General features: G+C 51.0%; 5 protein-coding genes and 1 long non-coding RNA gene across 13 annotated transcripts; 3 read left to right on the top strand and 3 right to left on the bottom strand.

Annotated features, from left to right (window-relative positions):
* The first annotated feature begins 1,723 nt into the window (after positions 1-1,723).
* Positions 1,724-32,881, top strand: ZNF385C (zinc finger protein 385C). Its single transcript, XM_032617868.1, has 8 exons — positions 1,724-1,976; positions 22,498-22,643; positions 24,681-24,791; positions 26,109-26,274; positions 29,878-30,168; positions 30,694-30,890; positions 31,191-31,301; positions 31,835-32,881. The coding sequence occupies exons 1-8, from the start codon at positions 1,724-1,726 to the stop codon at positions 32,069-32,071; spliced, it is 1,512 nt and encodes a 503-aa protein (XP_032473759.1). The 3' UTR covers positions 32,072-32,881.
* On the top strand, positions 13,105-22,135 carry C20H17orf113 (chromosome 20 C17orf113 homolog). Its single transcript, XM_032617867.1, has 3 exons — positions 13,105-13,135; positions 17,440-18,176; positions 19,353-22,135. The coding sequence occupies exons 2-3, from the start codon at positions 17,634-17,636 to the stop codon at positions 20,835-20,837; spliced, it is 2,028 nt and encodes a 675-aa protein (XP_032473758.1). The 5' UTR covers positions 13,105-13,135; positions 17,440-17,633; the 3' UTR covers positions 20,838-22,135.
* On the bottom strand, positions 30,150-30,757 carry LOC116746388. Its single transcript, XR_004347692.1, has 3 exons — positions 30,618-30,757; positions 30,466-30,530; positions 30,150-30,326 (listed from the first exon to the last, which is right to left on the bottom strand). It is a non-coding gene; the product is annotated as an uncharacterized LOC116746388 (long non-coding RNA).
* A 408-nt stretch (positions 32,882-33,289) lies between the features above and the next one.
* On the bottom strand, positions 33,290-37,519 carry NKIRAS2 (NFKB inhibitor interacting Ras like 2). 2 transcript variants are annotated; one of them, XM_032617647.1, is made up of 4 exons: positions 37,396-37,519; positions 36,296-36,403; positions 35,655-35,896; positions 33,290-35,012 (listed from the first exon to the last, which is right to left on the bottom strand). In XM_032617647.1, exons 2-4 carry the CDS (start codon positions 36,387-36,389, stop codon positions 34,773-34,775), a joined length of 576 nt encoding a protein of 191 aa, XP_032473538.1. In that variant the 5' UTR covers positions 36,390-36,403; positions 37,396-37,519; the 3' UTR covers positions 33,290-34,772. The 2 variants fall into 2 exon arrangements, with proteins under 2 accessions (XP_032473538.1, XP_032473537.1); XM_032617646.1 differs by lacking the exons at positions 36,296-36,403; positions 37,396-37,519 and adding an exon at positions 36,090-36,289.
* Positions 37,520-39,309: 1,790 nt separating this feature from the next.
* DNAJC7 (DnaJ heat shock protein family (Hsp40) member C7) lies at positions 39,310-67,126 on the top strand. 3 transcript variants are annotated; one of them, XM_032615360.1, is made up of 15 exons: positions 39,751-39,854; positions 47,688-47,885; positions 50,755-50,843; positions 52,563-52,687; positions 53,067-53,180; positions 53,829-53,903; positions 57,627-57,745; positions 58,450-58,603; positions 59,136-59,300; positions 60,123-60,214; positions 63,247-63,320; positions 63,700-63,846; positions 64,079-64,231; positions 66,307-66,369; positions 66,778-67,109. In XM_032615360.1, exons 4-15 carry the CDS (start codon positions 52,565-52,567, stop codon positions 66,813-66,815), a joined length of 1,317 nt encoding a protein of 438 aa, XP_032471251.1. In that variant the 5' UTR covers positions 39,751-39,854; positions 47,688-47,885; positions 50,755-50,843; positions 52,563-52,564; the 3' UTR covers positions 66,816-67,109. The 3 variants fall into 3 exon arrangements, with proteins under 3 accessions (XP_032471250.1, XP_032471252.1, XP_032471251.1); XM_032615359.1 differs by lacking the exon at positions 47,688-47,885 and having other exon boundaries at positions 39,310-39,854; positions 66,778-67,110; XM_032615361.1 differs by lacking the exons at positions 47,688-47,885; positions 50,755-50,843 and having other exon boundaries at positions 39,505-39,854; positions 66,778-67,126.
* Positions 67,127-68,326: 1,200 nt separating this feature from the next.
* LOC116745050 (2',3'-cyclic-nucleotide 3'-phosphodiesterase) lies at positions 68,327-104,365 on the bottom strand. 5 transcript variants are annotated; one of them, XM_032615353.1, is made up of 15 exons: positions 104,148-104,365; positions 102,182-102,313; positions 101,777-101,927; positions 101,068-101,129; positions 100,419-100,584; positions 98,886-99,110; positions 98,498-98,705; positions 92,938-93,024; positions 85,492-85,688; positions 81,907-82,007; positions 80,191-80,275; positions 77,488-77,579; positions 73,376-74,045; positions 71,262-71,401; positions 68,327-69,832 (listed from the first exon to the last, which is right to left on the bottom strand). In XM_032615353.1, exons 1-15 carry the CDS (start codon positions 104,259-104,261, stop codon positions 69,383-69,385), a joined length of 2,880 nt encoding a protein of 959 aa, XP_032471244.1. In that variant the 5' UTR covers positions 104,262-104,365; the 3' UTR covers positions 68,327-69,382. The 5 variants fall into 5 exon arrangements, with proteins under 5 accessions (XP_032471244.1, XP_032471245.1, XP_032471246.1 ...); XM_032615354.1 differs by having other exon boundaries at positions 77,488-77,576; XM_032615355.1 differs by lacking the exons at positions 100,419-100,584; positions 101,068-101,129; positions 101,777-101,927; positions 102,182-102,313 and having other exon boundaries at positions 81,311-82,007; positions 104,148-104,347.
* Positions 104,366-119,607: the final 15,242 nt, after the last annotated feature.

The following is a 119,607-nucleotide window of genomic DNA, read 5'->3' as shown; positions in this document are numbered from 1 at the left end:
CGTCATGACAGCCCATTTTGTGGGAACATTGCCTGCAAAAGTGACAAGCAGCTTACTAAGAGCAGGGGGTGGGGTCCAGGGACTGCAGGCAAGGTTCTTGGCTGTGAACTTGAGAAATTAATTTTCTTTGTTCAGATGTGGGCTCCACTACTAGACGTGTGGCCTTATGGGAACGTTGTGGCATCACTTGACTTCACTGGGTCTAATTTGCAAAATGAACACAAGTCTAAAGACACAGGAAATGTCTTTTAGGAGGATGTATTGGTTCACTTAGGCTGCCGTAACAACCACAGACTGAGTGGCTTAAATACCAAAACTTTGTTTTCTCCCAATTCTGGAGGATAGAAGTTTCTTAGAAGTTTGGACTCAAGGTGTAGGCAGGTTGGTTCTTACTAAGGCCTTGTTCTTTTGCTTGCAGATGGCCATCTTCTCCCTGTGTCTTCCATGGTCTTCTCTCTGTAAATGTCTGTGTCCAAATTTCCTTTTCTTCTTTTTTTTTGGGGGGGCCATGCCACACGGCTTGTGGGATCTAACCCGGGCCCTTGGCAGTGAGAGCATGGAGCCCTAACCACTGGACTGCCAGGGAATTCCCCAAATTTCCTCTTCTTATAAGGACAACAGCCATATTGGATTAGGGACCACCCTAATGACCTCATCTTAACTTAATTACCTCTTTAAAGACCCTCTCTAAATACAATCACATTGTGAGATACTAGGAGTTAGGACTTCAACATATGAATTTGTGGGGAGGGGGGCAGGGTGGGGGTCACCAGATGTAATTCAGCCCATACAAGAGAAATGGGCTCTGTCACTTCTCACTCAGGCCCTAGCCTCGGGGCTCCCCCACTCTGAGTGAGAGACACAGCCCCTGACCTCAGGCATTCTCTGTCCTGGTGAGGGGGACACCAGGCCTGCCCTCGGGAAATACCCAATCTGAAGCAGAGGCAGGAAGCATGCACACAGATTCAGGAGGAAAGTGAAAATCAACCCAGTTCAGTCTGAGGAAGGTGATGGGGCAGAATAGAGCCAGTTAGAGGCAGAAAAGTTCGGTGGGTGGGAAAGGTTCCAAGAAGTGAGTCAGAAAGGAGAAGGGGAGGGGCCTGGAGGGGTGATGCACGTGTGCGCTGTGTGTGTGTGTGTGTGTGTGTGTGTGTGTGTGTGTGTGTGTGTAAACACCAACTGTTGCCCTAACAGCAGGGGGCATCGGGAGCCACGTGGGGCAGGGGTGGGGATGGCTTCACACACTGTCACCGTTTGTGAATGTCACGGGCACTGGGCACGAGGTGGTTGGGTTTCTGCAGTCATCCTCTGGCGGGCAGCTCCTGCATCTCCAGCAGGCACCACAGGCCTGCCTGTCCCAGCACTGTCAGCGCCTGGCCTGCCTTGGGCCAGGCTAGTGTCTCCAGTAGCCTCTCTGCTGGCTCTCCCTCCACGTCGCCTGCTTTCTGAGAGCCCCGCTCTCCCTCTGAGCGCTTTGCTCTGAGCCCTCAGTGTGTGGCCATTTCTGACACTCTTGCAGATACCCCTGCATTTTACTGCTGCTTTGTTTAAAACAGCTCCCCTTCTGCTCCCTTTTGCCATCCTTGGGTTGCGGCTTTCAGAAGGCCAGGGAATTTCAGCTGGGATATGGGGCACAGGCATCTCTGGGTCCCGAAGCCCTCTTGCTCCTTCTGTGTATTCATTGCACTCGCCTTTGTTTACTTGTCTCCCGATCTGCCCAGGTATGAAGCGGCCACTGAGCCCATCTCCCCCGGGTGAGAAGGAGCCCCCCGGAGGATCTGCAGCTGCTGAGTGCCCCCCTCGGCCTCCAGAACCACCTAAACCCAAGCGGGAAAGAAAACGGCCGTCGTACACCCTCTGCGACGTCTGCAACATCCAGCTGAACTCGGCAGCCCAGGCCCAGGTGCACTGTGGGGGGCGGGCCCACCAGAGGCGCCTGCGGCAGCTCAGCTTGGGAAAGACGCCCCTGGGGCCAGGTCAGTGTGGAGGGGCGCTGCTCCCACAGATTTGGTTCTGGGCCCCTGTGAGGGGCTCTGGGTCTGTGGCGTCTCTCTGTGGGGTCTTTGGTCTGGGGTACCCTCAATGGGGTCTTAGAGTCTGAAGTTCCCCAGATGCTGTCAAGTTTTTTTGCATCTGGACAGCCCTCTATGGGGTCTCTCAGGGCCTGAGGTCTGAGGTCTCCTCTGGATCTGGGGCTCTCCCTGTGGGGTCTTTCAGGACCAGGCCCCCTAAGCAGCATTTCTCCAGCCAGGAGCCCCCTGGCAGATAGTTTTCCAGATAAGGGCCTCACCTACGGGGCGTCCCGGGCTCCTGCTCTGGTCTCTGAAGGCCAGGGTCAGCGAAGTACACGACACTCCGGCTAAGGGCTGAGAGGTGGTCAGGGGAAGAGCGGGGAGAAGCCCCTCTCTCTTTGGCCACTGGACTCCTGGCCAGGATTTCGGCCTCTCCCTGGCTGGCATGACTCTGCAGAGGTTGGGCTGCAAGAGGGCCGCTGGCTGCAAGGCAGATTTCTGGGCGAAGTGGGTGAATGGATTCGTGAATATGATTCCAGCTGACAGGCACATGGGAGTCATGGGAGAAACCAGGAGCAGCGGGCCGCTGGCCGGCAGGGGAAACAGGTTATGAACCAGGCCCAGCGTGAGAGGCAGGAAGGGCCGGAACTTCTCCCTGGTTCCTGGGGGCGGCCACCAGAAGCACGCCCTGCACACATACCCTGCGGCCCAGGTTGGTAGCTTTGCCAGAGGGCTACACTCTGACCTCCTGAGGGCTGCCTGTTGTTTGGGTGAGTGTTTAGGGGATGCCCTCTGTGCTCCCCACACTGTGCTGGGGCCTGGAGACGCTCCAGTCTTACTCCTCCTGCCGCGGCCCCCAAGACTGAAACTGTCTTTTAGGCTGAGACAGACACGAAATGAGATGAATGTTGTGGGTGCTACATGGGACATGACCCCAGGGGTACAAAGGAGAAAGGGCGATTCTACCTGGGGGTACCACGAAAGGCCTCCCAAAGGAGGGGGGCTGCAGTGAGCTTCGGAACAGGGGTCAGAGGAGAAGGGACCTCGCAGGCAGAGGTCACTGCGTAAGCAAAGCAGGGAATGCTCTAATGGCTGGTACCATCTTCCCCACCTGAGCCCTCGGGGCTGGACCCCAGGATGTGACTCTGAATAAGACCATATTCAACTGTATGGATGTTTCTGGAGTGTGTGTGTGTGAGTGTGTTCAAAAGTCATTCATTAATTCACCAAATACCTACAGACAGCTTACTATGTGCAAGCTGCTGATTGGGGGTATTCATATTTTTATTTTTATTGTTTTTCTATCGAAGTAGAGTTGATTTACGATGTTGTGTTAGTTTCAGGGGTACAGCACAGTGATTCAGGTATATATATACATATATATATATATATATGTTCTTTTTCAGATTCTTTTCCCTTTTAGGTTGTTACAGAATATTGAATATTGAGTATATTTCCCTGTGCTATACAGTAGGACCTTGTGGTATTTTTTCTTTCGTTGTATTTTTTCTTTATTGAGATATTACTGACATATAACAAATGTAAATGTAAGGGGTACAGTGTGATGATTTGATACATGTATATATTGCAAAATGATTACCACAGTAAGGCTAGTTAACACCTCCATCCCCTCACATAATTCTGAGTGTATGTGTACAGATAACAGTTAAGATTTACTTTCTTAACAACTTTCAAGCGTATAAGGCAGTACTGCTAATTGTAGCCACCATGCTGTGCATTAGATCCCTGGATCTTATTTATCTTACAGCTGGGACTTTGTACCCTTTGACCGACATGTCCCCATTTCCCCCACCACCAGCCCCTGGCAACCACCATTCTACTCTCTTCTACGTCTATGAGTTCAGCTTTATTTAGATTCTGCATGTAAGTGAGAACATACAGCATTTGTCTGGGAATCTGTCTTTTTAAAAGGCAACAGAGCTGCCTGTTAGGAAAGAACTGTCTAGATAACTACATGCAGACAAGTTTGTCCAAGATAACAGCGGGCTTCATAGATGTGGGGATGGGCTCCTTTGAAGAGTGGGAGGGAGAGGTGAATTGACAGAAGTCAGGGAACGCTTCAGAGAAGTGACACTGAAGGTGGATCTTGTCTCCCAGGCAGGGAGACAGCTAGAGCAGTGGTCCCCAACCTTTTTGGCACCAGGGACCGGTTTCGTGGAAGACAATTTTTCCACGGACTGGGGGGGCTGGGGGATGGTTTTGGAATGATTGAAGTGCGTTACATCGATCGTGCACTTTATTTCTATCATTATTACATGGCGATATATAGTGAGATGATAATACAACTCACCATAATACAGAATCAGTGGGATCCCTGAGCTTGTTTTCACTTGCCACTCACTGATAGGGTTTTTTGTGTGTGTGTTTTTAAAATTTATTTATTTTGGCTGTGTTGGGTCTTTGTTGCTGTGCGCGGGCTTTCTCTAGTTGCGGCGAGCGGGGGCTACTCTTCGTTGCGGTGCACGGGCTTCTCACTGCAGTGGCTTCTCGTTGCGGAGCACGGGCTCTAGGCGCGCGGGCTTCAGTAGTTGCGGCACACGGGCTCAGTAGTTGTGGCTCGCGGGCTCTAGAGCTCAGGCTCAGTAGTTGTGGCACACGGGCTTAGTTGCTCCGTGGCATGTGGGATCTTCCCAGGCCAGGGCTCGAACCTGTGTCCCTTGCATTGGCAGGCAGATTCTCAACCACTGCGCCACCAGGGAAGCCCCCCACGGATAGGGTTTTGATATGAGTCTGCAGGCAGTTGATTTATTGTGGTCTCTGTGCAGTCAGACCTCTCTGCTAATGATGATCTGTATTTGCAGCCGCTCCCCAGCGCTAGCATCACCGCCTCAGCTTCCCCCCAGATCATCAGGCATTAGATTCTCATACGGAGCCCACAGCCTAGATCCCTCGCGCGTGCACTTCACAGTAGGCTTCGCGCTCCTGTGAGAATCTAATGCGCTGCCGCGGATCTGACAGGAGGCGGAGCTCAGGTGGTAATGCGAGCGATGGGGAGTGGCTGTAAATATACATGAAGCTTCGTTCACTAGCCCACCGCTCACCTCCTGCTGTGCGGCCTGGTTGCTAACAGGCCACGGACCGGGGGATTGGGGACCCCTGAGCTAGAGCAAATGCACCCAGGCCTGAGGCCATGGCTTTGCAGGAACAGCAGGTGGTGCTGGGCTAGGCAAGTGGCTGGCGCGGCAGGAGGTGAGCAGGGGCTGCCTGTAAAGTCCTCAAAGCCAGGCTGGGCATCTGGCCTTTGTCCTAAAGGTGACAGGCATCACTGAAGTGTTTTGAGCGGAGTAGTTAGTGTTTTTAGAGGTCTCTGGTGAGGGGGAAGGGTGCGTCTCGCGGGCACATGAGAAGGAAGGGGGTAGGATGGTGGAACCAGATTCCGGGGTCTTTTCTGCAGGACTTGGTGACTGACGGGATGTGGGGCCAAGGGGAAGGGAGGTGCCAAGGATGACTCTGGCTTAGGGGATGCTGTGATGGACAGTTCCGTTATCGGAAAGGGGGCACTGAGAGGGAGGCAAGGGTGGGTGGGGAAGGCCATTCCTGTGACCAGAGGACTTGGTCCCACCCCTGCTCCCCTCTAACTCTGGCTTTTCAGGCCTTCCTTCTGGGCAGTGGTCCTTCCTTCTCTCCCCGACCCACCATCCCAGTGTGGAGAGAGCAGGCGGGGTGTGAGAAAAAGGACCGCAGACACTGGTGGCCACAGACAGGCTGTCCAGAGGGATGGGGTTCCCCTTCACTTGGCTTCCCTTTTCTCACAGTCCTTATCCCCCGAGTACAGAGTAGGTTTGGGGGGGTCACCAGGAGACACGATGCCTGGTACTCCCCCCCCGAGATTGTTAAACAACACCTCGTAAGTCATTGGCCCTCCAGTCACCTGTCCTGCATCACCAGCCTTCCAGCCCTGCGCTGGCCCCATGCAGGATGCCGGGATTCTGTACTGAGCAGTGCTGGGCATTCACGGTCTGGAGGGAAAGACAGCCACGGGGCCAGACCATCCCCCACCGCCATGCTAAGAGGAGTGAGCGGCACTGTGGGAGCATGGTGGGCCGGGGGGTGATGGCTGTGACTAGAGCGAGGATGTTGCATCCTCAGATTTCTGGGAGCCCTGGAATCCCGGGGCTCCAGCGGAGAACCTGTGTTCCATTGGCCTGGTTATCTTTTTTTTTTTTTTTGGCCACACCAAGAGGCACGTGGGATCATAGTTCCCTGACCAGGGATCAAACCCACGCCCCCTGCATTGGAAGCACGGAGTCTTAACCACTGGACTGCCAGGGAAGTCCCTTGGCCTGGTTATCTTTGACTCTACTTCAGGTCATGACCCCCCAGCAAGCCACCCCCCTCCATGGACTCTCCTGTCCCCTTGGCCCTCTGGGAGTTGGGGGTGGGAGAGGCAGCGCAATGCTAGCAACTTTCCCCAGGGGTGAGGGGGTGGGGACCTCAGTCGTGAGGAAGTCCTCTCGAGGAGGCTGGACCAGAGCAGAGAGCCCTGAGGGCACGGCTGACTGGGGCACCCTCCGGAAATGGAGAGAGTCACGAGTCACGTCTACTTTCAGGAGGCTTGAGCCAAAGTGTGAGAAGCCCTTAACCCACGGCTTTGTTCCTGGACACCTGAGATCTCAGTCCTGTGGCAGCCAGGAGGGCCGCCCGTTCCCTGGGAGGGCGCTGAAGTGGTGGGGGTGACGGCCCAGTCATGCCCCTTTGAGGCTCCCTTTCTGGGAGGCCTCCTGGAGCTGTCACTCTGATTAGGGGTCTGGGGGGCTGGCGCCTTGCACAGTGACAGGCCGTCACGGGCAGTGAGGCGGGATCCTGTCTGGAGGATCCTGTCCCTGAGGCCGTCTGTGGGAGGGAGATATGGGGGGCGGCTGTCCCCTCTCTGAGCTTCCTCACCAATGCCTGTGTCAGAGGCTTCCTTACTCAGCCTCACCCAGCTGCCCACCATGAGTCAGCCTGGAACACCTAGGAAGGGGAAACAGCACAGGATGGGGAAACAGCAGGAACCGCACCCTTCCCCAGCCCCTCCTCCAGGTCATTCCCCCACCTGCCCTCCTCCCGATCTGTCTCCCACACAGCAGACCCTTTCATCCTTCAGGAATGAGCCATCTTTCACCCTACCTGCCCCCCATGGGAGGTGTGGGCACCAGGAACCTCCGCCTCAATGTGGCTGAACTCAATGACCCTATTGACCATCACACACACACACACACACACACACACACACACACACACACGCGTGCACGCGCGTACCCCTAAACAATTTTAGGTAGTTCTTGAACATCTGCAGAGAGAAAGGTTTGCTGCCTCAACCCTCCTACCTCCAACCTCTAGTGTAGATGTTGGGCCAGCACCGGGCTTGGGGGACGGACACCTGGACCTGGACCTTGGGGAAAGAGCTGTGACCTACCCCCAGGGCCAATGAGCACGTGCTTAGGAGATGAACGGTTGGCAAAGCACTTCCGCAAGGAGCACAGCATTCCCTCCTCACCCAGCCATCCCCGGGCATAGCTGACTGGCATTCAGCCCTCACTTTAGACACTGAGATACTAGAACTCAGAGAGTGTAAGCGACAGGCCTAAGGCCACAGCAAGGTTCAGATCCCAGCATCTCTGACTCTAAATCCTGCCTCTCACGTGCCTTCCCCACCTTGCTGCTGAGGAGAGCAGCACACATTAAGAGAGACAGAGCCTTAATGTTTCAGGAATGGGGAGGAAGGATGGCCCAGCGCAGGCAGACCAGCTCCCGTGACAGGCAGTTCAAGTGCTCAGAACCCACGCCTTGGTGTCCTCAACTGAACAATGGGGAGATGCCAGCCATCTCCCGCTCTGCTTAGGCTGGCTCGGGACAGGGAGGGGAGCCTTCTAAATCCAACTGGTTCCTCCCCCTATCTCTTGGCAGGACTGACCCAGCTGCCCAATTTAGGGCGCATCCCCTGTTCCCCACCATTGCAACATGACACCAGCGGGGAGAGAAGGAGATTTCAAAAATGACTTAAGCTCTGGCTTACCGAAATGGCCAGAGGGGACTTGGATGGGGAGCACAGGGTAGACACTAACGGGGACAAGAAAGCGGAGACGGAGTCAGACTATATTGGATTTCAGGGCAAAGTCGGCTGCAGCTGTACCAGACACCCCGGTGCCTTTGGGGACGGGAAGGCATCAGAGTGGCAGATGGAGGCTGTCCCCGGCCCTGTGCCCTCAGACCTCTCCTAGATCCCGTTCTAAGCAGCCCCTCCATCTCCTCTCCTAGTCTTTGACTGCAGAAGCCTCCGGCTGCATTCTGAGTCCCAGAGATCAAAGGCCTTGAGCTTGGGTCACCCCTGAGTCACTGGCTTGATGAGCTCCTCTCCCTCCACTCCCCGCAGATGGATTAATTTCAGTCCCATCAGGAGGCCCCGGAAGCCCTCCAGCCTGTCCCCCCGTGGCTTCAGTATCTCCCTGGGTTTCCAGTTCCTCCTCAGCATCATCCCTCCCAACCCGTCCTGAGGCCTCTGGATGCCTGTTTCACCTTGGCTCCCACAAGGCCACTAAGAAGTTCTTGGGGTCTAACCAGTGCCTCCTGCGGCGGTGCCCTCACTCTCCCTGGACAGCACCCCCTCACAGATGTGAACCTGACCATCAGCACCTCCCCCCAGGGGCCACCAGGAAAGGCAAGGCTGTCTGGGTGGAAATTAGGGGGCTTAGCTCAGATCCCTGCCCCCGCAGCAGACAAAGGTTCCGTCTGTGTCTCTGGGTGGGTTAATTAGCTCTGGGCTTGAGTTTCCTTCCTCTCCCCACACCAGCAAGTCCTTCCCCCCAGAGAGCCTCTTCCTAACAAACCTGTTTTCAGGGGCTGCTGCCGCCACCCCCTCCCCAGACCTTCTTTGCAGCTTGAGAACCGGCTGCTCCAGAGATTACGGGTTATTGTCTGGTGGAGACAGGATGCTGAGGGGGTGGGGGGCTAGCGCTGGGACCCGGGCTTGGAATGCGAGACTGGATCCAGCTGTGGCTTGGCTGTCTCCTCTCCCGCATTCCACCCCCCTCCCGGCACCAGGTGCTCAGGTGAGTTAGGAGCCCGCAGGTTTCAGGAAGAGGAGGGGGAGGAAGAAGCCAAATCAGAAGAGAAAAGATGGGGGGGAGAGAAGGGTACGGGCAGATGAGGCGCGTCAGAAGTTCTAGGTGATCAGATGAACACCCCTTCCCTGCTTCCTGGCATTGCCCAGGTAGCAGGTCCGGCAGTCCAGGTACTGAACTGCAAGCCACGTGCGCTCGCTTCCCCCTCTCTGAGCCTCGGTTTCCCCTGCAGCAAAAGGAGGTAAATAAAAGGGGATGGGGGCAGAGGATAAGTAAGGCTAGATAGGAGAACGGGGCCCCTGTGGCAGCAAGCCCTGAGGCAGGGCTTCAAAGTTCAGAAGAAGAATTTTCTGGCAGGCAGAGAAGGGGCTGGAAGCACCTCCTGTCCTGGAGGCCTCTGTGGGCAGGGTCAACTCTTCGCTTCAGTATAAGAGGCACTAGGTCCCCGGACACCCTCCCCCTGTCCCCATACCTTCTGGGAAGAAGCGCCCTGTTCTTTCCACCGGTGGTTGGGATGGGGAAACCAGGGAACAGGCAGCGCCTTCCTGGAGTGGGGAGACAGGGCCCGGTAACCGTGGCTTCCCAGCAGAAGCAGGAGCCCCTCCCTCGCACCCTCCCCTCCTGTCCCTCCACTCCCCCACCCCTTCCCTCTGTCACTCTCCGGCTGGGTTTCATTCGCTTCTCACTCTGCGCTCAGCGGTTCCTCCAAAGGCAGAGAATGCTCTTGGGTGAGTGCTGAGGACGCCTGAGCCGGGGGGTTGGGGCGGGGGCTTCCAGCCGAGGGTGGGCCTCTCCCCTCTCCCCTGCCCTATTCTTTTCCTCCTATTGTCGGCCCCCACAGAGTCGTCTGTTTAGAGGCTACAGTAGCCAGCTGACTCTTGGTACCTTTTCCCAAGTTCAAGGATGGGGAGGGGGAGCCCCCACTCCGGCCGGGAGCAAAGGTGGGGCCGGGGTGGCAGGAAGGGTCGGGAATCTGGAGGTCCAGCCTGCAGGAATAAGGCTGCTGCACTCCGGGGCAGGTGTGCGTCATCGGAGGAGCCCGCTACAAAGGTTCCTTGTGTCAAATCATACCTTCAGCTGCCTCCGAGGGGCTGCCTGGAGGAGCAGGGGTCGGGGGTTAGAGGCAGTTGTTAATGCAGCAGAGAAGGAGAGAGCCAGGCGCCCGCTGAGGTCCAGCCACCGCGCTGGGGTCCACATCAATGCCCCCCGTGCTTCGTTCGTGGGCTCCGGGCTCACCTCCCCACACAGGGCTTGCCTGGTCCTTTTTGAGGGAAACAGCCGTTACCCTTTAAGGATTTGGGGGATCTCCTTCCACAAGGGCAAGGGCTGGAGGCCATGGGGCTGGGAGCAGAGTTCCTCTTGTGACTGGGCCCGGGGGTCTTCCTCAGGTGCAGGGAGGGCGGGAGTCTGGAACATCAACGCCTCCACAGTGCCGGCCAGCCCAGGGTGGGTTGGGGGCGCTGGAGAATGTGGGGAGGAACCCTAATCCTAGCGGGGAGTGGGCAAGCTGGGGTCTTGGTTCAGCCTCTCATTCCCTGCCTTTGGCGCTCTCTCCCTCCTGGACTCCCTTTCTTCAGAGTTTTGGTTTTATCTGTGATAGAAATGGCAACTTTACTATTTGAGGTGTGTGTGTGTGTGTGCGCGTGTGTGTGCGTGTGTGTGTGTGTGTGTGTGTGTGTGCGTGCATGCCTGCCTTGGGGAGGACCCTACCATCTGCCCCTATGACTCGAGGCGGGGGTGGGAGGGGACTCTGGGTTTGGCTACATGAGCTTGTGTGTATGTCAGGCGCATTTAATTTTGTAAGGGGTGTGTGTGCTTCTGCATATGGATCTTTATGCACGTGAACCTCTGTGTGATGTGTGCCACTGCACGCCTGTCGTTCTGTATTGTCCGTATGTGCGTCTGTAGGGGTCTGCGTGTCCTCGTGTGTCCGTCCCTCTGGGTATATATGATCCGAGTGTGTCTGTTGCTCTCGCCTGTGTGTTCATGCATGCGCATGCGTGGCCTCTGTGCCCGCCCCTTGGCCAGCAGGGGTATCTGTCTGTCTCTGCGTGGGTACCACCTCCGTATGTACACACATCAATGTGCATAGACGGTCTCACCATAGGGAGATGTGTGTGAGTGTGTGCCTTGGTGTCTGTCCCTGTCACTATCTGTGTGGATGCCTGCGGACCTCAGGGTGTGTGTCCCTGTGCGCTTTCGTGTGTATCTTTCCCAGTGATGGCGAAACAGCAGGACGTAGTTTCCCCGGATTCTCTCCCTTGGATGGCAGGCAGGGTGATGTTATTTCATGAGACACCTGCTCTGCACCCCTGCCCTAGGCTCTGTTGGACCCCTGGGGGTGGCCTTTTCTCCGTCACTCCGTCTGGTTTATTCCTGTTTGATCAGAGTAACAACCCACCCTCTTGAGGCAGCCATCCAATGAGCCCTGGGTCCTGGCTGTGGACCTCTGGCCAGGGGTGGGGAGGGACTGCTCTGAGACACTTAGCCAGGGTGGCTGTTCTGTTCCAAGATGCTACCCGAGAACACCCCCCAACACACGCCTGACCGTTTTTGGGGTGCAGAATTCTAGACCCATCAGGCTGTGTGGTGCCATCTTGGGACAGGGGTGGGGGCTGCAGTGTCTCCCTTCATCTGAGCGTACCCACAAGCCAAGTGGCCACACGTACGTGTGCATGTGCCATGACTCGTGCGTCATCCCAGCGGCCCTGGGGGCCAGGACTCACAGTGAATGTCAGAGGCAGGTGGTGGGCAGCTCAGAGCAGCGCTGCGTGAAGGGGGCTGCAGGGAGCTCCCAGCAACCACTGGAGAGGCCCTGATCTCAACGTGTGCCCTAGGCCTTGAGTGGGAGAAGAGTGTACCCAGTTGTGCAGGGGCTGGAAGGCATTTCCGGGTGACTTCGTGCTGACCAGAAGGGGAGACTGGGTCACCAAGTGCCCTGCGCCCCCTGTGCAAACAGCCTCCACACCCAGCATCTTATTTGGTCCTCAGACCCATTCCTCTCCTGCCCCTTCCTCCTTATCCAGCTGTAATTTCCACTTCACAGGTGAGGAAACCGAGGTCAAGTGCTGGGCTGCCAAGGCCTCAGAGTTTGATGTCGTTACTGGAGCTCCACTGCAGGCTTCTAGGTCTAGGAGGGTGGGGTACCACCCACATTCCTCCTGCAGGGAAACCCACACAGGGGTGAGGGTCTCCTGGGCATCTGAAAGTTCTAGGAAGAGGTCACTCCTCCCACCCACCCCATTTGTCATCCCTGTTACAAATAACTCATTAGATTAAAACACTGATTTCCTGGGAATTCCCTGGTGGTCCAGCAGTTAAGACTGCGCTCTCACTGCTGAGGGCCCAGGTTCAGTCCACCTCCAGAGGTTCCCCACAAGGCCGGAAGGTCAAAATCCCCAGCATTCACTGTAGAGCTTCCATACCTCTGTTCTACCTTGAGCTTTGAGAACCTGCACTCGACCTTGAACTTCACGACGGTTCCCAATGGCTCTGCCGTTCCCACCGCTGAAATGCCCTTTGCCTGGTAAAATCTCACTGACCCTTTTGTGAAACCTAATTGGCTCTCCAGGCCGATGACCTTCAGCTGACCGCCTGCTCCTCTGTGATCCCAAAGCATTTTGTTCGTCACTCTCGCTCGGGGCACCTGCCAGAGTGTAGCCTCCCTAGCGCTCCGCCTGTTTGGCTCTCACCAGTCGGTTCTCACCTGTGAGCTCCTCTAGGAACCCACGGATACCTGTGGTGAATGAATGACCGCTGTCCCTCCCGCTGGCGGGGAGCATCCTTCCTGCGGTCTAACCTGAGTTGCTCCTGCTGCAACGCACGCGGTGGGGAGGGTGAGAGCGACGCCGGGCTAAGGGTGCGCCGAGCCAAAGCGGCGGCAGGTGGGCGCGGCCGGCCGACCCCCGGGGGCGCCGCCGCCCTGCCCGCGACCCCGGCCCGCGCCGCCGCTGGCGCCTCTTCGCCCCGGTTACCGCTAGTGGCTGCTGTCGCTCAGTGGAGCCCAAGGAGACCGCGGCCAGAGCGTCCACCGCGCAAGATGGTGGCTCCCGAGACTCAGTGAGTGCGTGCGTGCGGGGGCCGGGGAGGGGAGGGAGCCGGGCGGGGCGCCCCCTCCAGGAACCTCCAGGCAGGGGGCGGCCACGGGGGCTGGGGTCCTGCGGGAGAGGCGGCACGGCGCGGGCGGCAGCCATCGAAGAGCTCCTGCACCACGCGCCCCCCAGAGGAAGTTCCCCAGCCCTCCGCATCCAGGCCCCGGGAGGATGGGCTGCCAGGGGACGGGGCTCCTGCCCCTAGTCTGCCGGGAGCGTGGACTCCTCTTGGTGGGGTCCCGAAAGTAGGAGACCCAAAGAAGCCTGGGGAGGGGACTGGGGACCCCCATCCTGAGGCCATATAGACACTGTTTGAGGCTTAAGTGCTGGGGTGGAGTGGGGACCACCGGCCAACACACATCGCCCCAGGGGCCCCTCAAGAGTCACGTCTTACATCCCGCCCCACCCAGCCCGGTTCCCTCAGGTTGAGGTAGGAGAATGTCAATGGCTTTTGCCTGGTCTTTTAGAGCAGCGCTGTTCAGTAGAACTTTCTGGGATGCTCTATATGTTCTCTATCTGGGCCATCTAGTACAATAGCCACTAGCCACACATGGTTATTGAGAACTTGAAGTGTGGCTCGTGTGGCCGAGGAACTGAATTTTTAAAAATTTAAAATTCTGGGGAATTCCAAGGCGGTCCAGTGGTTAGGACTCTGCGCTTCCACTGCCAAGGGCGTGGGTTCGATCCCTGGTCGGGGAACTAAGATCCCTGCAAGCCACGTGGTGCGACCATAAAAAAAAAAAAATTAAAATTCTGATTAATTTTAAACAGCCACATGTGGCTGGTGGCTACCCTATCGGACAGTACAGTTTCAGAATCTCCATCTTCCCAGGCTTCCTCCCTCCCTACTCTTTTTGTTCTTTTCTCAAAAACCCAGAAGGGTGTCACCTTGACTTTGCACCTCCTCTCCATTCTAAGACCCTTTGCGTGGCGGGCTAGACAAAGTCACAGAATCACGGGACCTTAGGAGGAAAGGACGTCAAAGGCAGCTGTTCTAGCCGCCCAAAAGGTGCCCGGGCGCCCTCTCCATTGCTGTCTCTGCCTGAGAGCTTGTGCTTCCTGACTCATTTACTGCTCAAATTTTGTGGAGCACCTGCTGGGGGCCAGCCGTGGTTCCCTTCTCTGGAGTCCAGAGAGGAACAAGTAAATTACCTTACCTGCCCTCGGGGAATTTTCCAGGGGACGGGGGCGGACAGCAAGAGTGCACAGCAAGAGCGCAAGCAATACACAGAAATAAGCATATCTGTAAACTTTGGGGAGTGCGCTGGAGGGAACAAACGGGGCAGTGACAGAAAATAAGGGGACTTGCTGGGGAAGGATAATTAGAGAAGCCTCCCCTGAAGAGGTCATTATGCTAAGACCAGAGGGAAAGTGGATTAGGCAAAGTGTTGGGAGGGAGGGTGGGAACATTCTGGAAGAAGTCGCAGCATGTGCAAAGGTTCTGGGGATGGGACTCTGGCACTCTGGAGGAACTGAGAGAAGGCCAGTGTAGCTGGAAGGGGAGGGAGGCACAAGTGGCTCCCAGAGAGGTCAGCAGTGCCTGGGCATTTGGTAGATCTTGAAAGGGATTCTGGTGCTGGCCTCAGAGCAATGGGCAGTCATGGAGGGATTTTAAGCTGTATGTTTTAAAAAGCCCCCTCTGGCTACTGAGAGTCTCTGACCCCAGACAGGGGTAAGAGTGGAGACCCAGAGTGCCATCGGGAAGCAACTGCTGTAGTCTAAGCAAGAGATGATGGTGGCCTGGACAGGGATGGTGGCAGTGGCATGGAGAGAAGGGATGAGTTAGAGGTAGATCGTAGAGGTGGAATCAACAGGACCTGTGGACAGACCAGGTCCTGATGTGGAAGAGAGTGGGGGTTGGATGGGCAGTTTTCCAGCCGGAGCAGCTGGGTGGGAGAAAGGGCCATTTTCCTGAGCGGGGCAGCCTGGGAGAGGAGCATATTTTGTAGGGACAGATACAGGAGAGATCTGTTTAGAAAAGCCAGGAAGGCAGTTGGATGGAAAGGTGTGGTGCCCAGAGGAGGGTCCTGTAGAGATGGTTCTGAGCTCTTGGGACAGCTTGAGATAGGGAAGAGGAGGATGAGATGACATCAGAGGAGTGGCTGACGGGAGCAAGGAAAACCAGGGGCTGTGGTGTCCTGGAAGGCAAGAGAAAAGTGTGTTTCAGGAGGGCGTGATGAGCAGTACCAACTGCCGCTCAGAGTCCAGGGGAAGAGGACCAGCAAGGTTCACCCACTTCTGGGAACACGGAGTGCTTCTCCTTACACTGCATGGGCTGCCCGTGGAATTCTACTCATCTGCCCTTACTCTACCTACCTACTAAGCGCCAGGTTCCACACAGGGCGCTGGGTGTAACATCAGGTGGGCAAGACAGTCACTGCTTTCTCAGAGTTTAGAATCAGCTAAACCAACAGCCTCAGAAACAGGAAGTTGTTGGGACTTCCCTGGTGGTCCAGTGGTTGGAACTTCGCCTTCCAGTTCCGGGGATGCAGGTTCGATCCCTGGTCAGGGGGGCTGGGATCCCACATGCCTCCCGGCCAAAAAACCGAAACAGAAGCAATATTGTAACAAATTCAGTAAAGACTTTGAAAATAGTCCACGTCAAAAAAAATCTTAAAAAAAAAAAGAAACAGGAAGTTGTTTCATATAGCCAAAATAATCCTTTCGTTCTTTTAAACAACCAGCTTTTGCTGAGAGCCATCTGCGTGCCCAGTCCTGTACAGGGACGTAGAGGTACAAAAATGAACAAATGTGATCTTGACCCTCCAGGAACCGAGTACAGAGATACGTAGAGCATCCCTGCATTCACCATATTGTGTTACAAAGACTCATACACGGGGAATTATGGGAGAATAGAGGACAGGTACCAGCCCAGGTTGGGGGGGGGGGGGATTAGGGTGGCAGAGGGGATGCCTGAGCTGCTCTCCAGGAATGAATGGGAAATAGCCAGGGAAAGAGGAGGGATAGGGAGTTCCAGGCACGGGGGATGGAGGCAGGAGCAGAAATAACAGTAATGTGTGTGGGGCATGGGAAGCCTTTGGAGCTGGCTGAGTAGACAGGAGTGGGAAGGCTCTGGAGGTGTCCAGAGGCTGGGGGGGGGGGGGTCTCACTGGCTCATGGTGAGGTATGTAGACTTAGGCAATGGGACACCACCAAAGAGGCGGAAGCAGGGCAGTGACACAGTGGGATCTGTGTGTGGCCTTGCTCTCTGGCTGTTACGTGAGGTATGAATGTGGTGGAACAAAGGCAGAGGCGGAAGCCGCTGCGTAATCCAGGTGAGATGGTGCAGGCCAGGGTCTCAGCATGGCCTGTGGAGTCAGGGGGACTTGGGTTCTAATTCCACCTCAGCCACTTACTGCTTGGCAAACCTTGGGCAAGTCACTTAAAGCTCCCGAGCTTCAGTTTCCTCCTGTCCAAAGTGAGGATGATACCATCCTCAGAGAGTACTTGCAAGAGTAATCTTGGTCTCCTGATGGAGTCACCCCAGTCCTTAGCACAGGGCCTGAGTCAGTTCGAACTCGGTAAATGGTAGTTACCGCTGTTGTTATCAGTAACCATGGAGGGGAGGGGCAGGTGTGAGAGATAATGAGGAAGCAGAGGTGGCAGGTCTTGGCCATCAACTGGACGTGGCCGTGGGGTCCTGAACTCCTCATCCTCGCCTCGCACCTGGCGTGGTGGTGGAGTGAGGGAGGTAGAGGCAACCAGCTGGCTGCCTTTAGTCTGGAACCCAGCCCCCGCTTCTGGGCTACCCTTCCCAGAACCGCACAGCTGGTGTGTGTGTGACCGTGCCCATGCGTGTGTTTAGGGAGGGGAGCTCCAGAGGAAACAAATCCCATTCCTCAGTCCTGTGGCTCTGGGAGCTCAGCTTCGTGCTAACTTCCTTCTGTTGACACAAATGACTGTGGCCTGATGGCACCAGTTATCCTCTGGGCGAGGAGCCAGGATTCAGCCCCGAGTTATTCGTGAGCCCTGAGAACCAGCGCTGTCTCGGGATTATACAGTGTGTTTGCGTTGACGGCGCTGGTCTTTCCAGCTCTGAGTTCTGACGTGCTTCGGCAGTCAAAGCTCGATGCCTTGTCCTGGATACAGGGAGACCCTTAGAGGGGGCTGCAGCCCCCGTACCTCTACCCACTTTGGATAACGCTTTATGGCCCACTCCCAGTAGCCCTTCCCCATTGGGTCCAGTCTACCCCTCGCCCGGGGAGTCCTCTGTGGGCAGTGTGAACCCCCAGTGGACGCCTAACACCTCTCCCTTGTCTCTTTCACCTCCAGTCTCCCACCAGCGGAGTGGAAATAAACTTTCCGGGCTAAGTTAGATGGATGGTCCCCATTAGCCTGGCGGGCTGCCCCCCTCCTGCCTCCCCACCGACTCCCCTTGTCAAAGGAGGTGCTTCGGTGTGCGGGGCAGGCTGGGGGGACAAGAGCATCTGGGTGGGGGTTGGAGGCGCCCTGCCCCTCGAGCAGGAATGGTGCCCCCGGGGAAGAAACCAGCCGGAGAGGCTTCCAACTCCAATAAGAAGTGCAAGCGTTACTTCAACGAGCACTGGAAAGAGGAGTTCACCTGGCTGGACTTCGACTACGAGCGGAAGTTGATGTTTTGCCTAGAGTGCCGCCAGGCCCTGGTGCGGAACAAGCACGGCAAAGCGGAGAACGCCTTCACCGTGGGCACCGACAACTTCCAGCGCCATGCCCTGATGCGCCACGTGACCTCGGGGGCCCACCGCCAGGCTCTGGCCGTCAACCGGGGCCGGCCCACTTTTGAGGGCCAGGCTGAGGGTGGAGGGACCTGTCCGGGCCTGGCGACCACCCCCAGCTTCAGGAGTGTCAAGGTGGAAGCGAACCCGGCCAAGGTGGCCGTGCTGACCACGGTGTACTGCATGGCCAAGGAGGACGTGCCTGACGACCGCTGCTCTGCCCTGCTCGAGCTACAGAGGTTCAACCTGTGTCAGGCGCTGCTGGGCATGGAGCACGGCGATTACTACAGTCCTAGGAGGGTGAGGGACATGCAGGTGGGTGGCAGCCAGGGCTGTGGGGGAGGGACTGAGGAGGGAGAACATCGAGCCATCTGGGCATGGCACCAGCATGCCAGGCCCCGGGGCAGCAGCCAAAGCACTTCATTCACACCTTCGCCCATCAGAGCCTTCACTGAGGGCATACTCGGTGCCAGCTCCTGGGTGCCCAACAGTGAAGAGGCCGGGCCAGGCCCTGTCCTCAAGGGCTCAGGTCCGCTCCCCTCACTACCTAGGTCAGAGGTTGCAAACTGGTGGCCTGGGAGCTCGATTGGCCCACAGATGTGTTTTGGTGGTTTTCACAGTTTTTAAGAAAACTTAAATTAGTCTCCAAGATAAACAAAAAACAACAACAACAAAAAAAAAAAACAAGAGATTACATATAAAAATGTGGATTTGTGACTTCTACTAAGAAGCTAGGTCCTGTGCAGTCAGGGCATGAAGTTCTGGAGTTGGAGAGCAGGGCATGGGCTTCCCCATTCCCTTTGGTTTATCCCTGGCCCACTTCAAGGTCAGTATCACCCATGTGGCCCCTGGGGGCGTGCATATTGCAGCTCTGTCCCAGGCACTGGCTGTATGAGTCCTGGGGGCTGGTAAAGGGGTGGGGGAGTTGGATCTCATCGCCCAGAGAGATGACAAACAGCACACAGTTGGGGCCCTTTGTAACTGGTAGGGAGTCAACGTGTCTATCAGTTAATCCCTGAGCCGCAGAGCAGAGGGAGACCCCAGGAATAAGGCTGACAGGGGCAATGCTGTGGAAAAACACACACACACAAAACGCTGTAGAATCTTTATGGTTCCTAAAGCATTTTTACACGTATAAGTACAACACAAAATTACATTGATGGGAATTCCCTGGCGGTCCAGTGGTTAGGACTCCGCGCTTTCACTGATGAGGGCCCGGGTTCAGTCCCTGGTCAGGGCACTAAGATAGGAGTCACAACAACCTTTTGAGGAGCTTGGGGGCAGGTATCGGCCTGGTTTTAGAGCTGAGGAAACAGAGATGAACAGCGAGGTGAAATGATTTGCCCAAGGTCACACAGTCAGTAAGTGGCAAAGCTAGGGTTAGTCTGACCCCAGGCCTGTGCTCTTTCTATCACCCCACCCTGCCTGCCTCCCCTTCCCAGGACAAGCCTAACTCTGTCCTCCCTCCCTTTCTTTCCCTGGCTGTCCCAGGTGGCCATTGCCAGTGTCTTGCACACAGAGGCCTGCCAACGCCTGAAGGCATCCCCGTATGTGGGCCTGGTGTTGGACGAGACCAGGGACTGGCCTGAGTCCCACAGTCTGGCCTTGTTTGCCACTTCGGTGTCCCCCTGCGATGGCCAGCCTGCCACCACCTTCCTGGGCAGTGTGGAGCTACGGGAAGGCGAGGCCACCGCTGGCCAACTCCTGGACATTCTGCAGGCTTTCGGCGTGTCTGCATCCAAGCTGGCCTGGCTCAGCTCAAGCCTCCCCAGTGACCGCCTGGGGAGCGTGGGCCCGCAGCTCCAGGCTGCCTGCCCACTGCTCATGGAGCTACACTGCCTCCCGGGCCGGACAGATCCCAAGCCCCCTGCCTACCTAGGTGAATATGAAAGTGTGCTGGATGCCCTATTCCGCCTCCATGGTGGCCCCAGTTCCCACGTGGTCCCTGAGCTCCGGGCAGCACTGGACCTTGCAGCTATTGACTTGGCAGGACCACGGCCAGTGCCCTGGGCCTCCCTGCTGCCTGTGGTGGAAGCAGTGGCTGAGGCTTGGCCTTGCCTGGTGCCCACGCTGGAGGCCTCTGCCCCAGCCTCACCTACAACCAGGGCACTGGCCCTTGCCCTGCGCCAGTTCACCTTTGTGGCCTTCACCCACCTCCTGCTGGATGCTCTGCCGTCCGTGCAGAAGCTCGCCCTTGTCCTGCAGCCAGAAGAGCCGGACTTGGCCTTGCTGCAACCGCTGGTGACGGCAGCTGCAGCCTCCCTCCAAGCGCAGCGCAGCTCAGGTGGGGCGCGTCTCCAGGGCTTCCTGCAGGAACTGGCAACCTCCAGCCCTGACTTGGGCCGCGGCCGCTGCACCTACCGCGGTGTGGAGCTGGTGGGCTACTCCGAGGCTGCGGTCCAGGGCTTGGAGCGGCTGCGGGGGTCTTTCCTGGACTCCATGCGGAGGGGGCTGCGGGACTCCTACCCCGGGCCCTCGCTGGACGCCGTGGCCGCCTTGGCGGCGATCTTCGACCCCCGCCGCTACCCGCAGGCACCCGAGGAGCTGGGCGCGCACGGCGAGGGGGCGCTGCGCGTCCTGTTGCGCGCCTTCGCCCCCGCCGTGGTGTGCCAGCGGGCGCTGGGCGACTTCGCGCTCTTCAAGCGCGTGGTGTGCAGCCTGGGGCGGCTGGGCCCGCGGGCCCTGTGCGCCAAGCTGGCGTGCGCTCGCTCTGAACTGCACGAGCTCTTCCCTGACTTCGCCGCCCTCGCCTCCCTGGCCTTGGCGCTGCCCGCGGGCGCCGGCCTCCTGGACAAGGTCGGCCGCAGCCGGGAGCTGCGGTGGTGGGGGCCGGGCGGGGCGGGGGAAGGCCGGGGCGGCCCCGCGGTGAAGATCGCGGTGGATGGGCCGCCGCTGCACGAGTTTGACTTTGCGCTGGCGGTGGAGTTCCTAGAGAGTGGGTGGGGTGAGGGGCTCCTGGGCTCGCAGCTCACGTGAGGGCGGCCTCCTCTCCTCTGTCCAGCCAGCCCGGGGCCCTAGGCTCTCTAAGGGCCAAGCCGGAATTGACCGTGCTGCACCCAAGCTGACCTCCTAGTTGTGGCCTCCCACCCACCTTCCCCGTGCTCCCTCTGCTCCACGCTGAGTACTAACCGAGCCCCGTGGGCTGTGGAGGAGGGGCTGGATCGGGGGCGGGGCTCGGGCCAGTGGGCAGAGGTGCTGGGGTCTGGGGCACCCTAAATATCACTCCTGACCTTTCCAGAGTTTGGTGAGAGTGGCTCACCCCTTTCCCTCTGAACTCAGCCAAAGTTTTGGTCCTAGAAAAGTTGAGGGGCTCTTGGTTGGAGGGAGGAAGACAGGGTCTGCGCAATTCAAGGGTTGAAGGAGAGGAGACTGGGTCCTTGACTGTTGGCCCCCACTTCTGACAACATCTCTTCAGATGTGACTGGAGAGCAGATGACCGCCCTTGTTTTTGACACACAGCACAGCACCCTCTCTGTGCACAAGCTAACAGTTCGAGGGAAGTGGTGGCGCCCTCCTCACCAGTAGGCTGCCTGAGGCTTTTCTCTATATGGCTGTGTATATCGACATACACATCTATAAATGTAAAATAAATCTATCCTATCTTTCACAGTGTTAATACACGAAATCTAAAAGGACTTACTTTGGTTTTGCAATGACAGGGTCCAAAAAAGTCCCAGGTGGACTAAATTTATTTCTAATTTTTTTCCTCCTCAAAATCTGGTTGCTTTCTAAGTTCCTAGCCTTCCCCTGCCCTTGCCTCAGACTTTTTTTTTTTTTTTTTTTTTTTTTTTGCCACGCCAGGATTTTAGATTTTAGTTCCTCGACCAAAGATTGAACCCGGGCCGTCGGCGCAGAGTCCTAACCACCGGACTGCCAGGGAATTCGCAACAGATTTTTTTTTTTCTTGCCCACTGCTTGGCTTGTGGGATCTCAGTTGCCCGACCAGGGATTGAACCTGGGCCCCTGCCTCAGACCTTTAAGACCAAAGACTGTAAAACCACAGTGCTGGACTGGCTGACTCCGAGATGCAGCCTCAGGCCCAACACAGGGATGTCGGAGGGCTTTTTGCCTCCTGAAGGAAGCAGCTGGGGCCTCACCAGAGCTGGGGAACACATCCTTTCAGATTCTAGTGGGTTTCCTATCCCCTCTGTCAGCCCTTGCTGTGAACCATGTGGGGATCTGGACAGGGTAGGTAGTGAGAGGGGAGGGGGCTGGCCTCTCCCCAGGCCTCCTGGGTTTGGGTTTAATTTGCAATAAAGTGGAAACCCAGTGCATCGTGCAGTCTCCGTGGTGGTGTGTGTGTCAGGGGCCTGACTCCCTTGGCCTGACTCCCCTCTGGGCTTCATTTAGGTCATTACGCTGCCCCTGTGGGTGGGGTGGTGGTCATCCTTCTGGGCTGGCAGCCTGGAACTGTGGACTCCCTGATTCTGCTTCCCCAGTTGTGGAGAGGAGAGGCACAGAAACGCGCTGTCATCGCCCTGGACTCGGCCAGTGCTACTTTGTGAACAGGGAGACAGGGGCTTCTGCTCTCTCTCTACACCCAAGAAGCCCATCAGCCTCGTGTTCTGGCTGCAGAGGGAGGAGTGAGCCCCGTGGCTCCCCGTTTCAGACCCTGCCCTTCTTCCTCCTGCAGCAGGCCCGGCCTCCAGCACCCCCAGCCCCCTGCTGGCCTCCCTGCCCCTGCCCGCCAGGCCTCTGCAGCCCCCGCTGGACTTCAAGCACTTGCTCGCCTTCCACTTCAATGGCGCCACCCCGCTCAGTCTCTTCCCCAACTTCAGCACGGTACGGGCTGGGCTGGCGGGTGGGGGGCATGCAGCCGAGTGTGGGGGTGGAGGGGAAGGGGGGCTGCCAGGGCCCAGCTCTCAGAAGCTGGTCACCAGAGTGACCAAGTGCTCCTGAAATGGGGCCCAGCTCCCACTTAGGCCAGGGATCCAGGATGGTATCACCCCCTCCCCCCAGCAACTACTGCTGGGCCCCGGGGGGGCCTCTGAACTGCAGGTTTCACTTGAGTTTCTCTACAGGGCTGTCTGTGTGCACTTGGGGTGTGCCTTTCTGTTTTAGTTTGTCTCTATAGGGCTTTGTTTTTCGTGGGTGTGAGCTTGTGCATGTGTGTTTATAAACTCTTTGTGCCTGGGTAGTTGTCTGTAATTAGTGTGTGTGCCTGTGTATCTGAGAGTTTTTGTGTGTCTTGGTGTCGACTGTGTATGTGTTTGGTGTGTGTCTGGCCTCTGAGTGTGTGTTTTTCGTGGTTTGGGTGACCATAAGTGTGTGGATGCGTGCCGTTGGTGTGCATGCCAGCGTGTATCTTTCTAGTTGTCTCTGTAATTTGCAACTGCCTGTAAGCTTATGCGCCGTGTGTCTGTCTACTAGTCTGTATACACGGAAACATGTATTTCCATGTGTGTATGTGTGTAAATATGAAATTTACTTCACTACATGAGCTCTAAGGTACGTCACCTTTTTTTTTTTTTTTTTTTTTTTGTGGCGGTATGCGGGCCTCTCACCGCTGTGGCCTCTCCCGTTGCGGAGCACAGGCTCCGGACGCGCGGGCTCAGCGGCCATGGCTCACGGACCCAGCCGCTCCGCGGCATGTGGGATCTTCCCGGACCGGGGCACGAACCCGAATCCCCTGCATCGGCAGGCGGACTCTCAACCACTGCGCCACCGGGGAAGCCCCGTCACCTTTTTTTAAAAATTTGGAAAATCAAATATAATCATTGATGAGCCCCACCCCATCCTGCCAAGATGGTAGGAAATTCCGTCTCAGTCACCCTTGGGAGCTCCTTCCTTCCCGCCCTCCAGGGTTGTGCAAACGTCCTGTGGAGCCTGAGACATTTGGGGAGGGTCCTCTGGTCTTCGGTCCCCACTGTCACTTGCTGGATGCTCACTGTTCAGGCACATAATCCCTAAGAGGGGGTCAACCTGCTGTCGTCCTCCTACTGGGGGCCCTGCAGGCCACTCTCCTCTGAAGTCCTGTCCTCTGCACGCCCCCGCCCTGGGTGCTGTGGGAGTTAGAGCCTCTTTCTCTTGTCAGGGAAGTTTCTCTCAAAGTTTCTGTTCTCCTCTCTCAGGAAGGTTTGGAAAGTTCCTCTTGACAAGCAAGCCCAGACAGCTTCTGCTTTGGGCCCAACAACCTAGCCCCTGAGAAAAGGGAACATAAAAGCTTGGTTTGATAGAAGAAAAAAAATTTATCTAAAGTAAGGAAAAGAAATTAATATGGCAAATTAATATGCCAGAGAAACGACCCTACTACTCAGGGAACCATCCTCTGGCTTCCACTTGCTGCCCCTGCCGCCCCCGCCCAGCCCCCCACCGCCCCTGGGCCGTGGCTGTCCCTCTCCCTCTCAGACCTAGTGACAGTGGCAGAGCTGATAAGATAAGCCTTATGTCCCCCAGCCCGCAGGTCCAGCGCAAGTCTGGGTTATGGGAGAGGAAATTCCAAATTCCTTTCTCTGCTTCTGCCTGCCCCCAACTCTCTGTCCCAATAGTTGTGATTCTTGCGAATGAGAAAAAAAAAGAGACCAGAGGGGCGGCAAGAGATGCCAGTGTGATCGCCAGCACGTGGTTCTGTTTCGCAAGGTCATGGAGGTCATCCTGGCCATCCCCCTGCCTCTAAGCAGAAGCCTAGGCTGACAGAGAAGGTCGGCCAGGGAAGAGGCTGTTTCTTTTTCTCTAATATCCACAGACATGGGAAATTTCTTCCTCTGGGCTGATCACTGCCCTCCTCCATAGTCTTAGTTTTTGGCATTTTGCAGTGCCCGCCCCCTGCCCTTACTGAGCTGACCCCAAAGTTATTGTGCAGTCCCACCCCCTTCACAGATGGACCCGGTCCAGAAGGCCGTCATCAGTCACACATTTGGGGTTCCCTCCCCTCTGAAGAAGAAGCTCTTCATTTCCTGTAACATCTGTCACCTGAGATTCAACTCAGCGGTGAGGAGTAGTGGAAACAGGCTGGGGAGGGGGCTGGAGACTGGGCTTCTGGGGTCTTTCCTGGAGGAATAGGGGTGGCAAAGGGACTGGGCTCCGTATTTTCTGTCCTTCGTTGCGGAAGAGCCCCTCCTGGTCCTTTATCCATCCCATCCTCTCCTCTCTCCAGATTCCTCTGCCCCGTCCCATCCCATCCCCCTGGGATTTCATTTCCCTCCCCTATGCCTCTCTCCTGTGTCCTGGACCCTTCTGCCAGAGAGAAGGCTGCCCTTCCCTACTCCGGGTCCCAGGGGTCACCATCGGCTCTCAGTCCAGAGCTGAGTTCTTAATGCACCTGAGAGTTTCCAGAATGTGTTCATGCCTGTCCTCTTAATGAGTTCTCATGATACATCTGTGAGATGGATAGAGGTGCTATCATCAGCCCCACTTTTCAGATGAGGAAACTCAGCCTCAGAGAGGTTAAGTGACTTGCATGAGGCCACACAGCTGGTAAGTAGAGCTGGGATTTGAACCCAGGCCTGGCTGACCCCATAGCCCGCATGCTTTCTACCATGGCCCGCCCCTAGAGAGCGGACCTTCCCTGCTCTGGTGAAAGTGCCCAGGGAGGGGCCACGGGGGCCTGTCTTTCCTACTTTTGGGAGCAACAAGAAGGGACCCCTAGTGGACAGGCCAGATCTGGAGGGTCCCTCCAGGCCTTCAGGCTATGTGAGTCATGCAAGTGATGGACAGAGAGACTTCACTCTGAGGGAGGAACCGTTGTCTTCTTCATACCAGGCCCAGCACATTTGCCTGGCACATGGCAAATGTTCGATAACTATTTGTTGGAAAAATGTACAAAGGGTTGAATGATCTGAGGCGCACATTCCCGAAAGTGTGGGGACTGCTCTGTTTTTCCGCTTGTGCATTTATAAACCTGTTGGTAACTGACATTCACTGAGCACCTACTGCTTGGACTAGGCCCTTATCATTCATGTTCTCATTTTAATTCTCATAACTCTGTGAAATCAGTATTATCATCACAGAGCTCATGAGCGAGGAAACCGAGGCTCAGAGAGGTGATGGGACCTGCCCAAAGATGCACAGTTAATAAGCGGCTGAGGCAGAATTTGAAGCCAGGGGCTGCTTGCCTGGGAGCTCGTGTATGAGAATGCATTCTGTAAACCTCAGGGCCACACACATGCTGTGATGGTGACAAGGATGCGCCCCCTGGGTGGCCGGAGCCGTGCCTCCCTCTGACCTACCCCCTGCCCAGCGCCAGCTCATGGATGGGGCAGGTGGACTCAGCCAATGAATGGTGACCCCATGCCCTCCCCTCCCCAGAACCAGGCCGAAGCACACTACAAAGGCCACAAACACGCCAGAAAACTCAAGGCTGTCGAAGCCGCCAAGAGCAAGCAGAGGCCGCAAACCCTGGCCCAGGATGGGACGCTGGTGTCCCCATCCCCGACTCCAGCCAGTGGAGCCCCTGAAGAGCCACAGAGCAGAGGTCAGTCCTGAACTTTTCTCCCCCCTTCCCACTCCAAATCTGGCTTCTGAAAAGGGGTTGAGCGATTCCTGCCTATTATTATTCCTGCTCGTGTGGGAGTATTCTATACATACAGGGAAAGGCACACATCACATGTGTAGAGCACCACAGATTTTCCAGTCTGGATCTGCTGAGATGAAGAAATGTGTCACAAGCACCCTAGTAGCCCCTCCTTGGGTCCCCTCCCGGTCACTACCTTGTTGTTAGCTTCTTAGGGCTGTGATAACAAATGACCACAAACTGGGTGGCTGAAAATAACAGAGATGTATTTTCTCACAGTTCTGGAGGTCAGCAGTTTGAAGCAAGGTGTCAGCAGGGTTGGTTCCTTCTGGGGGCACGGTTGGGTGGGGGGAATCTGTTTCATTCCGCTCTTCTAGCTTCTGGTCGTTGCCGGCAATCCTTGACTTGTGGATGCCTCATTCCGATCTCTGCCTCCGACTTCACATCACATTTTCCCCAGTGTCTCTGTGCTTTCACATGGTCTTCTTATAAGGACACCAGTCATTGGATTAGGGCCCACCCTAGTCCAGTATGATCTCATCTTAACTAATTACATCAGCAAAGACCCTATTTCCAAATAAGATCACATTCTGAGGTTCCAGATGGACATGAGTTTGGAGGTGATGCTATCCAACCACCCACACCCCTCCCCCAGAGTAACTATGAGCCTGACCTTTCTCACCAGAGATCAATTTCACCTGGTTTTGGTTAATGATATACAGGTGGTCCTCGACTTCATGGTGGTTTGGATTATGTTTGTTTTTTTTTTTTTTTTTTTTTTTTTTTTGGGTACCCGGGCCTCTCACAGCTGTGGCCTCCCCCACCGCGGAGCACAGGCCCCGGATGCTCAGGCTCAGCGGCCATGGCCCACGGGTCCAGCCACTCCGTGGGATCCTCCTGGACCGGGGCACAAACCCGCATCCCCTGCATCGGCAGGCGGACTCCCAGCCACTGCGCCACCAGGGAAGCCCTGGATTATCATTTTTTGACTTCACAACGGTGTGAAAGCCATATGCATTCGGTAGACACTGGACTTCCAATTTCGAATTTTGATCTTTTCTGGGCTAGCAACATACGGCAGTGGTCCCCAACCTTTTTGGCACCAGGGACCAGTTTCACGGAAGACAATTTTCCCACGGACCGGGGAGGGAGGGTTGGTTTCAGGATGATTCAAGGGCATTACATTTATTGAGCACTTTATTTCCATTATTATTACATTGTAATATATAATTAAATAATTATACAGCTCACCATAATGCAGAATCAGTGAGAGCCCTGAGCTTGTTTTCCTGCAAACTAGTTGGTCCCATCTGGGGATGATGGGAGACAGTGACACCCAAAGTATGTTGCTTATGTCCAGTCTACTCCGTAAGATGCAGCTTAATTGTCACTTGCCACTCACTGATAGGACTTTTTTTTTTTTTTTAAGAAATTTATTTATTTATTTATTTTTGGCTGCGTTGGATCTTCGTTGCTACACATGGGCTTTCTCTAGTTGCGGCTAGCGGGGGGCTACCCTTCGTTGTGGTGCGCAGGCTTCTCATTGCAGTGGCTTCTCTTGTTGCAGAGCATGGGCTCTAGGGCACTTGGGCTTCAGTAGTTGTGGCGCATGGGCTTAGTTGCTCCACAGCATGTGGTATCTTCCTGGACCAGGGCTTGAACCCGTGTCTCCTGCATTGGCAGGTGGATTCTCAACCACTGCGCCACCAGGGAAGCCCGCTGATAGGTTTTTTTTTTAATTAATTAATTAATTTGTTTTTATTTTTGACTGTGTTGGGTCTTCGTTGCTGTGCATGGGCTTTCTCTAGTTGCGGCGAGCAGGGGCTACTCTTCGTTACGGTGCGCTGGCTTCTCATTGCGGTGGCTTCTCTTGTTGCAGAGCATGGGTTCTAGGGCACTTGGGCTTCAGTAATTGTGGCACATGGGCTAAGTAGTTGTGGCTCGCGGGCTCTAGAGCTCAGGCTCAGTAGTTGTGGCACACGGGCTTAGTTGCTCCGTGGCATGTGGGATCTTCCCAGGCCAGGGCCCGAACCTGTGTCCCTTGCATTGGCAGGCAGATTCTCAACCACTGCGCCACCAGGGAAGCCCCCCACGGACAGGGTTTTGATATGAGTCTGCAGGCAGTTGATTTATTGTGGTCTCTGTGCAGTCAGACCTCTCTGCTAATGATGATCTGTATTTGCAGCCGCTCCCCAGCGCTAGCATCACCGCCTCAGCTCCCACCCCCAGATCATCAGGCATTAGATTCTCATAAGGAGCCCACAGCCTAGATCCCTCGCGCGTGCACTTCACAGTAGGCTTCGCGCTCCTGTGAGAATCTAATGCGCTGCCGCGGATCTGACAGGAGGCGGAGCTCAGGTGGTAATGCGAGCGATGGGGAGTGGCTGTAAATACAGATGAAACTTCACTCGCTCACCCGCCTTTCACCTCCTGCTGTGCAGCCCGGTTCCTAACAGGCCACAGACTGGTACCGATCCGATCCGTGCCCTGGGGGGTGGGGACCCCGATATACGGTAGGTGCATACTCTTTTGTGATGCTGGTCAGCAGCAGCCGCGTGCCCAGGAGGGTAAACAACTGACACACAACCATTCTGTGCCCATGCAATCTGTTTTTCACTTTCAGCACAGTATTCAATAAATGACATGAGATATTGAACACTTTATTATAAAACAGGCTTTGTGTTAGATGACATTGCTCAACTGTAGGCTAATGTAGGTGTTCTGAGCACATTTAAGGTAGGCTGGGTCAGGCTATGATGTTCCGTAGGTTAGGTGTATTAAATGCATTTTTTTAAAAAGTTTCCTTCCTTTTTATTGATTGATTGATTTTGGCTGTGTTGTGTCTTAGTTGCGGCACACGGGATCTTTCGTTGCGGTGGGAGGGCTCTTTGTTGCAAGGCGCAGGCTTCTCTCTAGTTGTGGCACGTGGGCTCAGTTGCCCTGCAGCATGTGGGATCTTAGTTTACTGACCAGGGATCAAACCCATGTCCCCTGCATTGGAAGGCAGATTCATAACCACTGGACCACCAGGGAAGTACCTGCATTTTCAACTTACGGTATTTTCAACTTACGATGGGTTTATCAGGATATAACCCCATCAGAAGTTGTTGCGTGTAGCTGTATTTTGTCCTTTCTCATTGCCATGTAATATTCCATTGCGTGACCCATCAACTCTTTTCACTATTCTCCTGTTGACAAATATTTGGATAGTTTCCAGTTTTCTGCTGCTATGAATAGTGCTCCATGAATATTCTAGCACTTCTTTTTGGTGACTTCCACATATTTAACAGTTCCCTAATGACTGTAGATCATCATCAGGGCTGGGTGGGCTCTCTGAGACCACTGGATCCAACTTTATCATATCAGGTGGGAAAGCTGAGGCCCAAGGAGGCCCAAGTCTGCCCAGTGATTTGGTGGGGAGTCTGGGATTCAGTGCTGGTCATATCTACACCAGGGACCCTTCCAATCTGCCATGCCACCGCCAGAATATCTGTGCTTAAAATCGTGGTCTCGAGAATCATCTTGGGCCTCACTCTTACCCCACGCCTTCCATCTCCCCAGCAGTTCCTGCAGCCCCTCCTCCTGGTCCCAAAGTCCAGCCACCCCTGAGTCCGGAACCCACGCCCAGGGAGCCGGCCCACTCAGACGTCTTGGATGCTGCCTCCTCTTCCTCCTCTTCCTCTTGCCCACCCTGCTCCCCAGAGCCTGGGAGAGAGGCGCCAGGGCCTGAACCGGCGGCGGCTGCTGTGGAAAGTGGTGTGAGTGGGGAAGGCAGGAGCGAGAAGGGGCGTCTCTACTGCCCCACGTGTAAGGTGACCGTGAACTCCGCCTCCCAGCTTCAGGCTCACAACACAGGTCAGTGCGCCCCTCACCAGCTCGAGTCCTGGGGAGGAGATGGCCCTCAGCAGATGTGGGCAGGCTAGAGCTTCTGGGCACTTTGCTCCAGGGCTAGGTGACAGAGGCGCTGTGCTCAGCTGTGGCTGGGTGGGTATTTCAGGTCCTCCCGGTAATGCCTGAGGAGGGAGAGTCGGGGAGAGAAGTCAGGCAGCAAGAACTGGAGGGTCATCACTGAAGACAGGAGACACCCCCACATCTCTCCTTGCATCAGACCCGAGGGAATTGGATTGGAATGAGAGCCAAAGGGAAGCCGACCTGTTACTCAGCAACGAGGCCTTCCTTGGGCGATGCTGGCATGAAATGAGAACAGCCGGGAGGACCTTTGGGAGGGAAAGAGAAATCTCACATGGCTGGAGGGGCTGGCAGTGCTGAGCAGCCTGGAGGCGTCAGGGGGCAGCCAAACTGACCTGGTTTGGAGGGGGTCTCCATGGCCCCTGAAGCCCCTCTTTGGTGCTAGCAAGCTGTCTTCTTTCCTCCCTCCAGGAGCCAAGCACCGGTGGATGGTGGAAGGTCAGCGGGGCGCTCCCCGCAGGGGCAGGGGCCACGCAGTGCCCCGGGGAGGAGCTGGACACAAGGCCAAGAGAGTGACGGGGGTCCGCGGGGGCCGGCAGGGGCCCAGGCCCCCTTTCCACTGTGCTCTCTGTCAGCTCCAGGTCAATTCAGAGACCCAACTCAAGCAGGTGGGGCAAGTGCGGCTGGGATTGGGGGTGGAGCAGGGGTGAGGGGGGTGGGCCCAGTGCCAGGCCCGGAGGAGGGAGCCTGCGGGGAGGAGCTGGGTAGAGCAGAGCAGGGAGCAGTGGAGGAAGAGGTGCGAGGCTCCTGGAAGGCGAAGGCCAATTCTTAACCTCCCCTTCCCAGGGCCACTCCAGGGCCGTGTGCATTAGGTGTGTGAATTGTGGGTAGAGGAAGGGTGAGCTAGCCGTAGTTTTGGGGTCCTTGGGTTCCTCATCTTGTTCCCAGTCTGTCTGTCTGTCCATTAGCACCTGAGCAGCAGGAGGCACAAGGACCGCCTGGCCGGGAAGCCCCCCAAGCCCTCCGGCCAGCACAGCAGGCTGCAGAAGCACGCAGCGCTGGCTGTGAGTATCCTCAAGGTATCTGTCTCCGGGCAACAGAGCTGGGAGCCGGGTCCAGAGGGGAGAGGGTAAGGGGAGAGGGTAGGCCGGAAGGGAGGGCCAGCTGGGGGGCTGGGAGGAGGGGCAGGAAGGAAGCCACCCCCGTTGGAGGCTGCCTGGGCAGGGAAAGAGCTGGGGTTGGGTTTTTGGCTGTCTGGGGATCTGCTCAGAAACATTTCCGGGGGGGAAGGTGGGCCCAGGTAGTAACCTCAGGGGCAACAGCGAGGCGTGGGCATGCATCTCCCGGAGACCATCTCCACCCCCGCTCCCCATAGCCTCCTCCCTCGGCCCATCCTAAGATTCTCCTCCCTCCAGGCAGGAAGGCAGGTGGTGGAGAAAGCCCTTTGGAATGAATGTTTGGGGGTGGGAAGGGAGGGGATTTAGGTTTGGAATCCTGACAGTCACGTTTCCCCCCCCCCACTCCACAGCAAAAAGCCCAAGGAGGGGGCCCAGGGAGGGGACAGGATTTTCTTGGGGTCAGAGACTTGAGTCCTTTCCTCTCTTCTCTGCAGTCTAAACTGGCCTTGCAGAAGCAACTCACCAAGACGCTGGCAGCCCGCTTCCTGCCCAGCCCGATCCCCACCGCGGCGGCAACCATCTGTGCCCTCCCAGGGCCCCTGGCCCTCCGGCCTGCGCCTGCGGCAGCCACCACCCTCTTCCCGCCTCCAATCCTGGGCCCAGCTCTGTTTCGCACCCCAGCAGGAGCCGTTCGCCCTGCCACGGGACCCATCGTCTTTGCTCCCTATTAGCCCTCCTGGGGAGCCCGGGGCTGATTTCCCAGCAGTTGCCCTCCCCCTCCTCCTCTCCCCAAGATGCCTCGGTTCCCCGCATCCCACAGGAGACTGCCTTTTACAGCCTAGGGGTTCCTGCCCAATCTCGGAAGAGCTGGGCTAATGCTAAGAGCCCTTCACTCAATCTGCACTGGGGATTCAACTAATGCCCCCCGGCCCAAGGACCATCCATCTGCACCCTCCCTTCCCCAGGCTTCTAGGGCTAGCCCTGGGCTCCCCTCCATTTCCCATCCTGATTTATGGGGAACAAACTGGAAAATCCAAAGATCTATGCAAAATCCTAGCCCCAGCCCTGTGGTGCTCTCATTCTCCCACTCAAGACCTATACCCGTGTGGCCCGAGGTCCGAGGAATCTTACCTTTTCCTAGCCCGACCTCTATTCCCATGCCCTGGGGGCAGGGAGGGGAGGCCCTCCCCATTCACTGGATTCTCTAGAGAATCACTGGTGTTGAGGGGGCCGTCTCAAGGGAGAAGCTAAGGGGACAGTCACAGCCATCCCAACCACAGGGTCTCAAGATGGAGTGGGTTCAAGGTTACCTGGACGAGCTGACCATTGGGGATGTGGTGGAAGACTGTGGAGGAAGGGAGCAGTGCTAAGTGGGGCAAAGCCAAGGGGTGGCTGGAACTGCAAGCCTCTGGGGCTTTCCATCCGCTCTGACAGGGAGGGCTACGACAGGGAGGCCAGGGTAATGTGCTGGCCGGGCCCAGTTTTTAACAGAGGAAGTGCTCAGTCCCACACACGTTCTCCTCTCTTAGCCTTTCATTGATTCCTCCTGAATCCCAGCTCTCGGGGCAGGGTGGGGGGAAGGGGTGGGTGACACTGGGTCTCCCTCAGACTATGGATCCAGCTAACACCGAATCCCCCCAGGGCTCCCAAACAAAGAGCTTTCCCCTTCCAGCTCTCACCCCAAACTGGCCCCTAGCGCTCAATTCAGCTTTCCCTTCCCCCACGAGCACCCCAAGGCCCCCTCACTGTGACTCACCTGAGTATTGGGATCCACTTGGAGCCACTCTCAAGACCCGTTTTCATGCTGTCAAAATTAATGTCATAACCTCCGTCCCACCCCAGCAGCACTGCCACCCTCACCCCACAATATGGGACTTTGCCAGTATCCACCTGTATCTTTTTTAAAGCTGTTTCCAATGGGAGAACAAGAAAAAGGGGGGAGGGTGGGAAACTTTTTGATAACAGTTGTGGTTTTATTGTGTCCAACGCATCAATAAATCAATTTAAGCCCAAGCCTGTACACACCCTAACTCGCCCAGCCTGGGTCACCTGACCCTGCTCGCCTCTCCTATCTTGGGGAGAAGGGGCGTGTACTGGAGGTCACCTGGCTGTAGTGTCTTCACCTATGCTAGGTGTGTACATCAGAAGCACGAAGTGGGCACGGGAAGTTGTGGGTCAGCAGCTCACTTTACAGCGTGTTGGAAGCGTAACCACCCTTCTGAGCCCCCAGAGATCTGGCAGCTCCTGGGAAGCTGCTGTTGGCCGGCTTTACTCTGTTCAGGCATCTGAGGTAAGAAGGGAGGGCTAGACGAGCACCTTGCCCGGCCTCCACCATGGCGGCAGGCATATAAACACAGGTAATCTATAAATAGAAGTCCAGCTATCAGCTGAAAACAACCACAGGAAAGGGTGACGACCAGTGCCCAGGGCTGTGAGGTCCACGGATCGGGCACTGGGCAGCCACTCTGGCAACTAGAGTGGGTAGTGCACTCCTGCCCCCTGGTGGTTGGGGGGGTGGGGAGCAGTGTCCCAGCCTCCAGGGCCACAGGCATAGCACCTTGAAACGGGAGAAGCTAAGGGAACAGTGCAGCCAGCCCAACCATGGGCAGTATACAACCCCCACAGGGCTGGAGAGGATCTAGATCATCTAAGCAACTGCCGTCACCTTACAGCTGAGAAAACCGAAGCCTAGGGGCTTCAAAGCCAGCTGGTGACTCCCAGCCCAGTCGGCATTCCATTCCACCTCAACCAAGAAAATGCTCCCTGAGCAGGAAGGGGAAGCAGGAAGCTGGGGGAAGAGTTGAAACAAGATTATACTCCCAGGAGGCTAGCTTCTCTCAGCCCAGGAGAGCACAGGAGAGAGGTCAGGGTGTTGGATGAGGAGGCGCCCCGAACACCAGCACACACACGTGTGCACGTCTACACACACACACACACACACAAACGAGACACCTGGATGCCCTTTCTCTAGAGCCCAGGCTGGTGCCGTAAGCGTGTGAGTGTGTGTGTGTGAGATTGGCAGGAAACCCGGAGGTGTAAGACCCCTGCGATAGGAATCAGACCCTAGACTGGGCACTTCCACACACAGCTCTGCTTCCTGTCCAGGGCCGGCAGAAGGAACAGTGATCCAAAACCACCCTAGACCTGCTTAAAAGCAAAAACTGATCATATCACTTCACTGGCATAAATCCTATCAATGGCTTTCCATTGCTGTTAGGATACAGCAGGATGGGGGCTGGGGGGCTTGGGGACCGCTAACCTAGACTATTTGCATTTCCCAGAGTTGGGAGGGAGCAAAAGTGACCTGAGCCTGGGACAGCCCAGCTGCCTGGCCTAGTGGGCAGCTCCCCCCTTGACTGGGAAGGACAGCTTGCCTAAAACCCCCCCTCCCTTTCCCCTCAACCCATCTTCCAGAGCTGGCAAGGCAGCTCTTCAGCCATCCAAGGAGCCGCTGCCCTTGTTCTTGCGGCTGAGGGGGAAGGCAGACTTGCTCTGGGGCTGGGTCATCCTGCTGGCCAGGTAGACGAAGGGCTCCAGCAGTGAGCGGCGGTCAGCCACCGACACCTCCCAAAGCTTCACCTTCTCTGACTTGGCCCAGTGCTGAGCCACATCCGGGTCTACACGCCGCTGCTCCTGCAGGTCACACTTGTTGCCGAGGACCACGATGGTGACCTGGGGAAGAGGGACAGAGTAGAGGCCCGTGGCTGTAGCATGGACCTCAGGAATGGTCGTGAGGGCCAGTGACCACCTTGGGCTTGTAATGGAACGCCTGGAGGGGGTGCCAGATGGAGGCCAGAATTTGAACAGAGGGAGGAGAGGAAAAAGCAACCATTTCCACCTCGGAGTCCTAGGAGAGGGCAAGTCTCAATGGCTGATGTCTCATCTCTTCCTGTATTAGAAACGGTGGACAGGGGCCTCCATCTGGAGGAGTTCCATTACAAGCCCTGTGTCACCAATGCCTGATCATTACTGGCAGTCAGTTAGTTGTTGGCAAAGTAACCGGTGAGGAAGCGCTCCCAGAATGCCTCCAGCTTAAAGCGGGATTTGAGAACAAAAGGGCCTTCACAGGGGAGAGCACAGAACCATTATAAAGAAAGACTAGTGGGGACGTCTTAAACTGGAGAAGCCTCTTTGGTAGAGCTGCCTCAACATGCGGCCACCTCTAGGAGTGAAGACACCCTCCAGTGGCCTCCATCTCCGCCCTCCAGCTCTAAACCCACGTCCTGGCAAATCAGTGAAAAACAGAGCCTTTCCAGGCCTCCCAAAGCCAGCCCAGGGCCCACTCTCTCTCATCACCAGGGTTCCCACACACACCTCCTTCTTGTCTTTGGATTTGTCAATCTCCTTCTTGAGCAGCTCCACGCGCTGAAAGGACTCTCGGCTGTCCGTGCTGTAGACTAGGACATAGCCATCAGTGCAGGAGAAGCAGTGCCGGGGCAACTCAGCCCCATCTCGGAGCCCCCGGGTGTCGTAGAAACGCACCTGCTCCCGCACCCCCCGGTCAGTCTCAATGGAGCCCACGTAGATGTCCTCCTGCGTCTCAATCATCTCAGAACCTGGGACAAAATGAGGAGAAAACTTGTTTCTAGGGAGAAAAGAGATTGGGAACATGAGTGACTGAATATATCCTAACAGGCCAACCAGACAGGGAGACAAAGGTACACGGGGGCTGAGGAGAGAGGGCCAAAGACTGCGAGTCTGGCCAGACTGGAATAACTTGGGGGAACAGCTCTAATCTCACGCTGATACCTTGCTGAACACAGCGTGATGCGGAAGTTTTTCCTTCCTGTCTCGGACATTGGGTTTTCTCTTTCCAGATGTCCTCAGTGTTGTAGAGTTGGGATCTTTCGGTGTAATGACCAGCAGCAGCGACCTTTAGCCTTTTCGTGCTGTGATCAAATCCTCTCCTCATTCTTCCACTTCCTCCACCATGCCTCACGCCCAGCAACACTCACCCACTACATGGTTTCCGTACAGAAGCTGCTCCAGGATTGAAGTTTTGCCCACAGAAGCCTGGCCACACACGACCACCTTGCAGCTCTTCCCCATGTTTAGCTTTCAACCTTGAAGAACCGAAGCACACTGGGTGAGGCAGGATCAAAACCAAGGGCAAACTTCCCTTGACTGAGGACACAAGTTCTGAAGTGGATGCGTGGCCTCAGGGGTTCGGCCCTGTCTGCTACCCTAGGCAGGGTGTACTAAAGTGATGTGTCTATATCCACTACTGGACAGTTAGCTGTATATTATTCACCTTATTCCCAGTACGAGGCCAGTAACTGGCACAGAGCAGGTGCTCGGTAAGCGTTGCCATAAAGGGGGAAGAGAGTCGCTGGTTTAAAGGAACCCCTAGCCATGTTCCTTTCTGTGCATAGGATGTGGAGGACCAGTTGTTGAAGGTAGCCAGATCTGGCTCAGCTCCCTCTCTTTAACTATGACCCCATGGAGAAATAAGCAGGACTATTATTTTGTGTGGATCTGTCTTATACCACTCTTCCTGGGGAGAATGAACAATTAGGAAGAACATTTTGCTTTCCCGTATGGCTCATCCAGACAATTAGTTCCCTCGAATTCCCAGTCAAGGCCATGGCTCAGATGAAAAAGACAGAAACAAAAGAGTGAAGGAATCTAAGGAAAAAAACGCTTCAGAAAAAAGAAAAATTTTGTTTCTTTTGAACTGACAAACCCAGATAAGGCCTAGACACAGAAATCCCTTCTCTGTTTGGAGGTCCCAAACAGAGATCTCCTCGAAGGCATCCCAAACACAGGCTTCCCAGAAGGAGCCCCAGACAAGGAGTCCGCCCCCGCCAGAGGAGAGATACAGAGATCACTCCCCAAAGGGATCTTAAACAGAAACCTCTCCAAAGTAAACTCTTAGTACAGATCCCCCTCCCCGCGAGGGGCCTCATATAGTGAGCCCCGAAATTAAGGGATACCCCGACTGCTAGGCGGGCCTCCGGAACAGAATTCCCCACGAGAGGGCTCCCAGAGGGAATCGGAATCCTGCCACCTAAAGAGTCCGGAAGCAGTGGTCGATCCCGGCCTCCCAGCTCCGTACCTCCTGGGGCCCTCGCAGCAGCCCGGCCGGGCCCCTCTACGCGCGCCGGGACCAGGGGTGGGGCAGCACGGCCGCAAACACTCGGATCTTCCTCCGGGTCCTTCCGGGCTCCGTCTGGCCCCGCCCCGTAGCTTCCATCCCGCAAGACCTATTTTGGCGGCGGAGAGCCGGCACCAGCCGAACAGCGCCTCCAGAGGCCGGCGGGGAAATGACGGCCGGGACCTGGGCTGAATGGTCTCCAGAGCACAGGGTTCTAGGCTCCCTAGACCGGCCGGGTGCTGTTTTGGTGCCTCAGATGCCCATATGTTCTTTCTCTAAAGGCTACTACAGTAACACTTTGTTTACTCAGTCATTTATTCATCCAATGTCTTCTGAGCTCCTACTCTGTGCCAGATACAGGACCACGTGCTGAGAAAAAGCGGAGGAATTAGACACCGTTGCCGCCCATCAGAACGTCACCATCTAGAGGAGCTAGACATCTAAACCAATAATTACAGTACAGCATGGTAAGAACTATTACAGAGGTGCTATGGGAGCACAGCTAAGGGCATTTAACTTGGGGGCAGTGGGCATTACATTCTCCGCGGAAACTTCCTAGAGGAGGTCAGGTCCGTGTTGAAGTTTGAAGGGTGTGGGAGGAAAGGGTGGAGGAAATACGGCAAGAGTCATGGCATTTACTGGAACTACAAGTATTTGGGTTCATTACTGATGGTAGAAAGGAGCCAAATAATCAAAGGCCTGTGTGCTGGCCAAAGAGATCAAACTGTATCCTAACAGCAGTGGAAAGCCATTGATACGACTTATGTCAGCGAAGTGACATGATCAGTTTTTGCTTTTAAGTGGATCACTCTGGTAAAAGAGTGAAGGTTGGAGAGAGGTGAGACTTGGGGTTAGTTAGACTATGGTAGTATTCCAAGTTTTCCAAAAAATGATGAGAATCTGAATTGGGATGGAAAGGAGATAGATTTGGGAGACATTTGGTAAGAGAATCAACAAGACTTGGTGGTAACTTGGGAGTTTTAGATGCCGAGAACACAAAGGAGGAAGGTGGTTAAAGACGGATGGGCCTCCTGCATTAGACTGTAGACCGTGAGCCATTGGCAAGCAGGTTAGATGGTCTGAGTCTGCGCTTTCCCAACCCAGCACAAAGTAGGTACTTTGGAGAGGGCTGTTGAATGACTGGCTGGCTGAATGACTTCTCTCTTCCAAACCCCTGAGCCTCTCCCATCTTCCGCTCCCCAGTGTTAGGTGTGATCTCAGCTCCCTCAGCACTGTGATAGAACCATGCAAGCGTCCTATGGACAATGGCACAGACTGTTTTACTGGAGAAGCAAGCAAGGGCGTCAGGGGTCTGGGGGGCGGGGCAAATCCTTTTAAAATTCTCTTGACCCATTCTTATTTTAGTACCCTTTAACTTTAAAATTTTAACCTCAAACTCCCCCAGTTTAACCTCAGGAAACCCCTATTTAACTCAAGTCCACAAAAATTATTGGTTTGGGTGAAGGGAAGTACTACGAAGGGCTGTGTCCTTGCCCTCCCTGAGTTCCCAATCCAGACTGCAATCGGCAAGACAAGCGTGCTGAGCACAGAGTTTATATGAGGGTTGGGAGCGCTGAGGACACTGTAGAGCAGGGACCTCACCCCGCGAGCTACCGTATAAACTCCAGGGCAGGATCTGGGGCCCTGCGCCGCCCTCCCTAGGCTTAATGCTGAGATGGCATTCCCAGGCGGCTGACATGAAAGCAGCCTCATAAAAAGGTCAGCGTCATTAGGGTGATGAACAAGTCGGTGCTTGGAGATCCGGAGGGGATGAAAGGCGCGGTTTGAAGACGCCCTGCGTTCCCCTGGCTTGGTTGGTCAGGGCTTCCAGGGGCCGATGAACGCTGGGGAAACTGGATTCAGAGTGTCTCTTCTTGCCTTTCGCGGGAGGAAGCTGTGGACATACTCCAAGGTCGGGAAGGTGGTAGTGGGGGGCACTTTCTCTCCAGGGTACAGGGTCACCGCGTCCCTACCCAACTCAGACTCCCTGAGCCTCACAGGAGGCTCTCTAGGATTGGAAGTTGTTATGGCAACGAGGCTCTCAGAATACTGAGGAAAGCCAAAGCCTAGAGAGCCGACACCCTCCTGTATTCCCCCTTCCGACCCACGGGTAAACTGGCGCCCCCTACGCACAGAAACCGTCCTTGGGCCCCCGCTCCGGCGAGGAGACCACCCTGGACCTCCGGGGGCGGGAGGCCGCTCTGGCCCCAATCAGAGCCTCTCGCTGGTAGACGGGCCCGAGGTAGCCCCTCTGGGCGCAGCGCCGCCGAGCTGCTCGATGCTCCGACCGGAAGTGCTCTTCACCGCCGACCTCCCACCCGGCTCTCTGGTCCCGGCGGTAAGATGGCGGCTGCCGCGGAGTGCGATGTGGTAATGGCGGCGACCGAGCCAGAGCTGCTAGACGACGAGGAAGCCAAGAGGTAAGCGGGTGGCAGGGTAGGGGAAGGGGCGATCTTCAGCTCCATGGCTCCGGAAACCCCGTCCTTGCCGTGGTGCAGGCCCTACGGAGGCAATGCCCCGCCCTCCGAGAATCCCCCCTCCCCCATCTGAGATCGAGTCAGGATGGACCCCCTGAAGGGGCGCTCTCGGGGGTTTGCCCTCCTCTCCTGCTTCCGCCTGGCTGAGGAGCTGAGGCATGGCGTTGTTGCCCATCAGAGAGGAAGGTTGTCCTCATTGTAGAGGCCGGGTCTCTAAGGGGGTCTCGGAGGTCTGTTGCGGGGGGGTGTGTGGCGGCGCGGCTGTGATGACGCCTTCTTACATCGCCCCCGACCCCTTCCTTCTCTTGTTAACTTCTGTATCTTGTGTCTCAGCCCTTTGCGTCTCCGAAGCTCTTGCTGTCCTCACTTCCTTTTCTCAGTAATTATACCCCAGCGAGCGCTAGTCTGGGCCCGAGGTATTGTGTGTCTCCGTTATTGACCTGGTGGTCCCACGGTTACCCCAGAAGTCTAAGGTGATAGAGAAAGAAGGGTGAGGAGTTTTGTCTCGTGCTCCACACGTCAAACCCTCTCCTTCCACCCTTTCTAAGGTCCTCATTCTTTCAGGGCTGTTTCTTAAATTAAGCAGCAAGGAGGAGGGCAGCTGCTTGGGCGCTGTTGGCTCTGCTGGGCAGCCGCAGTGGCTCGAGATTGCCAGTCCGGACTCGGCAAGGGAGCTGCAGAGTGAGTGGTTTTCGAGAACGCTCTGGATTTTGGCTACAGCTAAGGCAGGTTATTGGAAGTGGGGTTGGAACACAGTTGTGGGTAGTCATACTTGTCCTAATTCTGGAGCAGAATTAACGAAAAGCTTCTGGAAGTTTGGAGCCCTGTCCTCGTCAACCGCAGGTTAACTGACTACAATTCTCTCAGTCTCCTTCCCACATATTTCATGTCTTTATACCAAGCCCATTATGGTTTCAGTCTGGAGGATTCGAGGTGGTGATTAGTTCATGAGATCTGAAATCAGGATTCCGAGAATTTTTACCTTTTTTAACTGTCTAGGTTTGAAACATCAGAGGTATTCAGGGAGGCAGAATGAATAGTTATCAAGCTTAAGGGTAGTTACTACGGCCAGTGTCCCAGGTTCCTGATCTGTTGCGAGCAGGAGCTGAGAGCCTTGACAAAGTGTAGTAGGTCCCTGGGATATCAGAGAAGGCAGGAAACCAGAGCCTAGTCTCTGTCTGTTCCTGGTTTTGGGGTTTCACAAACCAGTTCTTTCCAGGTGTTTAGAATTAAGCATCATTAAGGAACTGCAAAACAGGCCGCAAAACTCCCACCAATACAGGCAGAACTTAAATTAATTGTAGGGATTTACTTTACTTGTGTTTGGAAGTTCAGTGGTTCTTTGTGCTATAAATAGGGAGTTGGGCTATATGTAATTTAAAATAAACTCAGCCTACTTAGTATAAATCTCTGACGTAGGCACTGTCCTTAATTTGAGTTTCCCTTCAAAGTTCCTATGTAAAGCAAATTTTTTTCCTTGAAACAAAATCAGCCCTTTTATGATAATCTATCATAAAAAAACATAAAACAGGTGATGCCGTAATGTGACCACCTCAGACACAAAAAAACGTATGGTATTTGGTAGCAGTAAACAGAATAAGGGAGGGTGTTGACTGATGTTAACTGCCTTATTTCATGGAGTTTTAAGATGTTATTGGTTGTAGAATGCACGATTGTTTTCTCTGCCACTAAGAGAAGAAAACTATAACTGAAAAACGCATTCTTATGAAATAGACTTATATGTAAAACATACATAGATCTTTTTTAGACATAAAATGTAAATGTTTATTGTATACCACTTATGTGAAAAAATCAAAAGGAAAATACAGTGAAATAAAAATATCACCATTTGACTTTCCGCCATATAAGGCATCCTTAGGAGGGTAAATACTGGGCTCTGTTAGTAAGAAAAAGCCTTGTTTATGTGTAGCTTTCCAAGGCTGAAAATGGAGTGGTGACTTAGAAGTTTTGGAGGAAAGATTGTGTTACATTTTTCACATATCCTGGAATCCTCCTGTGTAGCCACAGCAGAGGGCAGGGATAGGCACATCTCTTACAAATGCCCTTTACTATCTGACTTGGTTAGTTATTAGGCCAAGTTCGTGTCTCTTGTTACAGTCCTCCTCCTAGTTCACTTGGGGACACAGGAGTTGATGGGTCTCGGGTGGTTTTTGTAAAGTCCAGCAAGGAGTCCTTTGCATCGTGGCCCAACGGCATCCTGCTGCTGCTGCTGAATTGTCACAGTCCCGCGGGGGGGGGGGGGGGCACAGTGAGAGGAACTTTCAAGAAGTTGGACCTCATGGTTGTAGCATTTTAAATGGCTACATGTTTTATTTACTTAGCATTAGAGTCTCTACAGAAAAAGAAATGGACTCCAGTTTTTTTGCCTGTCACTCTGGACAAAGTTCGTTTTCCCTTATAGCAGCTGAGAAGCTAAAATAAAAGATGTGTTATTTGGCACTCCAAAATAGATCAGGGTTCTGGACATGAAGATTATTATTTCTCTTTGCCCACCAGAATAGATAAAGCTGCTTGGGGAGCCAGAGGACTAAATTTCAGAGGTTTTACATTTTAGCTAATTTAAAAACTTACATTTTCCTGGGAAGTTGCTGATTGTTTTACCTAATACATGAATGCCTGTCTTGAGTGAAGGCTGTCTGGTCATATTTCCTGGACTGGGGAGTAGTTTGGTCTTTGTAGGTGGTCTTTATTATGGTAAAATTGAAGGATTTCAAGTTGCTAATCAATAGAGGAAGTACTTCTGTGTCTCAGCATATATCTGGCCTGACTGGGCAGTGAGGTCCAAAAGAACCAATGGGAGCCATCGACTTAGGAGCCAAGGGCATCCTTACCTGATTCCTTGGGCTGATAATCTTAACTTCTCAGTGTCTGTTTTCCTGGTGGAGGAGAGCAAGAACAGTTATTAGTAGGCCCTTTCTTAGTACCTAGGTATTGTAAACTCTTTGGGGATTTTGCCTTTTATTTTTCTATGAATATTGTTGGTGGGAAGCACTGAACCCTGAATCCGTATCCCGGGGGCTGCTGTAGTTGCTATTAACTGCAGCTTCTTGGGGTGTTTTGGAGTTTGTGGCCTTAACTGCAGAGCTTGTGGGGTTACTTTTCCCCCTTCTTCCCCACTCTGTTTCAAATTCTTAGGTTTGTGTCCCCCTAAACTTTCTCTTGAAGTTCCAAGGCAGGCAGCTAGACGAAGCCTGCAAACTGAATGGGAATTTATCTTTGACCTGGAGCCCAAATCAGTGAGAAACACTGCTTTCAGCCTTCACTTTCATTTTGGTATGCTTTAAGTGTGGGGTCAGAGATGAAGAAGTGGGACAAATAAGTCACGGTTAAGGAAGGGATAAAGCTAGGAATACAGAATCCTAAATACCAGCAAATAATTGATTGAATTGAACCCTGGTATTAACAAGTGGCAAAACTGTTAAATAGTCTTTACTGGAGCAAAGGTAGAGCACAGAGAAAGGGTCTCTCTGTTCCTTGCTGGTTTAATTCAGATTCATGTATTAACTGAAGCCAGGTAAATTGAGCGATTTTAATAAAATGTTGGGCCAAGTGAGTGGCAGTTGCTCTAGTGTCTAGTTCATTCCCAACAACCAGAACTCTGATTGGCTTAAAGATCAGCCTTATTGTACATTCCAACCAATCAGGAATTGGTTTAGTCTTTGAAGCTAGTATTTTTTAAGTTTTTAAAAGCTGCATACTGGGCACTTGCCTTTGCTTTCTTTCTCTAGGACTTTAGAAGATTGGAGAACAATGGTCAGTGGCTGCCTAGGTGCCTTGTGGTCTGCAAAGTCTCTCTGAGAGCCCATTTCTCCCTTACTCCACTAATGTTTGGTCCCCTTTCTCCAGTGCTGAGTGATGTGGAAGTTACTTAGAGGTCGTTCCAGGTATTCTTTTAAATTGTCTGGATTTCAGCAGTAAGAACAGGATTCAGCATGCAAGTTTTTCCAGTAGTTTATTCATTTTATTGGATTAACAGTTTTTTTCTTTCCCATGCAGATCCAAACAGCAGTTTCTATGTTTATCCCACCATGGCAGGGGTATGAGTGATTGAGGCTTTTGAGAATGGTAATATGATCAGGAATATTTGACTTTCAGAGTCTGATTCTGAGACCTAATACTCTGTTGGCCTATGATTTTGTGTGGGGTGGCCAGATTGTCAGATAAGCAAAGTGTTAACTGTCTTTTCTGATTCTAATATTAGGCTTTTGGGGAGGGTGTGTGAGGCAAGCAGGGCTCTCTCTCTCTTATTAGAGTTTCTCTCCTGAGAATTCTGCCTCGGGCAGTTTGCTCTGAGACAGTCAACCACCTGATGAGCTAAAGAACCACAAAAACTTGGGAAGCAAAATAACAGTTGACAGTGTAGACTTCTGACTCTAGTTCCCATCTCCATCTCCCTCCCTCTTTCCCCACCCCCACCAAAAAAAAAAAAAAACAACCAAAAAAACTCAGCAACCTTTTTCCTAATTATAGTTCCTCAGTTCTAGTTTTTTTTTTTTTTTTTTTTTTTTTTTTTGGCCGCACCACATGGCTTGTGGGATCTTAGTTCCCTGACTAGGGATCAAACCCGGGCCCTCGGGTGTGAAAGCACAGAGTCCTAACGACTCTACCGCCAGGGAATTCCCCAGTTCTAGATTTTTGATGAGTGCTAGTGTCCCCGTGAGGGTAGTGGGAGATGTCACAGAATGGGAAACCAAGGGATAGAAAATGGCGGGTTTGGGGAGGTATTATGAAAACAAGTCTCTGGCTAATGCCAAAAAGCCAGTGGCTTGTGTCCTCAGAGTAGCTTCTGAGAAGCTTATTTCTCAGAAGCAACTTCTTGGTTGTGTCTCCTGTCCCCAGGGGTAAATGAAGGTTAGGTAGATGCCACAGATTTTGACACCTCCCATTTAAGGAACTAGCAGAAGTTTTTAACGCAGTTGAGGCTGCTATTTCTGTGTGAATATCCTTCTGCCTGCAATGCTGGAATTTCCGTTCGGATTGATTGCTTGCTTGCTTGCTCTTTTTCCCCACTGAATAAGACAGCCACCTCCAGTGCGTTGCCTGGTGTCCTTCCCTACTTGAGCAGTAGAGAGCGCTGCTGCCTTGTGTAGGCTGTGTCTGTGACTGCACTTGGTGCCTTTTGGTCTCTTCTGGCTCTGCCCCTGTTGAGATTCCCTGAGTGTCCAGACGGAGGACAGTTTGAAGTGGTATATTTTTTTCATCTTCATCTCCTTCTCTTTTTGGGGGGAGGGTGGGTGTTTTAACTAGGCTTTTAAGTGAAAGCAGAAGCTGCCTATTCTATAGGAAATTGGGTAAAGGAAGCTGGGTAGCCCACCCTTACCAACAGGTAGAAGTTGGATAGTCCACCCTCTATTTTCTCTGGACCTTCATGAAGCCTTTATTTGCTCTCAACATCTAGCGCCTTGCGTTTTAGCAAACACTCTATCTGTGGAATTGTTCCCGCTCATATATGGCTTCCACCTATCCATGTGAAACTTAAATTGTTAGAGGATAAAAAAGAAAGAAATCGAATAATATGCATTTGGTAAGATGGAGTAAAAGGCTTCTGGGCTCCTTTTACTTTACTCTCTCATGAAGGTCAGAGAGAGTACAACATGAAACAGGCCCTGTGACATGCCTTTGGGGACAAGAGGTCTTGTACTGTGGGAAGGAGGAAGGAATTTCTACTCTGAGACTGGCCAAGATCCCATAAATTCTGAAGGGTGGAGGGCATTCCTTCATCAAGGGGCAACTAGTAAATTTGACTGAATAAAAGAAATGGGTGCAACAATCTAGAGTAAGGGTGACATTTTGGAAGTAGTAAATATAATAGGAATGCATAAAGGATATTTGACTGGTTGGCAGTATAAAGTATTATTATTAAAGACCTGAGGGTAAAAAAAGGAAAGATATCTTTCTTTAAAGTTCTTCCTGCCAGTAAAATAGTCTCCAGGTCAGAGCCCCTAAATGCTCCTCTGCTCTCACAAGAAATCACGTTGTCCTGAGTTGTAATTTTAGTAGATTTCTCTTCCACTTCTGGAGTAGCAGACTACATCAAGAAAATGCAAAGAAAAAGAAAAAAAAAGATCTCATTCAAGCTGCCACGTCTGTTTTGATTTAAACTGGTATTAATGGCTATTGGAAGAGCGGAACTTTATTAAAAATACATTATTCTAGCCAAATACTTGAAATAAATAAGAGTACTGTGGTTCACCCCGCTCCCCCCCCCCCCCCCCCCCCCCGCCCTTGGTCATTCAAAAATCTAATCAGTGTTTCCTCAGTTGCAAATGTAGAATAGTGAAGCCATGTTAGTCTTTATTTTTCATGCAGTGGGGTAGAATAAATCTAAAAATGGTACATTACACATATACATGTGAAGTAATTCCAGAGAGAACCCAGAGATGTTGAGACGTTTTAAAAAAAAAATACTTGCCAGTGAATCCTGCATTAGTGAGAGTTAAGTTTCTAAATACCTCTTTAATTTCTAGAAGATAGACTAGTTGGCCTAAGGCAAAGATATTGCTTAAGTGTTCAGCTTGGAAGTATTTAGAGAGAAAATGGAAGTTTTTATAGAGCATCTAATTTGGGGCACATTACGATTTCAACTGTGGTGTTTTAATTTGTTTTTAATTTATCTGTAAATGTGCAAAATTGGCTGGTGATCATAAGCCCAAGTTGTCTGATTTGATCACGTGATGCTGAGCCCTGCTAAGACCTGTGTGATACCAAATGATTCCCTTGGCAGTGTTTGTTGGAGTAATTAGCATCTGTGATGAATGAGTGCTAAATTGGGAGAGAGAATGGAACTGTGTGATCAGAGGATATACAGATTTTTCACGCACATGTAGTGTTAGAAGAGCAGGTTTTCATACTGCAGTTTTCTGATTGACAAGGTTATTTCTGAAAAATAAATACATTTTAAAATAGCAAAGCAGAGCAAGAGTAGAATGTATTCTCCTTACCTACGTCTGTCAGAGAGAAGGCCGGCCTGGCCCTCTGGCACTGATCCCATTGTGGGACACCCTCCCATCATACATCCAAAGAGGGCAGAGTTTTTGGAAAACCTTTCATGAGCTGTTTTCACAGGAATTTGTTGCTGGCTATTCAAGTGAAAGGACTGGTCTGGTAGAGGTAGTCATTCCCAGCATCTCTTGGTGAATCAGAGAAGTGAAGCTTTTTCTGCTTAGAGGTGATCCAAGGATCGGGTGGGGAACTGGATAAATTAGTTTTAATCCAAAAACCTTGTCACTCACAGGATCTAGCGGGGAAAACATGGGACTCTAAGATTTAGGAAACCTGTGCAGCCACCTTGGGTGCCTCCCTAGCTCTTCGTCTGTTGGAGGACACGTGATATTATCACCATCACCACTTCAGAAGGCCGTTGTGAAGACCCTCATTGGAAATGTTTTGAAAATTTGAAAATGCACTAGAGATACAGTCTCTGTTAATAGTGTCATCGGGTCAGTTATGGCCAAGTCTATATTTTGATGTGGTGTTATATTTCAGGGTTTAGTCTGAATTTTATTTTGTGGCCACAGAAAATAATCTGTAGTTTAATGTAGTCCCTTTTGGAATCTGTTCCTTTTTTTACCTAATCCAGGTGAACTCAGTTAATCCTAATTCTTCCTTTCTTAGTACTGATGTGTTTTAGTTAGGTACATGTTGTAACCTCACTTGGTTCTCAAATGAATTGACTGGCAGTGAGTGGAGTGACAGATGCCACCGCCAGATTGCCCTCAATTCCAGTGTTAACCAGCTCTTCTCCTTCTTTTCCAGTCCTACGCCTTTGACATCTCATCCTTCAGTCCCTTTGCTGTAAGGGCAACTTGAACAAGCTTCAGCCCTTTCTCAGACTCCCAGGCAGGACTTGAATGGATTTGACCCTGGAATTGTTCCTGATGCAGCCTTGTTCAGTTCTTGCTGCTGCCATGCTGGATTCCAAAGATCCACTCTTTCCTCGGCTGGTCTCGCAGGGTCAGGCCCATTGGTTAAAGCTTGTCGTGTATTTGGTGGGGAGGTTCAAGATGACGGAGGGACTCCACTTTGGGCGTTGGACCTGGAGGCAAAAAATAAGCATTCAGTCTAAAAGCACTAAGTGCCCATTGTTCAGGCAGCTGTTAATCAACCATGTTTCTATGAAAATAAGTCCTTTTCATGAGGCAGTTGTGTGGGAATAGCTAATTCTGGCCTGATGCTGTGCAGTGTGAGGTTAAAAACATGGTAACGTGTCACAACACAATTCTTCTTGTTCTTTTCTGCTGTGGGCTGACTCTACATTACTCGCTTTGTTTGCTCTAGAATGGAATCTACTCACCATTTACTAAAATGAAATGCATTTCTTGGGGGAGGCAAAGTCCAGTTCACTAGGTCTTGCATCTTAAAGGGAAAGGAGCCTTACTCTGTGACTGATTGTTAGGAATGTCATTTGGCTTGTTTAAATCCAGGTTGCAGTTCTGGAGTTGGATTTTATACGCTGGGCTATTTTGTGTTGTAGTTGAAAGAAATTCATATTCATTGTTCTTAGCAGTACAGATTAATTTTTAAAGTCTTAGGCAATAGGTAGAGGTGAGTATTAGAGAGAGAGAGCTTAGCATAGTAGATAGGGCACAGCTCTGGGATCTGCAGGTCTGGGTTGACACCCTGACCCTCTGGACAGTTTTTAATCTCTAACCCTTAATTTCCTCTGTTGAAAAATGGGAATAATGAAACTCACCTGATAAGATAATATATGGAAAGTACCTGGCCTCAGTAATAATTACTGATTTTCCACAGAAGTCATCCTTTACATTTTTGCTGGAAAGCCAATGCTGAACTCATGGCCTCCACTGGAGTGAGTGTTTCAGGAAAGAAAGGGCATCTCTCTGTATTTCTACAGATTGTTCCCCCTTTGACTCACAAGCTTTATATGCTGATACAACGTCTGTCCAAGTGCTCAGATGCCTTTGGTTTTCCTCAAGGATTTGTATGGTCTTAGCCACTAGCTGACTGAATAGAAGGCTAGATCTTTTCAGGTACAGTTTGGGCCTGTTGCTTTGAATTTACTACTCCATTTCTTCGTAGTGGTTTAATTCAACTTCCGACATCCAGTGTTGGGGAAGCCCCTTCTTCAAACCTTTTGGCATGTCTGCTCTTAAAGGATAGGTTCTTCATAGTTCTTAGAGTGCCTGGCTTAATTTAGAGTTGTTCAGCATGTGGAAAGATTGTGCTTGGTCTTATAAGTCTTGCAGTTGGGGGATCCTTCTTGAGAACTTTTAATAGCAGATGGCCTCTTTACATCATTGTGACAGTTGGTGTAATAAAATTATTCAAACCCATCAAAGTTCAAATCTGTCATCATTTATAGGTCATTTCCACTTTCCTTCTCCCTTTTTTTTGGTCATGCCACACAGCTTGTGGGATCTTAGTTCCCCGACCAGGGATCGAACCCAGGCCTCAGTGAAAGCGCCGAGTCCTAACCACTGGACCACTAGGGAAATCCCCCATTTTCCGTCTCCTTTCTGCTAGCAGACTTTTCTTGTTAATAGGGCTTGCCAAGACAGTGATGGAGAAGAATGGAAAGGGAGATTGCCTCAATAAAAGGAGGGTGGTTTTGCCCGTTTGTAGTTTAAAATACGTGAGTAAATAAAATCACAAATCTTCCCGTTGCCGATGTCCATGGAATCAAGCTGTAAACTCCTATACCATCACCAAGGTTAAGAACTGTATTTTTGTCCCCACTTCAGGCAGCCCTTGAACTGGGCTTTTAGCATGCGTGGAGGACAGAAAAAGAAACAAAGATTCTTCCTTATAACAGAAATGCCAGATGTTTAGCTATGTTGCAGTAATCATTTTGGTAAAGAATTATCTTTGTCACTCAAGTTGGTCATTAGAGTGATTTTGGGTATCTCTGATAGAGGTTACAAGTTTGTTCTTTGAGACATTGTTGGTCATGTCTGATTTGATTCTAGTTCTTCGGTCAAGAATATAATTTGCAATTATATATCATTGTTTCTTTTGGAAAGTACAGTTTGTCTCATGCACAGCTTCAAAAAAATGGATCTTGGAGTAGGGCAAAATTTTTGATATTCATAACCACGCCATTGGGTGGTTATACAAGGTACTAGAGGGATGGTTGAGGAGGCAGTTAAGTATCCACATAGATGTGATGGGCAGAGAGCATCAGTAGGTGGGTACTTGTTAGAGCATGGCACTGGCAGTCTATATTTTGTATGTCCCTGTCATCGAAGTTCTTGGTCTCTGCTGTCACTCAACTCTGTCCTCCATCTTAAACACCAATATGCTGTGCTTTTAACACCTTTGCCACCTGCTTTTGCTCTGCTTGTCCTTCCAGTGACAAATGCATGAGCCAGTTTTCAAGAGAATAAATCATTAAAACTCCAAGAATATGACCCATTTCACATTGAGAAATCAGTTGCCCCTGAACGGCATTACCTATAACTGACTTTCTGTAAGTTTGCTAAAGAGGCAGAAGTTGTGACACAGTGGAAAGGAAATAAATATAAAAATTCTGTCTCTGTGAGAGAATGTCTAAATTTGCCTGTCCTAAGGGGAATGGTTACAGGTAGGAGTAGTGAGGAAAGGTCAGGCGACATCAGAGAGGTTTCTTGATTTAGTTTGAATGTATCTAAGTGACAAAAAATAGCATCTGAAGAACTTGGATTCGTTCATTAGCACCTCCTTTTGGTCCATCAGCCCATCAAACAAATCTATAAATTCCTTCAAGTATCGCATAAACTTTCAGCTCAATGTGCTGGGGGCTCTAGACCAAAAGATTGTTCCCATGAGATTACAGGGGTTATTCCCTCGGTGTAGTAACATGATTCTCTCTATCTTTCCTTTTCAGGGAAGCAGAGTCTTTCAAGGAACAAGGAAATGCATACTATGCCAAGAAAGATTACAATGAAGCTTATAACTATTATACAAAAGCCATAGGTGAGAAGGGATACGCTGGAAAATAATTTGCCAAATATTGTTGTTGTTTTAAATTTTTATTTATTTAATTTTTTGGCTGCGTTGTGTCTTCATTGCGCACGGGCTGTCTCCAGTTGTGGCAAGTGGGGGCTGCTCTTCGCTACGGTGTGCTGGCTTCTCATTGCGGTGGCTTCTCTTGTTGCGGAGCACGGGCTCTAGGTGCCCGGGCTTCAGTAGTTGCGGCACATGGGCTCAGTAATTGTGGCTCGAGGGCTCTAGAGCACAGAGTCAGTAGTAGTGGTGCACGGGTTTAGTTGCTCCGCGGCATGTGGGATCTTCCCAGACCCTTCCCGGACCAGGGATCAAACCCGCGTCCCTTGCATTGGCAGGCAGGTCCTTAACCACTGCACCAGCAGGAAAACCCCCCGCCAAATACTGTTATAAATAGCTCCTCTCTAAGAAGTAGTCTTTCTGCGTAGTGGGTTGATAACTGTTACTGTGTGAAGTCTTTTGGGTTTAATGTCCTTAGTGGCAGTGATCCCCAACCTTTTTGGCACCAGGGACCAATTTGGTGGAAGACAGTTTTTCCACGGGGCGGGGTGGGGGGGATGGTTCGGTTCAGGCAGTAACGCGGGCAATGGGGAGCTGCAGATGAAGCTTCGCTCGCTCACCCGCCGCTCACCTCCTGCTGTGCAGCCCGGTTCCTAGCAGGCCGAGGACTGGTACCGGTTGGCGGCCCGGGGCTTGGGGCCCCCTGTTATGAGGGATAACTTTTTCTAGCTCAAGCAGGTAGTTCTTCATTTGGCAAATTAAAGGCAGTTCTAGAAATTCTAGATAATATGGCAATAAGATACCCACCTAAATGCATCTCAGCCATTGCCAATTCATTTACCATCTTAGAAAATGGCCTTTGTAGATATTAACAAGTCTTAGTTACCTCCATGCTCAATTTGCCAGTATATTTTAATCCCATGCCAGCATTTTTCTCACCTAACTTGTTTACAGGCTCCCCACCCCCAACTCAACAAATGCAAATTCATTTTCATGTCTTATTACATAAAACACAAATCATTAAGAAGACAAATATGCTAATCCCTTAACCCATAAAGGATAATCAGTGGACTTTAAAGCTAAGTATAAATTATTATTATATATATATATATATATTTTTTTTTTTTTAAGTATCCTAAGCAATTCTTTTCCCAAGCTTTTTTTTTTTAATGTTGGGGGTAGGAATTTATTAATTAGTTAATTTATTTTTGCTGTGTTGCGTCTTTCGTTTCTGTGCGAGGGCTTTTTCTAGTTGTGGCAAGCAGGGGCCACTCTTCATCGCGGTGCGCGGGCCTTTCACTATCGCGGCCTCTCTTGTTGCGGAGCAGAGGCTCCAGACGTGCAGGCTCAGTAGTTGTGGCTCACGGGCCTAGTTGCTCTGCGACATGTGGGATCTTCCTGGACCAGGGCTTGAACCCGTGTCCCCTGCATTGGCAGGCAGATTCTCAACCACTGCGCCACCAGCGAAGCCCCATATTTTTAAATAACTTGTCTTTGTAAAGTGGTTGCACCATTGCTGCTGTCCATTTGTCCAAGTAGTCAAAAATTTGGCTGTGGCCTTTTAGAGTATGTCAGCGTTCCTGTTACAGTTTGATTGCCTTGATATAGTTCTGAGGGAGACGGCCCCTGAGGTTTTGAAGCAGTGACCCATGCTAAACTTCGTTTCACATTCTTCTGCCTTTCCTGTAGATATGTGTCCTAAAAATGCTAGCTATTACGGGAATCGAGCAGCCACCTTGATGATGCTTGGAAAGTTCCGGGAAGCCCTTGGAGATGCACAGCAGTCAGTGAGGTTGGATGACAGTTTTGTTCGGGTATGTAATGGGGCTGTTTGGGGGGGTCTGAGTTGCTGTAGTTGAATTCCTCTAGCCCAGGGTTTCTCAGTTCTGACACTGTTAACATTTGGGGCCAGATCATTCTTTATTGTGGGGAGCTATCCTGTGCATTATAGGATGTTTTCAGTAGATCCCTGGCCTTTAACCACTAGATGTGAGTAGCACTCTCCTCCCTTCCCAGTTGTAACAACCAGAAATATCTCTAACGTCACTGAATGTCCCATGGAAGGCAGAATCACCCCTGGTTGAGAACCGCGCTGCTCCATCCCTTGTTGGTTTTGTGTGCATGTTGCTGCTGTTGATTTCTTTTGGCTTGGCCAGTCACGCTCCTTTTCTTCCCTCTTTGTGTTTCTTCTAGGGACATCTACGAGAGGGCAAATGCCACCTATCTCTAGGGAATGCCATGGCGGCATGTCGTAGTTTCCAGAGAGCCCTAGAACTGGATCACAGAAATGCTCAGGCACAACAGGAGGTATGGGTCTGATGCCGTCAGTATCAGAAGAAACAGCAGGGTGCTATATTTGGGAGGAACAGTGACTTGAGAATCAGAACTGAGATCTTGTCTCACTTCTGCCATCAGCCACACCTGGGTGACTGTGTGCAAGTCTCATAGTCTCTGAGCCTCAGCTTCCTTATCTGTAAAAGGAATTTTGAATATGATTTACAGCTTTGAAAATCTGTGCAATTTGGAGGGTTTCTGAGATAGCTGGGAGGATGGGCAGATGCGTCAAGGAACTGATTTGAGTGAGGTTAAAAAATTTGAATTCATATCCTGATTAAATTGGTAGCAGCTAGAAGATGTTTTAGTTGCATCTTCATATGTACCTAATTTACTCCTGGATGCATTTAGTGAGAATCTCACTGAACCTCTGACAGTGCCTTTTATTTTATGTATGTGTATCATGGCTCCTTTGTTTCTGACCTTAAGTTCAAACTGAGGGTAAAGGTTGGGCCTTAACCTTTCTGTTAAGGAGTCTCGGCTACATCTTCACCAAATTGATTTGTGAAAAGTCCGTGCTTCTGATTTTCTTGAAATAAACTCATCAAGTCCTTGTTGGTTTTTCTGGTTGTTGAATCTGCAACTTCATTAAAACTCTCTTGTATGATTTTTCTGGTATAGTTCAAGAATGCTAATGCAGTCCTAGAATATGAGAAAATAGCAGAAACGGATTTTGAGAAGCGGGATTTTCGGAAGGTAAAGTACAACTGTGAGGAAGTCTCATCTACACTCTTCTCACAAAGTTCTCTGTGTGTGTGTGTGTGTGTGTGTGTGTGTGTGTGTGGTGATTAGAGAAGTAGTATGGTACAGAAGATCTAGAATAGTAAATTATCACTTTAATTTGGCATTGACCTTTTCTTTCCCTGTTTTTTTTTTTAAGACTTCTATTTATTGATTTTAGAGTATTTATTGTTTTTAGAGTTTTAGGTTCACAGCCAAATTGAGAGGGAAGTACAGAGATTTCCCATATGTCCCCTGCCCCACACATGCGTAGCCTCCCCCATTATCAGTGTTCCCCAGAGGAGAATTCCAGAGGTACATTTTGTTACAACCAAGTTTTTGGCAATTATGAATAAAGCTGCTCTGGATATCTTTGTGCAGGTTTTTGTATGGATATAAGTTTCAACTCTTTTGGGTTAATACCAAGAAGCACAGTTGCTGGATCCTATGGTAAAAGTATTACAGGATTGTTTTGCAAGAAACTACCAAACTGTCTTCAGAAGTGACTGTATCATTCTGCATTCCCACCAGCAATGAATGGGCGTTTCTGTTGCTCCACATCATCAACATTAAAAAAAATTTTTTTTTGTTAAGGTTCTTATTTTCTTAATTATATTTTGCTTTATTATAAAAAGCGGTATGAAAAAAAAAAAAAAAAAGCGGTATGAGTTTGTTACTTGAGTCCGTTCCTGTTTCTGATATAAGGTATGCTGGTTAGTAGAGGAAAAGCCAGTTGGAATTAAATATTAGGTTTGGGTAACCCATTTTTATTAGAATAATGAGAGCTAGCTTTAACACCTGCTTTTTGTGATCTAGATGGAGCCATAAATAAAAGATAAAGGCCCCTTTTACATTTTTGAATAGTGTATGTAACCTGTCGTCATACCTTTCTGATGTTAAGCCTTTCCACAGAAGCACACTACCGTCCTTTATGGAGCTGTGTGATAGTATATGAAAAATGTACATGCCAAAGGGATTGACCTATGTGAAGTATGGGAAAGGTATCAAAGTTCCAGGTATCTTTCTAAGTCTTATTTGTAGTGGTTATCTCTCATCTGAGTAATTCCTGATTCCCTTCTTTAGATGGAACTTGGAAGTAGCTTTCACTAGAGTTTCAGAAGGGGAGGTAAGTGGCCCCCAAAAGGGTTAAAAACCACTGATCAGGATCAGTTTTCAGGATCTCTTAAGATTGTATCATCCAAGGACTGGAGTTGTCACTTCATATGTGGGAATTTGCTCAGTGCTTTCTGTAGCAGGTACTCAAATGCTTGATAAAAGGGTACAGTTAAGAATCATTCTTAAGTCACAGACTGTGACAGTCTTTTATTTGGTAATATCTGATTAGTTTATACAGAGTCCTAGCATTAACTTATTAGCGTCCCTCTTCTGTCCATTGGTTTTAATAACCACAGTGTCTTTGTAGTGCAGTTCATACTTTGTTTTGTGTGTGTGTGTGTGTTTGGAAAGCAATTCTGCCTCGTGTCACATTTTTAGAGCTTTGCATAGGCAAAAGCTTTGTCTCAAAAGGCGGTCTTTTGGGTTTCTTTTCTTTCTTGCCCACCCTGGAGCCAGAATCCCTAGTCTGTGACAGAATCCTCTGTTTGTGACATCCCAGCACCCCCACTGTAGTTCATGGTGATGTCACAAATGAAGAATTATGATCCTGGCAGGGGAAACAGATGAACTTGGAAGAAACAAAGATCTTCTTTGCCTGCAGCTGTCCATAGTCATGGGGAGGTGGGGGTGGGAAGTGAGGCTCCAACTGACACTCCCCACCATGAGCTAAGCCCTGTCCGTACAGAACGTCACAAGGCAGCAGGTTGTGGCTGCTTACATTTTGACTGACTGCCCTCCTCCCAATTCTTTTTCTGTTTAAGGAGGGGAAAATTAGCACCATGACTGCCCTGCTCAGTACCTGCATTTTCATATTGTTCTTAGAACATAAGCTGTGCCATTCAAGGAAAGGTGTCCCCACCACTGCTCTGTTGACACTGCGGAAAGCCTTCCCAGTGCAACAGCTCATGGTGTTTACCTACTTCCCTTTATTTTTAAATTTAAATATTTGAGTAGGTGCTATTCTTGGTTCAAAAGCTAGAAAGTATAAACAGTTACTCAGTGATAAGTGCTCCCCCCAAACTTATCTTCCATCTGCCTATTTCTCACCCTTTAGGATAACCACTGTTCTTGTTCTGTTTACTGCCACAGTTTTGTTCTACATAAACAAATACAAATACAGCATTTTCTTTGGCCGCGCCTCATGCCTTGTAGGATCTTAGTTCCCCGACCAGGGATTGAACCCTGGCCCCAGCAGTGAAAGCACCAAGTCCTAACCACAGGACCGCCAGGGAATTCCCAACAAATACAAAGATAGATTCTTAATTTTCTTTCTTTCTTTCTTTTTTGCATGAAAGGTAATAACGCTCTGCAAAGTTCTGTACCTTGCTTCCCCCCCCCCCCCCCCACTTAATAGACCTTGGAAGTCTTTCCATATTAGTATATGCAGAACTTCTTCATTCTATTTTAGATCCACATAGTAGTTAATGTTCTAGTATATGAGTGTCTACATTGCCTAACCAGTCTCCTGTTGATGGAATTTGAGTTATTTCTGCTTCCAGTTTTCAGACTTCATCTCTTCCTGATCCCTATGACCAGATTCTTAGAGGGAACGGGTGTCCCTTAACTCCAGATTTCTCCATTGGGTCAGTTATTCTTGGAGGAGAATATGATTCAGGAAGGATTTCCCAGGAATAACAGATCAACCAAAGTGAAAGCTCAGAGAACAAACTCAGAAAAAATAGGAATATATGGAAGTCTTTATGAAGCTGAAAGACTGAAATAATCTCAGCTCTGTGTGTGTGTGTGTGTGTGTGTGTGTGTGTGTGTGTGTGTGTGTGAGAGAGAGACAGAGAGAGAGAGAGAACCTTTTTGGTTTGTATAGCAATGTGTTAGGTATAGTTTAGGACTATTGAAAGCAAACTAATCATTAGATATTTCTGTACTAAAGTGGAAGTGGAAGAGTGGCCACCATGTGAGGGTTATGCCACAGGAAGGAGGGAACTGTGAGCAATCTCAGTAATATAGGGAGTAATGATTCTTTATCAGGTCCTCTTTGTGGTATTCCTTGTCTTACTTAGTAGGCTAAGCATGATGAATTATGCAGAGTAGCAAATAATGGTATTTCTACTAGAAGAATGTGAGTTTTGATCCCAGTCACTATAGATATGCTTCCCTGTGGAGGCACCTTAGGGTGGTGATTAAGGTTATAGGCTCTGGAGTCTTCGTGTCTAAGAGCAAATTCTGTTCCTATTTGGTCCAAGGTCCAAGCTTTGGTGACCTTGAACAAGTTACTTAATCTCTACTTCAGTTTTTTCATCAGTAAAATAAGGGTATTAATATTACCTGCTTCAGAAAATTGTTGTGGGCATTAAATGGGTTAATATATAAAGTACTCAGTAAATGTTTGCTGTCATCATTATCATCTGGATCGGCTGCTCTCCTCATTTCAGTGGTTTAATCAAATAAATTAGCGGTGTGTTTGTGTGTGTATATATATATTTGTTTGTTTGTTTGTTTAAACAGGTATATTCTTAAACTCTGGTATTACTTCCCTTTGAATCTGTTGCCTGTGATCAAACTAAAGTCAAGACATTTTCTGGAGTCCAGGATGAAGAACCTTATTTGCTTTCTTCTTCCCCATAGGTTGTTTTTTGCATGGACCGTGCCCTAGAATATGCCCCTGCCTGCCATCGCTTCAAAATCCTCAAAGCAGAATGTTTAGCAATGCTGGGTCGTTATCCAGAAGCACAGTCTGTGGCCAGGTATGAAGTCAGGCCAGTTTTGTATTAAAATGCCAGATACCACTGGACGAATGCTGTCTGGCAGTTCCCTACAACAGGAGTTAACATATTGTCCTGTATGTAGGCCAGCCAGGGTGATCAGACCTTCCTGGGACTTAAAGCCAAAGGTTAGACCGGGTATTATACTGAAAATCCAAAGGTATTTATGTAGGAGTTCAGTAGGTACTTGAGCTATGTGTGAAAGAAGAGATGTGTGGATTTTTTGGTGTGTTTTTGTTTTTTTAAATGTCCGTTTCTTTCTACTCAAGGGGTTTTTGAACTCTAAAGGGCTGGATAGTAAATATTTTAGTCCTTGCAGGCCGTGTTGTCTCTGTTAACAATTCAACTCAGTCACTATAGTGTAAAAGCAGCCATAGATAATAGATAAACGAATGGTGTGGCTGAGTTTCAATAAAACTTTATTTACAAAAACCAGCAGCAGATAGGATGTGGCCTGTGGGCTGTATTTACCAACCCCTGATCTAATAAAGATTGTGAGACACAAGAAGTATATAAGGATAGATACAGGTGATTTATTTGGGGACAGGTTGGGAAGAGTGCTTGGGAATCTACTTTTGGATACTTTCCATATTAGACACATGGTCAAGAAAAAAACTGGCCAAATGATAGTAATGGTGGGGGAGATCCTAACCACAGCTGAATGTGCCCCTTTCTGGCTATTGCAGTGACATTTTACGAATGGATTCCACCAATGCCGATGCTCTATATGTACGAGGTCTTTGCCTTTATTATGAAGATTGTATTGAGAAGGCGGTTCAGTTTTTTGTCCAAGCTCTCCGGATGGCTCCTGACCATGAGAAGGCCTGCGTTGCTTGCAGAGTAAGTTCTAGGCACCAGACCTGGGTAGGAAAGAAAGCTTTCTTTTTGAGCCTTTTAGAGAGTTAAGGTGGAAGGTTTTAGAATCACAGGGAATGTGATAGCACTTCTTCCCTCCTTGCCAGGATGCTTGATCCTTTCATGAGAAATTATTTCAGGGCAACTTTTATTTGCCTAAAGGTAAATGTGATCTATAGGGTCAGATCCTTTTAATATCTAAGTGTGTTTTTTCTTTTTTTCTTCCTTCAGTGAAGAAAAGATAGTAATGCTTACCCTGGGGAGTGGAGGTAAACCCTGGGTAACACAGGTCTCATTGGTATTCTTTTATAAATCTTGGTTTCCCCTGACCACTCTGTAGGAAGCACCAGTGAGCAACAAATAGCCCAGGTGGTGGGGTTGCGCAGGGTGGAGGGCCATGTGATGCTAAACCGCTGGGATCTAAGCAATTGAAAATAGACTCTGGCCTCTCTGTGCAGTGGCCTCTCAGACGAGGCTTTCTGGATGTGAACTGACCTCTCCTTGCTTTTCTCTGTAGAATGCCAAAGCACTTAAAGCAAAGAAAGAAGATGGGAATAAAGCATTTAAAGAAGGAAATTACAAGCTAGCATACGAACTGTACACAGAAGCCCTGGGGATAGACCCCAATAATAGAAAAACAAATGCTAAACTCTACTGTAATCGGGGTACGGTTAATTCCAAGGTAAGCACTTGGTCTGGGTCTTGGGGCCTATGGAGATATTTTTAAGGGCCAACAAAGCAGTCTTGGGAAATTTGCCCAATGAGGGTAAGCCAGATGAGAAAAGGTTGATATTTCAGCTTGTTAGGAACTTCCTTCTGAGAGGCAAGCTTTTATTTTTTCTGTGGAATTTAGGGGCACTCGAGGGACAGTTTGGAAGGATATTCCCACCTGTTGTTCAAGTTTCTTTCTTCCAGTAAAAGAATGGCTAGAGGCTTTGGGACAATTTTTAAAGCAAGTATTGCTTCTTTTTGCCTAAGCAAGTGATTATTTCTTTTTTAGGAGTGATTTGGAGGAAATTCGAGTATGAGGCAGGCTTAGTTTTTTTCTCCAGTATAACTGATGGTCACCATGCTCAGTTGAAAATGTCCTAAGTTCTGTCCCACACAACTGTCAGAAAGAATAGGCTCCTTGCTCTTGCAGAGTCCTAGTGGTTTAAAAATCACAGTAATTCTGATCCCTCCAGTTGGCCTCTGGAAGAATAGGAGGCAAGAACCGCGCTTACTCTTTCCGTGTCTTGGCTGGGCACTAACCTGGGTGGCAGAGGCGGTTTATCCTTGCAGATAAGTGTGCTTTGCTTCCATCATTTAGAAAAGAAACCAATTTTGAATTTGGTGTCCTTAGCCCTCTGAGATACTGGCTTTCCAGTGACCAAGAATGAGTGTGGCGGTTAGGGGGCCAGCATGACTGATCAATCCTCTTAGAATTTTGAAGCCATGCCCACAGCTTCTGGGCTCCCTCAGTCACCCAAGATGTGAAGTATGACTGCTCCTCTTTTTCCTGAAGCTTAGGAAACTAGATGATGCAATAGAAGACTGCACAAATGCAGTGAAGCTTGATGACACTTATATAAAAGCCTACTTGAGAAGAGCTCAGTGGTAAGTTCCTCTGGTGGGTGGGGGGAAGAGGGAGTTGCTGCTGGCCTGCCAGGGGAATTGCATTATGGATGATGAAGCAGACCCAGGGATGTTGTGAGGTCATTTGGTCCTTCCCCCTGCCTCTAGGTGGGATTGTTCCAGCCCTAGACTATCTTTATAGACCTCCAGCGAAGGAGATTGCACAAGCTCCCTCAGTCTCCCATGCCAGTGTCTTACGCCCCTCACGGTCAGTAAGTTTCCTCTGATGCCTGACCCAAACTCCTTTTGTTAAAGTTTAAATCCATTTCCTTTGGAGATTTTATTTTGTGTTGTACACTTTTGCTCTAACTTGGCATAGTGCTTGGCACACAGTAGGTGCTCACTCAATTAATGTTTTGTTGAATGAATGTATGGTGCTTGGAAGAGGAGGAAAGGTATCTCTTGTGATAGTTGAGAGTTGTGCCTATCCTGTATGTTCTGGGTTAGGGAAGACAGTCTTTTGATAGGAAGGGATTTAATCTGGCTCAGCCTCCCAGCAGTATATGGAAGCCCCTTTTGAAATATCCTTGTCTGACTAGGTGATTTATGAGGCAGGATTTTCCTGCCTAGGTCTAGTGCTCAGATTTGCCTTCAGAGTCAGGTTGCTCCCCAGCATACTTGTTCATTTTATTCTTGACCCCACTAGACTCTTTTCTCCAGACAGGAACATGAGCAGGGGCTAGGAGAGACCTCTCCCCAAAATCCATCTTTTCTTTTTTCAGGTTAATTTCCCAGCTGGAGAAGAATGTCCTGTCTTTAAAGTTTCTAAAGGAAGACCTATTTGTTGTATACCAGTCCTCCAACACCCATCCCATTCCTTGTCATGAAATGGCATAGCCAAAGAACAGGTGCTGTTACTGCTACCTGATGAGCCCATAGTTCTTCAAGCTTTCCAGTCTCACCAGTTGTGCAGAGCATGGGCTACTCCCCATTTAGTTTTCTCAAAATTATCCACGTTTGTAAAAAATAGGAAAACTCCTGTGTGTAGTGCTTTTTTTTTTAAGTGAATTTCTAAGTAGATGACTAAATCTGTCCAACAAACATACACGGAATTATATTACAGATTCTATGAGACCAACTGTCAGTCATCTCATCTTTTCAAACCACTTGCAGACACACATGGAAGACAAAAGCGTACCCTTTGACCCAGCTAAAGACTTATTTTATCAGACACAAAATGCTATATACATGTTTACTGCAGTGTTATTGTAATAGCATAAGAGGAGAATCTCACCTAGATGTCTAGTGGGAAGGGGGTGGCTGGATACATAATACTGTATCAACTCAATGGAACACTGTAGTGTTTGAACAGGGTTGGGAAGAGAACAGAAAATTCTGGATTTGTTAGGAGGGTAATGGGATGAAGGACTTTGTTTTTCATACGTGCAATAAATAAAAATCAGGAATTGCTTTGATCAGATAGCTCCTTATCTTTGTGGTAGAAACAGAACTGTTCTCTTGAGTGGCTCTGCCGTGAGATCCTGCCGCAGAGGACAGCGTGCACTGTTCGGCACAGTCGGCGGAGGGCTTGGCAGCAGTCCCCTCAGGCAGCTGGGATTGACAAGAAGTACTGGAGATTAGTTCAGGCCAGAGCCTTACGAGAGCCCTGACTACTGCCCCAATCCGCCTCAGCTCACCCCTACAGGTGCGAGAGGCCAGATCTTTGCTACATTTCCCATGATGGGCTGGAGTTTTCCATTTGCCCTAAAGCTCTACTTTTCTTCTTTTTCTTCAACTTAAAAAAAATATTTTAATGTAAGGATGTCTTTGAATTAAAAAAAAAAAAAAGTGAAGTAAAAATGCAAATCACTAATATAAGCTTATTTAGTACATTATGTAGGGCCTGGTAAGTCCATCAAGGTAGCTTGTTTATCACATCATTTCTATACCCAGAGCTGTCAGTTATTAATTTTCTGTTACTTCAGTCTATATTATTATACTCCATCCTGCAGATGGGTTCTCTGTACTCCTAGTAGCATTTGTGCCTTGCATCTGTGGGGCATTGGTTTTGTCACCATTTTTTAAAAGTCATTAATCAAGATGTGGCCAGAAAATTAGATGCCTAAGATGTTGGGCTTCACTTTTGCCAGCCACATCAGTAGTGCTCCCCCTGCTCTGGCCTCTGAGCCTGGTGGGGCTCTGTGATGTTTGCAGAGATCGGCTTGTGTGGCAGCAGTGTAATAAATTGAACCTCTTTGTGCAGTGGCTAGCTGCACTGCATGGTCCCTTCCCACTCCCCAGCTGATGGTGACTGTCTGGAACTGCTACCAGAGTCTGTTTAATCGGTAGGCCAGTCTTGGAGCCAGTGATATTATCAGGAAAATGCCCTTTACTTCTGTGGAAGAGACACTTAAAAGGTCTGGCGATCAGCCTGTCAAGCTTGTTTCCTCCCATCTTGGGCCAGGGGCCCTCCATTCTTCTGTGCTACTGAAATAGAAGCAAGCCTGTGTTTACAGTCTCCTTTTCTATCTCATTAACCTACATCTCTCAGATTGATTAGTCTTAATGGAAGCATTTGCCAGCAGCCACCACCTTGAACTTGATCCTTCTAGTGGCTGACGAATCCCACATCTCCTCTGGATTGGAGCTGGCCCTACATGTTTATGGCACTCTCTGTTTCCAAGCTCTTCCATATCCATTGACCTCACTTGATAGTTTTTCTCCTGTGTTTCAGTCCCAAGTAGGTACCTTCACATTTGTCTCTCCTGAGGTGATCCAGATGCCTCTTGGTGGCTCTGAGTGAAATCAGAAGGAACTTTCTCCTCTTGGTTGCTGGCTGCTCAGAGCAGAATATCACTTTGCTGGTTAGGTGCAAGTGGCATGAGACCTCTCTCTCTCTTTTTCTTGAGGAATTGGTAGTTCATTTTTCACATGGCTAGCTTATGGACTCCTGTTTCATGAAGCATCTCAACCAAAAGTGTGTGTCTCTTGCTTGAGCCATGCCTCTTCCCCTAGAGTGATACTGAAGGCCATTGCTATTTATGTCGCTGTACCGCCCTGTATTTCCTTCTCAGTTACATGGACACAGAACAGTATGAAGAAGCAGTACGGGACTATGAAAAAGTATATCAGACGGAGAAAACAAAAGGTAAAGGAGTTTGGGAGCATGTTTCTCAGGGAACTATGTGGTCTGACTTGTAGGTCCTAAAGCTGGACATAGGAGTAGTTTGATTCAGGGATGAATGAACCTGGAGCTTATTTGAAGAAGTGAGCAGAGACCCCGAGAGTGGGACAAGGCACCTGTTTTCTGGTCCCCAGTCCTCCCTGTCACTTTCACTTGCTTTTCTGTGTGATGAGGCCAATGTGAAGAACATACCTAGCAGTAGATTTTTTTAATCTCCAGAAGAAAACACCGTAAAAGCCCCTGGTAAGGTTAATGAGGCTTCTGACTCCAGGGCATCTGGGCGGGGCCTGGTAAGGGAAGCCAGAATCAGGCGCATCCGTTGACGCCAGATGTCTTCCTCCAGAACACAAACAGCTCCTAAAAAATGCACAGCTGGAACTGAAGAAGAGTAAGAGGAAAGATTACTACAAGATTCTTGGAGTAGACAAGAATGCCTCTGAGGACGAGATCAAGAAAGCTTATCGGAAACGGGCCTTGATGCACCATCCAGGTAGAGCGGGTGGGGAGGGGGCTCGGTGAGGGGAGCAGGCTAGGCCGGCTGCTGCCAAGCTCAGTCCAGCACAAAAGCCTCAGAGAGGCTGCTCAGCTGGAATAAGGTGTTGCTCAGTTGCATACCCTCCAAATTCGGGAAGTACCAGATTCTAAAATCAGGGATAATGTGGTCTTTCTGTCAGACTTTGTTTTCTTCAGGCTCTGAGTTCTTCCCATACTCCTCCCTTTAGATCGGCACAGTGGAGCCAGTGCTGAAGTTCAGAAGGAGGAGGAGAAAAAGTTCAAGGAAGTCGGAGAAGCTTTTACCATTCTCTCCGACCCCAAGAAAAAGACTCGATATGACAGTGGACAAGACCTGGATGAAGAGGGCATGAATATGGGTGGTGAGTTGGCAGTTGGTTGGGGCAGCCTAGGATGAATCTGACAGCTGTGGAACGTTACCATTTTTTCTAAAGACACTCCAGAGGGAGAGTCTTAAGTAATCAGCCAGTGATGCTCCGCGATTTGTAAAGTGCACTCTGATAAGTACCTGTAATGTGTGAGGTACTCTGATGGGTGTGGAAAATAACAAAGGTGAATCAAACATTCCCTGACATCCGGGAACCCACAGTCTCTGCAAACTCTGGCCCATAGGCCAAGTCTGACCCCTGGTCTAATAGACATGGAGTCCAACGACGGCAATAAAATACAGCAGGTGTCAAGGGTGCAAGAGTGGGTGCCAAGGAGGTCAGCACTAGCAAGGGAAGGCTTGGATGTGCAGAAAAGCATAGCACCTTGTGGGAGCTACCAGGGGCTCGGCTAGGAGGATAGAAGGTGCTCGAGGCACAGAGCGGTGAGAACTGCACAGAAGCTGGGTCAGACCTCAGCAGGCCTTAGAGGCTACAGGAAAGAATGTGGGCTTTTCCTTTTGGCTGGAAGTTCTTTCTTCCCCCACTGCAAAGTGTTTGCTGATACTTATGTGTCTCACACATTCCTGTAAGCCCTCACAGACTTCAGTTTCCCCAGAAGACCTAGAATGAAGTAAAGTGCAGCCGTGAGCATCATTGCTGACTGTGAGCTTAGGTGGAGATAAAAGCCCCGAACAATGCACAGTTGTCAGACCACTGCCTCTGACGCCAAGCCTTTCTCTTCCACGGAGAAAATGTATTGGAATTTAAAATAAGGTTGATGCTCTACAGATAGTTCTGGCCTCACCAGTTCGTGTGTGTGTGTGTGTGTGTGTGTCTGTGTGTGTGTTACAAAACCTAGCTTTGGACTTCCCTGACGGTCCAGTGTTTGGGACTCTGCACTTCCGCTGTAGGGGGCATGGTTTTGATGCTGCGAGGTGCAGCTCCCCCCGCCCCAAAAAAATAATAAACATTGCTCTGCCCAGCAGTTGAGAAGAGTTGTAAGCAGTCGAAAGCTGTTGAAGGGATACAAGTCGGGGAGCCATGGACCTCATTTAGGCTCTGGAGATGTATTTGTGATGGCAGTGAGGCGAGCTGGTTTGGAAAGGGTGAGCAGGAGGGAAGACACAACCACTAGGAGAGAATCGGAGGGTACAATCGGGGGACAGTGCGAGAATCAACAGGAGTGGCTGCAGAACATGTTGGGAGAGGCAGAGGACTGAGTCAAGAGTGGCTTTGGCACAGCTGACCTGATGGGGCTGTTCCCTGAGCTGGGGACCCAGGAACATGAGCAGATACACAGGCAAAGAAAAATTCACTTTTGGACACGATGTGCCTGTGGGTGGGATTGGCTGGTGGAGATAAATCCTGTGCAGCCTAGGGAGTTAGGCAGACTGGGGATGTGAGACCTGCTGTGGCCTGGTGAAGAAAGCACGGTGCTAGAGGCACACAGGAGTTGGCAGTGTTGTTTTGTTGCTTTCACTGGCCGCGTGATCTTGGGCAAGTTACTTGAGCTTCTGCTTAGGTTTTGTTGAGTATAAATTGACTCAATGATATAATGTAAGCAAAGTATCCAGCATCGTGGTTGGCACCTGGTAGGTGCTTAGTAAACTATAGCTTTTTTTCTGGCATACAGTGTAGACAGAGTATGGCATCAAACACAGGCAGTAAATCATAGGTCTCATTCTTATATACAGTCTTGGTAGCACTTAAGTGATACATTTTAGTCTTTTCGGTAGCAGCCCCAGCATTATAGGGAGACAGTGTGGAGAAGTCTTACGTCGTAAAGCGCAAATGGCATTTCCAGTTGTTGAGAAGGCCCAGTGAAGCGGGTTGAGGCAAAGAACGCTTTCCTTTGGGACCATGCTTGGAAGAAGGGAACACATCCCAGGAGTGGGATCAAGTAGTGGGATCACCTCTCGTCGGTGAAGTTTGGGGAAAGGAGGGAAGTGATATTATCTGGGAAAGCTTTGGAGACCCATTAGAGAATGGGTCTCTCTTAAGTTCCTCTTCAGACACTTCTAATTTTTTCACCTTTTTGTGCCTTCTCTGCTTCTCACTTTGCTCCGCAGATTTTGATGCAAACAATATCTTCAAGGCATTCTTTGGCGGTCCTGGGGGCTTCAGCTTTGAAGGTGGGTGTGCCTGAGTTCCCAGACCACAAACCGACACAAGGACTCCCCAGTTAGGCAGCACTAGGGGCCCAACAGTGGAGGCAGTAGAATTGTCGTCCAGCAGGACATCTGCACCCTCGGGTGCTGCTGAGGATGGAGGAGGGGTTTGCGGGCACACCTGCACAGGGTCAGGGAGACGTCTCTAAGCTTCCTAGTACCGGAGCTTCTCTGCAAGAGTGAAGGTGTTAGAACTACGCGTGTGCAACCTGCTTGCATGCTCCCTCCTGCACCCCAAGGCCCAGCCTGTTTGATACCCTTAGAGGTTTTTCTGTTTGAAGTAGCCCTTAAAGACTCTCCATAATCAGGGCAAACTGATCTTCCCCCAGAAAACTCACAGAGCCAGCTAACAAGCTTTTCTTTTCCCTACAGCATCTGGTCCAGGGAATTTCTTTTTTCAGTTTGGCTAATGAAAGGAAACGATCCAGAACCCAGAAAATGCAGACTTGCTCAGTTTAACCTCGAATGTGTCTGGACACAGTTCACCTCCTCCCTTCATTATGATCCACGTACTTAGAGCAGTTTCGTTTTCTCAGTTGGATACCCGGTGTCTGTGTGAGTGGGGTGAAGGAAAGGGAGCCAGCGCCGAAGACTGCGGGTAGGGGAGGGAGGTGGGGGGTGGACAGGGCAGCTTGTGAATTTTTGTTTTACTGTTTAACTTTATTAAAAAAAAAAATTAAGAGAATAAAATGTTTTGACCCTTTCTGGCATTTTGCTCTGGCAGCTGCTTTGTGTCACTCCAGAGTCAGTGGGCCAGAGCTGAGCCCCCAGCACGGAGCTGATGCCTGCGTGCTTTCGGCTCCGCAAGCCACCCCACGAGGGGTGGGGGCACCTGGGGGCAGGCGGGGTGCTGGCTGCCTCCAAATCGGTTTAGCACGGGAGTGCTGAGCAGGCCCTGGGGATGCTGCCGTGCCCAGCCTGATGCCAGTCATGGGGCAGCGAGTTCAGAAAACACATTTTATGGTAGGGCCACCAGAAATCACTAGAAGCTGCACGTGTCCAAAGTGGGTGCCAGGTGTCAGGCTGGGCTAACTCAGAGGTTTACACGGGCTCTCAGAGTTCTCACTGCTTGAGGGAGATGGTGACAAGGACAAAATCCTGCCTTTTTGACCCTCAGACCCTTTCCAAGTGGGACAGGCAGCTCCTGGGTGCAGGGATCTGGGCGCTGACGTCAGCTCACTTAGCTGGAAACACCACTCTTAGCAAACGCCCCTTGCCTTCTCCACTGGTGTCCCTTCCTGTATGGGAGGCAAGCAGGGGGAGGAAGCAGTGGTATATGTCATGCTGTTCAGGTCAAGCTTTTGTGTTTGTGGTGAATAATTTCAGTTCCAGGCAGACACACTTGAAGCTTTGGCTGAAGCTCTGATTTTTGGTGCTTTGGGTAAGTAGAGATGGCTGGGTAAAGACCTTGGCCCAAATAGCTATTTCTCTTCCGTCTGAGCCTCTGCCCCTTTCTTTTCAGTCTTCCCCCTTTAGTGCCAAAGCTGCGCTGCAATGCGGACTGCGTTAGGCCTGGGAAGTTCCCATGTAGCCATCCAGGCCCCTGTTGGCTTGGAAGAGTCAGCTCTTCCCTTGTGTTTGAAGTGGCACTGATCTGAAGGTGGCCTTCCCTAGAGAACCGCAGGCACACCTGTGGGCCTGTGCCCAGTTGCTGGGGGGTGGCAGCTCTGTGCTCCACGTCCCTCACACCGGCCAACTCCCACTGCCTGTGTGCATCCAAGACCAGCCTCTCTCCCTTCTGCCTCCTCATGAAAGCCAACACTGTTCCACTGCCCAGCCTCGCCACAGCTGTGCTCAGCCCGCAGAGGGGAGACAGGACCGATGGCCCCAAGCTGGGGGACAAAGGCAGTCCTAATGCACCCTGCCCTTGCCCCAGGGAAGACTGAGCTGGGCACAGAGGGTGAGAGAGACTGCACGCAGCTAGGATTAACACGATTTATTTCATTATCAGTCTTACAAGTTGCTGAGGTTGGGCAAAGCCAGGATAGTAACTAAAATCCCGGGCACTTCTGTCAAGTGACAACCCGATTAGCAAGGCCCTGTTACTGAGCAGAGGGCAGCAGAGGGCACCCCAGGAACCACAGCACCTGCAGCGATGTTAAAAGCCCCTTCCCAGAGGCACCGGGTGGGGCTTGGCACGAAACTGCTGGGGGCCACTCCATTGGCTCTTGGTACCCACTGACCCCCTTTAGTGGAGGCACCAAGGAGGCAAGATGGGCTGGGCAGACAGCAAGATTGGAGCTTTCCCACCGAGGCGCTGTCTCTGGCCCTGATCTCCCCATCCACACGACAGAGCTACGCCCCTGGGAGGATGGCAGCCCACCCGCTTCCTGGGGTGAGACCTGTAGCCAGCCTGGGATGCGGCTGCTGCTTATTCTGTTTTCTTCCCTAGTATCAAACTGTTACCTAGTTACAGTGTGAGGAGGAGGGGACAGGCACTTAGGACCAAAGGTGGAAGGTAAAAACCCCTTTTCTACCCCGGTAAATAGCCCCAGGCTTTCTGGGGCTACACTGATTAAGAAATGGGATCAAAGCCCAGGGGTCATCCTGTCTCAAATCCACCACTAGTCTTCTGTGGCCGTGGTGACCACCCCGTGAACACGAGCAGCGCTGGGGCGTCCCTCCCCACTAGCCGGCCCTGTGTGGGGCAGTGGGCCTAGGGGTCCAGCAACTGTAAGCGGGGCTTGGGGTCATGGCTCCGGTCCAGGCCCAACTCGGCCCAGCCTCGTCAGCTTTGGTCCAGGTTCCTGAATGGCGCCTACCCACCCGCTTGTGTTGAGAGCTTGAGCGTTAGAGGGGAAGGGGGTGGGCAGGAAAAAAGAGCAGTTATTTTACACGTTTTTAAAAAGTTACAAGAAGGTTAACTGAGTAAAAAAAAAAAAGAAAAAAAAATCTTAAACCAAAAATCAAGCAGAGGGATGCTTCCCTCTCCTCCCCATTCCCTTGTAAAGAGCGGGGGCCTGTGGCCCGGGAACACTCAGATGATGGTGCAGGACTGAAAGGCGCCACCCTTGCGGCCGCCCCGTGTGGGCACGGCCTTGCCCTTCCCGTAGTACCCCGTGAAGATGGCCCTGACCTCCATCTTCTTGGCCAGGTTCAGCATCCAGCGCCCACTGCCCAAGGAGTAGAGCTTGCCCCGGCTAAGCTCACCCACCTCCTCGCCGCGGTTACCCCCCTTCTCCTGCTTCACAATCTCTAGCAGGTCAATACCCGTCTGCACGGCTTCCACATCACCCGCGCAGCCCAGGGTGATGTGCGCGCGGCTGCCCCGTGACAGGCTGTCAGAGGGGGACAGCTTGTCCACGTCGTTCGGCCACAAGGCCAGCTCCTGCTCACTCAGCTCTACCCGGGCTCCCGTCGTCTTGGGTGTCACAAAGAGGGCAGAGATGGTCAGCGTGAAGGCCTTGCAGTAGGATTTCTTCACCACCTACGGAGAGAGGACAGAGGACTGAGCTGGAGGTGGCGGCATCAAGAGAGGGACAGTGAGTGCCACCGAGCAGAGCCCGCAGACATCCACATCCATGGCCATGTGCTGGGAGGATGTCTTTCCACCGACACTGTCCAGGCTGCTTGAAAAAATGAAGGTGCCAGAGAGGCAGGAGAGAGCGGGCGTGAGACGCAAGGCTTCCTGAGCTCAGGCCGGGCTCCCCACCCACTAGCTTCAGGGCTCATTCACCTGTAAGAGACAGCTGAGGCTAGAACCCTCCTCACCGTGAGGACTAAAGAGCCTGGGGCTTCCCTGGTGGCGCAGTGGTTGAGAGTCCGCCTGCCGATGCAGGGGACACAGGTTCGTGCCCGGGTCCGGGAAGACCCCACGTGCTGCGGAGCGGCTGGGCCCGTGAGCCATGGTCGCTGAGCCTGCGCGTCCGGAGCCTGTGCTCCACAACGGGAGAGGCCACAACAGCGAGAGGCCCGTGTACCGCAAAAAAAAAAAAAAAAAAAGAGCCCGACAAGGGCTGTTGTCGTTACTACTCGACTCACCCTGTAAAAGCACCCTGGTATCCAGGCACTATCCTGGAGGATGGGGTGGAGGATGGGGTGAAGTCAGAAATAAAGGACTTTGATCAAAATCTACTCCATACACTTTGGCTTACATTATACCTGATTCTCTGAAAAAGCCCATCTCTCCGATTTTGACCATGAAATCTTCCCTATCTTGCTCATACCCCCGGTCCTAACAGTGTCTAGTGCATAACAGGTGCTTAATAAACATTGCCCAATGAGTGAACAGAGATGGGAGTGAAAGGGCCGTGTTCATTCATGCAGCTGTGGTAGGTGCTAAGGACACGAGGCGAACCACGCTGTAAACAGTGCTGCCCTCGGAGCTTCCATTCTTGTGGGAGGAGACCAATGAATAACCTAGGCAGAGAAGGGGGGGAGCTGGCAGAGGGTCACGGACGGCCTTGCTGTGAAGGCAACCTGAAGGAGGCTGGAGTCGGCCACGCCCGGTGGTTAAGGATCCCATGTCAGAGGCTGTGGGCGGGAGACCTGGGCTGTGTGGCAGGGACGGGGCTGGTACCCCTAAGCCAATAAGCCTCCCTGTCGACACTCCCCACTTCAGAGCGCAGCCAGGCTTCAGACTGGGGGTAAGGGACTTCTGGCCTTTGGAAGGGAACACAGGCTTAGAGGCCAGAGCAGGAGCTGTTGCCAACCAGCATTCTCTGCACGTCTGCGGAAGGAGCAGGTGCTGATGGGCAGGCCCTGGGGGGCACTACACGGGCTTCGGTGAGCTGGGGATGGAGCCGCCTCTTCCTGAGAGGCTGTCTGGTTCGTGGTCCCTGCCTTGAGCCGGTACCCATCTCCAGAAGAACCTGCCCTCTCCCCACCTCAGCCAGGTGTCCCCGAGGAGCACTCACATCCTGCTGGGCGTACTCGTCTGCCCCGGCGGCCTTCCCATAGTCACAGAACTTGGTTGTGCAGTGCAGTACGCCCGGGGGTCTCTTCCCAAAGTAGGTGACCAGTTCAATCTTCTCCCTGGGCTCATCCCCAGAGACAACTGAAGGGAGAGAGAGTGGGGCAGTCAGGGCGGGAGAGCAGGGGCATTGCCACATCTATCACCAAGACCATGGGAGACCCAGAGGAAAAAAAATCAGACATTAAGTATAAATTTGCAATCCACTATGATTGAGCGATCCACTACCGTTCATTAGTTGGTCAAATTAATAGCAACTTTGGAGCTATGAAAAGGTGTTGATACAAGTTCCCTGCTTTATGTTCTGCAGATTCTTACATCTCTTACCCAGATGTGAAAACTAAGGCACTTGTAACCCAGGGGTAGGTGGCATATGCCAAGGGAATCGGAACTGCACTAGCTACACATCTGAAAAGAGGGAAGCAGGTCATGAAAAATGGGGTAGAAAGAAAAAAGAGGTTGGGAACTGTGTGGTATAATGGAAGGAGCCCGAAACAGCGTAATTAACATCCAGCCCACTTCCAAGCCTGTGGACCTGGGGCAAGTGATTGACCCTAATCTGTCAATCAAATACAACTGGGGGTGACCACACATTCCAGTTTTCCCAAGACCACCAAGACCAGGTAAGTATTAGTCGTGCCCCATTTCACTCAGGGGCCACTTGAACAAGAAGTTACATGGTCAGCCTCGTTTGGTGAAAGAAAGCCTGCAATGGGCCTGGTGCAGGAAGGGTCTTGGGAGGTAACAGGATGACATTATGTGGCTGGTGGTTTCGATGAGACTTGGGGTAGCTGTGATTTCAATTTCCAGACTCTAAGCCTTGTGGCTAGCTTCAGAGTCACTAGGCTTTTCCTGTTTACCCCCAGGGTTGAATCCCTGTGAAGGACGTCGCTCACCCTCCACAGGGGAGGGAGACCTCTACTCTGAGGGCAGGCCTTGTTTGTGGCCCGTTACATTTCTCCTACTGTGTCCTGGGCAGAAGGATCCCAGTTTTTAATGGTAAAAGCATCTTCAAGAGGCAATCTCCAGGGCAGAACCAGCTCTAACTGGGAGCCCTGCCTTGGGAGCTTCTCTGTCATGCTCTTCACAGGTAAAGGGCTCACGCCCGGCTGGTGCAGGCACCACAGTTCCCCAGTTTCCCAGCATTCGAATTTTAGGAGCCGAGATAAGAGTTCTCTGAGAACTTATACCGGCACAAATTACCTCTGACAATGCAAAGGAACACGGGTGGGGATATTTCAAGTATGAAGATAGTCTAAAATCAGGGGGAGCTAGGAATGAGTTAAAGGAAGAACAGATGATTAGTGGGAGTGGGTGACATATTCCCCAACGGGCCACTGGAGAAGGAGGGCCACCAGGGTCCTTCCCTATCCCAAACCTCCCCTCTCGATGGAGCAAACAGCCCCTGCAGGAGCGAACCCTGGTCCAACCCAGTAAGGGGAGGCCCCTCTAGAGGCAACAGAGTCGAGCTTTCACTACAGCTTTGGGCAAACCCCGCAACCCTTCTGGGCATTTTCCCATCTGCAAAAACGAGGGGCTAGACTAGGGAGACTCTTCTCTGGAGCTGTGGGATGCCACAGGAGGTGCGCTGGATAGCTCAAGGCCTGGGAACCATCGCCAGTGGAGTCACAATAGTCCAAGTTGTCATTTTTCTGCAGCTTAGGGCTGCATGGCATATTCTATTCTAGAAAATAGTTCTGCTGCTAAAAATGAGTTTGAGAACATCGGACCAGATTCTCCCTCCAAGGTTTTACGAAATGTTGATGTAGTAAGTAATTTGTTTTTCCCACCTCTAAGACGGGGTCAGTGGCCTCGATCCAGGCTGGGAGAGCGCAGATGGGGAGCAGAGGGCAGGAGGAAGGGTGCGGTGAGAGGGAAGGTGCCTGGCAAACGCCTCTCCCATAACCCACGGAGCGTCCACCACCCAAAGCGGCCTCTGCCGGTACCAGGTGAGCCCCCTGCCTCCCCCAGTGCTTTGAGAACAATGGTCCCGTGCCCAGCAAGAGGGGCTTACGAATAAGGCTAACTGCCCCCACCCGCCCACACCCCGCCACCTACAGTGTCGCAGCTCCTTCTTGAAGGCCTTGTGGTTGCCCAGCTCCTCGAGGAAGGCCTGGCCGGCTTTGCGGAGGCCCTCGGAACTCTTCTTGGTCAGGAACCAGCCGAAGTAGAGCGGCAGGAAGTCCTTCTCCAAACCAGGCTTCAGCTTCTTCAGATCGTCGGCTGACAGCTGCCACTGGTTCTTCTCCTTGAGCTGGGCACAGTCCAGCCGCCACGCGGTCTTGGGCTCCACCAGCACCACCTGGTACTGGTACTGGTCGGCCATCTCAAAGAGTTGTTCCAGCCGCTCCCGCTCGTGGTTGGTGTCATCCAGCACGAGGACCCGGACGTCCCGGCGGCAGTAAGCAGCCAGGTCCTCATCCAGCTGCTTGTACTCCTTGGAGAAGGCCCCCCGGGCACCGGGGTTGATCTTGTAGGTGTCGGCGGACACCATCTTGGTGCCATCCCGGTACCTGTCCACGATGACCCGGGCCAGCGTGGACTTGCCGCTCCCGGGCAGGCCGCGCAGAATGAAGAGCGTTTTGCATTCCTGCAGTGCGGCCACAGTCTCCTCGTCCTGCAGGAAGGGAAACTGCAGCTCTGGCTTGTCCTTGGCTCCTGAGGATGACATTTTGCGGAAGAAGATCTTGGGCAGGAACGTTTGGCTCTTTCGGGAGAAGCCTCTATTCTGTGTGAGGAGGGGAAGACAGACATCAGCCAGGTCACTCGGGGCCACCCCGCCAGCTTCGCCTCCTTGTCTCTGGCCTCATTCTAACCGGGAACCCCAGCTGGCTCAGGTGCTACGGCCCTGATTGACAGGCACCCCTGGTGCCTTGGGCACCCTTCCAAGCCTTGGGTTGCTGGACCGTCTCTCCTAGGTCCTTGAGACCCGATGGCTTCTGGCTTTGCAGGATGGAGAGGGATGCTTGTCTGAGCGGTCCTAAACTCTTTCCTCTAGTGAGAACCGTAGCCTCAAGGATTAGCCTCAAGGATCGCCCACTGCTGCCACCTCGAAAGGAAAACGGTGCTGGAAGTGTGTGCAGGGCAGGGCCTGAAGCCTGCGTTTCTAGGAGTGGACCCCAACTTTATATTCCTGGCACTTATTAAGGATGACCTCTTTGGAGGTGGGGGGCTCTATGTCTGGGCAAAGCCACAGCAGCCGTGGCCCTGAGGGCACAGAGCAGGGTGAGGGTGGAGAAGGGTCACCCAAAGACCGCCTCCCTTCCCCCAACAATGCCAGTGACAGATAATACTCTCTTGTCTGGGATGGGGGGACAATGGTCCCACAGAAGGGCTGGCGGGGGGCAGGGCAGGAGAGCGCTAGACAAAGGGCTTCATTCAGCACGCCCGCCACCTCCTCCTCCTCTCCCTTGGACCCCCCCCAAAGTCGTGGTCTTTGTGCCTGCCCCAGGACTGGGCGGTTCAGGGCACCTGCGTCCAGGGTCTAGCTCCGCTCACCCCTTGCTGTGTGTCAGCAGCACCTCTCTGAGCCACTTGTTTTCCTGCCTGCTAAAACCCACGGGTGACAATCAATAGTTTTTACTGTACAGCGTCTTCTCCTCTAAACCGGGAGGCCCCACCTCCCGCCAGCACCCTGAGTGCTCGGCTGGCGTACATTGATCTCAGACAAGGCCCTGGGCAGGGGAGGGCGCCGAACGCCAGCCCAGCGCGGGCCCAGCGCATGCTACCCCGGCCCACCCGCCAGCCGGGTCGGCTCCGGGGCAGCACCTTCTGCAGAGCGGTTCCCTTCCTCCTCCAGCTCCGTCCGCACTCCCCACTCTCCCAGCACCACCCCTATCTCAGGCCTGTACCGGAGAGCCAAGAAAGCCCCGACTCAACTCCGGAACTTCGGGTCCTCATTTGCATGCCACTTCCTCTCCTAAATTCCCCAATACTCCCGTTTTCCCCTAAGGTGCCACCCCGGCCCGGTTTGCTTGCTCCCCTCCCGGCCTTCCCGCGCCCGCTCACCATGATGAGGAGGGGGCGCCGCCGTCACAGCACCAGCTCTCCGGGGCCGCCCGCCTGCGCGGAGGGACACGGAGTGTAGCGGTGACGCGACCCCACTGGGGGCCGCCTTACATAGCCCGGGGGCGGAGCGCGCGCGGGCTGGCCCCGGGTGGGCCAAGCCCGGCCCCCTTTGCGCAGGCGCGGCGAGTCGAAACCCGAAACTGACTCGGCGCTGGGGCGTGGCGGCAGTGCTGCCGGCCGCCCTCCCGCACGCCCGCCGCATGGGGCACCTGGGCTCCGAGGCACCTGTGCGGCGACGGAGGCTGGGGGGTGGGGAGCGGAGGGCTTGTGCGGCCTCTTCTTCTTGTACAAGGTAATGATGAACTCCTTGAAGAGGCAGGCAGTCACCCCTCCCGGGTCCCGCGCCGAGATTAGGTTGAGGCGAGGGAGGCAGGGTCGTGCAAGTACAAGGTCGAATCCTGTCTTTATTTTAAATTTTGATATTTTACTCATCATCGGGTTTTGCATTAATTGTTTTTTACAGTATTGCATTAAAATACTTTCTCTTCCTTATTGAGTTTTTTGGCCTTACGTTCCTTAAAAGTTGCATCTGAAATGCCTCACTTGCCTCCCCCTAGCCCGGCAGGTCCCAGCCTCTGCCCCAACCAACCCCAGCCGTTTGGGACTAGGATGGCAGTGGCCAAAGGAGCAGATGAATAATGTAATGAAATCCTAACTCGCGTCCTCAGCTGCTCAGCCACCCCCTCTGTGAAACCACTGAAAGCTCACTGGGTGGGTATTTAAGAGCTTCCTGTGCACCAGGGGCTGTGCTAAGCACCCGTATAATCTTTACACCAGTCACTGAGGCAGGTACTCGTTACACAGAGGAGGAGACAAGCTGGAGGAGCCTGGTTTACTTGACTGTACCGCCCGGCCCTGGGGTGGCACAGGTGGGTCCAGCCGCAGCTCCTACTCTCAGCTGCTCCCTGTTCATGGGCAGACACCTTCCTTCTCCCTCTGGGCTCCTAGAGCCCCACCAGTGCCAGCGTGCACTTCATTGTTTTCAAGGCTTAGGGGTTTACAAGTAGGTCTCCCTCACTGTGTGGTGGCTGAGGCTGTCCCATCCTTATTTCTTCCAGAAAGCCTCCCACAGTGCCCTGCACACAGTAGGTACTCAGCAAGACCAATGGCCAGCAGCTGGGCAGACATACCTCTACTCCCAGGCCTTTCTCTTTCCTCCCCCCTTTAAGCTTTTTGAGCTCCTTGGAGCTCGTCCGTTTCTTCACTCTCCTGAAACCCTTTCTTCTTAGCACCTTTCTCATTTCTTCCATGAGGTCCTTGCACAGGGCCTGGGGAGGAGGACCGCATTTCACACCTCGGTCACATTCTGGGTCAGGCCTTGTTTGGGGGTCTCCGTGTTTCTCACCTAATCAGAACATCAGAGTTCTGCCTGGAAAGTGGTACCCCATGCCCACTCATTCATTCTCTAAGGCTCTTCTGAGAATGGGTGGGGGTAAGGAGGCAAAATGACAGACTCAGGGTTTGTAAGAGTGAAAGATGCACATTTAAAAGGAACACAGTAATAGAAAGAGACAGAGGTGACCTGTGGGACCCAGTCCACATGTTTTCCTATTAGAGACAAATCTCAGCTTGAAGGTCCAGTTTAATAAGATCTCCGTGGTCCCTGTGAACGCCAGCCTCCCGATTGTAATGCCTGCTCGATGGCTTCATTCGTCTTCCTTTTCATCTTTTTCCATTTTTTCAGAATTTTCTGTTATTTCTGGTTCTCTTATTTCTCCCGATTCTGTTTTCCCCAGTACTTTGGACCCTCTTCTGCCGATTTCTGAAAGTGTCTTCTCTAGTCCTTCGGACTCCCTCGTGCTTGATTCTTCTGAGAGGTTTTGGTCCAGTTCTGAAGGCCTCCTGTAAATTTCTCTTGTTTCCCCTCTGTTCACTGCTGTTAGTTTCCTGCCTGCTTCTCCAGATTGTCCCTCGGCAACATCTCCTGGACCTCCCTCCATCGCAGCTGGTTCTTTTCTCCTTGAGGGGCTGGCTTTTTCTACTTCTCCTCTCTGGCTATGTTCTTCTGGTCCACTAGCTGTGATCCCCAGGGTTTCCTTAGACAAGTCACCTTCGGTCGCTTTCTCACTCTCCATTTGCTCCCGCTCGCACTGCTTCCTCACCTTCTCAGTGACCTTCTCGGGTTCATCTCTCATTCTCATCGTTTCCTTCTCCTTTGCCATCACTGTTATACTATCCAACGTAGTGGCATCTTCTGAAAAACAAGAGAAAGGAGGGAAGAAAGGTAGAAGTTTGTCCATCTCCGGGCCTGGGGGAACCCCAGCCTGTGGGGACCTGTGCTTCTAAGAGACAGCACCCCTTTCCAAAATGAGAAAAGGGATCATTTACTGAGCACCAGCTCTGTTCCTGGCATCATGTGAGCGGCACAGATTATACCGTTCAGTCATCAAAAAACAACATAGAGGGCTTCCCTGGTGGCGCAGTGGTTGAGAGTCCGCCTGCCGATGCAGGGGACGCGGGTTCGTGCCCCGGTCCGGGAGGATCCCACGTGCCGCCGAGCGGCTGGGCCCGTGAGCCATGGCCGCTGAGCCTGCGCGTCCGGAGCCTGTGCTCCGCAACGGGAGAGGCCACAGCGGTGAGAGGCCCGCGTACCGCAAAGAAAAAAAAAAAAAATTTCATAGTGTTACTGATTCGAGTTTGCAGTCGAGGGACCTGAGATTGATAGAGGGGAAATCACACACGATGGTTACACTGCAAATAAATAACTGGCAGAGCCAGGATTTGAACCCAGGACAGTCTGCCCCCAGACCACATTCTTTCTTTTTCCCTACGAGAACTAGCACAGGTGCTGGGAAAGGACAGAGGCTTCTCCTCCAGCATCCCCGTTCTGCATTTCCCTTCGTCCCTGGGAAGCATATTCATCACTTGTTGGGAGGTTCCCCGTAAAAATGTGAGCAGATTGTGGTGGAAGTTCGGATGGAGAGCAATTTTACAACCCAAGGGATCTTTGCTCGTTGTTTTTACCAGCTACAGAGAAAAGTTACCAATCCCTTCCTGAGTCTCCTTCCACTTCCTGGAAGTCCTGGTTTCTAAGCCGCCTATAGGGGCTCTGGGTTCAGAGCAGGAAAATGACGTGGTTTGGCCAAGACACATGCAATGCTGCCACCTGCTGTCCGGGAAGGGAAGTGCCCAGCAGCTGCCGGCCTCAGGGCCTTCCGGAGGAGTTTTCAGGATGCCTTTCCCAGCACTCCGTCGGCCAAGGGAGGAGGATGCTTGGAGCATCTGCCACTTCCCTGCTGTACCCTTCACATTATTCCTTCTGTGGCTTCTGAGCGCAGTTCCAAGGGTGTGTGGAGGCACAGGCAGATCTCTGAGGGGATCTGGCCACCACGTGGCAGGTGCTGGATAATAAAAGGCTGTCATCTGGCTGCTCAGGTGCCCAGAAACCCCATGCCCAAATTCCCGCTGCTGTACCTGGATCAGAGCGGGTTTCAGCCTCGGTGCCTGCAAGGGGCTCTGTCCCCCGAGGAGCCCGGAGCCCCAGCCCCAGCTACCCTTTACTGCGATTTGGCTGGAGGGAGGGCCCCTCAGAGGGGCAGACAGAAACTGCACAAGCGTGGGAAAAGCATGGGTTCCAGAGGTAGGCTGCTGGAGACTGGAATCCGCTGTGGGACTTTAACCCCTCTGCCTCCATGTCCACACCCGTAAAATCAAGCACGGAATACTTATTTCTTAGTGCTCTGGGATCAGATGAGTCGGTATGTATAAAGCTTAGACGAGCGCCTGGCATGCAGGAAGCACCGAGTGGAGGTCAGCTTCTCTTATCATCCCTGCCCTTCTGGGGCCCGTCCCTGGTCCCTGTCGACGGTGGGGCCTGGAGTCCCAGCCACTTCCCCTTCCCTCACTCCTTTCATGGGAGCCAGTCAGACAGCCTAGAGCAAGGCGGGGGATCAAAGGCCTCTCTACTCCCTGGAGCCCTCGGGAGAAAGAATGTGATAAGGGCTAGACCCTGCCACCTGTGCACCTCGGCTGGCCCTTGGGTCCCCTGCGCTGCCCACTGCTGGCCCTGAAGAGCAGCTGCCGGCAGCAGGGGAGCGTGTGGATCCGAGTCAGACTGCTGTGTGACGTGGGCAGATCACTCAGGCTCCAGTGCCCCCAAAACAGTACCTACCTCCTAGGTGGTGAGGACCGAGTGAGATCATTCTGTCTAATGCTTAACCCAGTGTCGGGCCAGCGGTAAGAGCCCCCGCAGTGTAAGCTACTGTCATTCCACCTCTGTCTTTGCTCCTGCTGTTTCCCACCGGAAATGCCCTCAACCTTCCATCTTGTATCTGGAAAATGCTTGGGCATCTTTTGGAGCCTGAAGCAGAAGATTCTCCCTCTTGGAAGCATTCCCTACCTCCCCACAGAACTGGGAGCGCCCCTGCCCGGGACCTCACAGCAGAGCACTGTCCCCCTGCACAGCAGGCTCCGGTGCAGGAGCCCTGGTCGCCGGCAACTCTAATCGCCTGGCTCTCCCACTGGGCTGTGGGCTCCTCCAGGGCAGGGACCAAGCTTCTGTCTCCTCCCAAATCTCACACCTTCCTGGCACGTGACAAGAGCTCAACAAGTAGTTGATGAATTGATTAAAGAAACACGGGAGTACTGAAGAAATAGGGCAGACAGCATGGGTTCTGACCCCAGCCCGAGGTCTCCCTCTCCTGTCCCAAGAAAGGCTGGGGTTGGTGGCGGCACTGAAATCAGAATACTTGGTGAGCAGTGCCAAGCCCCCGACCGAAGGAATGGCAGGAAAGCATGGCGAATACTGCCAGAAGGAAAGCAGAGGGAGCGTTCTGAGGTTGCCGTCTTTGGGCCCCAGAACTCACCTTTCTCCGTCTTATCTTTGAGTATCTCCCTGTAGTTGGTTTTCTTCAGCTCTTCAATGATCCCCTTGTTGACATCGTCCAGGGCCTGTGGGTGGCAGAGGAGCTGGTGAGCTCTCTTAACCCCGTGTGACCTGTCCTTTCCCCACCCAAGCCCCAGCGCCAGGAGGCAGGGCTGTGCAGGACCCTGCCCCCTCCCCTTTCCCCTGGCTCCTCTGAAGACTGCCGCCCTGAGGTTAGTGGATACTATGCACTTGGAACTCCCCACACAAAGTGGTATGAGAGATAGCACGGCTTGCAGGCAACTCAAACTCATTTCCCTCGGGCTCAGGCCTGTTCTGGGGGGTTGCGTCTGTCTACTGAGTCCCACCTTTTTACCTAAAGCTTCTCTTGGCTTCAGCCAGTGTAAAAGAGACAAGGCAAGCCCTTCAGCCCTCAGCCAGGCAGCAAGCCAGGGGACTCAGCCACACACTGTGGCTGGGGGCTGGCCTGCCTTCTGAAGGGCTCCCACGGTGTCTGCAGGACCCCCGGGGACCTGGAACTCAGCCTGTGTGCATCTTGAGGGCAACTCTGCCCTCTTCGTCGCAGCCCTCCCCCGACCCACCCGGGGCAGAACACCACTAAACACTCAGGAAACGTCTGCCGGGCCTGGACTCTCTTGTGCAGCGTTGGTCTGCCCCGCCCCCCCCGTATGGTTTCCTGCCTGGAGATGCCATTCCGGGGGGTGAAAGGTCAGGGGCCTGGTCCCATGAGGAGCCACTTAGGGCCGTGGGTCCATTTGGCTTGACAGGCGCTTCTCTTTGCCTCCTACTTTCAAAACCTGCCCAGCCTCCAAGGCGACCTCAAACCCTCCTGTAGGGGAAAGGCCCAGCCCTGCCTACCCGCCGAGGCTCTCACGCTGAATCCCCTAGTCCCTGTCGCACGGGTCAGGAACGAGGGCGTTGTGTTCTAAGCTTCCTGTAGACACCACACTTCCTGAGGGCCGGGACCATGGTCGTCACCTTTGGTGCAGTGATGGGAAGACTTTAGATCTGCACCGTGTGGTACCCAGAGGCCTCACGTGGCTATTGGGCCCTTGAAACATGGCTGGTGTGACTGAGGAACTGAACCGTAACTTACTTACTTTTAATTCCTTTTACTCTAAATGGCTGCCTGACCAAGCAGCGCAAGAGGGTGAGGCAATCACGCTGATTTCTTATCGGCTCCTGGGGGCGGGGCGGGGGATGGGGGGGGCTGGTACTTCTCAAACTGCAAGTCCCAAAACGCGCTTAGGAGGGCTCAGCCAGCATTAAAGAAAAGGAATGAAAAGAAAATAGAATAGAGTAGGAAATATCAGTGTACATAGTAAAGGTAAATATGCTTTGTAAAACTTTCTATTTTTTGTCTGTTTTTTCAAAGAAAAATATGTGTATTGAGGTGAGTTCTCTGGCAGTCCAGTGGCTGGGACTCCGAGCGAGCGTGCACTGCCGAGTGTGCGGGTTCGACCCCTGGTCTGGGAACTAAGATCCTGCAAGCTGCACTGCAGGGCGTGGCCCAAAATAAAAAGTTCACAGTATGGGTATTGGTTGGGTTGCTATATAACCTGATGGCAGTAACAAACAGTGGAGAGCCACTGCCCTACCCAGAATGCGCCCTGCGGTTGGGGGGTGGGGCTGAGAGCCCGGGGGAGGGGGGGGGCCCACCCAGCCCCAGAGCCGGCCCTGCGGGGAAGAGGCTTACGTTGATGATGGCCTGCTGTGCCCGGCTGTTATGGATGAGCTTTGCTCTCTCCAGGGCCTTCTCAAAGTTGTTCACTGCCGACTGGAAGTCTCTCAGCTTCACTGAAGAGCACGAGGGAGACAGGTAGATTGTGACACTGTGTGCTGCACAATATGGCTGCCCTGCAGGTGCCAGTGGCCCTCGGGAGCAGCCCCAGGCGGGCAGCATCTGGGCCTCCCAGCACCACCCTTTCCAGACATTTCCTGGGTCCTCACCCAGGACATTTCTGGTCCTCACCGCTAAGGACCAGAACCTGAGAAGCTGAGCCTTGGATTTCAGGTGCAAAGAGTCAGTGAGGGAAGGGGGCTGTGCCCACATCATGCGTCTCCAGGGGGACAACTCCATCTTGCCCCATCTTTAGATTGTTCCAGAAAAGATCTTTTTTTTTTTTTTAATGTTCACTCAAATTTGTTAAGAACACTGTGGAGACCAAACACATCTGGATGGGCTGGCTGTGACTTGTGGGCCAGCGGCTGGGACATCAATGCCCACTGGTACAATCCGAACCCAGAGAGGAGGCAGCTCCCCCGAGCTCACTCACCAGACAGGTTAGTGCTGGGCCAGGGATGATGGCCTATGGACTGATTGACTGCCCTTGAAAAGAGGTTAATTTCAGGAAGGAAGGAGAAAAGTGCTCACCTGCCAGGGTCTGGGAACACCACACTCCACTTTCTTTACACACCACTGCTTCCTCTTATAACTGAGGACCCCAAGATCCACCCCTCCCCATGAACTGCTTTGGGATCCCCGGGGAAAGAAGGGCCTTGTGTCCATAAGTCAAACTGCAAAAGGCATTATATCTGAAAAGCAATTCTAATATAGTTCTGAAAGTCTGTAGAGTCACAGTGAATGAGGTCACTACATATTTCTTTTTCAAATACACATTTGAAAGGAAGGAAAGTCACTGTAATCCCTCAGAGACCACCCTGAATAAATGTCAATGTCATTCGGACACCGCAGGTCGGAATAGGAGTCATAACACTTACGGGAGTGACGCAGTAAAGGCCGTTCCTTTTAACTGAATCCATAACCTGAAGTTATCTTCATTCTGGGAGCCCTTTTCCTCTTCTTTTCCCCCCTCTGTGTATCCACAAATCTACATATTTATATTTACATTTTCGTTGAGCCATAAATTGACTTTTCTAAGGATTGTAATTGTTTCTCATCTGTGTTAGAAACACTTATGGGAAGCTGACGAGAGGGCAGGAAGGAAGAAATGAGTATTTCTGGAGTGCTCGCTATATGCTAGTTCTTGTTCTAAGTGCTTACACGCTTAGGTATTACCTTATTTCTTCACACCAACCCTCTAGGTACATACTATTGATATAATTATCCCTATTTACAGAGGACGAAACTGAGACACAGAGTGGCACTTGCCAGGAGGGCCCAGAGCCCAAGATCTGCCCGCTCGGCTGTGTTGCCTCTACAACCCAGTGGCTCTCGGGCTGCTGCACTCGATTGGATTTTTCCACCCTAGAGTGGGGAAACTGAGACCGGCAGTGAGTGGCCTGTTTCTCCAAAGGCCCTCAGGGCCTAATAAGACCTCCAGTGGTTAGGACTGGGTGCTTTCACAGCTGGAGCCTGGGTTCAATCCCTGGTTGCGGAACTAGGATCGTGCAAGCCCTGCTGCACAGCCAAAGAAAGAAAAGTCCTCCAGGAACAGGAAAGAGTTCTAGGAAAAGCCACAGTAGTCATGTCTTCCCCAGTTTACAGTTTTCAAGTGGTTTTCTCTATGTTTTTAGGGAAGAATCTACAAGACGTAACGAGGCCCAGGAGTCCCTGTGGGTCTGGCCCCTCACCAGCCTCCTCTCTCCAGACTTTCCTGGCCCCCAGGAGCTTGACAATGGTCTCCTTCAGTTTCTTAAATCAGCCAAACTCCTGCCCACCTCCCTAAATGCAGTCCCTTTGGCCGAAAAGTTCTGTCTTCAGATCTTGGAACAGCTGGTGCCTTTGCATTCTTAATGTTTCTGCTTAAAAGTTACTCCTCAGGCATGCGGGCAGGAGATAGTTACCAGTTTTGCTCCCTACTGTATGCCCAGCTTTGGCGCCTAGAAGGTGCCAGGTAAGCATCTGGGATGTGAATAAGTGCTAAGGCCCCTGATCAGAGCACCTATCACGCTTCCTCCTTCTCTGGGGTCAGCTGCGTGCCCGGAGCAGGGCAGCTCAGCACAGAGATTAGGAGCCCGAGCTCCACTGCTTGCTTATTACTGTAAGCTATTTGTTTTTTAAGTTCATATTAGGAAATATTTCAAATATACAGAGAAGTCGGAGGAATAGTATCATGAGCCCCCATTACTCATCACCCAGCTTCAAATACCATATGACGTCACTTATATGTGGTAGCTTAAAAAATGATACACATAGGGCTTCCCTGGTGGCACAGTGGTTGGGAGTCTGCCTGCCGATGCAGGGAACACGGGTTCGTGCCCCGGTCTGGGAAGATCCCACATGCCGCGGAGCGGCTGGGCCCGTGAGCCACGGCCGCTGAGCCTGCGCGTCCAGAGCCTGTGCTCCGCAGCAGGAGAGGCCGCAGCAGTGAGAGGCCCGCGTACCGCAAAAAAAAAAAAAAAAAACCGCAGGAAAAAAAAAAATGATACACATAAACTTATTTACAAAACAGAAGCTAACTCACAGACTTAGAAAACAAACTTACCAAAGGGGAAAGGTTATGGGGAGAGATAAATTAGGATAAATTAGGAGGTTGGGATTAACATATACACACTACTACATATGAAACAGATAAGCAACAAGGATCTACTGCACAGCACAGGAGACTCTACTCAGTGCTCTGTAATAACCTATATGGGAACAGAATCTGAAAAAAGAATAGACCTATGTACATGTGTAACTAAATCACTTTGCTGTACACCTGAAACTAACACAACATTGTAAATCAACTATACTCCAATATAAAATTTAAAAAATTTAAAAAATACCAAAATATCACCAATCTTGTTTCATCTGTTCCTCCTCACCCCTGCCCCTTGCTGTTTTTTACCAACTTTATTGAGATGTAATTCACTTAGTATAAAATGCACCCGTTCGTAAGTATACAGTTCAACGATCTGGGGTAAATTTATAGGCTTGTGCAATGATCAGCACAACCCGATCTTAGAACTTTTCCATCACCCTAAAAAGTTCCCTCACGTGACCTGGGGCAATCTGCTGAACCACTCGGAGTCTCCGTTTCCCCAACTATAAGGGGGCAATAATGCCTCCATCGCTGGCTTGCACGGTGATTAGGTACAAGAAGGCACATGTAAAGGCGACCGAGGCAAGAGGAGTGGAGCTGTTTTGATGACGACATGACACTGTGCTGGTCTGCAGATGAGTTCCTCAAGGGCAGGGCGGCTCTCAGGGGCCCCCAAGCCCTAACTGAGCTTAGCTTAAAGTAGGCACTACATACGCTGGTCAAAATGCAGGGGTGTATCCCCACTCTCAGAATCGGAACTCTCAACGCAGGGATACACTGGGATGGTAAGTTCAGGCCACAGGATTCCCGGCCCTGACGTGGGAAAGATAGGGTGGTCCTCATGGGGCCCATACCTTGTGCCTGTGCCACCAGAACACTGGCGTTCAGCTGCCACTCAATGTCCCCTTCCTCCTCGGCGCACTGCTGGGACTTCTCACCATAATTCTGGGCCTGCCAGGCCTGGTCCAGCTCCAAGTAGCAGCGGCCAATCTCGTGGAACAGCCAGGTCTTCTCCAGGGTGCTTTTGGCCAGAGGGATCTTCTCCTCCCATCTGGGGACACAAGAACCAGGGTCAGCTCCTTCCGCTCAGGCCCTGCACTCAGCCGTAGGAGGCTGGGCTTCCTACTGGTGGCAGAAGAAAAACTGTTCTCCAACTACCACCCCTTTTAGGGGTGGAGCTAACAAGCATTAACATATTTTTAAACTACTAAAGTTATTTTGCTGTATCTATGGGACTGGCTTTGACGATACAAGAGTTGAAAATAATGTTTGTAAAACAGGATTTGAAATAACAATAACATTGAAGAATATCATTAAGCACATGTAAGAGAAAATCAACACAGAGAAAAGACTGGAATGAAAAACAAAATACCAATAAAAGGAAGAGCGGGATTAGAATTAGTACTTGGCTTTGGGGGGTGGGCCCGAAGACTTTCTCTTTTACTTTTCTATATTTTCCAAATTAATATTTTAACATTAAGCACACTTACTATAAAACGTTTTATTATAAAAAGATACAGGGATTGGTTCAAGAGGGTGGAGTAGAAGGACGGGCTCTCACTCCCTCTTGTGAGAACACCAGAATCACAACTAGCTGCTGGACAATCATCGACAGGAAGACACTGGAACTCACCAAGGAGGACACCCCACATCCAGAGACACAGGAGAAGCCACAGTGAGACGGCAGGAGGGACGCAATCACAGTAAAATCAAATCTCATAACTGCCGGGTGGGTGACTCACAAACTGGAGAACGCTTATACCACAGAAGTCCACCCACTGGAGTGAAGGTGGCCCCACATCAGGCTTCCCAACCCAGGGGTACAGCAATGGGAGGAGGAATTCCTAGAGAACCAGACTTTGAACGCTAGCGGGATTTGACTGCAGGACTTCGACAGGACTGGGGGAAACAGAGACTCCACTCTTGGAGGGCACACACAAAGTAGTGTGTGCGTCGGGACCCAGCGGAAGGAGCAGTGACCCCATAGGACTGAACCAGGCCTACCTGCTGGTGTTGGAGGGTCTCCCACAGAGGCAGGGGGTGGCTGTGGCTCACCAAGAGGACAAGGACACTGGCAGCAGAAGTTCTGGGAAGTACTCCTTGGCATGAGCCCTCCCAGAGTCCGCCATTAGCCCCACCAAAGAGCCGGGTAGACTCCAGTGCTGGGTTGCCTCAGGCCAAAAAACCAACAGGGAGGGGACCCAGCCCCACCCATCAGCAGACAAGTGGATTAAAGTTTTACTGAGCTCTGCCCACCAGAGCAACAGCCAGATCTACCCACCACCAGTCCCTCCCATCAGGAAACTTGCACAAGCCTCTTAGATAGCCTCATCCACCAGAGGGCAGACAGCAGAAGCAAGAACTACAATCCTGCAGCCTGTGGAACAAAAACCACATTGACAGAAAGACAGACAAGATGAAAAGGCAGAGGGCTATGTACCAGATGAAGGAACAAGATAAAACCCCAGAAAAACAACTAAATGAAGTGGAGATAGGCAACCTTCCAGAAAAAGAATTCAGAATAATGATAGTGAAGATGATCCAGGACCTTGGAAAAAGAATGGAGGCAAATATCGAGAAGATGCAAGGAATGTTTAACAAAGACCTAGAAGAATTAAAGAACAAACAAACAGAGATGAACAACACAATAACTGAAATGAAAAATACACTAGAAGGAATCAATAGCAGAATAACTCAGGCAGAAGAACAGGTAAGTGACCTGGAGGACAGAATGGTGGAATTCACTGCTGTGGAACAGAATAAAGAAAAAAGAATGAAAAGAAATGAAGACAGCCTAAGAGACCTCTGGGACAACATTAAACACAACATTCACATTATAGGGGTCCCAGAAGGAGACAAGAGAGAGAAAGGACCCGAGAAAATATTTGAAGAGATTATAGTCGAAAACTTCCTTAACATAGGAAAGGAAATAGCCACCCAAGTCCAGGAAGCACACAGAGTCCCATACAGGATAAACCCAAGGAGAAACACACTGAGACACATAGTAATCAAACTGGCAAAAATTAAAGACAAAGAAAAATTATTGAAAGCAGCAAGGGAAAAACGACAAATAACATACAAGGGAACTCCCATAAGGTTAACAGCTGATTTCTCAGCAGAAACTCTACAAAGCCAGAAGGGAGTGGCATGATATACTTAAAGTGATGAAAGGGAAGAACCTACAACCAAGATTACTCTACCCAGCAAGGATCTCATTCAGATTCAACAGAGAAATTAAAAGCTTTACAGACAAGCAAAAGCTAAGAGAATTCAGCACCACCGAACCAGCTCTACAACAAATGCTAAAGGAACTTCTCTGAGTGGGAAACACAAGAGAAGAAAAGGACCTACAAAAACAAACCCAAAACAATTAAGAAAATGGTAATAGGAACATGCATATTGATAATTACCTTAAACATGAATGCATTAAATGCTCCAACCAAAAGACACAGGCTTGCTGAATGGATACAAAAACAAGACCCATATATATGCTGTCTACGAGAGAGCCACTTCAGACCTAGGGACACATACAGACTGAAAGTGAGGGGATGGAAAAAGATATTCCATGCAAATGGAAATCAGAAGAAAGCTGGAGTAGTAATACTCATATTAGATAAAATAGACTTTAAAATAAAGAATGTTACAAGAGGCAAGGAAGGACACTATTTAATGATCAAGGGATCAATCCAAAAAGAACATATAACCATTATAAATACATATGCGCCCAACATAGGAACACCACAATACATAAGGCAACTGCTAACAGCTGTAAAAGAGGAAATGGACAGTAACACAATAATAGTGGGGGACTTTAACACCTCACTTACACCAATGGACAGATCATCCAAACAGAAAAGTAATAAGGAAACACAAGCATTAAATGACACAAGAGACCAGATAGATTTCATTGATATTTATAGGACATTCCATCCAAAAACAGCAGATTACACTTTCTTCTCAAGTGCGCACAGAGCATTCTCCAGGATAGATCACATCTTGGGTCACAAATCAAGCCTCAGTAAATTTAAGAAAATTGAAATCATATCAAGCATATTTTCTGACCACAACGCTATGAGATTAGAAATCAATTACAGGGAAAAAAACGTAAAAAAACACAAACACATGGAGGCTAAACAATACGTTACTAAATTACCAAGAGATCACTGAAGAAGTTAAAGAGGAAATCAAAAATACCTAGAGACAAATGACAATGAAAACACGATGATCCGAAACCTATGGGATGTGGCAAAAGCAGCTCTAGGAGGGAAGTTTATAGCTGTACAAGCCTACCTCAAGAAACAAGGAAAATCTCAAATAAACAATCTAAACTTACACCTAAAGGAACTAGAGAAAGAAGAAGAAACAAAACCCAAAGTTAGCAGAAGGAAAGAAATCATAAAGATCAGAGCAGAAATAAATGAAATAGAAACAAAGAAAACAATAGCAAAGATCAATAAAACTAAAAGCTGGTTCTTTGAGAAGATAAACAAAATTGATAAACCATTAGCTAGACTCATCAAGAAAAAGAGGGAGAGGGGCTTCCCTGGTGGCGCAGTGGTTGGGAGTCCGCCTGCCGATGCAGGGGACACGGGTTCGTGTCCCGGTCCGGGGGGATCCCACATGCCGCGGGGCGGCTGCGCCCGTGAGCCATGGCCACTGGGCCTGCGCGTCCAGAGCCTGTGCTCCGCGGTGGGAGAGGCCGCAGCGGTGAGAGGCCCGCATACCGCAAAAAAAAAAAAAAAAAGAGGGAGAGGACTCAAATCAATAAAATTAGAATTGAAAAAGTTACAACGAACACCACAGAAATACAAAGCATCCTAAGAGACTACTACAAGCAACTCTATGCCAATAAAATGGACAACCTGGAAGAAATGGACAGATTCTTAGAAAGGTATAACCTTCCAAGACTGAACCAGGAAAAAATAGAAAATATGAACAGACCAATCACAAGTAATGGAATTGAAACTGTGATTAAAAATCTTCCAACAAACAAAAGTCCAGGACCAGATGGCTTCACAGGTGAATTCTATCAAACATTTAGAGACGAGCTAAACCCACCCTTCGCAAACTCTTCCAAAAAATTGCAGAGGAAGGAACACTCCCAAACTCATTCTATGAGGCCACCATCACCCTGATACCAAAACCAGAGATACTACAAAAAAAGAAAATTACAGACCAATATCACTGATGAATATAGATGCAAAAATCCTCAACAAAATACTAGCAAACAGAATCCAACAACACATTAAAGGGATCATACACCATGATTTATCCCAGGGATGCAAGGATTCTTCAATATACGCAAATCAATCAATGTGATACACCATATTAACAAATTGAAGAATAAAAACCATATGATCATCTCAATAGATGCAGAAAAAGCTTTTGACAAAATTCAACATCCATTTATGATAAAAAGTCTCCAGAGAGTGGGCATAGAGGGAACCTACCTCAACATAATAAAGGCCATATACAACAAACCCACAGCAAACATCATTCTCAATGGTGAAAAACGGAAAGCATTTCCTCTAAGATCAGGAACAAGACAAAGATGTCCACTCTCACCACTATTATTCAGCATAGTTTTGGAAGTCCTACCCACGGCAATCAGAGAAGAAAAAGAAATAAAATGAATACAAATTGGAAAAGAAGAAGTAAAACTGTCACTGTTTGCAGATGACACGATACTATACATAGAGAATCCTAAATATGTCACCAGAAAACTACTAGAGCTAATCAATGAGTTTGGTAAAGTAGCAGGATACAAAATTAATGCACAGAAATCTCTTGCATTCCTATACACTAATGATGAAAAATCTGAAAGAGAAATAAGGAAACACTCCCATTTACCATTACAACAAAAGGAATAAAATATCTAGGAATAAACCTACCTAGGGAGACAAAAGACCTGTATGCAGAAAACTATAAGACACTGATGAAAGAAATTAAAGATGATACCAACAGATGGAGAGATATACCATGTTCTTGGATTGGAAGAATCAATATTGTGAAAATGACTACACTACCCAAAGCAATCTACAGATTCCATGCAATCCCTATCAAATTACCAATGGCATTTTTTACAGAACTAGAACAAATAATCTTAAAATTTGTATGGAGACACAAAAGACCCCGAATAGCCAAAGCAGTCTTGAGGGAAAAAAACGGAGCTGAAGGAATCAGACTCCCTGACTTCAGACTATACTACAAAGCTACAGTAATCAAGACAATATGGTACTGGCACAAAAACAGAAATATAGATCAATGGAACAAGATAGAAAGCCCAGAGATTAAACCCACGCACCTATGGTCAACGAATCTATGACAAAGGAGGCAAGGATATACAATGGAGAAAAGACAGTCTCTTCAATAAGTGGTGCTGGGAAAACTGGACAGCTACAGGTAAAAGAATGAAATTAGAAACCTCCCTAACACCATACACAAAAATAAACTCAAAATGGATTAGAGACCTAAATGTAAGACTGGACACTATAAAACTCTTAGAGGAAAACACAGGAAGAACACTCTTTGACATAAATCACAGCAAGATCTTTTTTGATCCACCTCCTGGAGTAATGGAAATAAAAACAAAAATAAACAAATGGGACCTAATGAAACTTAAAAGCTTTTGCACAGCAAAGGAAACCATAAACAAGACGAAAAGACAACCCTCAAAATGGGAGAAAATATTTGCAAACAAATCAACGGACAAAGGATTAATCTCTAAAATATTTAAACAGCTCATGCAGCTCAATATTAAAAAAACAAACAACCCAATCCAAAAATGGGCAGAAGACCTAAATAGACATTTCTCCAAAGAAGACATACAGATGGCCAAGAAGCACATGAGAAGCTGCTCAACATCACTAATTATTAGAGAAATGCAAATCAAAACTACAATGAGGTATCACCTCACACCAGTTAGAATGGGCATCATCAGAAAATGTACAAACAACAAATGCTGGAGAGGGTGTGGAGAAAAGGGAACCCCCTTGCACTGTTGGTGGGAATGTAAATTGATACAGCCACTATGGAGAACAGTACGGAGGTTCCTTAAAAATCTAAAAATAGAACTACCACATGACCCAGCAATCCCACTACTGGGCATATACCCAGAGAAAACCATAATTCAAAAAGACACATGCACCCCAACATTCATTGCTGCACTATTTTCAATAGCCAGGTCATGGAAGCAACCTAAATGCCCACTGACAGATGAATGGATAAAGAAGATGTGGTACATATATACAATGGAATATTACTCAGCCATAAAAAGGAACGAAATTGGGTCATTTGTAGAGACATGGGTGGATCTAGAGACTGTCATACAGAGAGAAGTAAGTCAGAAAGAGAAAAACAAATATCGTATATTAATGCATATATGTGGAACCTAGAAAAATGGTACAGATGAACTAGTTTGCAGGGCAGAAATTGAGTCACAGATGTAGAGAACAAACGTATGGACACCAAGGGGGGAAAGCGGCAGGGGTGGGGGGGTGATGAATTGGGAGATTGGGATTGACATGTATTAAATTTTTATTTAAAAAGAAATATATGTATTTTAATGTAAGAAAGATACAAGTAGGTAGGTAAACACTCACAGGCCTCTGTCTTTTGGCAGCTAGACACCAGGGGCCATTTGGGAAACCATATGACGTGGAACAGAAGGCTCTGGTGATCGAGTCTATTCCAGTCAAGCCACGAAGGCCTGAAGGACAACTTCTCTCTGTGCGGTCAAGCCCGCTCCCGAGTCTCCCTGGGGCTGAGTCACCCCACTGGAGCAGGTCACCAGCCCCAGGGCTGGACATGAAAAGTCCAGCAGTTAAGCCCTCTGGAGAGCTCAGACTCCATTCCCAGTGACCCCATGTGACTGCACAGAGGGACAGAATAACCGCTGAAGGGCTCCCAGAAGTCAATGGTCCACCTGGTCCTGAACTTGCCCAAAGTAAGGGTCACCTGGAGTACTTGTTAAAGTCAGATTCCTGAGCTCTAACCCAGACCTGGAGAATGAGAATTCCCAGGGGAGAGGCCCAGTAATTCATATGCCTAACAAGTGTCCTCGGTGACTCTTCTCACTGGGAAATTTGGAGAAAATAATGATTCTATTCTATTAATTAATTTAACTGATGAGCCACAGAGTTTATGAAGTGGCTTGCCCCTGGTCGCTTAGCACAGCCAGGAGCCAAACTCGGGTCTTCCGATGCCTCTTTGCCTGACATCCTGCCCCAGTCTGGGAGTCCAGTGGGAGGGTGGGATGTCCTGGCCCCAGAGTAGGGAGGGGACAGTCCCGGGTCACTCACGTGTCAATGGCTTCCTGGAATTTCCCAACTCTGGCAAAAACCCTGCCAATGTTGTCCAGGGCCCTGGACTTGGCATCAGGAAGATCGCTGTGGGGAAGAAGCAAGACAAGGCATTCTAGGCACTACGGAAACTGAAAAGAAGGCAAAGACGGGCCAGTTGGAGGGACGATGCCCAGGCTGGCAAGCCTGCGGTACCCAGGCCCTCTTGAGCCCTGTGGCCGGGAACGGACATTATCGGGACTTTTCCGGAGGGCAAACAGGCAACAGCTTGCAAAGATATCCCTTTGGTCCAGCAACTTCCCTTCTAGGAATTCACCTCCAGAATATAACGTAACAAGGACACTCAACAGAGTGTTGTTTGTAGTAATAAACAGTGGAAACAATCTGAATTCAATCAGTGCAATTTTTTGTGTACGAAAAAAGTCCCTGATATATTAAGTTAAAAAGTCAGATTATGGGAGCGCATACAACGTCCGTTGCCCCATTAAGTGTTAAAAGTGAATGTGCGGGCCTGAAGCAGAAGCTGTGCTCAAAGCTCTGACGATGGAGGAAGAGGCCACGAGCCCAGGAGTGCAGTAACTGCAGCTCTAGAAGCTGGAAAAGGCAAGGAAACTGATTCTCCCCAGAGCCTCTGGGAGGAGTGTGGCCCTACCAACACCTTGATTATGGCCAGGGAAACTGCCTTCAGACAGCCAACCCTCAGAACTATAAGAGAATAAATGCGTTGTTTTAAACCACCAAAAAATAAGTAAATAAATTAAAAAGCGGGCATTTTAAAAAGAAATAGAAGATGTAAATCTAACTATTAACAGTGATTACCCAAGGGAAATGAGAGTACGAAGGAAACTTTTAATTTATCCACATAATCTTTTCAGTATTCACGTGTCATCAGAAAAGCGATGAATATATTTCCATAAATGGCGGGGGGAAGGGATGGAGGGGGAGTTTGGGGTTAACAGATGGAACTATTACGTATAGAATGTCCTACTGTATAGCACAGGGAACTATATTCAATATCCTATGATAAATCAAGTGGAAAATAATATGAAAAAGAATGTATATATATTTATAACTGAATCACTTTGCTGTACAGCAGAAATTAACACAACATTGTAAATCAACTATACTTCAGTAAAAAAATTTACACCTTAAAAAAAAGATATTTCCATAAAGAAAAGGCAATTGCTCCCCGCTACACTGGTTCTTTACTATTACCATATTACCATATGAACATTCTGATCTGTTAAAAAATACCTCCTTCCCAACAAATAAACCAAGAACGCCCTCCCCCAACTGCAGTCCCCTCCCCCAGCATCCCTCCCTGACTCCCTCCCTTCTCAGGCAAGCTCCCCTTCTTCCCTTCGCCCCTCAGCCCCTGGCCCACAGTGGCAGACTTCCTCGTCTTCCAGGAAACTCTGCTCTGATTTAGTCTCCCCACCGTGGCCCCGCTGCCTTTTAAATGCAAACCTGACCAAGCCATCCGTCTACCCGCAGACATACCCACATCTGTCTGCAGTCTCAGCGAAGCTCTGTGTGTGCTGGCAAAAGGGAACAGCCTCAGTGTCTGTCCGCAGGGATGCAGTTACCTACGTGCGTACTGTGGGTGCTGAAATACCTATGAAGCTATTCGAAGAATAAGACATTCCTTTCCAAGGCACGTTCTTTTTCAAGAAACCACAGAAGTGAGTCACTTCTGTTTTAAAAATCCTATGTATGTGTACATGTGCATAAGTATGTAGGTAAATACATTGAAAAGGGGCCAAGGGGACACATCTCAACGCGGCCGCAGGGAAGCGAGGGGAGTGTGGTGTTGAGGGCTGTGGGGAGACTTAGCACCACACAGTTCTGGGTCGATTACAAGGCCGCGGACTGGTGTGAAAACAAAGCCCTCATAGGCCCTCACTACTTCCGGCTAGGTCCTCCCTCCTCCCTCCCCACAGGTCCTGGCCCCCCTGCCCAGCACACGAGCTGCCGTTCCCCCAGCCCTCCACCCCTGCCCTAGGGAGCCACCCCTCTTGTCCTATCTTTTCCTTCCCTCCTCTCTGAGGCCCCCTCAGCTCCTCTCTCTTCGGCTTCTGGGCCACGTTTGCTGCTCTGATGTCAGCCTCCCCTTCCAGAGTGGATGCTCTTTTCCGGTGTGAAGAGACAAGTTGAAATATGTTACTTTGTTCATAACAATAATGTGTACTGTTATCTTTGACAGTAGTGGGACTGAGAAAGCCTGCCATCAAGTCATCCACAGAGTAATCAGAGAAAGGAATTGAGGGCTGGAATCACTGAAGAAGATGCTCAGACAAGTTGGGATTTGAGCTGCACCTGGAAGGATGGTGGGCTTTGGAGGTGGGGGCAGGGCTGATTCCACTGAGGACACCCGTGGGGCACACAGGTGAGACTCATGGGTGAGACTGGCGGCCCGGGGACTTCCCTGGTGGTCCAGCGGGTAAGACTCCAGCGCTCCCAATGCAGGGGACCTGGGTTCGATCCCTGGTCGGGGAACTAGATCCCGCATGCATGCCGCAACCAAGACCCAGCGCAGCCAAGGGAAAAAAAAAAAAAAAAAGACCGGAGGCCCATTTGTGGATGTTGCAAAGGAACTAAGCTTGTTTAAGGAACACCTCTGTTTGCTTAATCAGCCACTTAGCACACATGCATCACATGCCCATTACGTGGCAGATGCTGGGAAGAGAAAGGGAGTAGAAAAGTCCGAGGTCTACAGGGCAGGCGAGAAACGTATGGCGTGTGGAGAGGGAGCACGGAGCAGGGCTGCTAAGTCACTCTCGGGCACATGGTGGGCTTTCCCCAAGAAAAAAACACTTCTTTACAATTTGAAGGATGGGGAGGAGGGAGCTGATGAAGAAAGGGCTGGCAAAAGAGAAGGCTGAACAGAAGCAGAGCCGAGAGGTGCTGGCCAGGGCTCAGGGTGCCCAAGGGCCCAGAGAGAACCTGGTCAACCGAGGTCAGGGTAAGTCAGGTCAGGAAGGACGGTCTGACCTGAGCAGACCCGGGCGCTGGAACTGTCTCCCGACCACTGGCTTTGTTTTGCACAGAAGGGCCAGCTGGGCGGCAGGAAACCCAGGTCGGAGGAAACAGGCAAGAAGTGAGGAAGGTCTGGACTGAGCTGTGGGAGGGAATGAGAGAAGGGAATTTTTTTTAAATTTATTTTTAATTAATTAGTTTATTTATTTTGGCTGCGTTGGGTCATTGCTGTGTGCGGGCTTTCTCTAGTTGCGGCGAGCGGGGGCTACTCTTCGTTGTGGTGCGCGGGCTTCTCATTGCCGTGGCTTCTCTTGTTGCGGAGCACGGGCTCTAGGCACACGGGCTTCAGTAGTTGCAGCGTGTGGGCTCAGTAGTTGTGGCTCGCAGGCTCTAGAGCGCAGGCTCAGTAGTTGTGGCGCACGGGCTTAGTTGTTCCACAGCATGCGGGATCTTCCCGGACCAGGGCATGAACCCGTGGCCCCTGCATTGGCAGGCAGACCCTTAACCACTGCACCACCAGGGAAGTCCGGGGAATGTTCTCTTGATGGCAGGAGGAGGCGTGGATGGGCCATGGCGGGCTGGCGTGAGTGGTGAGGGGAGGGAGGTGTCTGGGAAGCTACCTTGGCTCCTTCCTGGGGACTGAGTGGCCAGCAGTGCCATCTTCACGGATAGGGGGCCCTGAAGCAAGAGATTTGGCAGGAAGATGAGGGGCTCCACTTTGGGGCTCCTGTGGGACATCCAAGTGGAAATGCCTTGGACTCTGGTGCATATGCAGGTCCGGAGCTCAGAAGGGAGGCAAGAAGTAAAGATTTATGTCTTTAGGGCACGGGAGAACGTTGGATCCAAAGTACTGTATATACTTATTTAATCCTCAAAATCCCCATGAGTTGGTATTATTATGTTTTCATTAAAGATGAGGAAACTGAGAGGGTCAGCAACTGAATCAAATCCACACTGCTTCTAAGTGCCAAAGGCAGGAATCAAATTCAGGTCTGTCACCAAAGCTGGTTGTTGTTTGCTTGTTTTCTACTCCTGGAATGGCCAACATGCGAGATTCCTGCTCAGCACGGTGAGGGCAGGTGAGAAATGAGCTGGGAACGGACGGACGGCTTCTAGGACTCGGATGAGCAAGGGGGAGAACACAGGTGGCGGGCGTGTTCAGGAGATCCGGTTTGGCCCACAAGGGTGGACTGACATTGGAGGGCTGTGCAGAAGTGGGTTCAGAGAGCGCCCTGAGTGCCAAGCGAAAGCATTTGCTTTTAACCTGCAGGAGGTGAGGGCCCAAGGCCTGTGTGTCAGCAGCGGAAGGACAGTCGACAGGTGAAAATCAGCATGTCTCTGGAGGTGACGTGTGGGAGCAGCTCGAGGCAGGGAGAGGTGAGGGCTGACCTGAGAGGAAGTGGGAGGATGGGAGGGACTCCCCTGGCGGTCCAGTGGCTAAGACTCCGTGCTCCCAATGCAGGGGGCCCGGGTTTGATCCCTGGTCGGGGAACTAGATCCCGCATGCCACAACTAAGAAGTCTGTGTGCCACAATAAGAGATCCCGCATGCTGCAACTAAGACCCAGTGTGGCCAAAATAAGTAAATTAAAGAAGTTTTTAAAAAGTTAAAACAGAAATGGGAGGATGGGAGACTGAGAGAGGCTCAGAACTGTGGGGCGAGTAGAACCGGGCAAGAGAAGGTCACAAATGACTCCAGAGGTTAGAACCAGGGTGCCCAGAAAGTGATGGTACCCCTGAGAGGGGCCATCAAGTCTCGGGAAGAGTTGGTTCCCGAGAACCAACACAGTAGTCATCACGGACACGCAGCGCTGTTCTGAGACCTTCATGTAAACTTCTGCATGTCGCCCTCCCTGCTACCCTATTGGGTAAGGGCTACTGTTCTGTCCATTTGACAGAGGAGACCCAGGCTGCAAGAGGTTAGTTAAGTGCCTGCCTAAGGCCCCACAGCTGGGAGGTACAACTTCGAAGCCCAAGCTCTTAGTCAGTGCCATGGTTTCCGAGGCCCTGCTTGATCCAACCCCTACCTGCTTGGTCCAGTCTCCTCTCGGCCTTAAGCTCCCTCCTGCCAACCTCTGGGCCCTCCCACAAGCCAAGTGTGTCCCCAACACCCAGTCAAGTCCTCCTGGAATACACTTTTCGTAGCACCGGGTCCTGTACTTTTTCCTTATGACACTTATCACAGCTGCAATTTATTAGCTGTGTCACTTTTTGTTTTATCTCTGCAGGGAAATGAGCCTTGTGTCTGGTCACTGCTGTGTTCGCAATGCTAGCAACATCTGGCATGTCTGGAGTTGATGAATGCTTGTGGAGATGACATAAAAATAAAAATATCCCTAAGAGCCAAACCACTGGGAGCTTTTTGGAATCTGGGGCCACTACCTTCCTTTTGTGGCAAAGAAAAGCTGACAGTCTAGGTGTGCCCTTGTCCTGGATAGGTGGCTCCTCCCTCTGGGGGAATCCACCTCAGGCACGCAGGGCAGAAAGTGGGAGCTCAGCCACCAGCAGCCCTGGCAAAAGGCCGAGACGTAGCCCCCGCCCCAGGCCTCGGCCGCTTGGCCTTCCAAGCCCTTGCAGGCACTCACTATTCCTTGGCGATCTCCAGGTCCTTCCTGTGGCTCTGCAGGGCTGCCACCATCTGCCCCAGCTCCATCTGGGCGTTCCCTATGCAGCTGTGCAAGTTTCCAACCAGTTCGTCCTTGTTGGGCACCTCCTCTTTGTTCCATTCCAGAACCTTCTTCAACACTTTCTCAGCTTTCTGAAGGCTGCTTTCAGCACTGCCGCTGGTCAGCACTGGGAAGGAAGAGAGGCGGAATGGAGCGGGGAGCAGCCCCCCCCCCCGCCCCGCCGGATGACAGGGGAGCCCACTTCCCCCTCCAGATTCCATCCACAGGCCAGCGAAGCCAGGGGCTCCGGCTGCCGTGCGGCTCTGTCCCCACCTGGCCACAGGCCCGCCCTTCTGAGAACACCCACACATGTCAATGTCCTCCAGGCTCTTGAGGATGTAGCGGGCCGTCTGTGAGGGCCGGCGCTTGCGGTCCCGCAGCCACTTCTCTTGCATCAGTTTCCGGTCCCGCTCCCTGGCGTAGATGGGCTTCTGCTGTCTCCAGAAGTCACTGCGCCTGTCCAGGTAGTTGACGCCCGTCATGATGAGGTCCTCCACGGTCAGGCCGCGCTTCATGGTGCCTCTGATCAGGTCTGTGGGCAAGGGTGTGGGGAGGCGTCTAAGGGGAGTCACCTCCTCTTGGCTAAGGGTCTCCCTGTGGGGACCTGTCCCTGGAATTGGGGGACAGTAATGAAAGCAAGAGCACATGGGTGGGAGAGTGGGTCTAACTGGGTCCAGACAAGGCCAGAGCCCCCTTCTTCAGGCACTCTCATGGCACAGGGCTTCGAGCATAGGCCCCTTACGACAAGACATGAGGAGCTAGCAGAAGCAGCAGCTGGTAGATAGCTTTCTGAAAAGCTCCCAGCCCTCGGGGCTCCCTTATTTCAAGCTGTGTCCTCAGAGAAGACAAAGTCGAAATGCACAACCTGGTCCAGATTGCCAGTGACAAGCAAGTCCCCAGGTGCCAAGTGTGCCAGTGCAAGCTGGGACCTGGAGGGGCATGCCCGAGCTCTGCCCACCTGCCTGACCAGAGGTCAGAGCTGGGAGCAAAGCTGCAAGGCCACCTGGGTAATGTTCCGGCCACCTCTTGCTTCCACGGAAGCTCCTCTGCAGGGAGGGAAGCATCCAGGCCTGTGACAGAGGAGTTGTGCCAGCAGTGAAGCTGCCCCCGAGACGCAACCTGCCAGGAATCCTACACAGGACCTTGGGAAGTCAGTTCTGGAGAAAAGACGTTGGCTTCAAGGGTGATCCCTGCTCAGGCTCAATAGCTAATGGCAACACTCCCACCACCCGTGTTTATAGGAGACAGTCATACAATGAATGTCTAATGAGGATATAGGCTCTGTCCTACTTCCTCTCCCTGCCAGCATGGTGTGGTGGGAAGAGTGCTGCACTGGAGGTTAGGAGGCCTGGGCTCTGCTGCCAACTCCACCACTAGTTTGCTCGTCACCTTGGACAAGTTACTCCCCATTCGGGGCCTCTCTGATAAAAGGAGGGATTAGAGAAGATGAGGTTTTAGGACATTATGGTTCCACGGTCCTAGGATTTCCCTTCTAGCACCTCCAAGCTGGATTCCTTTGCCCTCTGTACAGACTGAAGGCTCAGGGGATACCCCTTTGGGGACCGCAGTGGTAAATCTTCGGCGTTCCCTCCCAGGGTACCATAGCACTTAAGAGCTCTGGTTCAGAAACTGGACTTCTTGGATTCAAATCCGAGAGCCGTGTCACTGAGTTACTTAACCTCCCTACGCCTCGGTTTCCTCATCTGTAAAATGAGAATGGTTCCAGAGGAACGTGTCGGCAAATATCCTTTGAAAGGCTCTGCCTCTGGCTTATACGTTAAGCATCCACCCCAGATTTCCTTCGCCCCGAATTCCCTGTTGCAAAAAAAGTGTCTGAAACCTTCATCCAACAGGAGCTTCTCCAGATACTCCTTGTCCACGTAGAGCTCGCCCAGGAGCTGTCGGATGGTCTTCTCGCTCTTGAGCGAGCCCTTCCGCTTGGACTCTCTCTTGGGATGGTGTACCAGCTGTCTCACGGGATGAGGCTTCTGCTGGGCTTTCACGCTCTGGGAATATGGAGCAATACCCAACAGAGCCTGAGAAAGGAGCCTGGAGCACCCAGCCAAGGTCCCCTGAGCCTGTGATCCCAGACCGCTCCCTCCAGGACCTCCGTGGGCTGAGAACCATGGAGTGTGTCTGGTCCAGGAACAGCTACACTCCCAAAACCCCTCAGGAGCTGGGGCAGAATCTCATGACTGCCCGCACTGGCCAGGAGCTCATCACTCCCAGGCACGAGGGCCATTAAGACTTGTTTTTTTTTATTGGAGTATAATTGCTTTACAGTGTTGTGTTAGTTTCTGCAGTACAGTGAAGTGAATCAGCTCTATGTATACCTATATCCCCCCCTTCTTGGGCCTCCCTCCCAGCACTGCCCCCATCCCACCCCTCTAGGTCATCACAGAGCACCAAGCTGAACTTCCTGTGCTCCTCAGGCACGTGTGGCCTCTGCCTTCCGAAGGACATGATGTCAGAGCAGCCAGGGCCCTTACCTCCGCCTGCTTGCTTAAGAAGGACAGGTCCCCTTTGTTCTCCAGCTTAATAGAAGAAGGACCTGCAAGGACAAAAGCTGGGGCTCAGGTCGGCCGGGCCCCCAGGCACAATCTATCACCTATTTTATGTGGAAATAGTTGCCTTTGGCAGGAGGATGGTGGAAGCTGGCTAGCAAGCAAATGGTTCAACAGTCTCCTAGGAGCCAGGCAGCCCCCACTAGCCTAAGGCCACAGCAGGCCCTGGGCACCAGGGGTGCTCTCCACTTCCACATTCTGCCGCCCACAGTGGCAAGCTCTCCACCCACCCCCACCCCCACTAAGCTAATAGGCAGAGCCAGCCCTTGGTGCGTATGAGGTAAGGGAGGAAGCCAGGGACCGGGGAAGGCTGGGCTCAGGACCACATTCTACCCTATGACAGCAGGCCAAAAAGAACCCTACTCGTCTGTCTTGGGGTGAGTAAAATGGTGCTTCTCATCTGGCTTTGGAGAGAACCAGACACTGCAGTGCTCGGTACAGCGGATCGGGGGACTGGTCTTCCCAGTGGACAGTTCCTAATCCTCAAGGAAATCATGAGCGGCCAGATCCACGCTTGGGACTCCCTGTAGCCCTTCCGGTGGTGGCTGCTCACCCAGTGCACCTCGGGCCTTCCCCCAAACCTAAGGATTCCAGGATCCTCCTGGATAAGGGCATAGGCCTCACGGTCACTCACTTCCCACTGAATTGTTGATGGCTTCCTGGGCTTTCTGAATTCCGACTCTGAATTCCCGATCGGGCCTCAGCTTGTAGCCTCGATGATAGAACACCAAGGCAAATTCAAAGTCTCCCATGGTGTACAGGGTCTCCGCCTTTTGTAAAATCCCCTGAAATGAGAGCAAGTCAAATCAAGGAGGGCAGACAAGGCCTTCTAGGACTCAGGTGTGGTGGAACAGAAGGGTCCCTGGCTTGAGGATAAATGTTGGGATACAGGGGCAGAGAGCCAGGCAAATAACCTATGAAGGGAAACGGCAATCAACTCCAGGCAGTCTGGCTGGTTCTTCAACCAGTACTAATCAGAGGCTGTTGCAGCCAGTGTCAGTGATGAAGAAAGAGTGAGTCCTCCCACCCTTACGGTCACCTTGCAGAAAGTCGGGTCACCCTGGAGTGAAGCCTCAGCATCTGCCAGGGATTTCTCCAGCTCTCCCATCCTGAGGAAGCACTTGGAGCGGGCAACCAAGCAGTTCTTATCTCTGTTCTGAAGGTGAAGAGCCTGAGAAAGAAACCACTCAGGTCAACGGGCACCAGGCAGGGCGAGGTAAGAAGCCGAAATGGACACAGCAGCCCAAACCCTCCTGCCAGAGTTTCAAGGGGACTCCACAGGCCAGCAAACAGGTCTTTGGATCTTTTCAGACTAAAAGCAGCACCACACTGATCTCCGCTCACTCAACTAGGCTATCTGCATCTGGCTCATCTGGAACAAGGTAAAATCACAAGCTACTGTGGAAACCACTGGTTGAGATGTGAGAACATGCTACCCCGTGGATATTCGGAATTTCTCCTAGTGTCTGGGATGCCTCCAGTCCACTCAGAATCATAGGGTGTTTGGTGCATAAAAATTCAACCATGAACCCGTAATGGCTGCACAACACATTCAAAATACTACTCGGGAGGGGTGGGATAGGGAGGGAGACGCAACAGGGAAGACATATGGGAACATATGCATATGTATAACTGATTCACTTTGTTATAAAGCAGAAACTAACACACCATTGTAAAGCAATTCTACCCCAATAAAGATGTTTAAAAAAAAAAAAGAAAAGAAAAAAAATACTACTCGGAGGCTAAGCCTTCTGGAGGCTAACAAAATGGCTTTTAGACAATCTGCAACTTGGTTAGCCATTCCACGTGCCCTCTCTTTTTACATAGCTTATTTGAGAATGAATCACTATTTCAGGGGATTAAGATGAAAGTGCGGGGAAAATGGAACCTGTGATTTTGGCCCTAAAGTGGCAGCAGAATGCTTCCTCTACTCCCCATGTCCTCCCTTCTCTTAAGACCATTACCATAGTCTGCAGTGTACTGTCCTTCCTGAGGCATCAGACTGTACCCGCCCCTGTCTAAGACCTTCACACTTCTCCAGGAAGAGAAAGTAGCTACTTTCTCTTCCTAGAAAAGCCCACTTCTCACCTAAAGCTATAGGCCCTCAAGATGTTCTTTTCTCACTACCTGAGCTTCTCCAGGATGAAACAGGATCCAGAAAGAGGAGAATGCGCGGGGCAGGGCCCCTGAACTTAACTGTTGGCCCATTCGATCAATTATTTTTAGTGTTAGGATGTGGTTGGTGATCCAAAGGGCCAAAAGACTCTAGGTAGCAGTTGAGAAGCTTGACTTTAGGGGGAGCCTTCGGACTGGTTACAGGGCTATCCTACCACTCCATTTGTACCAAGCGGGCTATTTGTTATAAAAGAAACAGTCATAAAAACATACGAGAGCTTATTTGGGAGACAGTACAGTAGAGTATGGTAGTTAGCACCTCAGCACTGAAGTCTGAGTGCCTGAGTTTGAATCCTTCCTCTGCCACTCGTTAGTTCAGTGATCTTGGACGTGTTACTCGACTTCTATATCAGTTTCCTCATCTACAAAATGGCGTAATAACAGCACCTCCCCCATAAGCTTGCCACTTAACAGTACGCCTGGTATCCTAAAATAGCACTCAATCCCTTAGGGTCGAGTGGAGCTATTTATACTAGAGTTTTATGATGTTATTCACTGACCACCTTCCAGAAGCAACCGTGTGCCAGACTTCACTTCTGCAAGCAGCCTCCCAGCCAATCTCCCAACCAGTTATGGGAAACTGAGGAAGGAGGCCAATCGCGAAACATTTGAGTAAAAATGTAGGAGACGAGGTCAGTGTTAACACAGAGGTTGGTTATTAACAACCAGGCAGAAAGCAAGTGGGAATTGGTAGAAAACGGCCAAACAGGGGCTTATCTGTGACAGGTGTGCATCAATCAGTAACAGTGAAATAATGGAAACAATAGGGTGGTTCAGGAATCATCAGGACCTCAGTGATGGGTGGCTGATAGGTTCGGAGCGCGACTCACGTTGCTGAAGCTATGGGCGGCTTTAGCGAACTCCCCGCACAGATAGAGCCGCTCGCCCTCCGCCATGTAAGAGGGGAAGGTGCTTCGCAGGCCTTCAGTTTCTGGGTCCGCCATGGTGACGCAATTCGGAGACGATGAAGCAGAGAAAGGGAGGAAAAGAAGCCTGAGAACGTCTGTCTGGCTTGTGGAAGCTCCGTCTCTTACCAACAGGGAGACGTAGACTTGCTTCCGGCCCCGCCCCTCGCGCGCAAGGCTGAGTCCCGGGCACAACCGCTGCCAGCGTGCGCATGCGTCCAGGCAGCCGCGCGTTGAGCGGGGCGAGAGGAGTTCGTGGCCAGCGGCTGCAAGGCGCCTGCGAGGGGGGAGCGCTCTGTAATGTTGGCCGTTGCACGCTACATCGGTTCTTCTCGGCGTTGCGTGGCGTTCAGAATTTACAGTCAGGAAAACAGGAAGAAGGTCGGGGGCAGAATTCCAAATAGGGGTAAGGCATTCGTGGCAAGGATATGTGCACGTGTACCACTATTAGAGGGAGAGAGCCCTGGACTTCGGAGCCGGAGTGCTAGGTCTGTGTACACTCACTGCGTGACCCTGGGCCAGGCACCTAAGGACACTAACCTTCAATGTGACACATTTAGTGACAACCTGGCAGGCCTTTACCCCCTCCAGGCGTTTCCTGATATCCTTCCCCATACCACCACTTCCCCCCAAAAAAGGTGGACTAGGTTCTTCTAGGTTCCAATAAACACTCTGCATTTACTACATATTTTTTTTTAAGATTTATTTATTTTTGGCTGCGGGGGGGTGCTTTCTCTAGTTGCCGTGTGTGGGCTTCTCGTTTCTGTGGCTTCTCTTGTTGCGGAGCAGGGGCTTCTGGTGCGCGGGCTTCAGTAGTTGTGGCACAAAGGCTCAGTAGTTGTGGCTCGCGGGCTTAGTTGCTCCACGGCACGTGGGATCCTCCCAGACCAGGGATTGAACCTGTGTGCCCTGCATTGGCAAGCGGATTCCTAACCATTGCGCTACCAGGGAAGTCTCTACTACATTACTCTGGAACGTCAACTTCCAACACCAACGAGATTGTGAGGGCTCAGCCTTGTATTCATAGGGGGAGCTAAAAACAAACAAACAAAAATCATTGTTAAGGTTTAAATAGCAAAAAGATACCCTTAACTACGCACAACTATACACCAATGAGTACATGTAAAGGTGGCGAAACCTGAATAAGATCTGTGTCTATTTTCCAGTTGAGTTATTGCACTAAAGTTTTTCAAAATGTTACCATTCGGGGAAACTGGGTAAAGGGTACATGGGATGTCTTTGTATTATTTCTTAAAACTGCATATGAATCTGTAATTATCTCAAAATAAGTTTAATTTTTAAAAAGAATACTGTTAGTACCAATATAAAAAAATAACGTGATTTCTTTCCTGGAAGAGTTCTGTCTAACCAGGGAGAGAGTTGCATAAAACAATAATGACGGGGCTTCACTGGTGGTGCAGTGGTTGAGAATCTGCCTGCCAGTGCAGGGGACACGGGTTCGAGCCCTAGTCTGGGAAGATCCCATATGCCGTGGATAAACTAGGCCCGTGAGCCACAACTACTGAGCCTGCGCGTCTGGAGCCTGTGCTCCACAACAAGAGAGGCCGCGACAGTGAGAGGTCCGCGCACTGCGATGAAGAGTGGCTCCTGCTCGCCGCAACCAGAGAAAGCCCTCGCACAGAAACAAAGACCCAACACAGCCAAAAATAACTAACTAAATAAATAAATTTTAAAAAATAAAACCAAAAAAAAAATAATGACTACACAAAGTGATATTGTTATTCAAAGTTCTGTGTGCCTGTGAGGGAGATGGGGACACACGTGCTTTAGAGCTACAGTAATGGCATTAGCATAAAGATCAATATATAAATCAATGGAACAGAATAGAGTCCATAAATAGATCCACACATATATGATCAATTAATGTTGCTAAGGAAACTCACTGGGGAAAGAATAATCTTTTTGACAAATGATGCTGGAACAATTGGATGACCATATGCCAAAACAAAGCAAAATAAGCAAAAATCTGACCCTTACCTCATACTACATACAAAAATTAACTTAAAAAACTTAAATATAAGAGGTCGAATTATAAAACTATAAAAAAATAGATGAAAATAATAGAGCAAAAAAACATGAAAAAAAAATTTGATATCATCAAAATGAAAATCCTTTGCTCTTCAAAAAGACACTGTTAAGAAAATTAAAAGGCAAGCCACAGACTGGGATAAAATATTTGCAAAACATCTATCTGACAAAGAACTTGTAAGTACAATAAGTAAAGAGCTCTTACAACTCCATAATAAGACAAATAAATTAAAAAATGACCAAAAGATTTTAATAGTTATTTCATTGAAGAAGATATGTGGAAGGTCAATTAGCACATGAAAAGATGCTCGATGTCATTAGGAAAATACAAATTAAGAACCACAGGTACGGGGCTTCCCTGGTGGCGCAGTGGTTGAGAATCCGTCTGCCAAGGCAGGGGACACGGGTTCGAGCCTTGGTCCGGGAAGATCCCACATGCTGCGTGGCGACTAAGCCCGTGCACCACAGCTACTGAGCCTGTGTGCCACAACTACTGAAGTCCGTGCGCCTAGAGCCCGTGCTCCGCAACAAAAGAAACCACCGCCCGCTCACCGCAACTAGAGAAAGACTGTGCGCAGCAGTGAAGACCCAACATAGCCAAAAATAAATAAACAAACAAATAAATTAATAAATAAAAAGAACTACAGGTAGACACCACTACACACCCGCTATAATGGTTAAAGTGAAAAAGACTGATTTTACCAGGTGTTGATGAGGTCGTTAAGCAACCAGAATTCTCACACACTGCTGGTGAGAATGTAAAATGGTTTAACCACTTTAGGAAACGGTTTGGCAGCTTCTAAAAAAGTTCAACACACTTACCATATGACCCAGCCATTCTACTCCTAGAAATCTACCCAAGAGAAATCAAAGCTCTATGGGAACATTCATAGCAGCTTTAGTTGTAATAGCCCCAAACTGGAAACATATCCATCAACCGGTCAATGGATAAACAAATTGTAGTTTATCCATGTAATTGAATACTGCTCAGCTATTAAAAGGAAAGGACTTTTTTTTTTTTTAAAGAAGATGTTGGGGGTAGGAGTTTATTAATTTATTTTTGCAGTGTGCGTCTTTGTTTCTGTGCGAGGGCTTTCTCTAGTTGTGGCAAGCGGGGGCCACTCTTCATCTCGGTGCGCAGGCCTCTCACTATCGCAGCCTCTCTTGTTGCAGAGCACAGGCTCCAGACGCGCAGGCTCAGTAGTTGTGGCTCACGGGCCTCGTTGCTCCGCGGCATGTGGGATCCTCCCAGACCAGGGCTTGAACCCATGTCCCCTGCATTAGCAGGCAGATTCTCAACCACTGCGCCACCAGGGAAGCCCAGGAAAGAACTATTGATACATGCATAACATGGATACATCTCAAAGTAATGATGCTGAATGAAAGAATTTGTACAAAAAAGACTATATAATTCCATTTATATAAAATTCTAGAAAATGCAAACTTAATCTGTATTGCCCAAAAGCAAAACGGTGTCTCCTGGGAACTTGGAGGTATAGGGCAGGGAGGGATAGATTACAAAGGAGTAGAAGGAGACTTTTGGGGGGTAAAGGATATGTGTATTATCTTGATTGTGGTAACATTTTCATTGTATATGCATGTGTTAAAACTCATCAAATGGTACACTTTAAATATGTACAGTTTATTGTACTTCAATTATATATCAGTAAAGATGGTTTTTTAAATTCAATAAAACAGGCTTCCCTGGTGGCACAGTGGTTGACAGTCCGCCTGTCGATGCAGGAGACGCGGGTTCGTGCCCCGGTCCGGGAAGATCCCACATGCCATGGAGCAGCTGGGCCTGTGAGCCATGGCCGCTGAGCCTGCGCGTCTGGAGCCTGTGCTCCGCAATGGGAGAGGCCACAACAGTGAGAGGCCTGTGTACCGCAAAAAAAAAAAAAAAAAAAAATCAATAAAACAGCAACAGTAAAGTGTGCTTTTTTGGCAGTTTACAAAACACTTTGTGATATTCACAGCACCCAAGGGAGGGAGGGAGCCAGGCACTACTTTCCTGGTTTCCCAGATGAAACACTGGGCCTGAGAGAGGTGACAGGGTTTGCCCCCAGCCACAGCACCAGGATATAGGGGAACTGAGCTGGGACGCGTGTCTTGGGTTGGATTGGTAGGGTAAAAGGCACTGGAATTGGATCCCAACCTGTCCCAGCCACTTACTAGCTTGTCTCCTTATGTTACTTCTTTATTTCCTCATTTACTGTGAATTAAAACATAGGTACAAAAACATCAATGAAACGTACAGTTTAATAGATAATTATAAAATGAACACCCATGCATTCATCACACAGGTAAGTCAAGAAGCATATTACCAACAGGGGGCTCCCTGTGAGGCCCCTCCACAATCACAACCCCACTCCTGCACTGCCACCCCTACCCAGGTAACCACCACCTTTCCAGTTACAGCTCTGGTCGGAGCCCCCATGGTCTCTCTCTTGGATTAATGCAAGATCCTTCCAACTAGGTCTCCACGTTCTACCCTTGCCCCCTTCTTTCTCAACACAGGAGTCAGAATATTCCTTCTAAATTATAACTCAGATCATGGCACTCTGTTTAAAACCCTGTAAACGTCCCCTATTTCACTCAGAATAAAAGCTACTCTCCCCATCACGCCCTGTGCTCCAGCCGCCTGGCCTCCTTACTGTTCCTCATGCAGGAAGACACCAGCTAGACTCCTTCCTTAGGGCCTTCTCTTGGCCTGTTCTCTCAGCTCCAAAGGGCCTGGGACTGGGCTGGAATACTGCCTCCCCACCACTTAACTGACACTTTCCCCTCCTTCATGCATTTGCTCAAATCTCTCCTTTGCAATGAGGTAACCCTGCCCATCCTCTATAATACTGCAACCTACTTGCCCTCAACTTCCAATGTGGGAATTGTTTATTCATTTATTTTTTTTAACTAATTAATTTTTTTATGGAAGTATGTTGATTATAAAATTGTGTTAGTTTCAGGTGTACAGCACAGCGATTCAGTTATACATACATACATACATATATATATATTTCAGATTCTCTTCCCTTACAGGTTATTACAAAATATTGAGTAGAGTTCCCTGTGCTATGTACAGTAGGTCCTTGTTGGTTATCTGTTCTATATATATAGTAGTGTGTATATGTTAATCTCAACCTCCTAATTTATCCCTCCCTGATTTGGGAATTCTTGAGCCTCCGTGCTTTTCTTTTTTCCATAGCACCACCTTCCAATATACTATTATAACTTCCTTATTTATTTTATGAATTGTTTATTGCTGATAAAATGTGAGCTCCACAGGGTGAGAATCTTTGCTTGTTTCATTCACTGTTGTTGCTCCCGTGCCCAGAAGAGCACGTGGCACATTGCAGGAGTTCAGTAAACACATATGAAATGAAAGAACCACTGTCCTTTTTTTTTTTCCAATAATCATTTCCTTGCTTTTCTATGTGGTCTTTCCACCTATGTATCCATTCCAAATAATACAATTTAGTTTTGCTTGTTTTAACTCTATGTGAGTTGAATCGTACTATAACTGTGTGGGTTTTTTTTGTTTGTTTGTTTTGCGGTACGCGGACCTCTCACTGTTGTGGCCTCTCCCGTTGCGGAGCGCAGGCTCCGGACGCGCAGGCTCCGGACTCGCAGGCTCAGCGGCCATGGCTCACGGGCCCAGCCGCTCTGCGGCATGTGGGATCTTCCCGGACCGGGACACGAACCTATGTCCCCTGGTCTACTTTCTTTTGCTCAACACTTGTTTTTTGAGACGCATTCATGTTGCTGTGGGTAGCTGCAATTCATTCATTTTCCCCTGCTGTCTGTCAAGTTTTTCCTTGTATGAATATACCACAACCCATCCATCCATCCAACTGTTGATGGACATCTGGGCTCTGTCCAGTTTTTGGACAATCTTGCATGTGTGTCCTCGCACATATGTGTGTGAGAGTCTCCGGGGTACATACCTAGGAGTGAAGCTGCAGGGTCTTAGTGTATGTGACTCTTTAATTTTATAAGATAAATGCCAAATGATTTCCAAAGTAGTTTTTTTTGTTGTTTTTTTTTTCCGCTGCGTTGGGTCTTCGTTGCTGCGTGTGGGCTTTCTCTAGTTGTGCATGGGCTTCTCATTGCGGTGGCTTCTCTTGTTGTGGAGCATGGGCTCTAGGCATGCGGGCTTCAGTAGTGTTAGCACACGAGCTCAGTAGTTGTGGCACACGGGCTCAGTAATTGTGGCGCATGGGCTTAGTTGCTCCGCGGCATGTGGGATCTTCCTGGACCAGGGATTGAACCCGTGTCCCCTGCATTGGCAGGCGGATTCTTAACCACTGCACCACCAAGGAAGTACCCCAAAGTAGTTGCATCAATCTGCCTTCCCATCTGCAGTAAGGTCACCTCTTTGGACCTCAGTTTCCCCTGTATGTATTTCCTTTGTAAAATTAGAGAATTGGACTAGGGTATTTCTGAGGTCTCTTTTGGTTCTGACTTTCTATGAATCTGTCATCAAGGAGCCCTGAATAAGCAGCACTAGGGGCTGTGCATCCTTGCAACAACACCTAAGTTGTGAGGGAGAGAGGAGAATGCGACCTGTGCTTGGGACGAGGCCTCCAAACATCCCAGGATGTCTCTTAACATTGGTGTCGGGAGACTTCCCTGGTGGTCCAGCAGTTAAAACTCCTCGCTTCCAATGCAGGGGGCCCGGGTTCGATCCCTGGTCAGGGAACTAGATCCTGCATGCCTCAACTATAAGATCCCATGTTCTGCAACTAAAAGATCCCGTGTGCTGCAAATAAGACTAGGTGCAGCTAAATAGATAAATAAATATTAAAAAAAAAAAAGATTGGTGTCAGGGTAGAGACTTTGGCCCTGATGGAGCCTGACAGCTCTTATCTGTACACCTTCTACCTGCCCTTGAGAGAATTCCCCAAAATGGAACGCAAAGAGAGACAAGAGGCAAAAATGACAAATTCATCAGAGATAAGGTAAAACATGGCAAGTAAAGGTCAAGGCTGAGTGATCTGTTAGGGAGGAGTCATGCGGCTCTGTCTTGGAACAGAAAGTGGTAAACTGCCTTCCTAGGGGAAAGTTTCCTGAAAGAAGGGGGAATTTCACAGGAAACTATTGCAGCAGCAATTTTTAAGACAGGGTGAGGGTAAAGTTGGAGATGACTAGAGAGAGGCCAGCCAGGAATTGGTTGGTCTGGCTGGAAGATACTTCCTGAGTACAGATGCTGGCTCTGGTGGACCCTCCCTGGGGCACTTCTCCAGGGCACACAGGCCCTTGGCTCCAATTGGTGTTGGGAAAAAATTGAGTGTTGCAGGAGTGAGAACTCCCCCTGGTTCTCCACAGGGTGGAGGACGATGGGTCTCTGCTGTAAGCCCCTATCTCTGGCTGTCACAAGCGAGAGGTGGATTTAGAACTGCACACTCCCGTAGACCCTCCTCCTGGCTGCATCTCCTCCCTCCTCCCCCTACTGTCTCCCTATGATTTCTTTCTTTCATTCACACATTCATTCCAGCGTATATTCAGTCATATATACAGTGAGTGCCTAATATGTGCCTAGCCCCATGCTAGGCACTGGGGATGCCATAAGGAACAAGGCACATTCCCGTGTCTTGAGGAGCTTATCGTCCAATGGGGAGATGCACTGGATATGATTATCTTTCCCTCCTCTTCATCTGTAGCAGGTTGTAGCGGACTAGGCAACGGACCTGGTGGCAGAGGGTCAGTTGCTTATCTGCAAAATGATGATGACACTTAGCGCAAGGGGTTGCTGTGAGGAGTATGTGCTAGCACCCATGCCTTTCACGTAGTAGGTGCTCAATGAATATTAGCCAAAATGGATTAAAATCTAGGAGGGAGTCATTAGGTAGTCTAAGGCTTCTGAAACTGAGATAGAATGCCCAAAGCCTGGGCTCAGAGGTGGTACCCAGTGACATGGACCTGTCCTCTGCCCAGTCTAAAAGAGGAGGGAGGTGATTCAAAAGGGAAAATCAAAAGAGTTTAGAGCTTTTAAGTCAGAACAGAAAGATGAGAAGATGGGGCCCAGATTGATTAATTTGAAGCAGAGGAGCCTCTGTGGGGGCATGGCGAGGTAATGAGGGAGTCTTCCTGGGCGAGGTTGGGGGTAGAGGCCCGGAATGGGACTACTGAGAGAACTGAAAAACCTCAGTGATTGGCTCATGGACACTCTGGCCAGCACCTCTCCTCCCTCACTCCTTGGACAGTTACTTTCTTGTTGTCCTACCCAGGACTAGTCAGACTTGGGTCCAGCAACATCTAGATGGGGAACGTAATCACTCAGCAAATATTTATTGAGCATTTACTATGTACTGGGCCCCACTCAAAGGGCTGGAGAGACAGCAATGAAGAAAACATGTACATCTGCAAATATATCTGAAGGATAAATTTTTAGAAGTGGAATTGCTGGGGCAAAGGACATGTGCATTTAAATTTTTTCTCCACATTGTCAAGTTGATATACAAAGTTTGTTATAGTTTATGTTCTACTTGGATGCCTGTTTCTGGATGAGTGTATTTTCTTTTTATTTTGTTGAAGTATAGTTGACTTACAGTGTTGTGTTAATCTCTGCTGTACAGCAAAGTGTTTTACATATATGTATTCTTTTTTATATTCTTTTCCATATGGTTGTTGTTGTTTTTTTTTGCAGTACGCAGGCCTCTCACTGTTGTGGCCTCTCCCATTGCGGAGCACAGGCTCCGGAGGCGCAGGCTCAGCGGCCATGGTTTACGGGCCCAGCCGCTCCGTGGGATCTTCCCGGACTGGGGCACGAACCCATGTCCCCTGCATCGGCAGGTGGACTCTCAACCACTGCGCCACCAGGGAAGCCCTCCATATGGTTTATCACAGGATATTAAATATAGTTCCCTGTGCTATACAGTAGGGCCTTGTTGTTTGGATGAGTGTATCTTTCTAACCAGAGGGATAATTGCTACGCAGTTGATTCCCCCTCACTGAAATCTTCCCACTAGCCCACGAAGATCCTGAGTTGCTATCCACCAAGGCCAGAAAAGGAGTACCTTCATAGGAGATGCTTTCTTTAGCTGTGATGAGGTGAGCTTTCTCCAAGATTGATGCTATTTGGGGAGATTCTTGGTAGGAGTGGAGCTCACTCCATGTAGGAGTGGAAGACTCTTTATGACCAAGAGGAGAGGGGAGTTGAGGAACTGCTATTTCAAAAAGATGCCCAAGGGAAGGGGCCAGAAAGTGACATCAACAGGGATCACTTTGTTCGGGCATGGGCAGCAAGTTTAGCTGCCCCCCTCCTGGCTATGACTGGATTGTAGGGAGAAGGGTTTGGCAGAGTTTTTGTGCACAAGAATGTCAACATCGTCACAGTGTATGACCCCAGTGCTTGGCAGGGACACGGCCATGCGGATTCTCTGCACACTGGGCTGACCCCTTCACCTGAGCTGCTCAGCACATGATTCTCCTTCCTCGAGCTAGACAGCTGTCAGGGTCAGGGAGCAGCTCGGGAGACCTAGAGGACTGGGGTGGACATAGGAAAGCTCCAGAATGTCGCAGCAGTAAATATATGTCTTGGTTTCCAGGACTGTCTGATTTCAAAAATACTGCCCCACAAGTTCACCAGCACCTGTCAGGCCGGGTGTCCCAGATTTTGACTTGGAAAATATAGTCTGTCTCACAGGTAATGGAGAAGGGGGAAGGCAGCAGTTCGTTCATTCGTGTCTAAGCGTGGGATTGTGGGGGGAGGGGCGGGAGCAGGAGACCAGCAGAGATGGGCCCAGCTCTGTGCTAGAATCTCCCGTTGAATTCTCAGCTCTGCGCTGAGGTGAGCAGGTGAGTAGGACGCAAGGTGGTGTGATTGACACCTTTCTAGCCCCACCTGCTCACCCGGTCCTCCGCCCTATCCTACCCACTTTGGGAGGTCTAATCTATAAGCCTCAGCTCTCTGCCTCGCCCCACCAGCTCAACGAAGAAGGTCCACGTGCAAATGGGAAAGCAGTCTACCACGGCTGCTTAAATACCTGGTGTAAGCACCTGGGTTCGTTGTGGCTGATTTCAGGCTGCGGGGATACGGACGTCAGTTTCTCCCCCGGGGAGACAGGAAGGAGATTCCGGGTCCCCAGAGCTGCTATACAGCCCGTTCGGTTGACACCCCAGCCCCCCTCCCCAACTCCCCCATCGCAGCGGCGGTCCGCCCACCTCCTAAGCGATCAGGCCACTGCCCCTAGCCTCCTACGTTCTCCTCCCAGTGTAGCCCGGCCTATCTCCCCACCCGAGGCCCCGCCCCCGACCCCTCCCTGTCCTGGCAGGCTCCGGAGAGGCGGTGCTGGCCAGCGGTCTGGGACAGACGCACCACCGGGACTACAAGTCCCAGCAGCCACTGGGGCCCGGCCTCGGGGGCGGGGCTATACCGGGCAGCGAATTGGAAGGAGCCCTGGAGCTCAGGCTAGGGAACGCGCATGGCCAATCGCCGGGCGGCTCGGGCAGTGTGCCGTTGGGGGCGGGGAGAAGCCCGCCAGGGCCGGGACAAAAGCAGGATCCCGGGCGGTCGCGGGAGGCTGGAACGCTCCCGGTAGCGGCGGTGTTTGGGGGCCTGTAGACCGAGCGCCGCGCACAGGCTGTCGCAGAGAGGTGAGTGGCGGGCGACTGCTTTCGCGAGATGGACCTCACCTGGTCCAGAGCTTCCTGCCTCCCTCCCCCAACCCGGAACCGCCTCCCCCGACGCCGGCTTCGGGCTCACGCGCGCTCCCTGCACCTGCTTGGAAGTTTTGAGGGTCTTAAGCTTTAGGTTAGCCTTCGCCGGGATCCCGGCTGGTTGCCTCGTGTCGCCCCCTCCCCCACTCCTCTACATTCCAGTTTCTGGGAGTTTGCACAGGGCTTGCCGCCGTCCTTGGCTGTCTTCTCTCCGCCGAATTGCATTTGCCCCTAACTGGAGCCCCTCATCCCCACCCCGGGGCCAGCCATCGAGCCTCGTCGGGCTTTATCCGGCCACCTCTTGCCCCCATCTGGGTCCCTCCCACCGGATGCCGGGGACGGGAAGTAGTGGCTAGTTTCCCCACTCCTACCCCTCATAAGCCGGGCTCAGGCCCTTCCTCTTAGTTCTGTGGAGAGTCGACTGAGCCCCGCGCCGAAGTGGAGGGAGCGAGCGGGGCACGCAGCCGCTGCGGGCCACATGGGGCTGGGCCGACCCAGGCCTCGCCACGAGGACCTAGCCTTGGATCGGCGGTGCAGGAAAGACCCTCCTAGCTCTGGAGGTGCCGTCGGGCCCAGCCGCTAAGCGACAGATGGTCGGGGTACCCGTCTCCCTCCCCACCCTTGGCGTTGCTGCCGAGCTTTGTCGAGGCAAGGTCCTCATGGGGCTGGAGGATGCTGCTGCCGCCCTCCTGTTGGGCTTGGCAGAGGGCCAGTCGCGGCGCCAGCTGCCCTCTCCAACCTTGGCGGATACTGTGAGGGGCCAAGGAGTTCTGCCATTAGGTGGTCCTCCGGAGTCTGCCTGGGAAGAGGATTTTGGGGGGGGGGTGGGAGGGGAGCAGTGCATAGCACAGTTTGGTCAGCCAGCCCACAGCCCGCTTCTCTCTCCTCCCTTTAACTTTGCTCTGGGTTCCAGCCAGCTCAGATCGTTGGGTTTCTGAGATTCTGAAATGTTGGGTGAAGGACAACTGGTAGCCCCAGCTGCCCAGAGGGTTGTTTTCACCTCTGAAAGAGCTCCTGCTTCTGCTGCTGCTTCTGCTTTTTTTTTTTTTTAAGTGCTCCTTAAACAGCTTGGAGGATGGTGATGGGAACAGCCCTCAGACACTGAGCTGGGTGGTTGGTGCCTCCACCCCCATTCTCCACTATGTTTGCTGCAGTAGAGGACCCTCAGAATTCTGCCCCTCCTTTTACTCCAGGGATTGTCTGTCGTTTCAAAAAAATCCCAATCCTACGGATACTAACCTTAAAATAAGTGCTCTTTGGCCTTCCCACAGAGACCATAAGTAGCGTCCCCAGTGGTTCCTCTCCACTGGCGGTGTCCCAGGGATACAGTCCTGGGGAACAGGCTCCTTTCATTCAGCCTTCTCTGTGGGCTGCTTCTGCCCTCGGTGGCTGCTGTGGGTGAACTCGGTTCTGGGCCACTTATCCTGTCTGCAGAAAAGACCCCATTCTGCTCAGAAGGTCCCTCCTTTGGATAGAGAGAGAGAGAGAGAGAGAGAGAGAGAGAGAGTGTGTGTGTGTGTGTGTGTGTGTGTGTGTGTTTTCAGGTTCCTTGGCATGATATCTGCCACATTTAGCTAAGTAACAGTTTCTGGGGCCCCAGAGTGGACCCCTGGGGTCTTCGCTCTGCCCTGACCATCTCTCACCAGTTTGATAGCACGTTCAGTTATTCAGTTCCTGAGGAGGCAGCCCAAGACTCCGTAGTGGAGGGTGTGTGTGTGTGTGTGTGTGTGTGTGTGTGTGTGTGTGTGTGTGTGTTGTGTTCCCAGCCCAGATTGGTATACACGTTAAGTCCTATTGTCACTTGAGCAGATGTTCTTAGCTATTGGTCTCTGGGCTGTCAGATCATGGTCATAGGTCACCACCTTGAAATGATACGCACAGCTGGGTATGTGCACATTTTTCTGGGCTTTTTTTCTGGTGCTCAGAAGAGTCTGAGACCTCAGATAGGTTAAGAGCCACTGCCCTAGAGAGGCCGTACTGAATGATTAAACTTGCGGATTTATCTCCACCCAGTCCACTCCCTGGTTTTGTGAGCCTTCTTACCCTGTCTTGAATATGCAGAGGCCAGATTCTTTCCCTGCTTTTTTTCTATCATGTAAATTCTGTGTCTTGGCTTTGAGAGGGCCTTCGCCATCTAAGCCACAGTGCTCTAGTGGCAAATCTGTGGGTGAACTGGCAAAACTTTTCTATCCTGTATCATCCCCTGTTGTCTTCTCTCCCATCCCCTCCCGAGGACTGGTTGAAGATGAGTTCTTGGATCTGAGACTTGAACAAGGGCTCAAGAAAATTGAGATTTTTTTTCCGCTGCAGAAGGTCTCGTTTCTCATCCGTGTTCTTTCCGAAGTTGGGTCTCTGTTTGGGGAGGTGCCAGGTTTGGGGGGTTGTTGTTCTGGGAGTGCCCTCTGCTGGAGAGGCTTCGCGAGGGGCTTCCTTTCTCCTGGAATCCGTGATCAGCCGGCGGCTGATGTTTCTGAACCGCTAAGGGTGGTCAGCAGCTGCCCCCTCCTTTCTCTGCTTGATCTGCCCTGGGCTGCACTCTGTTTGGGAGGGGGGTAGGGGCACGTGTACCCATCTGATTTCAGGACCAGTTTTTCTGGTCTGAGTCAAGGAGGTTGGGAAATGGAGCTGGAGTGGGTGGGGGGTGGAGGGCTGTGAGGCAGTGGGGCTGGTTGAGGTACCTCCTTCGGAAACTTATGTTGCGAAGGAGCCGGAAGTCATCCCAGGGGAAGGTGAGAAAAGGGAACGTCTCCTTTGAGCCCCTTCCCAGCTACCCGACTTTGGGCCAGACACCAGACTGAATGCACCCATTGTGCTGAGCTGGAGACTAGCTGGGAGGCTGAGGGAGCCAGCCAAGCCAGGGTGAGAACCTGAAGCCCAGCCTGGCTTTTGGGAGGGAGGTGCAGAGTGGCCCCTGGAACTCTGGCCTTCCCTCAGCTGGGAATGGAGACCAGCCTTCCTGAGTGTATAAACCAGCCAGCCCTCCAGTTCCACCCTCCTTTATTTACACTTGACTTTTCTCCCCCAGCAAATTCAACAACTTCAGTTCTGGGTCTTTGTTGGAGAGGCAGGAGTGACTTTTCCTGATCTGGCCAAGCTCTTGGCATGAATGACTTGGTTTCCTTTCCCTCCCTGTCTCCCCCACCCTTTCTCTCCCCAAATCGCTCCTGGCACTACCCAAGGGAGAATGGGTGTGTCAGGACAAAGCGATGGGGAGGGAATATGAAGAAATTGTCATCAGAGACTCTTCTGTGAGGTGAAGGTAGGGGAAATGGCCTGGTTCTTGGAGAACTGCTCTTTTCTCTAGGACTGAGATGTGGGTTTTCTGGGGACCAGGAGTGAGAGGGTTTGGGTTCAATCCTTGGGTCCCAGACTTCCCTGGTTTGGAAGTGGTTAAGAATCCGCCTGCCAATGCATGGGACACAGGTTCTAGCCCTGGTCCCGGAAGATCCCGCATGCCGCGGAGCAACTAAGCCCGTGCACCACAACTACTGAAGCCCACGCGCCTAGAGCCCATGCTCTGCAACAAGAGAAGCCACCACAGTGAGAAGCCCGCGCACCACAACAAAGAGTAACTCCCGTCGGCCACAACTAGAGAAAGCCTGCTTGCAGCAACGAAGACCGAACACAGCCAAAAAAATAAAAAGCCTTAGGTCCCCTGCTTTTTTTTTTTTTGGCTGCATTGGGTCTTCATTGCTGCGTGTGGGCTTTCTCTAGTTGTGGCCCCCGGGCTTCTCATTGCAGTGGTTTCTCATGTTGCGGAGCACGGGCTCTAGGGCTCAGGCTCGGTAGTTGTGGCTCACGGGCTCTAGAGCACAGGCTCAGTAGTTGTGGTGCATGGGCTTAGTTGCTCTGTGGCATGTGGGATCTTCCCGGACCAGGGCTCGAACCCTTGTCCCCTGCATTAGCGGGCGGATCCTTAACCACTGCACCACCAGGGAAGTCCTCCCCGCCCAACCCGCTTATTAATTAGGCTTCTTGGACAAGTTATCTTAACCCCTCTGAGGTTTTGTTCCTCATCTAAGAAACAAGGCCATAAATCTCCATGTCCCTCCCAGGGCTCACATACATGTGACCGAGGATGGTTTCTGCCTCTTCTCCCAACTCTGGCTCAGTTAGAAGTGACCAGTATGGGTGGTCCCCAGAGAGGCCTCTGTTTTGCTCTAAATTAGTAGCTGGATGACTCAGTGGGGTGGGTGGGATGCACTGAAAGTCACAGTTCCGCCAGCCTGTTTCTGCTCTGAACTTGGGTGGGAGTCTAGCGTCCTAGGAGAAATGGGCTTTGACGTGACTCTTCCTCTTTGCTCCTTGGGGGCTTGGTCCTGCGTGAGGCTAAGTAGACTTGCTCGCCCAGCCTTCAGGCTGGTGATGTGTATGAGTGTGAAGTGGGTGAGTCTGGGTGTGGGAAAGACCAAACGTGAAGGGGGTGTAAGGCCAGCATTGACATTTGGCCGTGTTCCCCACAGGTCACAGAACCAAAGGGTGTGTTTCAGTGTCTGTATGCCCACCTCGGCTGAGACTAGCACTCAGGTGTGGGTCACATCCCTGCTATTCCTGGTCTCCCCATCCGGCTTCCTTTGTGCCAGGATGAATGTGGTCTTGGGTGAGCTAGTTTTCCTAGAGGGAGTGGAGGCCAAGAGTCCCTGGGGGAAAAAAATGCCACCTTTGTTTTTCTCCACCATCT

The sequence above is a fragment of the Phocoena sinus genome, chromosome 20, assembly GCF_008692025.1.
Source record: "Phocoena sinus isolate mPhoSin1 chromosome 20, mPhoSin1.pri, whole genome shotgun sequence".
NCBI classification, from domain to species: domain Eukaryota; kingdom Metazoa; phylum Chordata; class Mammalia; order Artiodactyla; family Phocoenidae; genus Phocoena; species Phocoena sinus.
This window is presented reverse-complemented; position numbering and strand designations above follow the sequence as displayed.

Coding starts and splice junctions, on each gene's coding strand:
- DNAJC7 (XM_032615359.1), top strand. CDS start 39,778: ATGGCGGCTGCCGCGGAGTGCGATGTGGTAATGGCGGCGACCGAGCCA. Junction 58,604..59,135: donor AGGCCTGCGTTGCTTGCAGA/GTAAGTTCTAGG, acceptor TTTTCTCTGTAG/AATGCCAAAGCACTTAAAGC. Junction 59,301..60,122: donor GGGGTACGGTTAATTCCAAG/GTAAGCACTTGG, acceptor TTTTTCCTGAAG/CTTAGGAAACTAGATGATGC.
- LOC116745050 (XM_032615353.1), bottom strand. CDS start 104,261: ATGGCGGACCCAGAAACTGAAGGCCTGCGAAGCACCTTCCCCTCTTAC. Junction 98,706..98,885: donor CCTGGAGGACATTGACATGT/GTGGGTGTTCTC, acceptor CTTCCTTCCCAG/TGCTGACCAGCGGCAGTGCT. Junction 80,276..81,906: donor CACAGCAGGCCATCATCAAC/GTAAGCCTCTTC, acceptor TGCCACCCACAG/GCCCTGGACGATGTCAACAA.
- ZNF385C (XM_032617868.1), top strand. CDS start 1,724: ATGAAGCGGCCACTGAGCCCATCTCCCCCGGGTGAGAAGGAGCCCCCC. Junction 1,977..22,497: donor AAAGACGCCCCTGGGGCCAG/GTCAGTGTGGAG, acceptor CTCCTGCAGCAG/GCCCGGCCTCCAGCACCCCC. Junction 31,302..31,834: donor TGGCTGTGAGTATCCTCAAG/GTATCTGTCTCC, acceptor TCTTCTCTGCAG/TCTAAACTGGCCTTGCAGAA.
- C20H17orf113 (XM_032617867.1), top strand. CDS start 17,634: ATGGTGCCCCCGGGGAAGAAACCAGCCGGAGAGGCTTCCAACTCCAAT. Junction 18,177..19,352: donor GGAGGGTGAGGGACATGCAG/GTGGGTGGCAGC, acceptor TGGCTGTCCCAG/GTGGCCATTGCCAGTGTCTT.
- NKIRAS2 (XM_032617646.1), bottom strand. CDS start 36,252: ATGAGGAGAGGATTTGATCACAGCACGAAAAGGCTAAAGGTCGCTGCT. Junction 35,897..36,089: donor ATCACGCTGTGTTCAGCAAG/GTATCAGCGTGA, acceptor ATTTTGTCCCAG/GTTCTGAGATGATTGAGACG. Junction 35,013..35,654: donor AATCCAAAGACAAGAAGGAG/GTGTGTGTGGGA, acceptor CCTCTTCCCCAG/GTCACCATCGTGGTCCTCGG.